The sequence below is a fragment of the Lethenteron reissneri genome, chromosome 19 (assembly GCF_015708825.2).
Source record: "Lethenteron reissneri isolate LAM-NWPU_2019-01 chromosome 19, ASM1570882v1, whole genome shotgun sequence".
NCBI lineage: Eukaryota > Metazoa > Chordata > Hyperoartia > Petromyzontiformes > Petromyzontidae > Lethenteron > Lethenteron reissneri.
In genome coordinates this window covers 12094974-12216869 of record NC_083797.1, presented here as the reverse complement: position 1 = coordinate 12216869, position 121896 = coordinate 12094974, and the positions used below count along the sequence as shown (strand labels likewise).

Here is a 121896-nt window from a genome sequence, read left to right as displayed (position 1 = left end):
CGGCCAGCAGTAATTAGTACCGTGTCATCTGCAAAAAGATTTACCCTGGAATAATCCAGTTCAGTGCCCAAGTCATTTACATAAAGAGAAAACAAGAGGGGGCCGAGAATGGAACCCTGTGGAACCCCTTTTGTTATCTTAACACTGTTTGACCTCCAACCATCTGTGAATACAGTTTGGGTGCGAGAAAAGAGGTAATTTTTTAACCATTTTACTGTGTTTTCGGAAAAACCGAGGCAACTTATTTTACTAAGCAGGATGTTGTGGTCTACTGTATCAAAAGCTTTGGACAAGTCAAGAAAAAGACAGGCGCAGTACTGCTTATTATCAAGGCTACTGTAAATGTGATTCAGAGAGTCTAATGCAGCAGATGTGGTGCTGTATTTTTTTCGGAACCCAGATTGTTTTAGATGTAATAGATTGTTGGCGGACAGGAAACTGCTAATTTGGTAGGTCAATAATTTTTCAAAAATTTTCATCAACGGGGACAAAATTGAGATAGGTCGGTAGTTATTTGGATCATCTTTAGGGCCCCCTTTGTGAAGTGGACGAACATAGGAATGTTTCCATTCTAGAGGAACTGATGCTTCTTTGATGGACAGGTTGAAAATATGGGCTATAGGTTTGTATATTAGGTGACCAACAGTTAGTAGAGCAAAGACGGGAATACTATCTGCTCCGGTAGAGGAGGACCCTTTGAGGTAGGACAGTTGTTTCAGAACATTACTTTCGTGGATTGGCTGAAAACTAAATTCGCTTAATGTTTGGACAGGAGTGTAGGAAATTTGCATGAGCAGGGGTGACTCCCAATACATTATCAAATAGGGTACCAGCTTCAGAAAAATGAAGGTTAAAATTGTCAACTATTTTTTGGGGATCTGAAAAATATTCCCCATTTCGGTTAAGCTGAACGGGCAGATGATCTTGTTTGGATGCCTTTTCGATACATTTGATTGTTTTCCAGAAAATCCTGGCATTTCCATGAGATTCAAGGAGAGTGGAAGAGAAGTAGTTATTTTTTGCATGCCGTATTTTTTTGACGCATCTATTCCTTAAAATCCTGTATTCTAGCCAGTCATTGACCAAATTACTTTTCTGAGCACATGCCCAAGCCTTGTCCCTAGTTTTCATGAGCTTTGTAATCACAGGATCAAACCATGGTGGACGGTTGCCTTTAGTTTTAAATTTAACCAACGGAGCATGTTTGTTAAGAATTTGGAGAAACGTGTACCTGAAGGTCTCCCAAGCCGTAGTCAGGTTTGGAATATCACAGACCTTGTCAATATCCGAGTGAGGCACATCATTAGTAAATGCCTGAGTGCTGAAGTGTCTCATGGAGTGTTTCTCAACCAATTTAGGGGGGGCTTTGGGTCTGGCTGATGATCTCACCCCAAAAATGAAGGAGTGATCACTAAGGTTATTACCTAGAACACCAGTCAGTGCGAAATTGTGAGGGGCATTTGTCAATAGGACGTCAAGCAGAGATGACTGTCCCGGATTTTTTAGGTTGGGTCTTGTGGGGACATTTATTAATTGAAACAGGTTAAATTCATCTGCAAAATTTGTGGCCACGGCCGGCGGGTTTAGCCAATTCCAATTTAGATCACCCACTAAAACTATTTCACCTTTAGGGAGGCCCCCAAGAAGCTCTCTCAGTGCAGATGCAGCTTCAACATCCTTCCCACTAGGCGGTCTATAGCAGCACACTACCAATATGTGTTGATTATTAGGGAGAGTTATTCTGAGAGCCAGACCTTCAAAGCAACATTTTTTAAACAAGGAGTGAGCTGGTGAACATGCAATAGTATTACGAACATAGATGGCAATTCCACCTCCTTTAGATCCTCGGTCAAGCCGAAAAAGATTGTAGTTGTCAATCGTAATCTGCAAGTCATTGACGGCAGGAGTGAGAAATGTTTCTGTTAGGCAAAATATGTCCGGGTCAAGATTTGCTACTTCTAGTTTTAGTTGACTTAATTTAATCAAAAGCCCTCTGATGTTGACATGTAGAACACCAACACCTTTTCTGCCAGAAAAATCTACAGAATTATATGAGTTCTTTACATTTGGTCCAGGATGAAGCTCAATACCACCCAGAAATAAGAAAAGTAGAATTAATAGTTTGCACAGGTATTTTCTGTGAAAGGATGAAGAGCGACGAACCTTGGACGAATAGCAGCAGCTCGCAGATGGTGTTATTTTTAAGAGCAGAATGAAGTTTGGAAGGAGTGCTGGTGAAGTAATGGGACAAAGATAGGGTTTAAAAGGATATAATGATGGAGTGTAGAAGTGTCTATAAGTTGTTTCATTAGCAGGTGTAGTTGCAAATTTAGCAATAAGTATTGACGCGAAGTAACGCGGGTAGCCATTTGTAGAGTTGAGTGTGGCACTAGATATGGCCGGGAGGGACAGTAGTAAGATACACAGCAGGTGAATTGACATCTTTAAAACACTAAATTTAAACACACACACAGCTCACTCACACGCACGCTGCGTGGTGACGTCACGTGACGATGTTCAGCGCTTGGCGAATGGTGCGTAATGACGTCGATGGTCCGCGTGGACACGGCACGACGGCGCCCAGGTGAGCTGCGTGTTATGGTGGTGACGTCAACGCGCTGGCGGTGACTGCGAGTGACGTGATGACGTTGCGTCGGTCGAGTACGTGATTGCGTCATCGGTGACGCGCACAGTCGAGGCGTGCAACGTGCTCGGAGGGTCTCGAAGCCAACGCGGGGCCCGCGTGAGAGACGGCGTGTAAGGGGCCGTCCATAAATGACGTCACGCACCTAGAGGGGGGGGGGGGTCAGACATTTGTGACGATGTGTGACGAGGGGAGGGGGGGTTTTAAGAAATGTGACGTCACATCAAAATGCGCAACTTTAAATAAATATAGACAACACGTTCTACTTAAATTTCGATTTAAAGCTTTCGTGACTGCAGGGATTCATATTCTCGGTTCTTTCGGTAAAGTCACGTAGAAGGTAAATAATAAAATAATGAAAATAAAACGTTATAAAATAACAAAATGAATGTTTGTTATAATTTTATTATTTTATTTTTTCCCTTCTACGTGACTTTGCCGAAAGAACCAAGAATACGTTCTACTTAATTAAATATACTTCTTAATAAATGTTTTTTCCTACAACATCAGCGATTTGAAGCATGTTTTATTTTTTAAATGGAAATATGGTTTTGGGGGGGGGGGGGGGGGTTGGAGGGCAGAGCTTTGTGACATCATATTTGAGGGGGGGGTCTGACTTTTTGTGACGTCTTGTGACGAGGGGGGGGGGGGGGTCAAAAATCGTCCAAAATCGCGTGACGTCATTTATGGACGGCCCCTAAGAGAGGCCTTCATCCAACAGTGGATTTGATCATGGATGATGATGATGATGACAATGTTGGGACAGGAGGTGCGGTGGGTTCGATCCCGATCCAAGTTTGCATGTTCCGGAGTGGCCCCGCCTACTCTCTAGACTCCGCCCACTAATCAGGTAGCTCCGCCCACTTGTCAGATAGCCCCGCCCACTAATCAGTTAGCCCTGCCCACTTGCCAGGTAGCCCCGCCCATTAATCAGATAGCCCCGCCCACTTGTCAGGTAGCCCCGCCCATTAATCAGTTAGCCCGCCCACTTGCCAGGTAGCCCCGCCTATTAATCAGTTAGCCCGCCCACTTGCCAGGTAGCCCCGCCCATTAATCGGATAGCCCCGCCCACTTGCCATGTAGCCCCGCCCATTAATCGGATAGCCCCGCCCACTTGCCAGGTAGCACCGCCCACTAATCAGATAGCCCCGCCCATTAATCAGATAGCCCCGCCCACTTGCCAGGTAGCCCCGCCCATTAATCAGTTAGCCCGCCCACTTGCCAGGTAGCCCCGCCCATTAATCAGATAGCCCCGCCCAATTGCCAGGTAGCCCCGCCCATTAATCGGATAGCCCCGCCCACTTGCCAGGTAGCCCCGCCCATTAATCGGATAGCCCCGCCCACTTGCCAGGTAGCCCCGCCCATTAATCGGATAGCCCCGCCCACTTGCCAGGTAGCCCCGCCCACTAATCAGATAGCCCCGCCTACTGCCCAGGCATCTCCGTCGACTGCCTGAGGTAGCCCTGCATATGCTCAGATAGCCCCAACTTTTCTCCGAATCGTGGGGTCGAGCATGCGGTTAAAATATTTTTAGATTACTGGGAAGACCTGTCCAAACCGACACGTTTAGTACGTGTATCGTTACATTCATGTTTTCGATCTGTACGTGCAGAAGACAATTTATAACGCAAAATAACCAAATAATAAGTTAAATAGCAAAATATCTAAGCAATTCCTTTTGCATATATATCTGCCTCTAAGTAACAAAGAAAGAAAGTACTACCACTGCCACACAACCCATCCATCGGCACACGGTCTACTGCGAGTGCATCATTTTTGCAGCATTGATTTGCTTATTCTAGATTTGAAGTTTTCGTGACTGCAATTATCCATACTCTCTGGTTCTTTCGGTAAAGTCACGTAAGTGAAAAAAAAAGTAATAAATATTAATTAAATAATATATCCATTTATTTATCTTCTTGGTTCTTTCGGTAAAGTCACGTAGAAGGGAAATAATAAAATAATACAAATAAAACATAATAAAATAAAATTCTCACGACGTTTCGGCCACAACAAAAGAAAGAACCAAGAGGATGAATCCCTGCAGTCACGAACGCTTTAAATCACCATTTATTTATTTTTAGTTTTTATTTTTCACCAACATGATTTGCTTATCTCGTGCATAATGAGGTTCGGAGATGCAGCGACGTGATGACATCACGACGCATAGTCCCCAGGCACGGTTTGCAATGAGTGACGTCATCACGTATCGGGGTCGTCTCGCGCCCAATCGTTACGCGATGACGTTCGCGTCCAGACGGGCGACGCTCCTCAGCGCGATGACGCACGCTACGGCGCCATTACGTCATCACATCACGTTTTGTTTTGACGCGGTGACGTCACGACGCAAAATTTGCGTCGTGACGTCACCGCGCAACTTGCGTCATGACGTCACCCGCGTGCGAGGCGGTGTATTTCGTGTGTGTGTTAGATGTGTGTGTGTGTAGGTGAGTGTCAGTGTGCGTTTGAGAGAGCGAGCGAGCGAAATCTAAGGGGGGCGCGGGGGTGGAGAACGTCTCTCAATGTCGTCGCCGGCGTGAGATCCTCTATGTAGCCTCGGCCCGTGCTCCCCGCTTCTCCGCGGTGAGTGACGCCTAACAGCGCTCAGGCCACGGGGCCCCCATTGTTAGTGCGCTGCGACCCATTCAGAGCTCGTGTATCATCATCATCACTGCTGCTGCTGCTGCTTCATTCATTGTGCCGCTGCTGCTGCTTTTGGCTGGTGCTCGGTGTCTCTGTTCATGTGTCCGAGGCTCCAGAGCGAGTCTGCCGCAGGCGACGAGGGTTCACCCCGGCACCGTTACTCCTCGAGACCACCCCTCCTCCTCCTACGGGCTGTGAGGGGGCCATTCCCAAATCATTGGCGTGGTTGGGGTCTCTCGACCCTGCGTGTGACCCTGATACTGACCACCTCGGTCCAGATCGGACCACGGTTATTAATTGAGCGTGACCCGCACCCAGGCATGGCTCACGTTCTGTCCAAGAATTATGGACTGAATACTTGAAGCTGCCCCGTGTGAATAAGGTTCTGCATTGAACCTGACCCGCAAAGCAGGCATGGCCCAGATTGTGACCCTCACCTGAAATTGACTCAGACATGTAAACTTTGAAATCACTCCGATATTTAAACTTTGATATGACTGTGGTATATAAACTTACCCAAGATCTGACTCCAACCCATGTTCTGGTCCAGATTCTGACATCGAGCTAATCATGACCCAGATTATTTCTGATTCGGTCTCTGGCCCATAATTGACCCAGACCAGTGGCTGGATACAGAAAACACCATGAGATTGTTTTCCCATTGTCCTGATTTCAATTACTCAAATTAGTTGAGTATACTTAAAATGTCTTTGCAACTGGCCGCTTACATTGACCCCGAACTGACCTCAACCCTGCCCTTGCAGAGAGTCATAATATTGAACCAGATATTTGACTGGACTCTGTTCACAAACAAACTAAACCATAAATCTAACTTTGAATCAGAGCCTGAACCAAACACGAGCCTAGATGCTGACCTCTATCCTGACTGAACATTAACACAGTGGCGAGATGTTAACTACCACCCCTGGTATACAGGAGGTCGTGGGTTCCATCCCGACTCTGGCACCTGTATATTTGGAGATTGCATGTTCTCCCGTGTTCGCTTGAAATTTTCTGCGGATCCTCCGGTTTGTTCATCTACATTTAGAAGCATGCATTTAGAGCATTTGGCTGCTATAAATTTCCACATGATAAGCAATTTCGTTGAGCTGTCATTTGTGGTCAGATTGCTTCTGAAAAAGAGCTATATGTATGAATGTATGTTGAACTTCTTTCATACTGTGCATAAGCCAGCCATGCCAATGGAAGGTGTGGGGGAAGGGCAACAAACTAAACACAAAAAGCAATTCCAGAGCAATTAGTTTTCAATCTAGATTGAAAAGTGTATTTCGGCTGTGGCTTCCTAATATCGGAAGGAAGAGCGTTCCAGACGGCCGCAGAAGCGCATCTGAAAGCATGCGATGCAGTGACCGTCTTTAGCTCAGTGGGCCTTATCTGGTAAAATAAAAAAAATAGTTTAGCTTAAAAAAATGTTTTAGTTTAGTTTCTATCTCAATTTTGACAGAGATCTGGAACCCAATCTCGGCCCTCTCATTACTCCAATGTCCAATTGCTGTGTATTAGCTCGTATTGCATGATTGTTGTCTGGTCTAGAATTGGACCAGTGCAGAATATTAACCGCGTGGTGGTGGTGGGTAATTGTATGGACCTCATTTGCCGTATCTTTCTCCAGTGCAGACTCTCAACTGGGTTGTGAAGCATCATGCTATTTTGTGGTAATTCTGGGACGAATGTCCCAATATTAGCATATTGAGTGGAATTCAATCAGGTGCAAGGCCAGTCATATGCATTGTCTCTATGGAGTGTGTGTTTGTATATTTTATTATCATATGATAGCTTCGCTAGTATTTTTAAAAAAATGTAACCAGGCAAGAGCCCTTTGAGACCACAGGTCTCCTTTTCAAAAGATAGATTATTGGGTGGTCTTTCTAAATTACCACATTTGCAGCAGTGGCTCGTTGCATAATCCACTTATTTTTCCATTGTGCTGATTTAAATTGGAAGCTAAGAAAAATGTCACTTCTTTTGTGTGTATCTGGCCACAGTGGTACTAGACAACTTGTTTTGAGCAAACATGACTGCAGTGCATTTTGTTTTGATTCAAGGGTAGTAGTAGTGCACGCCTGTAATTCATCTTTGTTTTCACAATCACTATGCAAATCAGTAATCACCCTCTACTGGCAGATGAATGCCCCAGATCACTTGCAAAATTAGACTATCCAGGTCTCTTGTGCACTCACCTGGTGAAACAAAATGAACTTAACTTCAAACAACTCTTCGAAAACAAGGGTTTGGTGGATGCTGCAGATTTACAAACTGAAAAAAATACCCAGAGGTATTGTTCTCCTTGTTGAACTACCATATATGTAGCGATTATAAATCATGATATTAAAACCTTATTCATTACAACACTTTCATTTTAGCTCGAATAATTCACTTGTGGACCACCAACAAGAAGAATACCCTCCACTTGCTATGAGGTGATGAGAAAATAGCAGTACAACGATTGGGTTCATGGACACATCTGTGCAGACTTTTGTTGTCCCCCTCATATGGTGTATGGGTTGTCCCTGGATACTGTCGCATTCTTGCACACGCAAAACACACTTTAAGAATGAATCGGAGGGAAAAACATCCTCACTCTTGGGATTACGCATATGGCAACATCGCCACCTACTGCGAAAAGTTGGCAAAGACCCACCCGGAATTTTTTTTTACAACTCAACGAGGCTTTCCTTGGCAAAACAAGTGGCAATTAAATTTTAGTTACAGCTGGTTAACATTATCGTTGATTTTTGGATGATTGTTTTTTCAAGGAAAATTCAACATTGTATTTCTTATTGTGTGGTGTTTTCTTGATTTGCCATTGTCTTCATATGGTTTGTATTTTTTTCAGGTGTCAGGGTAAAAGTGCACGGGGTAAAAATGAGTGAAGATGACAAGCCATTTGTGTGCAACGTGCCAGGCTGTGGGCAGGTAACACATGACTCACCTCATCTCACTACGGAACAGGGTATCTCCATGTCCATTAACAGCACTCCAGCACTCACTGCCTTGCTGTAATGTTACAATTATCAGTGTTTTATGTACAACTCATTTGCCATTGGCTTCTTAAATAAATCAAGTTCCTCGTTGCGGAGGCAAATTTAGAAAAAAAGTGAGCACCATCTTTTGAGACGGGTTCAATTTGATTGGCAAGCCAATTTTGCAGTTTCCAATGGAGAGGCAGACCCCCTTCCATACGGACCTTCCACCAGTGGCTCAGGGCCCACCGGTGAAAATGATCTCTTGCCCAACGTGTGTTTGATGATGTGTACTTACCTCGTACATATATGTGTACACAAAAATGAGGCTCACACTTTGTTGTTGTTGTTTTTCTCTGCAGAGCTTCACTAACGAAGACCATCTGTCCGTGCACAAACACAAGCATGAGATGACTCTCAAGTTTGGGCCACCCAAGAGTGATGCCCTCGTCGTTGCTGGTGAGTCGCTGTTCTCCGAGCAGCGCCGTCAGCAGTTTCATTTCTGTGATCCTCACGATGATTATCATTTCGCTTGCTTACCTAAAAAGTGTCTACAACAATGTCCTTCACAAATTTTCAGGGGGTGGTCATTGTCACCAATAAGACTTCAGTGGGAGGGCCGCCACACATTTGAAACTATTGGTTTTGACAGCATGATGGGGTGTTTTCACATTTGTATATTGTCGGGGGCTGCACGTCAGGGTCCACGCTAAAGGCCACCAGAGGCCGCCAGTGGCCCACGGGCCTTGCAATGAACACACTGCTCTACTATATACAGCTGCATGAAGGCCTCTTCACGCTGTCGCCGTCGCGCACAGTCCAGTGCTACCATTTCACTCCTGCACATGAACTGATCTCATCACCCCTTATCTACGATGGTCATCCTCTTGGATGCGTTCTCTCCTTTGGCCGAAATTCCATCATCAGCCTGGTTCGTTGGCCATCATCCCATCTCACGGTGCTTCCTGCCCAAGCCTTTTTACTTTCTGAACTGTCGTTATGCTTTTGATTTGTGTTTGTTCCCTCATCCACTCGTTACTTTTTCTGTCTGTGTCATTCCAAGCGTGAATTTTGTCCATGCTTTGTTGGCTTTTGAGCTTTTGTCTCATTTTATTTGTCGTTCCATGTTTCTGATCCGTATGTCAGAGCTGGCAGCACGCGCTGATTGAAAACTTTCTTCTTCAGACACATTAGTGTGTTCCTTTTCATTTTCACCAAGTACACAAGAGTGCTCCCATCTTCCTTGTCTCCCGTGCAGACCAGACTCCGACCCCGACTCGATTCTTGAAGAACTGTGAAGAAGTCGGCCTTTTCCATGAGCTCGCAAGCCCCTTTGATAAGCTGGAGCATGAGTTTAAGAAGGCTCAAGAGGAAGAGGACAAAAAGGTGGGGTGTTTATACCCCTCTGATTTTGTTGCCTCCATCGTAATCAGTTACCGCTGTCAACCACCACCTTTAGAATAATTTCATTGCCATTGCCATGCTCAAACACTGTCGTTCAATGTTCACAAAGTCAACATTGCTCCTAAAACACATTGTCAATAAGCATTCATCACCTGTGTACTGTCACCAGGGTACTTTATATGGGAGCCTATAGGCTACTTCCAGTCGTTTCTCCAACTGATATCTTCAGTTGTTTAGTGAACTTATGCACAAGTTTGTTTCGCTCATATTTGAGCCCCACTTTGCAGCCAACTTTATTCAGTTCTTCTGATATTTCCTGTGCTATATTTCATTTTTCGATTGGTTGTTACAGTAACAATGTCATCAGCACATCTGAGATGACTAATACTTTCTCCACCTATATATATGCCTTTATTTCTTAAATCCAATTTCCGAGAAACATTGTCTATCGTCACTGTGAATAACTTTGGCGAATTCTCTTATCCGTAAATTATAAATATATTCGTGCAACGTCGATGAATCTAATACAATTTTGTGAATGTTTTCATAAAAAAAAAAGATTTCCATCGTGACTAGTTGGAAGGGAAGACGCAAGTCGACATTGGCTCTTGCAGACGTGGACCCAGACTGTGTGTCCTAGGCTGACTGCGCGTATGAAGCTCCTTAAATGAGAAAAAAAGCGTTAAAGCTACGGTCAAAAATGTTGCTATAGACTTGGATTTAAATATTTTTTTAACGTTTTTTTTATATACGTTTTTATTACAACAAAACGCGAGCCCGGTAAAACACGCCGAAAGATTCCAGTGGCGGGGTATAGAGAATCCACGGTAATACATTCCGGTGCAACGGAACCACACGAAAGGTCAGGGAAGAAGGGGTATAGGGCCCGCCACCCCATTCAATACCTTTTGTTTAATTGTTAATGAGGCTTTAAACGTTTGTCATGCCGACGGCTTGGGGAGTTCTTCATTCAGCAGTGGGTTGACGATGCTGATGATCTTGTCGGACAGCCCATGCCGCAGGGCTCAGGTATGTACGTATATCTACGACAATGAGAGCTCATCGTTTTTTGAGTTGCCTCTTCATTCTTGTCGTTGTCGTAATCTTTTTTTATTTTTCCCTCCACATTTAAAAACATGAATTTAGAGTATCTGGCTGCTGTACATTTCCACATGGTGATAAGCCACTTCGTGGCGCTGTAATTTGTGGCCAGGTCACTTCTGAAAAAGAGCTACGTAGCTCAGTGGGCCTTACCTGGTAAAATAAAATATGCATTTTAAAAGTAGTTTGTAGTAATTCCTCGAGCCGGTCTGCGCAGCTCGTGCTGGGGCTGCCTGCCCCCAGCCTGGCCGAGGCGAGCAGCAAGGATGGGGAGCACGTGGCTATGGAAACCTCGCAGCCCTGCACCTCCTCCACCCAGCCTGAGCCCAGCGCCGGCAGCAGCAACAAGAAGGTGAATGCGGTGGGGGAGGGTGGGGTGGCGGCACTTGCACGGCAGGAGGAAGTATGGGGCGCCACGGTGGCGAGATGTTAACTCCCTCGCCTGAAATGTAGGAGTTCGTGGGTTCGATCCCGACCCTGACGCCTGTATATCTGGAGTTTGCATGTTCTCCCCGCGGTCGCGTGGATCTTTCTCCAGGTCCTCCGGTTTTTTCGCTCCACATTTTGAATCAACAGGCATTCAGAGTATGTTGCTGCTATAAATTTGCATATGAACCTTATGGCGGAACGCCGGGGTCCCGAATAAACGGAAGTCAAAATCGTAATTAATTAATAATTTTTTGGCGACTCCGTCCCACCGCGCACATAAACGCCGCGACCCACCTGGCGCGGATCATTCTGTTATCATGTCGTCCAAGCGCAGCAGCGAGGATGAATGCGCAAGAAGAAACAAAACTTTTAAACTTTGATTAGCGCATCGTGTAGAGCTCATCGAGAGGAATATATTGCCATATCGTTCGCCTTCAACAGACATAAAATTACGTCACAACGCAGTTTATGCGGGAGCCGGGGGCTTATAGGACCCTGTGTTATCACATAAGGTTCATGTGATAAGCCACTTTGTTGACCTGTCATTTGTGGCCAAGTCGCTTCTGAAAAAGAGCTAAATAGCTCAAAATACAAATACATAAATAGAATATAAGAATACTGGTGAGGTCAAGACATCCAGCGCTACCAAGCATCACGACCATTGTAGGAGCATGTTGTGCTTATTGTTATTGCATGGAAGTCGGTGAGCTGAGTTTGATTCCTGACTATGGCTATCATTAGTTGTGAGCGATATCAGTCTTGGGTACTCCTCTCTCACCGACCCACGCTGGCTAGCGTGGTGAAGAGTGGTCAAACGACTCCAATCGCAGACATTCAATGTGGATTTACAAAGGGCTGTACAAGCTTCCTAGAATGTAATGCAAGTGTAGTGGATTCAACTGAGTCGCGGACATACTCTTTGGAGACAACACATATTTATTAATACCAACACATTACCACAAAGGGGTTACTGCCCCTTTACTAGATAACCTGTGGTGGTGCACCACCAGGCCAACTACGCTAGTTACTGGGAGTAGCTACAACGGACAGGACCCTGGCTTCGGTCCTCGCCCACGTGTTGATGACTTCTTCTTGGACGTAGATCTTAGATCTTCAGATGACAACAGCAACGCTGAACCCCGGTCCCTGTGCGGACCCCGGTTTATATGCTCCCGGGTCGTGGCTGGCCCCGCCCTTGGCCACGACCACCTTCGGGAAACCTCATGCTGTTTCTCAACCCTTCCCGTAGGATCTCACCCTGACACGTGACGACCCCCTAGCCCCCACCTGGGGCCCCTGTGTAGATTTTACTTCTCACGTGACTTCCAGGGTCAACCAGAGTGCCATGGTCTCGGCTAACCTCATCCCCTGGCTGACACTCTCACACTCCCTCCTGTAGGGGTCAGCACTGCACACCACACGTGGTGCCACTGAGCGCTATCCCAGCGCTCACCGAGCCCCCTCTAGGGCTGGTACTACACCCACATGTACGGGGTGTCCGCGATGACAATGCATCGCACGCCGTGCCTCGCTAGAGCCGGCATTACTCAGCGACACTCACGATGTCGCTACATATGTGATGGCCGCGATGTCAGTCACAGCATCAGGTTCACCGATCACTTCAGCTACCTCGGTGTCATCCTAGATTCAACTTTATCCTTCGACCGTCAAACCAATCATATCATCAGTTCATGTAACTTTCACCTGAAGGCTCTCAGACACCTACGTCCTCTCATCTCCACTGAAATTGCCAACACGTTGGCATGTTGCATAGTTGGGTCTCGACTATTGCAACTCCGTCCTAGTCCGGACCTCCACTGGCAACCTAAAAAAAACTTCATAGAGCTTGGCTTTCGCGCCTCTGAGTTGCGGCCGTTACGTCCGCAAATTTGCGCTCGTTATAAATTACATTATTATTATATTATTATTAGTACATCGCATGCCGTGCCTCTCTAGGGCCGGCACCACACAGTGACATTCGCAATGTCGCTACACAAGCATACCCATGAAGGCCAGGTGTGCTAATATCCATTGTGTTTAACACGTAGGCTTTCGCGACCAATATTATTCATAATCAACGTTTTTGGGTTTAGATCGCGTTATTTATAAATGTGTCGTAACCCTCCACCACCCGACACGGTCAATCAGTAAAAAAGTGTCACGTTGACAAAAGACAAATAGTTCACTGCTTTAGCCCACCGGTGTGTTGAAGCGTGAAACCACAACATTTACAATTTGAGTACGACGTTTCGCTGTTAATTGCATCCAGCATCATCGGGCAATTCGCCAGAATGGTGAGGCTCTGCTGTGTCTCCCGTTCTTATATAGAGCAGCAGCAGGGTGACGTCATCATCCATTGTGTGCTTGTATCAGAGGTTGCCCATCGCCTTCACCCCACAAATGTAACGAAAGGATGCATTCCTCGTAAGAGAACTGCGCTGATATAAGCTGTGCCCTATGTTCAGCTTCTACCTGTGTAGTGTCTTCAACAATTACTCACACCAACACGTGGTAACAAGTCACCTGCTTACACTTTATTCACCTATTCTTGCACCAATTGTAGGCACTCCTATAACTATCTATGCGGTAACTTCTCCCCACTCTTATCTACCTTTCACCTCGCTTATCCTGCACTCAGCAGCTCTGCTCTCAGCGACTCCGCACACAGCGTCTCCGCACACAGCGTAACCCCATACAGCGTCTCCCCACACAGCGTCTCCGCACACAGCGTCTCCGCACACAGCGTCTCCGCACACAGCGTCTCACACACAGCGTCTCCACACACAGCGTCTCCCCACACAGCGTCTCCCCACACAGCGTCTCCACACACAGCGTCTCCACACACAACGTCTCCCCACACAGCGTCTCCGCACACAGCGTCTCACACACAGCGACTCCACACACAGCGTCTCTACACACAGCGTCTCCACACACAGCGTCTCCACACACAGCGTCACCACACTCAGCGTCTCCACACAAAGCGTCTCCCCACACAGCGTCTCCGCACACAGCGTCTCCGCACACAGCGTCTCCCCACACAGCGTCTCCACACTCAGCGTCTCCCCACACAGCGTCTCCACACACAACGTCTCACACACAGCGTCTCCCCACACACAGCGTCTCACACACAGCGTCTCCCCACACAGCGTCTCCCCACACAGCGTCTCACACACAGCGTCTCCCCACACAGCGTCTCCACACACAGCGTCTCCACACACAGCGTCTCCCCACACAGCGTCTCCACACACAGCGACTCCACACACAGCATCTCCCCACACAGCGTCTCCACACACAGCGTCTCCACACACAGCGTCTCCACACACAGCGTCTCACACACACAGCGTCTCCCCACACAGCGTCTCCCCACACAGCGTCTCCCCACACAGCGTCTCCCCACACACAGCGTCTCACACACAGCGTCTCACACACAGCGTCTCCCCACACAGCGTCTCCCCACACACAGCGTCTCCGCACACAGCGTCTCACACACAGCGTCTCCCCACACAGCGTCTCCACACACAGCGTCTCCCCACACAGCGTCTCCACACACAGCGTCTCCACACACAGCGTCTCCACACACAGCGTCTCCACACACAGCGTCTCCACACACAGCGTCTCCGCACACAGCATCTTCGCACACTGCGACTCTACATCTCCACCGCTGCCCTCACCTACGCTCCCTCAGACCCGCTCACCCGTCTGTCCTGGGCGGGGGATCAGCCAACACCCGCCCGGCGACGGCGCGAGGCTTGAGGTCCCGTTTGGCTGGAGCGGCAGCGGCGAGATGTCTTCACAATTGGTCCCCGGCAACAACTCCCCGCTCCGCTCACGCACACGCCCTTATATGCCTCTGCTAATTATCCGAGACCTCTCGTGCGTCTCTTTAAGCTCTCGCCAGGCTGGTGCCTGTCGGCCCATCAATCAACCCTCATCTCCCGTCTGCCTGGCAACACCTCCGGTCTCAACGTGCACAACCGGTTGACCTTGTGTGCAGCTGCTTCGCCCCTTAAAATTGGCGATTTGTCCGCGCAAACTTCACGCGCGCCTGTTTGCCCTCAGTTGCCCTCGGTCGACTGTGCGCACCGTGTATTTCACTACTCTACACCTGTTACGTTAACGCACATAAATGTGCTCATGTGAATGTGACGGGTGAATGACCGTGCGTGCACACGGACGCGAATAACGCGTTGCGCGCCCCCCACACAACGCAGGAGGCTGCGTTCCCTGTGGTCTCCGAGGTGGCGCTGCCCCTGCGCCCATCCTCCCTGCTGCTGCCGAGCCCCACGCGCAGCCCCAGCATGGTGATCCAGCAGACGATGCCTTCGCCAAATTCGCCCTCCGTTATCATCCAGGCTCCCTCTGCCCACCAGCAGCATGTTGCGTAAGAACCGTTGTCATACGAGACACACACACATGGCACGAGAGACACACACACATGGCGCGAGACACACACACATGGCGCGAGTCACACACACATGGCGCGAGACACACACACATGGCGCGAGACACACACACATGGCGCGAGACACACACACATGGCGCGAGACACACACACATGGCGCGAGACACACACACATGGCGTGAGACACACACACATGGCGCGAGACACACACACATGGCGCGAGAGACACACACACATGGCGCGAGACACACACACATGGCGCGAGTCACACACATGGCGCGAGACACACACACATGGCGCGAGACACACACACATGGCGCGAGACACACACACATGGCGCGAGACACACACACATGGCGCGAGACACACACACATGGCGCGAGACACACACACATGGCGCGAGACACACACACATGGCGCGAGACACACACACATGGCACGAGACACACACACACATGGCGCGAGACACACACACATGGCGCGAGACACACACACATGGCGCGAGACACACGCACATGGCGCGAGACACACACACATGGCGTGAGACACACACACATGGCGCGAGACACACTCACATGGCGCGAGACACACGCACATGGCGCGAGACACACACACATGGCGCGAGACACACACACACATGGCGCGAGACACACACACATGGCGCGAGACACACACACATGGCGCGAGACACACACACATGGCGCGAGACACACGCACATGGCGCGAGACACACACACATGGCGCGAGACACACACACATGGCGTGAGACACACACACATGGCGCGAGACACACACACATGGCGCGAGACACACGCACATGGCGCGAGACACACACACATGGCACGAGACACACACACACATGGCGCGAGTCACACACACACATGGCGCGAGACACACACACATGGCACGAGACACACACACACATGGCGCGAGACACACACACACATGGCGCGAGACACACACACACATGGCGCGAGACACACACACATGGCGTGAGACACACACACATGGCGCGAGACACACACACACATGGCGCGAGACACACACACATGGCGTGAGACACACACACATGGCGCGAGACACACACACATGGCGCGAGACACACACACATGGCGCGAGACACACACACATGGCGCGAGACACACGCACACATGGCGCGAGACACACACACATGGCGCGAGACACACGCAGATGGCGCGAGACACACGCACATGGCGCGAGACACACACACATAGCACGAGACACATACACATGGCGCGAGACACACACACATAGCGCGAGACACACACACATAGCACGAGACACACACACATGGCGCGAGACACACGCAGATGGCGCGAGACACACACACATGGCACGAGACACACACACATGGCGCGAGACACACACACACATGGCGCGAGACACACACACATGGCGCGAGACACACACACATGGCGCGAGACACACGCACATGGCGCGAGACACACACACACATGGCGCGAGACACACACACATGGCGCGAGACACACACACATGGCGCGAGACACACACACACATGGCGCGAGACACACACACATGGCGTGAGACACACACACATGGCGCGAGACACACACACATGGCGCGAAACACACACACATGGCGCAAGACACACACACACGGCGCGAGTCACACACACATGGCGCGAGTCACACACACATGGCGCGAGACACACACACATGGCGCGAATTACGCACGGCATTCTGCGAGAGATGCATCGTGTAAGCGCCACGTCACGAGAAACCCGCGTCACATGAGACCCATGCCACACCAATCTCGCCAACACCTCTGATTAGCGCGGTTGGCTACGTATGGTATGAAATAAGTTCAACATACATACATATAAGTTGCTTTTTCACAGTTGCTAAGTACATGTCCAAGGGCCCAAAACCAGCAAATGGCCCACAAGCAAAATGTATAAGAATCTTGGCCACACTAATCAGATACTAGAAGAGAATATACTTTGCCTGGCAACACTGCGTTTATAATTTCAGCATATTCAGTCACTGAATGCGCTCATCACTGAATGCCACACTATCTTAACTCTCTTGAATCGGTGGTCTAAATTACAACATTCAGTTATTTTGATCTGACTATCCAGATAACGACAAAAGCTTTCGTCCATGCAATACTGCACACCTTTGTGTGTTTTGCAAACGTTTATTTGTTTCCAGCCTGCTTTAATTGTACTGTTGCCATGTGTTTCCTGGTCATCTTCTGATTCGACTGTCCTATTTGGCTCTCGGCGAGGAAGTTTCCCCAGAGGTTTGGGTTCATGTTCTGTGTGTCTGTGCTGCGTTCATCCGAACGTACGCGCGTCGTCCCCTGACAGGCCCATCCCGGGTTCCCTGCCCGTCATCCTGCAGCTGTCCAACGGCCAGGCGGTGTCGGTGTCTCTTCCGGCCAGCGCGGCCACCAGCCCCACGCTCCCCGTGCCCGCCGCCGCCTACCCCGAGCAGCAGCCCATCACCATCCAGGTGCCCAACGGCACCGTCACGACACCGAGATGCAAGCGGCGCAGGCAGCAGAATGTGGCCTGGCAGCCTCTTTCTCCGTGTTTTCTATTCACTCACACACGGCTTCATTGCGGACAGACAACTCCGTTGACGTGATGAAAAAAACATATATGAGAATAGGCTTGAACCCTTTCTGGCAACAAAACGGGTGTTATGACGTTCAAACTACCAATTAGATACGAACACCACTGTCTTGATACTGGCGAAAGGTCACGTAGCTTTAACTGCTCAACGAAAGCTAATCGTAACTTGATACTGGCATTGCCTTTGCACTGTTCACCTTGTGGCGGTCTCTGGTCTGACACTGGTGAGACAAAGCCATCATCAGTTTCAAAGACAATGGCACATATAATTATCAGAGGATGTTTGTTTGTATGTTTTGCCACAAGTATGTGTGGCTAATGCAGACTTGATGCCTTGAAATAGGTTTTCTATTTGAACTTTGAACATCTTAACACCTTTTTTTATTGCCAGATATGGTAAAGCCTTATTTTATTTTTTCCCATCATTTTGGATACTGGCAAAAAGGTCTCATATATACATTTTGACTTAAATTTTACTTCAAACTTTCGTGACTGCAGGAATTAATATTCTATAGTTCTTTCGGTAAAGGCACGTAGATAGAAAAAAATAATAACAATAAAATAATGAAAATAAAGTGAATAAAAATATCACGACGTTTCGATCGCAACACAAGCGGTCGTCATCAGGAACAGGGAGGTTGGCCTCTGAGGGCAAGCTGCTTATCAAGGTTAATGTTAATGTAGGAGAGGGCTCAAACACTGGCAGTAGGTCTACACCAATCAAAGCATTGTACCTGGCTCCACACACCCACACTGCTGACGGTGGAGGTTGACAAGAAAACACAAATCAAGTCATGACCCAAAGTGGTTGATGACATCTTTTCAACGAGTGCTCAGTCTATAACCTTCCTCTCGGTAGAAATTGTCTCTGTCTGTATATATGAATGGCTTCATGAACAAATCTTTGTTGATAGCCAGGAGAAATCAATTTCGTGTGAGCCAGCCGCATTAAAATAATGATCAGCCACGGCAGAAGTATTGGTCCTATAATGTTTCAAATCTGCCTTATGTTCACGGACACGGTCCGAGACATGTTGCTTATTTTCCCCAATGTAACTGCTGTCGCAGATACAGCTTAGTTTGTAGACGCCGGGATATTGCATGTCAGGAATCTTGTCCTTCACAGATGGGATCAGATCACGAATTTTATGTACAATGTGTTAAATCGGACCTGGATCTTGTGTTTGTTCATGATTTTGGAAATCTTTTTGGTTACCCCTGCTATGTGTGGCAGGGTGATGGTTTTTATTGGATCCTCAGATGGCTCCTTCCTCACAGTTGGGGTGATGGCTTTGCAGATTGTGTGGTCAGAATATCCATTCGCCTTGAGAGCTTGGTGTACGTGTTTGAGTTCACTGGTTAGGTGTTCATGGTCGGAGATACATTGAGCTCTATGGTGTAGCGTTTTGATGAGCGAATTCTTCTGGGATGGATGGTGGTGGGAATCAGGTTTTAGCTAAGCGTCAGTATGGGTTCCTTTTTTGTAGATAGAATGGCTCATTGAGCAATCTAGTCTCTTTTTGATTAGGACATCCAAGAAAGGTAGCATGCCATCCTTTTCTACCTCCATGGTGAATTTGATGGCTGGGTGTATGGAATTGATGTGGTTGAGGAATTGGTTTAGAGCCGGTCAGCCATGTGGCCAGACGACAAACGTGTCATCTACGTACCTCTTCCACAAGGACGGACTTAGAGTGGATGCCTCGATGTCGTCCGTCTCAAATTTTTATATGAAAATATTGCCTAGAACCAGAGATAAGGGAGAACCCATTGGGGTGCCTTCCATTTGTTTGTAGAATGTTCCATTCCAAGTGAAGTATGTGTTGGTGAGGCAGTGTCTCCTCAGTGTCGGTACATCAGCATTCAATCCTTGTTGGACCAGGTCTTCAATGATTGCAATGGTATCGGGCACAGGTACTTTGGTGAACAAAGAAACTACATTAAAACTGACGAGTAAATAATCTGGGGACAGTGAGATGTCTTTAATTGATGATACCAGGTGTAGGTAGGTAGGTAGGTGAGACAATAATACACAACCCACATCCCTAACAAACACAAATACCATCAGTACAATTATAACTAAATGAACCTCATGGCGGGACCCTGGAGTTCCATAAGCCCCCGGCTCTCGGATAAACTGCGTTGCGACGTCATTTCATGTCTGTTGAAGGCGAACGATACGGCGATCTATTCCTCTCGACAAGCTCTACACGATGCGCTCATCAAAGTTTAAAAGTTTTGTTTCTTCTGCGCATACGTCATCGCTGCGCTTGGACGACACGACAACAGAATGATCCGCGCCAGGTGGGTCGCGGCGTTTATGTGCTCGGTGGGACGGAGTCAGCAAAAATAAATTAATTAATTAATAACGATTTTGACTTCCGTTTATTCGGGACCCCGGGGTCCCGCCATGAGGTCCAATTGCTGATACAAACAAAACTGCTCATAACACAGTTCATGGATAATTCCATAGTGAGCCATTTGTAACCATGCCACGCTGTGAGTCGAAAGCTGCTGATGGTCACAGTGTAAAAATGTTGGCCAATCAGCAGGTCACGTGTGATGGGGTAAAGTGTAGCCACTCGCAAGACGTCTGGCCAGCGTGAAAGAGCCGGCCAAGTACCCTACTCTCTAGGGCTCCATAGAGAGTTAGAGGCATTGCCAGTAGGTATGGCGGCATTCCCAGTAGATTCTCAGCTCCCATAGTTACCGAGCCCCAGAGGTCGCAACCGGGTACCGGATACCCGTACCTTACCCGATACCCGGCTACCCGTACCCGGCCGGGTACGGGTACCCGTTTGCGACCCTGGTGCGGCCGGGTACGGGTAGGCCGTGAGTCACTGGTGAGTAACTGTTTGTCACTCATTTCCCAACGTCTTGTCTCTTCTCACAATTCAAATTCCTAGAATCAACCCACCCGCGCCTGCAACATGGCTTCATCCCAGAGGTCGCAATCGGGTACCCGATACCCGTACCCTACCCGTACCCGTCCGGGTACGGGTACCCGTTTGCGACCCTGATGCAGCCGGGTACGGGTACGGGTAAGGAATCAAAACCCGTTTGCGACCTCTGCCGAGCCCTGCCATCCATTTGCAGCGTCACGACTCGGGGTGCCGCGTGCAATGCCGAAGGTTCCACAAAAGAGCGGTGTTCGCCGCGGTGAGCGTAGCAACGGTGCTGAAACCTCCTCGTGCGGGGCGTTTGTGCTGCAGATCCCTGCCGTGGTGTCAAACGTGCCGGGTATCCCTGGGCCTCCTCTGGGCAGCCTCGCTCCACCCTCGACCCAGGCTGCCCTCACCACCCCGCCTGGTTCTCATCAGCAGCACGGAGTCACCACGGTGCGTTGGGGGTGGGGGGAGTGTGGGGTGGGGGAGGCAGCAATGTGTGCCTCGTACTGTTCACTTCTTAGCAGAGGTCGCAACCGGGTACCCAATACCCGTACCCTACCCGATACCCGGCTACCCGTACCCGGCCGGGTACGGGTAGCCGTACCCGGCCGGGTACAGGTAGCCGTTTGCGACCCTGGTGCGGCCGGGTACGGGTACGGGTAGGCCGTGAGTCACTGGTGAGTAACCGTTTGTCACTCATTTCGAGTAGAGTACGGGTACAGATATGGAACGGGAACCCGTACCCGGCCGGGTACGGGTTCCGGGTACGGGTACGGGTAAGGAATCAAAACCCGTTTGCGACCTCTGCTTCTTAGCGATACGGAGCTCACGCGTGTTTCTCTGTGTAACACGCAGAGGCTAAAGGCCATGTTGACGGAGGTGTCGCCCCAGAACGGAGGGGTGGAGGTTCTATCGCAGGCCGTGGAGATGGTGATAGCCCAGCAGGATTCCCATCTGCCCCTGCTTAGCCTGCACATCCCACAACCACAGGTGGCGTCCAGCTCCCTCCTCTGTCATCATCCCAGTTCCTCACAAATGCATGCATGCCCCCCCCCCGCATCCCTATATGGAGACTCGTAAAGCTGTGATGAACCTCATCGAGGCTGCATTGAGTGTCATAAATCTGTATTGTTTCTCATGGAGCTGTCCGTCCCGGCTGTGTGTGTGTGTGTGTGTCCCGCAGGCCTTGTCTGAGCCCCAGCCGTCACCTCCGGTCTCCACGCCGGGCAGCAGCAGCAGTGGCTGTGGTGGAGGGAGTGGCCCAGGTGCTTTATCGTTCCACGCTGTATGGAGGGGGGGCGGGGTGCAGGAGATATTCTGTAGCTGCCAAAAATTGTATGGGTTTCAACTTATCCACAATTTCTTATATACACATACCAATCACTCTCTAACCTCTCTGGCCTCTCTATGTCCTGTGAAGGGTCATTGCCCGAAACGTCGCCTTTTATTAAGGCCACGGTGCGATTGACAAACGTGTTGATTTTTGTCTTTTTGTTATTTGTATCTCTGCACCACTGTTATCGTCAGATAATTTGTTTAATACCTGTCGATGTACAATTATACTTCTACAACCCGATTTGTATCCAGTGCTGGGATGAAGGCCTCTCCACACACCGTGTTGGTTAAGATGGGTGATTCTTACAGCAGACACTTGACCTATGTTGAATCATACGTGTAAGAAGAATTTCTTTACAATTTATGCAAATGTATTTCGAATGTTACACTTAGGTTCATGGAACAAATGAGACAATGAAATGCAGACAGTACAACAACACAGTACAAATGTGACAACGAAGATTGTTAAATATCGACCCCAAGTCGTAACAATTGATGAAATCACTTGGTGGGGGGGGGGGAGCTGGGAGGATTCCGTGTGTCGCTTGAGTAAAGATTTTAAGGGTCATCGACACTTTAGTAGTGAGCTAATAAGTCCCTTACCCTGACCATCTTGGCGCCTCCTGCCGCGTCAGCGATGACGCGTCTCACAGCCTTGCTGCTGCCTCTGCCCTCCTTGGCTCATCCCCACCCTGCCCCCCTTGGCTCATCCCCACCCTGCCCCTCCTTCCCCCTCCCCCCTCAGGCGTGAAGCTGAGTAAAAGCACGAGCCCGGCGGCGGCCGGAGGGGGTCGCAGGCGACGCAGCGCCATCACGGACCCCGAGGAGCGGCGCAGACGCTTCCTCGAGCGCAACCGCGCCGCCGCCTCTCGCTGCCGCCAGAAGCGCAAGCTGTGGGTCATGGACCTGGAGCGGCGTGCGGAGGACCTGGCTCACACCAACGTGGAGTTGCAGGTGCCACACGAGGGACGTGGAGGACTCTACGGGCCCAGGAGCTGCCCATACCTCCCATGGCTCCCTTCTTTTTTTTCCGATAAAAAGAAACAAAACTATCCTCGGTTATTCGGCACTTTTCTTCGTTCGTTGCGTCGTTTTTTTGGCGTTACATTTTTTCCTTTTATGGCCCTTTTTTAATACAAGAAATATAACATGGTTACATATTTTCCCATGTGGCATGAATCCCATTGTGCACAGACACAACAAAAAAAAGACACCCTCAAAAATGTATTCCTAAATCTCCTCCCATCAAATTGAGTGTAGCACCCTCTGTAGCCCAACGCACCAAAAAGGATGGAACACTCCCCCTACCCCGTGAAACTGAACGTAGCGAAATTTCAGACAAATTCTGGCAGCTTCGCCCGACCCACAGCACTGTGACAGAGCACTCGACTGGTCGATGGACGGGCACACGAATGAGGAGTAGAGCGACAAGGGAGATGTAGGAGAGTGCATGGAGTGGGTGGGGGGGAAAAGTGGAGTGAGATGATAGGGGAGAGGTAGGCAGGGGTGAGTCCATGGAGGTTCTTGAAGACGGCGAACGTGATCTTGAAATTGATCTGGGATTGGACGGGAGCCACTGGGTCGACGGGGGCAAATCATCTTGTGAGGACGCGGATTCGTCGCATCACTGCTGACACGTTTCTCTGTCGCTCGGCGTTGGCAGAAGGAAGTGACGGAGCTCAGGGGCGAACTCGCCCACCTCAAGCAGCTGCTGCTCGCACACAAGGACTGTCCCGTGACGGCGTTGCAGAAAGAGGCGCAGGCCTTCTTGGGTGAGTGGACAAATCTAAGACACGATCATATTCTTGGGTTTTTTCGGTAAAGTCACGTAGGTAAAAAATTAAAATTGTCCCAGGGATCCGTCAGGTCTCCTCTCAAACAGAATATCTAAGAATGGTAGTTTACCATCTTTCTCCACTTCCATGGTGAATCTGATGGATGGGTGTCTGGAATTGATGTGGTCCAAGAAGTGGTTCAATGCTGGGAGGCCAAATGACGAAAGTGTCATCCATATACCTCTTCCACAGGGAAGGACGCAGGTTGGATGTCTGGATGGCGTCTGATTCAAACTTTTCCATAAACATGTTGGCTATCACTGGTGACAAGGGGGAGCCCATAGGGGTACCCTCATTCTGTCTAACCAGGTACCTGCGCTGGTTAGGCATTGCCTCACCAACGAGGAGTTGGTGTGGCCGGCACCACACACGCTCGCACTTATCTCCCCCCAGTGCTGATGTTCACACAGCACACCAGATACTAATTTAATGCTGAGTTAACCTAGTGGAGTATCAATAGAGGTCTCAATACGCTATTCGTACAATGAAAGTTTTGAGACCAAGGTGTCTGGCCCATGGACTAATTTGGTCGTTTGTGATTGAACCGATTTTCGTGTTTAGTTTGTCGTCTTTCCCCCGCACCTCCGAATAGCACGATTCTCTACGCACGATGCGAAAGTAGTTCAACATACACACATTGCCATGCGCTGTGCCCCAGTCATACAAATGATGCCAGATCCTCATTTGTTTCACCACCACCACCACCATCATGACAATCGCCTTTCCTGGTGGGCAGGTGCGATCATGGAGTCCCAGGAGAGCACGGCGGCGGCTGCGGCGGCTGCGGCCTCGTCAAACAAATCGTCCGTGCCGCCGACGGAGACCGCGGAGGGGAACGACCCGGCGCCGGACAACCGCCTGTTCACGGTGGACGTCTCCGCGCTGAGCGTGCCGGGCGGCGGAGGCCAGGCCGTCTCCGGCTCTAGTTGACGGCTCGTTGAGCGGGGGCCAGGCCCACGTGAGGCTGACAAGCCCCCGGGCCTGACTCAGCCCGAGTCCGAGACCCTGGCGTGGTAGCCTGGGACTCCGGGCCACGTGGGTTCGGCGAGCACTGCCAAGCAGCTGCTGGGCCGAGGTTGGAAGCACAGATTTTTAAACGGGACGAAGCAAGTCGGCGTAGACTCCGCTTCCGTCGCGATTCAGGGGAGGCTCGTGAAGTCGTATAACCGCTTTTCCGTTTATGTCTGTCTGTCCTCTGGAATAGTGACCGGTCGGCAATTTAATATGGCGAGCGATGACCGCGTAATATCCTACACACCTAGCTCTCTAGTAATACACAGGGTAACCTCCTGGATGCCATTCTTTACTCTTATCTCTTTCACGTCGAATATATGAATAATAGTTGCTTGTTTTCATATGAAAGAAAGAGAATACAATTCTTCACCGATTGTTTACATGGTTTAGCATTTTTTTAAAGGCATTGTACATTTCGAAATGTATTTTATATGTAGATTATTCTATATTTAGAGCTAGAGTATTTGAAGACGAGCTGGGGTATCATGTCTGTGTGCCTGTGTAATGCACTCCCATCGTTGTGTTTGTGCACGTGATACGCACTTGTTTTTGCATTCCTAGAGTCGAGATGACTTTCGTGACGTGCGATGAGACACGCAGTAGTACTATTTTGAGGGTTTCCTCCAAGACCATGTAAATGAACTTGCAATTCCGAAAGGGACCTTGCCACCTTTGAACAGAAAAATCACTCGCATCTTGCAGTGTTAGCGTGAACGGAATGTGAACCTTGCTTTATTGTTTACTTTGATCGCAGGTGGACGTCCCCGTAGCTGCGAGCCAGGCTGCCGCTGCCCTGCTCGGCCTTGGCTCGCCGTTGCTGTCGTGCAATAACGCACCCTGAGGGGGTCTCCCAGTCACAGCGCGGCAAGGGCAGCGGTAATCGGGGGCCAAGCGCAAAGCCCAAGTGTTTCCTTTACACGTCCTTTTTTGTTAACGTTAATATTATTGTTATTACCGTCACGTTTTCTCAGTTAAGCCTTATTTGCGACGAAACTTTTGCACTTTTTTGGCAACGCGTTTGCGTGTGCTTCAGCGCTGGCGCGTGCCTCATTTCAGATTTGCACTTTTAAGTTTTGGCGCGGCGGGTTTGCCGCATTTGCGTCGCTCGCTCACTCTTTGGTATCGGCCGCCCAGCCACTGCTTTTGAAGCTCTCTCCCCGCTGTGCTTGTTCATGCCCTGCAAACCACCCCGTTGCTTGGTTTTGGAAGTCATCTCGTCAAACTGCACGAGCGGGGAATTGCAGAACAGCAACCGTGATCGCAGTCGATTGGAACCACCCTACGGCACGGCGTGTTGAACAACACAGCTCAATGGTTCCGTGTTCAGAGCAATGACCACTAGATCACCTTTATTAATGACTGGGTAAGAGCATTGAGAGCTGAAGTATTTTTTTAAGGGAGACCCTGGGTTGGTTAATTGCTGTAGACCACAAGACACCTGTAGGCTTGAATCATGTATTTTACGTTACAGCAGCGATCCAAAAACGTTTCGGTCATAATGCAGTTTTGCTCTGAGCAAGTCTAATTATCCTGCATCCCGTCAGCCACATTCACTGGTTGGTGTAACTGCCAATGGAACAGCCAATGAGAATTTGAGGTGGTTGCTTTTATGCCTCGAAACGAAAAGTATTAAAATGTACTTCGCCGAAAACCCGGAGGCGGTTAAATGCGTTGCCGACGGCCTTTATGAAGAATACCATGTCTCGAGTTTTGATGGCATGCGAGTTTTAATCTTGTAACATGTACAGAGCGATAACAAAACCGTCCTCGTGCGAGGCTTGGGGTCGAGCCCTTCAGGAACACCGTTTGACTAGACTAAGCATCGCAAATGCAACACAAACTCGCATTAAAGGGCAGCAGCAGTAGCGGCACTGTGTCTTGGTTTACGGTCCATCCATTTGTTCTCATCACATCGAAGTTGAGCTGCCTTGCCAGACGCCCATGCCATTTTAAGGATCGTCTGTGCCTGAAAAGTTGCACAGTTACAAAAAGTAACCCACAGGAGGTGCGTGAAATTGATTACATGATTATTATTTTAATCAACATGAGCATACCCACGTGGGAATCCCCCCTCGGAGCGCCGTTCATGGTATTAGCAAGTAGCGTTTTGAGTGGTTTACATGTTGTCTGAAAGGTTACCTTGCACTGTGTTGTATCTTCCAGTGAAACTGGGTAGGTAGTGGCTTGCCGTTTAGATTTGTAATTGCAATGCGGACAGGTTCTTTTGTAATCGGAAAGCATCATTGCTGTTGGACTTGTGCGTGCGTGCGATGACCTTCACACACTCTTCTCTGCTGTTGCTCGCAACATTTCACATTTATTCTCTGTGGGAATCTCTCTGCCAAAAGTTGGCAATGCGTGTTTTGTCGTCCTAACCTTCGTTGTGACAAACTTATTAAATAGAGGCTTGCCCTTGCTGCAAGGGGCCACGTCCTCCTGGGTGGTTTTGGATCATTTTAGTTTTTAGCATTTCAGCATTTTGTTTTTTGCTTTTTTCTCCTCCCCCAATGTTGTCCTGACTGCGCCAACCGTCGCAAGTCGAGGAATCCAATCGGAACTTGTGCAGCGCAATGCATCACCCTCGGGTTTGAGAATGGTGGTGAGATGTTAATTGCTTCGCCTGGAATGTGGAAGGTCGTGGGTTTGATCCCAAACCTGACGCCTGTTGTATATTTGGAGTTTGCGAGTGGATTTTCTCCGGGCCCTCCGATTTTTCACCCCACATTTAGAAACAATGTGCGTTCAGAGCATTTGGCTGCTACAAATTTCGACTTGATAAGCCACTTCGTTGAGTTGTCATTTGTGGCCAGGTAGCTTTTGAAAAACAGCTGCAGAGCTAAGTGGACCTTACCTGGTAAAAACAAATAATTTTAGGAGTGAAATAGGCCACAGAATTGCTTCCGAAATCTCAAATGACCTCTTATCCGCACACACTAGGGGGCACCACCTGCCCACCCAGACATCTCCATCTGGTTAAATTTCGATTTAAAGCTTTCGTGACTGCAGGGATTCATCTTCTTGTTTCTTTCGGTAAAGTCACGTAGAAGGGAAGTAATAAAATAATAAAAATAAAACATAATAAAACAATTCTCACGACGTTTCGGCTACAACGCAAGCAGCCGTCTTCAGGTGAAGAATGAGACACTACCAAACTAGGAGCTTATATATAAGCTGCATTGGGGGTTGAAGAGCGCCTTATGGAAGAGGTACGTAGACGACACTTTTGTCATCTGGCCACATGGCCGGCCTGCTCTAGACCAATTTCTCGACCACATCAATTCCATACACCCAGCCATCAGATTCACCATGGAAGTCGAAAATGATGGCAAGCTACCCTTTTTGGATGTCCTAATCAAAAGGAGACTTGATGGTTCAATGAGCCACTCTGTCTACAGGAAAGCCACCCACACGGATGCTTATCTAAAACCGGATTCCCACCACCATCCATCTCAGAAGAATTCCCTCATCAAGACTCTATATCATAGAGCCCAATGCATCTCCGACCATGAACACATTTCCAGTGAACTCAAACACGTACGCCAAGCTCTTAAGGCAAATGGTTACTCCGACTATACAATCCGCAAAGCCATCACTCCAACCATCAAGAAGGATCCTGTTGAGGAGCCTTTCAAGACCATCACCTTACCCTACATTGCTGGGGTCACAAAAAAGATCTCCAAAATCCTGATTAAACACAAGATCCAGGTCCGATTCAACACAGTACATAAAATCCGTGATCTGGTACCGTCTGTAAAAGATGTGGTTCCAGACATACAGTACCCTGGCGTCTACAAACTAAGTTGCCTCTGTGGTAGCAGTTACATTGGGGAAACCAAACGACATGTCTCGGACCGCATCCGTGAACATAAAGCTGACCTGAAACACGGTAGGACTAACACCTCAGCCGTGGCAGATCACTGTTACAACTCAGTGGGCTCACATGATATTGACTTCTCCAAGACAGAGGTTCTCTGCAAGCCATCTGGCTATCATGAGAGATTCGTTCATGAGGCGATCCACATATACAAACACAGAGACAACTTTAACCGAGAAGATGGATTCTGGCTCAGCAATCATTGGAAGGACGTAATAAACCATTTCGATACACATTAGGGTGTGTAGAATAATACATAGTGTGATATTAAATGTATAAGATATAGGTTGGTTTACAGCAATACAGTATATAATTTAATGTTGGGTTTATCTATGGCAGTATATAGTACGGTATATGCTCGTGTGATGTAAGAGAATAAGGTTTAGATGGAAGCATATTATAGAATTTTTACGAGGTAAAATTGTAATGTATTACTTGCTGTTAGTAACTCAGCTTATTATAGAGTATAGTAAGTATACTGATGGTGCGATGCAGTTTATACTTTAGTTTTTTATGTAGTTTATACTTTAGTTTTCTACGTGGTTGTTGAGTAACTGCAGCTACATATCATTAACATTCCTTTCCTTTGTTACTGCTAATCCCTGCACCCCCCTTGGTTGCTGCTGATCCTGCATAATGCATGGGCATAATATGACTTTGACACCCCCCCGCCCAACGCCTACGCATTTTCCATGAATATGCTAAATCCCTCTTCACATGCACATTCTTTTTGTTAAGGCGCTCTTCAACCCCCAATGCAGCTTATATATAAGCTCCTAGTTTGGTAGTGTCTCATTCTTCACCTGAAGACGGCTGCTTGCGTTGTAGCCGAAACGTCGTGAGAATTGTTTTATTATGTTTTATTTTTATTATTTTATTACTTCCCTTCTACGTGACTTTACCGAAAGAAACAAGAAGATGAATCTCCATCTGGATTAGAGCTATTCGCTACTGTAATGAGCCAAGAATCTGTGTGTCCCGCGCGTGACATCACTCCACGCCGATCAGCCCCCCTCATTAGTAATCATGAACAGGTTACGTCCTCCACATGGACCCCCCTCATTAATAATCATGAGCGGGTGACGTCATTCCGCAGGTAGAACCCCCACCCTCGTTAATTATCATGAGCAGGTGACGTCACTCCACATCAAACAGCCCCCTCGTTAATAATCATGAGCAGGTGACGTCCTCCAAATGGACACCCCCCCTCCATTAATAATAATTAGTGGGTGACGTCACTCCACATGGAGGGGGGGGGGCGAGGCGCCTCCTCCCCCCTCCTCAACTTACAACCCTCACGACAAAGGCAGAACCCTGACGTCACGCGATCTCCGTAACGCTGTTGAGACATCAAAGTAAAAAGGAGGTCATGATGAACAAGGGATGATAACCTTTAAATGAAATAGGTCTGTGTCACCGCGCCCTTACAAATTGCACACAAATGGATGCGATGAATATATCACGTCGCGTTCTGCTTTTCGCTTGCAAGTTTCAGATCTACTGCAATGCACCTGTCCTTGGACGGGCAAAAGGCGAGTTTGAAATATTCGCGGCCGTAGCACCGCTCCGACCCGACAAGAAGTCGTGATGGTGTGGGAGCGGCGTGGATGTTGAGAGCGTGAAAGTTTCCCACGGGACGCTCTCCCTCTCGGTCTGCCTTTGCCTGCCGCACTATTTGCACGCAAGCACTTTCCCTTACAATATAGTTGTGATAATGCATTGTATAATCTTTTTTTTATTTGCACTTTTAAATGCGTTTCTGTTCATCATTATTAAAGGCAATAGTTAAATAACACATTAATACTATAACAATATACGTATTGATTAATGTATCTGTGAATGTTTTTTAAACGTAATAGATGTGTTTATGACCCCTAACCCGATTTTACTCAAACTTTAATTATAATTATTAATAGTCGCAGGTTTTATATTCGCTACATTCACCGGGAAAGTGTATCCCCTGCTAATATTAAGGGTTACTGTACAGTCAAACAGGTATTTATAGTTCTCAAATCAATGTTTTTATTTGTCAAGAGCTGGAATTTTATCCAAATTCAGCAATTTTTTTTTATAATGAAGTGAAAATCAAATTTCACTTTTTTTACCAATCATTGATGGCCGAGCTACATTTGAGTAGCTGCTTTCATCACGGGTGGCTTACCTGGATTCGAAAGTGGGCAATGTATGCTCGAATTTTTACAATCTCATTCACGAAAAACATGACAATGAAGTTACCAAACCTCAGCATTGAGAAAGTAGTGAGAAAAATTGTTTTAATTCCACCGTTTTCTATTGTCATAAATTACATTCGGATAGCAACGATGGCATCAAGGCGTGAAGCAAAAACACCTTGAAATATTCTTGGATCTTTCGGTAAAGCCAGGTAAAAAAAAAATAACAAAAAAATTACAAAAACTACGACGTTTCGATCGCAACACAAGCGTTCTTTTTTTTTCTTCCTGATCACGACCGCTTGTGTTGCGATCGAAACGCCGTAGTTTTTTGTTATTTTCTTTGAACCTACCTACGTGACTTTACCGAAAGACCCAACAATATGAATTCCTGCAGTCACGAAAGCTTTAAGTCGAGATTTTACCTTGATGAAACACTCACTTTGTATCTCTCATTTGATACTCGGCAAGGATGATTCTAAATCTTTATAGATCAAAGTGCTACGGCCACATTGTGACGAGTCTGAGATCATCTCCTGAAACTGAGAGCCCGGTGTAATCAATCCATGGGCCCTAATCGGGGCCTAGCGGCGGTACTGGTCCGTCGTTAGGAACCCCTCAACCACCTCATCGTAACGATTCGTGTTCATTTTGAACAGAGATAAAAGTCGAGCAAGATTCAATTTACAAACAAAAAATGAAGCCGCAGACGAAGCCGCCCCTCCTCCTCCTCGAGCACCGGTGTGACGGCCCCCCTTCTCCCGCTCGCTCGGCCCGCCTCGCCGCTCCTCGTGTTCCTTCCTCTACTGCTGGTGTCCCTTTCACGCTCCTGCCCCTCACCCCAGTTGCTATTCTTTCTGACCTCCACTGCTCGTGACGTTTCCTTACTGCTGGTCTCCCTGTCTCTCACTCTACTACGACTACTACTCTCAACTTGTCCTCTCTGTACTCTTCTCTCTCTCTCTCTACTCCCCTCTCTCTATTCAGAATCAGGATCTTTATTCACACTGGAGGAAGCCGACTATGAAGCTCTTTTTCACAGATGTCCAGTAGGGGCACGGGGCTCAGAACGTTACAACAACTCGAAGTTACACTTCTCTCGAGACTTCTACTTCAGTCCCCGCTGCTCCCCTCCCTACATTCCATCTGTCGACGACTGCCTGTCCCCTCTCCTCACTGCCCGTGTCCCTTCGCCGCCCGTGCTGCCCCCCGCCGCCACCGTTGCCTCTACGGCTGCCGCGGCTGCACCAGCACGAGCTGCACGTCCATGACGTTGGTGCCCGTGAGCCCCGTGACGACGAGGCCCTCGCCCAGCGCCGAGTAGAACCCAAACGAGTCGTTGCGCCGCAGGGCGTCCTCCACATCCGCCCCGGCCGCGCGCGCCTCGGCGACGAGCGAGGGCCACGCCAGCGCCCCGGCCGCCGGCGTGGGGCCGTCTTGGCCGTCCGTGCCGGCGCTCAGGAACACGGCGGAGCAGCCGCGCGTCGCGTCCACGGCGTTGCCGACGTCACCGACGCCGCTCGGTGCGGCAACGGGCCCGAGTGGGGACTGGTGGGTGCAGGGGGGAAACGCGCAACATGCGGGTGGCTTTTCACGCAATGAGTAGACCGGCTCAGCTCGGTTACTCATAGGCTCACACAGAAGAGACCCGTAGACTCGCACTAAGACTTGCATAGACACCGATGCTTGCACCGAAACCGGAAATGGATGCCGTGTGTAGGTTTCACAGCCGCTCGTAATCCAAGTGCGGTTTTCCGGGTTAGACCGCGTGTCGATCATTTCTTCTCTCAAGCTCTCGCCACACACGACTGCAGAGAGAGAAGAAATGCTGAACATTCAGCCGAACCCGGAAGACAACACTCGGATAATCATAATAATTGCTGCCATTCCTCTGGGAATTGAACACTGACCCTGATGCCTATTTTTTGGTTCTTTTGGTAAAGTCACGTAGATAGAAAAAATATAAATAAAGTGAGTACAAATATCACGACGTTTCGATCGCAACACAAGCAGTCATCAGGAAAAGGGGTTATAGCCTCGAAAGGCAAACTGTTTATAAAGGTTTGGAGATGGGCGTAGCCCATGGTATTTTTATTCACTTTATTTTATTTTTTTCTATCTACGTGACTTTACCGAAAGAACCAAATAATATTAATTCCTGCAGTCAAAACCCTGATGCCTGTTGGGGTTAGAGGTGCGGTGCATGGTTGGCTGCTGCGATTAGGATTACGAGTTGGGGCGAGTGTCTGCTTGGCTATCTTGGCTCGGCTGGTGGCGGTATGTCTGGTACCTGTATGGGCTGGGTTTGTCTCAAGCCCCCAAGCCGCCGAGCCACGTGCAGCGCCAGCTCCTGATTGCGCCCGCCCCGCCCATCGCCCCCGACGCTCACGGTCGTCTCCCCCCCGCATGCCACGCACAGGCGCCCTCCCCGGCGGCGCGCGGCGATCGCCACCGTGCCGGCCAGCGCCTCCGTCGACAGATCATGCACGCCGCACCTCGCCGCCGCCTCCTTTAGACGCTCCGCCTCCTCAACCTCGTCCACCTCGTCCTCCGCATTCCCTCCGCCCGTGGGGCCTCCGCGCGAGCGCAGGCGACGGCACGCGTACGCGATGAGCCGGGAGTAGAACTCGGCGGCGTCCGCCACGTCCCCCGTGACCGAGCGGGACAGCGCCAGCGGCTCGTAGCCCAGCCGAGCGGCGTGGGCGCACGCCTCCTGGAGCGCCAGCCCGCTGGAGCCCACGACGAGGTTGAGGACGTGCGAGAGGTCCTCGTCGTCGTCGTTGGAGCGGGGCGACGGCGGGTGGGAGAGGTGGTGCAACACGGAGGGCGCAACGCGGCCCAGCAGCTCGTAGCGGCCGAGCACGTCCAGGCAGTGCGACGGGGTCGTGGGGTTGCGCACCGTGGGGCCGCTCGCGATCGCTTCCAGGGGATCTCCCACCACGTCCGACAGGATCAACGTGACGACCTGGAGGAGCGCACACGGGCGTCTCGTCATGCCATCCCTGCTCGTGCCTCTGCATGATGGTACCCACTTGCTGCCTGTATGCGAGTATCTCGCAAATTCGAAAGCTCTTTCAAAAAGTGGGTTTGTTTTAGTTGTCATCGACGCTGCCGTTCCGATGTTATTCCTTTAGACATTACCCTGACCGGTCTCTGATGAAGTCTCTAGCCAGCAGACGGGCTGACTGCTCCTGCGTATGCCTACGAGTGTGCAAGCGTGTATATGTAGGTGCGAGCACTCGTGTGCGAGTTGTGAACGTAAGTTAGTGTCTGCGCGAGAGCGCCCGCGTTTGTCCAGGACGTGGCGTGCCGCACCTCCGATCGGCGCGGTTGGGTACGTACGATGCGATAGAAGTTCAACGTGCATACGTACGTGCACGTGCCCGCCCTCCCGTCACCTGTGCGGGTCGCGCCAGGCGGGCAAGGCCGCCGCCCTTGAGCAGCGAGAGGCCGCGGCGCACCGCGTTGAGCTCGCCGATGGCCGCCCCCCGCGTCGCCAGCAGCCGCGTCACCTCCTGCTTCTCCTGCAGACTCACGGGGGGCACCGGCGCGGGCAGCAGCGCGGAGCCACCCCCTGAGGGGCGGTGGGAGGGGGTGGGCGGAGGGCAGAGGTCGCAAACAGGTTTTGATTCCTTACCCGTACCCGGCCAGGTACGGGTTCCCGTTCCCTACCCGTACCCTACCCGAAATGAGTGACAAACGGTTACTCACCAGTGACTCACGGCCTACCCGTACCCGGCCGCAGCAGGGTCGTAAATGGCTACCCGTACCCGTACCCGTACCCGGCTGGGTACGGGTAGCCGGGTATCGGGTAGGGTACGGGTATCGGGTACCCGGTTGCGACCTCTGGTGGAGGGGTCGAAATGCAATGGGAACCGCGCACGGTACCAACAGTCAAAGTGACGGTGGTGGTGGTGCACAGGCCCATGGTCCACAAATGTGTGGGGGGGGGTCGGTGGATCGTGTGGAAATGGAGCGATGACGTGTGCGCAAGATGTAAACTATTTTATTTCACCAGGTAAGGCCCACTGAGCTTTCTAGATTTTTTGCCAGAAGCGACCTGGCGACAGATGATAGTCCAATGAAGTGGCTTATCGTGTGGAAGTTTATAACAGCCCAAAATACTCTAAACGCATGTTTGTAAATGAGTGAAAAACCGGAGGATCCGGAGAAAAATACAAGGGAACGCCAGGAGAACATGCAAACTCCGGCATCGGGATCAAACTTACGACCTCTTTGTTAGCAGGCGAGGTAGTTAACACCTCCGACGATGAGTCTCGGGGGAAAAAAATTGCAGATACAGTAATTGCGTGAATTAAAATTAACAATTTCTCCCAAACGCTTTGCAACGCGCATATCACGAGCGTAGGAATCCACTTTGCCAGATGAAACGTGCCCCTCCATTCCCCCCTCGTCGTGCCATTGCGGTCTCTCGCTACCGAGACGGCAATCACTCAAGTGCAAGGAGGGGGGTGGGGGGGCGGCACCTGAGATGAGAACGAGGAGTAGGTCGCTCGGTCTCAGGGCTTCCACGAGCCGCTGGATGTAGCGGGCAGCTTCGAGCGACCCCTCGTCGGGCAGGTTATTGAGGGCCCCTTCGAACACCCTCAGCTTGGTGTCTGGCTGCAGAAGCATCTCTCTGCAACGTGAGAAATCCCACGCGTTTGCTCTCAACTCGCCGATTATATCGAGCCAATTTTGGCACGTAGAGCCACATTGGTTTTAACAGAGAACGGTGCGCGGTAAAATGTTGCAGATGTCTGGCCATCCTGCAACCACAAATATCTTAAACAAACGGTTGTGACCAATGCCATAATGCCCAGCCACCTTTGTCTCTCCCCAGTGCTGATATTGAGCACACCACACTATGCACTCAACTTCAGTTGATTTCATGAAGGTGGGGAGGGTGCAGTGCCAGGACCATTAAAAAGCTGTAACAATGCCGTTTGGCGTTCTCTGGTCTGACACTGGGTGAGACTAGGCCCTAAAGGCTGTCTCTGGTGTCGGCCAGTCAGTTTCGAAGACATATATTAGCGGAGCGTGTTTTGTTTGCGTGTTCACCACAAGCACGTGTGCTTATTGGACAGTTTATTCCTTGAAAAAGGTTTATATTTGGTGTTTGAACATCTTAACAGCTGTTTTATCGCCAGAAAGGGTAAAACCTATTCTTCTTTTTACATAACGCTCACAACTGCCAGGAATGGAAGCCCGTTCGCCGGGATTGACCGTAGCGCCTCGCACTCGCCGACCCCCAGTGCTCATAGTGCCCCCCACACACACACCTGCCTGCGCGTGCATGCGTACGTTTTGCCGGCCTGGCGAAGGCTCTCCTGCGCCCCCACGGGAACGCTGAGCGCTCCCCGCACCACGTGGCGGCCCAGCAGCTCCTCGGCAGCGCGACCCATGCCCAGCGCCGCCTTGCCGAAGCCCACCACCGTCACGTTGCGCCGCAGCGGGAAGCAGCGCCCGCCGGCGCTCAGCGTGTCGCCGCCCTCCACGCGCAAGCTGCGCCGCACCATGCCCAGCGGCAGCACCGCCGACACGGCGCTCCGGAACAGCTCCTGCCGCGGTGGTGGAGGGGGAGGCAGGGAGGGAGGGAGCACCAGTCTTTTCCAATCTCAAAGGGAGATGGAAACCTGGGAAATAGTTTGTACGAAACCTATCATGTCGTCTAATACAGGCGGGTAATAACGTAGGAATACATCATTTGATTGGCTGAAATCTATTTCTTAAACTCATGATACACGTATGCATCTGAGAATCATACAAACGTTATGCTGTTTCGTTCAGGTTAATAGCAAAAGAGAGACAGAATAACAAAACAAATGAGAGAATGAAACGAGACGAGTTCATCTAATCTTTACATGGGTACGTTGAACTTCTTTCGCACCATAGCCAGGCGTGCTAATCAGTGAGGGAAGGTGGTATTATGTGACCATACCTCACCATGATGGTGGTGCGGCTTGATAAAGGCAGGGAGCACAGACATGCCAAAAGTACTGGACTCTATCACAATGGGTTGTTTCGGCATTGCCATCTGCTGCCCACCACAGAGCCCCTAACCCTCTAAGTGGTGGTCACCTATCACAAACAGTCATCCAGCCTCCATCCTGCTTAGCGTCTGAGATCTCACGAGATCGGGTGCATTGCGGGTGATTTGATCACCTGGCCGAATGGTGTGAACATGCTTTGTTATTCTGTGTACACATCAGACTGACCTCCGCGTCGCTGCAGAGAGTGGGGTTCCTGCCCGGCGTGGCGCCGCCAGCCGACGGGCGCATGTCGTGTCGTGAGCGGAGCGGGGCGAAGGCGGCGGCCGACGAGACGCAACGTCGATGGAGCCTCACGCATTTGAGCATGACGGCGTGGGTCCCGTTAAAGCTGCATTGGGGCTACTCCACAAACACAGCCATATTTACAAGCACGTCATATAGCGCAACTGTCACAAGCACGACATCGAAACACATCCACATCGCAACTCTGCAATGCCACTTGACAACAACGTGGACCATGTGGTGCCACTCTTGCTATTGCTTCCTATAAAATCAGAATCTGTATTTATACTGGAAGAATCTGATGAGCCGTGAAGCTCTTTTTCACAGATGTCCTGTAGAGGCGGGTCAGAATGTTAAAATACAAAAAAACACGATAGGAGTGCAGAGTCTAGGAAAGATGAACAAATCACTTACAAATATATACAAATACAACTAAACAATGCTTTGTCTAACCAAGTAAGGCCCACTGAGCTATTAGCTTCGATTTGCGAGATCCAGTGCTAACTGCACACTACACGTGACCAAGGTCCAATCTTAGTCCCGTCAGCACCATCCTTTATGTATTCAAATTGGTCGTTGACCTCTGGATGCCATTCCAATGCCAGCCAGTTTTGGAAACCCATCATCTGAGGAGGGCTGCTTGCGTTGTGGCCAAAACGTCGTGAGAATTTTATTATGTTTTATTTTTATTATTGTATTATTTCCTTTCTACGTGACTTTACCGAAAGAACCAAGAATATGAATCCCTGCATTCACAAAAGCTTTAAATCGAAACCCATCATCTCCCATGTGGCACACGTCCCACCCACCGCAGTCTCGTATGCAGATACATTTTTAACACGTTCTTTATTTGTTATTACGGCAACCATGAGAGGCATCCCATTGCCGTAGTTATCAAGTACGCAGGCGGTGTAACTGCAACGGGGCTCATGGGCTGGACGGACCGGAGAACAACAGATACGAAGAAAGGAGTAAATCGTAGGGAGGGGGGTCTTCATTGAATTGAGATTATTTTGCTGCTATAATAATGATTAGCCACTTTGTTGAGCTATCATTTGTGGCCAGGTCACTTTTGAAAAATAAGTTACTATCTGAGTGGGCTTTACCAGGTCAGATAAAAAAAAATGTGTTTGATATTTATTTTGAAGTTTCTTGTTTACCTTGACAATCCTCTATAATACTGGTGTTTTGGGTTAGATCACGTAAATATAAATGTGTCGTTAAACCCGCCACCACCCGACACAGCCAATAAGGTTTGTCACGTAAACAGAACATGCCAATTCGTTACTAGGAGACTTGAGATGGTTTAAGCAGGATCTTTATTCTCAAGGCAATTCACACCGTACTTCCACTCATCAAAACCCAAACCCCGAACCCTTCAAATCGCCTCTCCTATATAGCCCATCTCCCGCCCTTTTTTAAATCCTTTATATTAAGTTTGCTTGCTTGCTTGCGTACTTGCTTGCTTACGACCGTGCAAATCTTTCGGTCGTTTTTTAACCCATTTCCCGTGATCCAATCGAGCTGACATTTTGCACACAGACTCGTTGTGCGTGACAATTAATTTTCGTGAAAATTTTTTTCCAAAATTTTACACTGTTTAGGGAATTTTTTTTAAATATTTCATTACCAATTGCTTAATGCTGGCAGACAATCATCTGACCCATAGGTGGCAGCCATCTCAAGCCAGAGGACGAGAGGACTCTAGCCACCACGCATATAAAGGATTTATTGAAAAACTTAGTTTTTACGGGTTAATTTTTTTAACACTCTCTTCTCGCGCCTACCCCTCTACTGCTAATCCTCCTGGGGGCCAATCCGTTCAGTGTCCTCCCCTCAATAATCGGATTGGGTGGCGTAGCACGGCAGCGCTCCCGTGACCCTTAACCCGTGGTAGTGTGGTGTTGGTGTGTGAGGATGTCCCGAACATCCTCTACACTAGTAACGAAGTGGTGGTGGGTTTAGCGACACATTCATATTTACGCGATCTAACCCAAAAAACCTGTATTATGGATATTGGTCGCGAAAGCCTACGACTACTACTACGTGTTAAACTGACTTTGCACTCCTATCGTGGTGTGTGTATTGTTTGTTGTAACGTTGTGACCCGCCCCGTACTGGACGTCTGTGTTCAAGAGCTTTATAGCTCATCGTATTCTTCCCACGTAAATAAATATTCTTGATGCTTAATTTATTGCCCCAGCTGGGGCGCATCCGGACCACGTGACCATTCCCGCCTGGACGTCGCGCTGCACGTGGCGGCCACGTGCTGAGGGTGGTGGACGTCACGTGACTCGTCGGAATCACGTGATGCGGCAAATTACAATTCCCACGGTGCCTTTTTCAGTTTTTCAGTTCATTTATTTGGTGTAGCCCTGTGAGCCATTCGGCTCTTGAATCGGGTGCAACCGCAACAAACAAAAAACATGAACAAGAAAACATCTTCAAACAGAAAAATCCAGGAAAAAACAGAAAAAAAACTTCCAGAAAAAGCACCGCGTACACCAACGCTGTGTGCAAAATTCCCAGTGGGATGCAAGTCAAACAACAACAACTAACAACCACAAGACAACTTAGATTAAAGCCATCAGTCTAACTCCGTACTACAACAAACATGGCCAAACCAAAAAAACGTTTCTGAAATCACCAAAAGAAAGCCATTAAGAAAAGTGGGAGTGGCTGACATGAGTTGAATTCGCGTGTACGATGGAGAATAACGACAGTGGATTTCAAAAAACGAGGTGTCGTGAAAGCTACAAAAAAAAAACCTGCCGGCAAAGTCCCTCGGCGGCGGTGAAGCGCCGTGCCCGTGTATCGCTCCGCGCGCTGTGTTCCTCCGCTGCGGGGCGAATCACCTCGAGTGTCTCCGCCAATCAGCGCGCGGAACGCGGGGGGGAGGGAGGGCGGGGGCGTCGCTCGACTGGGCCCCAACAGCCAATCAGAAGCGTTTCGTCTCAGGATTCTCGCTGACAAGAGAACAATGGAAATCTATTGTCATTTGTATGCACACATTAACCCGCACCCCATCTCCCCCCCCTGGCCTTCAGACCTGATTGCATACCTGTAAACCTCTTATCAGTGCCCCCTACCATGTTTGTTTGTTTTAGTACATAGTTAGACTGATGGCCTTAATCTAAGTTGTCTTGTGGTTGTTGTTGGCTGTTTGGCTTGCATCCCACTGGGATTTTTGCACACAGCGTTGGTGTACGGTGATTTTTCTGCAATATTTTGCTGTCTTTTCTCGTATTTTCTGTTTGCACTCAGTCACATATTCACTTTAAGATGTTTTCTTGTTCATGTTTTTTGTTTGTTACGGTTGCACCCGATTCAAGAGCCGAATGGCTCACAGGGCTATACCTAAATAAATGAACTTGAACTACCTTATTAGAGACCAATTCAGACCTTATTGATCACCTCGCGCCCATTAGAAATCTGTGTCTATTTGTGTCTATTTGTTTGTGTTTGCCTACAAAGGCAAACACAAACAAATAGACACATTTGTTTTGCCCTATCGAAGCGGCTTTATGCCGTGTGGATCTAAAAATCTCAATTTCGCTGCAGAACAATTCTGGGTAAACCGTATGGGGTGCCAGCCATGTGATTGTCTGACACACATCCCCTCTATTTATACCTGTGTTGTAATGTATTCCGCTCAAACCAACGAATACATGAAAAATGTATTTCATTCACTTGACGGATGGTGTCTCCGAACTTGCTACCGATATTATAAAATCTCACCGAAATAGGATTTATCAACAATTCTGGCCGTCGCCTGATGATGCCGGTTGTAATTACTGGCGAAATGTCACGGCACTCTAATTGTAAATGTTGTAGTGGGTTTAATCTCCAACACAACCGGTGTGCTGAACTAGTATACTACACTATACACTACACTATAATTGTAAATGTTGTAGTGGGTTTACTCTCCAACACACAACCGATGTGCTCAACTAGTACACTACACTATACACTACACTATAATTGCAAATGTTGTAGTGGGTTTACTCTACAACACACAACCGGTGTGCTCAACTAGTATACTACACTGTACACTACACTATAATTGTAAATGTTGTAGTGGGTTTACTCTACAACACACAACCGGTGTGCTCAACTAGTACACTACACTATACACTACACTATAATTGTAAATGTTGTAGTGGGTTTACTCTACAACACACAACCGGTGTGCTCAACTAGTACACTACATTATACACTACACTATAATTGTAAATGTTGTAGTGGGTTTACTCTCTAACACACAACCGCTGTGCTCAACTAGTACACTACACTATACACTACACTATAATTGTAAATGTTGTAGTGGGTTTACTCTTCAACACACAACCGGTGTGCTCAACTAGTATACTACACTATACACTACACTATAATTGTAAATGTTGTAGTGGGTTTACTCTCTAACACACAACCGCTGTGCTCAACTAGTATACTACACTATACACTACACTATAATTGTAAATGTTGTAGTGGGTTTACTCTTCAACACACAACCGGTGTGCTCAACTAGTATACTACACTATACACTACACTATAATTGTAAATGTTGTAGTGGGTTTACTCTCTAACACACAACCGCTGTGCTCAACTAGTACACTACACTATACACTACACTATAATTGTAAATGTTGTAGTGGGTTTACTCTTCAACACACAACCGGTGTGCTCAACTAGTATACTACACTATACACTACACTATAATTGTAAATGTTGTAGTGGGTTTACTCTCTAACACACAACCGCTGTGCTCAACTAGTATACTACACTATACACTACACTATAATTGTAAATGTTGTAGTGGGTTTACTCTACAACACACAACCGGGGTGCTCAACTAGTACACTACATTATACACTACACTATAATTGTAAATAATGTTGTAGTGGGTTTACTCTCTAACACACAACCGGTGTGCTCAACTAGTATATACTACACTATACACTACACTATAATTGTAAATGTTGTAGTGGGTTTACTCTACAACACACAACCGGTGTGCTCAACTAGTACACTACATTATACACTACACTATAATTGTAAATAATGTTGTAGTGGGTTTACTCTCCAACACACAACCGGTGTGCTCAACTAGTATATACTACACTATACACTACACTATAATTGTAAATAATGTTGTAGTGGGTTTACTCTCTAACACACAACCGCTGTGCTCAACTAGTGACGAATCGTCACGTCTTGTTTACGTTACAAACCTTACTAATTGCTTACTAATAATTGGCTGCGGCGGGTTTAACGACACATTTACGAGCTCTAACACAAAAACTTCTTATCATGTGTTGTGTGTGATGTGAGTGAGTGATGTGAGTGAGTGATGTGAGTGTGTGATGTGAGTGAGTGTGTTGTGAGTGATGTGAGTGAGTGATGTGAGTGAGTGTGTTGTGAGTGATGTGAGTGAGTGTGTTGTGAGTGTGAGTGAGTGATGTGAGTGTGTTGTGAGTGTGAGTGATGTGAGTGTGTTGTGGGTGATGTGAGTGAGAGTGAGTAATGTGGGTGAGAGTGAGTGATGTGAGTGAGTGAGTAAGTGATGTGAGTGATGTGGGTGATGTGAGAGTGAGTGAGTGATGTGAGTGATGTGAGTAATGTGGGTGAGTGTGTGTGTTGTGAGTGTTGTGAGTGAGTGATGTGAGTAATGTGGGTGAGAGTGAGTGATGTGAGTGCTGTAATTGTTGTGAGTGATGTGAGTGCTGTAATTGTTGTGAGTGATGTGAGTGATGTGAGTAATGTGGGTGCGAGTGAGTGATGTGAGTGCTGTAATTGTTGTGAGTGATGTGTGTGATGTGAGTGAGTGATGTGAGTGTGAGTGATGTGAGTGCTGTAATTGTTGTGAGTGATGTGTGTGATGTGATTGCTGTTGGTGCTGCACCTTGGGGGGGGCTCGTGGCGTTGAATGAATTCGCCGCGGTCCCTGACCCCGCAGCTGAGAGGATACCGGAAGCGGCGACTCCGAGAGGAAGCAGACGGGGAGAGGAGAGAGAGTGGTGAGTGGGGTGAGGTGAGTGGGTGAGTGGGTGGTGAGGGGGTGGTGAGTGGGTGAGTGGGTGGTGAGGGGGTGGTGAGTGGGTGAGGTGAGTGGGGTGGTGAGTGGGGTGGTGAGTGGGGTGGTGAGTGGGGTGAGGTGAGTGGGGTGAGGTGAGTGGGGTGAGGTGAGTGGGGTGAGGTGAGTGGGGTGGTGAGTGGGGTGAGGTGAGTGGGTGAGTGGGTGGTGAGGGGGTGGTGAGTGGGTGAGGTGAGTGGGTGGTGAGGGGGTGGTGAGTGGGTGAGGTGAGTGGGTGAGTGGGTGGTGAGGGGGTGGTGAGTGGGTGAGGTGAGTGGGTGAGGTGAGTGGGGTGGTGAGTGGGGTGGTGAGTGGGGTGGTGAGTGGGGTGAGGTGAGTGGGGTGAGGTGAGTGGGGTGAGGTGAGTGGGGTGAGGTGAGTGGGGTGGTGAGGGTGAGGTGAGGGTGAATGGGGTGGTGAGTGGGTGAGGTGAGTGGGTGAGTGGGTGGTGAGGGGGTGGTGAGTGGGTGAGTGGGTGGTGAGGGGGTGGTGAGTGGGTGAGGTGAGTGGGTGAGGTGAGTGGGGTGGTGAGTGGGGGTGGTGAGTGGGGTGAGGGTGAGTGGGGTGGTGAGTGGGGTGAGGGGGTGGTGAGTGGGTGAGGTGAGTGGGGTGGTGAGTGGGGTGGTGAGTGGGGTGGTGAGGGTGAGGTGAGGGTGAGTGGGGTGAGGTGAGTGGGTGAGTGGGTGGTGAGGGGGTGGTGAGTGGGTGAGGTGAGTGGGTGAGGTGAGTGGGGTGGTGAGTGGGGTGGTGAGTGGGGGTGGTGAGTGGGGTGAGGGTGAGTGCGGTGGTGAGTGGGGTGAGGGGGTGGTGAGTGGGTGAGGTGAGTGGGGTGGTGAGTGGGGTGGTGAGGGTGAGGTGAGGGTGAGTGGGGTGGTGAGTGGGGTGAGGGGGGTGGTGAGTGGGGTGGTGAGTGGGGTGAGGGTGAGTGGGGTGGTGAGTGGGGTGAGGGGGTGGTGAGTGGGTGAGGTGAGTGGGGTGGTGAGTGGGGTGGTGAGTGGGGTGAGGGTGAGTGGGGTGGTGAGTGGGGTGAGGGGGGTGGTGAGTGGGTGAGGTGAGTGGGGGTGGTGAGTGGGGTGAGGGTGAGTGGGGTGAGGGTGAGTGGGGTGGTGAGTGGGGTGAGGGGGTGGTGGAGTGGGTGAGGTGAGTGGGTGGTGAGTGGGGTGGTGAGTGGGGTGATGGTGAGTGGGGTGGTGAGTGGGGTGAGGGGGTGGTGAGTGGGTGAGGTGAGTGGGGTGGTGAGTGGGGTGGTGACGGTGAGGTGAGGGTGAGTGGGGTGGTGAGTGGGGTGAGGGGGTGGTGAGTGGGGTGAGGGTGAGTGGGGTGAGGGGGTGGTGAGTGGGTGAGGTGAGTGGGGTGGTGAGTGGGGTGGTGAGTGGGGTGGTGAGTGGGGTGAGGGTGAGTGGGGTGGTGAGTGGGGTGAGGGGGTGGTGAGTGGGTGAGGTGAGTGGGGTGGTGAGTGGGGTGAGGGTGAGTGGGGTGGTGAGTGGGTGAGGGGGTGGTGAGTGGGTGAGGTGAGTGGGGTGTGGTGAGTGGGGTGGTGAGTGGGGTGAGGGTGAGTGGGGTGGTGAGTGGGGTGAGGGGGTGGTGAGTGGGTGAGGTGAGTGGGGTGGTGAGTGGGGTGGTGAGTGGGGTGGTGAGTGGGGTGAGGGGGTGGTGAGTGGGTGAGGTGAGTGGGGTGGTGAGTGGGGTGGTGAGTGGGGTGAGGGTGAGTGGGGGTGGTGAGTGGGGTGAGGGTGAGTGGGTGAGGGGGTGTGTGAGTGGGTGAGGTGAGTGGGGTGGTGAGTGGGGTGGTGAGTGGGGTGGTGAGTGGGGTGAGTGGGGTGAGGGGGTGGTGAGTGGGTGAGTGGGGTGGTGAGTGGGGTGGTGAGTGGGGTGAGGGTGAGTGGGGTGGTGAGTGGGGTGAAGGGGTGGGTGAGTGGGGTGGTGAGTGGTGGTGCGTGGGGTGAGGTGAGTGGGGTGTGGTGGTGAGTGGGGGTTGAGGTGAGTGGGGTGGTGAGTGGGGTGAGGTGAGTGGGGTGGTGAGTGGGGTGTGAGTGGTGGTGAGTGGGGTGAGGTGAGTGGGGTGAGGTGAGTGGGGTGAGGTGAGTGGGGGTGGTGAGTGGGGTGAGGAGAGAGAGTGGTGAGTGGGGTGAGGTGAGTGGGTTGAGTGGGTGGTGAGGGGGTGGTGAGTGGGTGAGTGGGTGGTGAGGGGGTGGTGAGTGGGTGAGGTGAGTGGGGTGGTGAGTGGGGTGGTGAGTGGGGTGGTGAGTGGGGTGAGGTGAGTGGGGTGAGGTGAGTGGGGTGAGGTGAGTGGGGTGAGGTGAGTGGGGTGGTGAGTGGGGTGAGGTGAGTGGGTGAGTGGGTGGTGAGGGGGTGGTGAGTGGGTGAGGTGAGTGGGTGGTGAGGGGGGTGGTGAGTGGGTGAGGTGAGTGGGTGAGTGGGTGGTGAGGGGGTGGTGAGTGGGTGAGGTGAGTGGGTGAGGTGAGTGGGGTGGTGAGTGGGGTGGTGAGTGGGGTGGTGAGTGGGGTGAGGTGAGTGGGGTGAGGTGAGTGGGGTGAGGTGAGGGGGTGAGGTGAGTGGGGTGGTGAGGGTGAGGTGAGGGTGAATGGGGTGGTGAGTGGGGTGAGGTGAGTGGGTGAGTGGGTGGTGAGGGGGTGGTGAGTGGGTGAGTGGGTGGTGAGGGGGTGGTGAGTGGGTGAGGTGAGTGGGTGAGGTGAGTGGGGTGGTGAGTGGGGTGGTGAGGTGGGGTGAGGGTGAGTGGGGGTGGTGAGTGGGGTGAGGGGGTGGTGAGTGGGTGAGGTGAGTGGGGTGGTGAGTGGGGTGGTGAGTGGGGTGGTGAGGGTGAGGTGAGGGTGAGTGGGGTGAGGTGAGTGGGTGAGTGGGTGGTGAGGGGGTGGTGAGTGGGTGAGGTGAGTGGGTGAGGGAGTGGGGGTGAGTGGGGTGGTGAGTGGTGGTGTGGTGAGTGGGGTGAGGGTGAGTGCGGTGGTGAGTGGGGTGAGGGGGGTGGTGAGTGGGTGAGGTGAGTGGGGTGGTGAGTGGGTGGTGAGGGTGAGGTGAGGGTGAGTGGGGTGGTGAGTGGGGTGAGGGGGGTGGTGAGTGGGGTGGTGAGTGGGGTGAGGGTGAGTGGGGTGGTGAGTGGGGTGAGGGGGTGGTGAGTGGGTGAGGTGAGTGGGGTGGTGAGTGGGGTGGTGAGTGGGGTGAGGGTGAGTGGGGTGGTGAGTGGGGTGAGGGGGTGGTGAGTGGGTGAGGTGAGTGGGGTGGTGAGTGGGGTGAGGGTGAGTGGGGTGAGGGTGAGTGGGGTGGTGAGTGGGGTGAGGGGGTGGTGAGTGGGTGAGGTGAGTGGGGTGGTGAGTGGGGTGGTGAGTGGGGTGATGGTGAGTGGGGTGGTGAGTGGGGTGAGGGGGTGGTGAGTGGGTGAGGTGAGTGGGTGGTGAGTGGGGTGGTGACGGTGAGGTGAGGGTGAGTGGGGTGGTGAGTGGGGTGAGGGGGTGGTGAGTGGGGTGAGGGTGAGTGGGGTGAGGGGGTGGTGAGTGGGTGAGGTGAGTGGGGTGGTGAGTGGGGTGGTGAGTGGGGTGGTGAGTGGGGTGAGGGTGAGTGGGGTGGTGAGTGGGGTGAGGGGGTGGTGAGTGGGTGAGGTGAGTGGGGTGGTGAGTGGGGTGAGGGTGAGTGGGGTGGTGAGTGGGGTGAGGGGGGTGGTGAGTGGGTGAGGTGAGTGGGGGTGGTGAGTGGGGTGGTGAGTGGGGTGAGGGTGAGTGGGGTGGTGAAGTGGGGTGAGGGGGGTGGTGAGTGGGGAGGTGAGTGGGGTGGTGAGTGGGGTGGTGAGTGGGGTGGTGAGTGGGGTGAGGGGGTGGTGAGTGGGTGAGGTGAGTGGGGTGGTGAGTGGGGGTGGTGAGTGGGGTGAGGGTGAGTGGGGTGGTGAGTGGGTGAGGTGAGTGGGGTGGTGAGTGGGGTGAGGGTGAGTGGGGTGGTGAGTGGGGTGAGGGGGGTGGTGAGTGGGTGAGGTGAGTGGGGTGGTGAGTGGGGTGGTGAGTGGGGTGAGGGTGAGTGGGGTGAGGGGGTGGTGAGTGGGTGAGGTGAGTGGGGTGGTGAGTGGGGTGGGTGAGTGGGGTGAGGGTGAGTGGGGTGAGGGGGTGGTGAGTGGGTGAGTGGGGTGGTGAGTGGGGTGGTGAGTGGGGTGAGGGTGAGTGGGGTGGTGAGTGGGGTGAAGGGGTGGTGAGTGGGGTGGTGAGTGGGGTGGTGAGTGGGGTGAGGTGAGTGGGTGGTGAGGGGGGTGAGGTGAGTGGGGTGGTGAGTGGGGTGAGGTGAGTGGGGTAAGGTGAGTGGGGTGGTGAGGGGGGTGGTGAGTGGGGTGGTGAGTGGGGTGAGGGGGTGGTGAGTGGGTGAGGTGAGTGGGGTGGTGAGTGGGGTGGTGAGTGGGGTGAGGGTGAGTGGGGTGGTGAGTGGGTGAGGTGAGTGGGGTGGTGAGTGGGTGAGGGTGAGTGGGGTGGTGAGTGGGGTGAGGGGGGGTGGTGAGTGGGTGAGGTGAGGTGGGGTGGTGAGTGGGGTGGTGAGTGGGGTGAGGGTGAGTGGGGTGAGGGGGGTGGTGAGTGGGTGAGGTGAGTGGGGGTGGTGAGTGGGGTGGTGAGTGGGGTGGTGAGTGGGGTGAGTGGGGTGAGGGGGTGGTGAGTGGGTGAGTGGGGTGGTGAGTGGGGTGGTGAGTGGGGTGAGGGTGAGTGGGGTGGTGAGTGGGGTGAAGGGGTGGTGAGTGGGGTGGTGAGTGGGGTGGTGAGTGGGGTGAGGTGAGTGGGGTGGTGAGGGGGGTGAGGTGAGTGGGGTGGTGAGTGGGGTGAGGTGAGTGGGGTAAGGTGAGTGGGGTGGTGAGGGGGGTGGTGAGGGTGAGGGTGAGTGGGGTGGTGAGTGGGGTGAGGTGAGTGGGGTGAGTGGGGTGGTGAGGGGGTGGTGAGTGGGTGAGGTGAGTGGGGTGGTGAGTGGGGTGGTGAGTGGGGTGAGGGTGAGTGGGGTGGTGAGTGGGGTGAGGGGGGTGGTGAGTGGGTGAGGTGAGTGGGGTGGTGAGTGGGGTGAGGGTGAGTGGGGTGAGGGTGAGTGGGGTGGTGAGTGGGGTGAGGGGGGTGGTGAGTGGGTGAGGTGAGTGGGGTGGTGAGTGGGGTGGTGAGTGGGGTGATGGTGAGTGGGGTGGTGAGTGGGGTGAGGGGGTGGTGAGTGGGTTGAGGTGAGTGGGGTGGTGAGTGGGGTGGTGACGGTGAGGTGAGGGTGAGTGGGGTGGTGAGTGGGGTGAGGGGGTGGTGAGTGGGGTGAGGGTGAGTGGGGTGAGGTGGGGTGGTGAGTGGGTGAGGTGGAGTGGGTGGTGAGTGGGGTGGTGAGTGGGGTGGTGAGTGGGGGTGAGGGTGAGTGGGGTGGTGAGTGGGGTGAGGGGGTGGTGGTGAGTGGGTGAGGTGAGTGGGTGGTGAGTGGGTGAGGGTGAGTGGGGTGGGAGTGGGGTGAGGGGGGTGGTGAGTGGGTGAGGTGAGTGGGGTGGTGAGTGGGGTGGTGAGTGGGGTGAGGGTGAGTGGGGGTGGTGAGTGGGGTGAGGGGGGTGGTGAGTGGGTGAGGTGAGTGGGGTGGTGAGTGGGGTGGTGAGTGGGGTGGTGAGTGGGGTGAGGGGGTGGTGAGTGGGTGAGGTGAGTGGGGTGGTGAGTGGGGTGTGTGAGTGGGGTGAGGGTGAGTGGGGTGGTGAGTGGGTGAGGTGAGTGGGGTGGTGAGTGGGGTGAGGGTGAGTGGGGTGGTGAGTGGGTGAGGGGGTGGTGAGTGGGTGAGGTGAGTGGGGTGGTGAGTGGGGTGGTGAGTGGGTGAGGGTGAGTGGGGTGAGGGGGTGGTGAGTGGGTGAGGTGAGTGGGGTGGTGAGTGGGGTGGTGAGTGGGGTGAGGGTGAGTGGGGTGAGGGGGTGGTGAGTGGGTGAGTGGGTGGTGAGTGGGGTGGTGAGTGGGGTGAGGGTGAGTGGGGTGGTGAGTGGGGTGAAGGGGTGGTGAGTGGGGTGGTGAGTGGGGTGGTGAGTGGGGTGAGGTGAGTGGGGTGGTGAGGGGGGTGAGGTGAGTGGGGTGGTGAGTGGGGTGAGGTGAGTGGGGTAAGGTGAGTGGGGTGGTGAGGGGGGTGGTGAGTGGGGTGGTGAGTGGGGTGAGGGGGGTGGTGAGTGGGTGAGGTGAGTGGGGTGGTGAGTGGGGTGGTGAGTGGGGTGAGGGTGAGTGGGGTGGTGAGTGGGTGAGGTGAGTGGGGTGGTGAGTGGGGTGAGGGTGAGTGGGGTGGTGAGTGGGGTGAGGGGGTGGTGAGTGGGTGAGGTGAGTGGGGTGGTGAGTGGGGTGGTGAGTGGGGTGAGGGTGAGTGGGGTGAGGGGGGGTGGTGAGTGGGTGAGGTGAGTGGGGTGGTGAGTGGGGTGGTGAGTGGGGTGGTGAGTGGGGTGAGTGGGGGTGAGGGGGTGGTGAGTGGGTGAGTGGGGTGGTGAGTGGGGTGGTGAGTGGGGTGAGGGTGAGTGGGGTGGTGAGTGGGGTGAAGGGGTGGTGAGTGGGGTGGTGAGTGGGGTGGTGAGTGGGGTGAGGTGAGTGGGGTGGTGAGGGGGGTGAGGTGAGTGGGGTGGTGAGTGGGGTGAGGTGAGTGGGGTAAGGTGAGTGGGGGTGGTGAGGGGGGGTGGTGAGGGTGAGGGTGAGTGGGGTGGTGAGTGGGGTGAGGTGAGTGGGGTGAGTGGGGTGGTGAGGGGGTGGTGAGGGGGTGAGGTGAGTGGGGTGGTGAGTGGGGTGGTGAGTGGGTGGTGAGGTGAGGTGAGTGGGGTGGTGAGTGGGGTGGTGAGTGGGGTGGTGAGGGGGTGAGGGGGTGGGGAGTGGGGTGGTGAGTGGGGTGGTGAGAGGGTGAGGGTGAGTGGGGGGTGGTGAGTGGGGTGAGGTGGAGTGGGGTGAGGTGGTGAGTGGGTGGTGAGTGGGGTGAGGTGAGTGGGGTGGTGAGGGTGAGGTGAGTGGGGTGAGGGGTGAGTGGGGTGAGGTGAGTGGGGTGGTGAGTGGAGTGGTGAGGGGGGGGGTGAGGTGAGGGTGAGTGGCGTGGTGAGGGGGTGGTGAGGGTGAGGTGAGGGTGAGTGGGGTGAGGTGAGGGTGAGTGGGGTGGTGAGGGGGGTGGTGAGGGGGTGGTGAGTGGGGTGAGGTGAGGGTGAGTGGGGTGAGGTGAGTGGGGGTGATGAGTGGAGTGGTGAGGGTGAGTGGGGTGAGGTGAGGGTGAGTGGGGGTGAGGTGAGTGGGGTGGTGAGTGGAGTGGTGAGGGGGGGGTGAGGTGAGTGGGGTGGTGAAGGGGTGAGGGTGAGTGGGGTGGTTGAGTGGGGTGAGGTGAGTGGGGTGAGGGGGTGGTGAGGGTGAGTGGGGTGGTGAGGGGGTGAGGGTGAGTGGGGTGGTGAGGGGGTGGTGAGGGGGTGAGGGGGGGGGGTGAGGGTGAGTGGAGTGAGGTGAGTGGGGTGGTGAGGGGGTGAGGGTGAGTGGGGTGAGGTGAGGGGGTGAGGGTGAGTGGGGTGAGGGGGGTGGTGAGGGTGAGGTGAGGGTGAGTGGGGTGGTGAGGTGAGAGGGTGAGGGAGGGTGAGTGGGGTGAGGTGAGGGTGAGTGGGGGGGTGAGGGTGAGGTGAGGGTGAGTGGGGTGGTGAGGTGAGAGGGTGAGTGGGGTGGTGAGGGTGAGTGGGGTGGGGTGGTGAGGGTGAGTGGGGTGGTGAGGTGAGAGGGTGAGTGGGGTGGTGAGGGTGAGTGGGGTGGTGAGGTGAGAGGGTGAGTGGGGTGGTGAGGGTGAGTGAGGTGAGGGTGAGTGAGGTGAGGGGGAGTGGGGTGGTGAGGGGGTGAGGGTGAGTGGGGTGGTGAGGTGAGAGGGTGAGTGAGGGTGAGTGAAGTGAGGGGAGGGTGAGTGAGGGTGAGTGGAGTGAGGGTGAGTGAGGAAGGTGAGGGTGAGTGGGGGAGGGTGAGGTGAGGGTGATTGAGAAGAGAGAGGGGTGAGGGTGAGGAGAAGGGGGGTGAGGAAGGTGAAGGTTGAGTAAGGGTGAGAGGGGTGTGAGGGTAAGGTGAGGGTGATAAGAAGGTGAGAGTGAGGTGATGGTGAGGAGAGAGTGGTGAGTGTTAGACTGAGAGGGACGTTGAGACAGGAGTGAGTGAGTGAGTTGCGTGTGAGGGGAGCCGGGTGAGAGTGGCGACTCACGCAGCGAGTTCGCTGCGTGGACTCTGCACGGAGTTCTGTGTCATCTGTTGGCACTGCTCCCCTCCCCCCCATGTACTAAGTTCCATGCCTCGGGGAGATGTTAACTACCTCGCCTGGTGTACAGGAGGTCGTGGGTTCGATCCCGACCCTGATGACGCCTGCTGCTGCTGTATATTTGGAGTTTGCGTGTCTCTCTCTCTCTCATCATCATCATGGTGGCTTGGAGATGTTAACTACCTCGCTTGGTGTACAGAAGGTCGTGGGTTCGATCCTGACCCTGATGACGCCTGCTGCTGCTGTATATTTGGAGTTTGCGTGTCTCTCTCTCTCATCATCATCATGGTGGCTTGGAGATGTTAACTACCTCGCTTGGTGTACAGAAGGTCGTGGGTTCGACCCTGACCCTGATAGATAGATAGATCGTTTATTGTCATTGTCACCAGTACAACGAAATTTAAAATGCTCACCAGTCAGGGCATCATTCATAAATTTAAATTAAATAAACAAGAAAATAAAAATAAAATTAAATGAAAGATAATCAATTTATACTATATATAAAAACAGCCCAAGTATACCCACATACCCACATAAGGTTACATTTTGTCATTGCACATCTCTATTTCACAATCAATTGTAAACACTATTACTTAATAATTAATTAGCATTATTGAGTGTGGTGATCGCTGTAGGATAAAAGCTCTGTTTGAATCTGTTTGTCCTTGTTTTGACTGATCTGAATCGTCTGCCTGAAGGAAACAGCTCAAACAGTGAGTGTCCAGGGTGAGAAGAGTCCTTTATAATGTTCTGTGCTTTTTTGATGCAACGTGAACTGTGTAGTTCTTCCAGTGTGGGGAGATGGCAGCCAGCGATCTTTTGGGCTGTGTTGATGACCCTCTGGAGCGCTTTCCTCTGAGCCACTGTGCAGCTGGTGTACCATACACAGATGCAGTATGTAAGAATGCTCTCGATGGAGGCTCGGTAGAAGGACACCAGCAGTTTCTGTGTGATGTTATTATTCCTGAGAATTCTCAGGAAGTAAAGTCTCTGCTGGGCCTTTTTCAGAAGCTCAGTGCTGTTGGCGCTCCAGGTCAGGCCCTCCCCAATGTGGACTCCCAGGAAGCAGAAGTCTGCCACCCTCTCCACACAGTCCCCGCTGATGATTAGTGGTGGAGTGTCCGTTTTCTTTTTCCTGTAGTCTATTATGAGCTCCTTGGTCTTTGCGGTGTTAAGGAGCAGGTTGTTGCCCCTGCAGTATGCTGTCAGCCGCTCCACCTCGTCCCTGTAGGCAGACTCATCCCCCCCAGTGATGAGCCCCACCACTGTGGTGATGACGCCTGCTGCTGCTCTATATTTGGAGTTTGCGTGTCTCTCTCATCATCATCATGGTGGCTTGGAGATGTTAACTACCTCGCCTGGTGTACAGGAGGTCGCGTGGATTTTTCTCCGGGTCCTCCGGTTTTTCTCTCTCTACATTTAGAATGAACACGATGCGTTTTGAGTGTTAGGCTGCTATACATTTTCACGCGATAAGCCACTTAGCTGAGCTCTCATTTGTGGCCAGGTTGCTTCTGAAATAAGTAATATTTAAAAATACTTTTTTAGATTTTTGTATGATAAAATATGGTATTGTCATCAGTATGACATAAGTATGCCAAGTTTGCACTCGATACCACATTGGGCAGTGGGTTAATATTGAGTTACAAGATTTGAGGATACGACAACAACAACAGACAGAGTGAGCTAAATAAAAGCGTGTAATAAAAATAGCTTGAAACCTCCGTGGGCCTTAACTGGTAAAATAAAAAATAGTTTTAATAATTTTAGTTTAGCTGTTGGGAACTCTTCCTTCCTACCGAGTTGCACATCTATACACGCACTATTTACCGTACATGTTTTATTTTTAGCATTGGGTTATATCTGTAATCTTTGTGAACAATTTACCGCATGCACAAGTGATGTGATAATCTTCTTGGTTCTTTCGGTAAAGTGACTTTACCGAAAGAACCAAGAAGATGAATCCCTGCAGTCACGAAAACTTTAAATCGAAATTTGATGTGATAATATTGAGTGGCAGATTTGTGCCAGAAAAGTGACACATGTTAACGAAAAATAAACTGACGTGACTTTGTGTGCCCTGCAGCTGTGTGTGTCTCTGGTCCTGGGCCTCCCCTAGGACGACTCAGCCTTGAATGAGTACGTGGTGCAGTGGGTTCACATCAACAGCACTTGCCCTCAACAGCCTGCTCATAGCTTTTACGGGAGGTCGATCATCTTCTTGGTTCTTTCGGTAAAGTCACGTAGAATGAAAATAATAAAATAATAAAAAGAAAACATCATAAAATAATTCTCACGACGTTTCGGCCACAACGCAAGCAGCCGTCCTCAGGTGAAGAAACAGGTCTGTCGGGAAGACAGACTCAGGTGAAGAAACAGGTCTGTCGGGAAGACAGACTCAGGTGAAGAAACAGGTCTGTCGGGAAGACAGACTCAGGTGAAGAAACAGGTCTGTCGGGAAGACAGACTCAGGTGAAGAAACAGGTCTGTCGGGAAGACAGACTCAGGTGAAGAAACAGGTCTGTCGGGAAGACAGACTCAGGTGAAGAAACAGGTCTGTCGGGAAGACAGACTTAGGTGAAGAAACAGGTCTGTCGGGAAGACAGACTCAGGTGAAGAAACAGGTCTGTCGGGAAGACAGACTCAGGTGAAGAAACAGGTCTGTCGGGAAGACAGACTCAGGTGAAGAAACAGGTCTGTCGGGAAGACAGACTCAGGTGAAGAAACAGGTCTGTCGGGAAGACAGACTCAGGTGAAGAAACAGGTCTGTCGGGAAGACAGACTCAGGTGAAGAAACAGGTCTGTCGGGAAGACAGACTCAGGTGAAGAAACAGGTCTGTCGGGAAGACAGACTTAGGTGAAGAAACAGGTCTGTCGGGAAGACAGACTCAGGTGAAGAAACAGGTCTGTCGGGAAGACAGACTCAGGTGAAGAAACAGGTTTGTCGGGAAGACAGCATCTGAAGGGAGGTCGATCTTCATGTCTCTGTGCACCTGTGCTTTGCGTGCACAGGTGTCGGTGAGCAAACCATGGCGGGCGCGGAGGGCACGCTGTCGAAGATGTCTCCCGCGGTCCGCCACTTCGTGGAGGAGATGCTGAGGCACGGCCGCGTCGGCCTGGGCGCCCCAACAACACTACGCGTCACCGACCTCAAATCCGGGTTCGGCTCCCGCAACGGGGCGCCCAGGGCCGCCTCCCTCACCTGCACCCACACAGGCAGCGTCCTCCGCACGCCACCGTCGTTGAAAAGCCTCGGCCATTAACCTTTACGTTAATTACGTACAGGTCAATTCGTAACCGGCCAGCTTACAAGTTTCAAGTTTATTTTGTTTTCCGTGCGAGCTCGCAGAGGGACCGAGATAGTCTAACTTGCACGAGTGAACTGCGTGGCTCAGCAATCGGAAACTTGCGAGTTTAAATGCTGGTAATAGGTTTTTACCCTTTAACTGGCAACAAAACTGACGGCTTTATACACAGGATCATGTTTGCATTAACCACGACACTTGCGGTCAAAATGCAAACAAAAACACAACTCTGATAATGTATGCACTGTCCTTGATGTTGATTGGTCCACATCCGAGACAGCTTTTCTTAGAGCCTAGTCTCACATGGTGTTGGACCAGATGACACCAAAAGGCGCACAACTCAAAGACAACGCACCATCAGAGTATTGAGAGCTCGGGGTAAGCATTTACATTGAGACCTCTTTTGCCAGTAGCAACATATAGTAATAGGTGTTTACCCTTTTAACTGGCAACAAAACTAACACCTTTAAATTGCTGGTTCGAGTTTTCCTCTGGGGATCAAAACATTCAGTTCTGTACCACTTTTGTGGGGAAGTCAACAGTGGTTGTCCTTTGAATGTACTTTCCCTGCCATAGTAATGTGTTAGTTTCCACCACTGGCTCAGGACTTGAACAGCAGATGAGCACACCACCTCAATGTTCATTCAAGCAGAAAACCACTTGGACTTACTTAGCTTTTAATTTACGCACACTGACACTGAGACGTGTGTTGTTGCTGAGGATTCTGGGCCTTGGTTTCTTTCAGGTGTCCCTCGCTGACCCCATCCCCGTGCTGTGATCGGTTCAAGCTGCACATTCCCTACGCCGGAGACACCATCAAGTGTAGGTGCCGTGATTGAACCGCTCCACTTCTACCTCCACTGTGTGGCCGACGGGAGCTTTTGGGTGAAACACGTAGTCGGAGTAGGAGGCTTTCACGACCAATATTATCCATAATAGAGGGGATTTTCTTTTGATTGGATCGCGTAATTATAAATGTGTCGTTAAACCCGCGCACCACACAGCCAATCGGTAAGGTTTCTCACGTAAACGAAACATGCAAATTAGTTACTAGTGCAGCGCACCGGTTGCGTGTGGGAGAGTAAACCCACAACATTTACAATTTGAGTACAGTGACGTTTCGTCGGTAATTATAACCGGCCTCATCAGGCCACGGCCAGAATTGTGGATAAATCCTCTTCCTGTTTCGGTCTTGATTAGGAGGGTAAATGTGCGATTTTGGAATACCAGTAGCAAGTTCGGAGACAGCAGCTGTCAAATTAATGAAATACATTTAAATATATTCGTTGGTTTGAGCGGAATACATACAACACAGATATCAGAAACTCTCCACGTGCTAAACATTTCAATGAAGTCTTGCATCAAATATAGTTTTTTGTTTTTAAACGGTCCCACCTTATCCCACTCCCATCGCAATACGTATTTTCGTACGTCGCGTAATCTGCGCGCGCCTTGAGGCGTTGCGTTGTGGAACCGCCGCATCGGTCCCACCCAATACTTTGCAGCGCTGTGTTGGGTGACACAGTCTCGTGTCGGTGTCGCCGCTGTGTGCAGGGGACGTCATATTCAACCACGAGTATCCGGACATTCCACCCGACTTCATGTTCGGAGAGGATACCGACTTCTTCCCGGACCCTGACGAACTTCCCGTGCGTTTCCTGCTTCTCGCAGTCACGATATGGTCACCCGCTGCAAGACATTGCTTCCTGCTGCTGCTACTGTTGTTGCTCCGACTGCTGCTTTTATTGCTGCCACCGCTCCCTCTTTCATTTACTGCTGCTGTTGCCTCTGCTTATGCTGTTCCTTCTTGAACTTTTTTGGATTATATTTATATTTCTCCTTTCGCTGCTTCTTCTTCTGCTGCTGTTACAGCTGTTATTACGGCTGCTTGTGCACCTGTTGCCGTTACTACGATTTCTGCTGCTGCTGTTGCCTCTGCTGCTTCTGCCATTGTTACTGCTAGAGACGTTGCTCCTGCTAGAGACGTTGCTCCTGCTGTTCCTGCTGTTCCTGCGTCTGCCGCATTGCGTCCTCGTTGCTTGTTGTTGCTGCCACCGTGTGCGAGTGCACAGCACCTGCAGGAGTGGCGGTCCCAGGACCCCGAGGCCCTTCTGCTGGTGCTACAGGAGCTGCTCGCGCAGTTCCAGGTGCACCAGCGCGAGCGCTTGCGCGACAACTCGCGCCTCATGTTCGAGTACAACTCGCTGTCCGAGCAGACGGACTACACGGTGCACATGGAGGTGCACGTGGGCAGACACACCGCTTGGGTAAGCCTCTTGCGTTCTCCTCGTGTGTGAGTGAGTGTGAGTGAGTGCGGGGAGCGGTGTGGTGCTGGTCACCCACCCCCTCGTATGCAGTACCGGCCTTAATAGGTGCTCGCTAACAGCACTTGCCTCAAACGTTTGTTAAGGCTATCTTTGGGGGAGCGGTGGCAGAGTGGTGAGCGCACCGTGCCACGAACCCGGCGACCCGAGTTCCTGCTCACGGCCAATGTCAGTGACGATTATCTGAACTGGTCCTGGGCCTCCCCTCGGTCGCCTCAGCCTTCAAACGGGCTCCGAACCTCTTCTGGGCTCTTTTTAAGTTGAATGCATTTTAGGTGCAGAGCAGAGGTCGCAACCGGGTACCCGATACCCGTACCCTACCCGATACCCGGCTACCCGTACCCGGCTGGGTACGGGTACCCGTTTGCGACCCTGGTGCAGCCGGGTACGGGTACGGGTAAGCCGTGAGTCACTGGTGAGTAACTGTTTGTCACTCATTTCCCAACGTCTTGTCTCTTCTCACAATTCAAGTTCCTAGAATCAACCCACCCGCGCCTGCAACATGGCTTCATCCCAGAGGTCGCAATCAGGTACCCGATACCCGTACCCTACTCGTACCCGGCTGGGTACGGGTAGGGTACGGGTACGGCCGGGTATGGGTACGGGTACCCATTTGCGACCCTGGTGCAGCCGGGTACGGGTAAGGAATCAAAACCCGTTTGCGACCTCTGGTGCTGAGACGAGGCTTGTAAACAATCTGTGGGTTCAGCCCCACCACTTGCATCTGGCTAGCCTCAATATGTGCTCACTGACAGAGGGGGGCGTCTTTGTCTTAGTTACCACTCGTCCGTCCTCAACTCTGGCCTTGGTTCTTCGCGCAGGATGGCGAATGCTGCGTGAGATTCCTACTGCGGCTTCCAGTCGACTTCAGCCTCATCCCGCCATACCTGCTCAAGGTGAGGCTCCGAGCGGGCAGAGCCAACCCCCAGGGGCTGTACATTGCGGTCAGTCACAGAGTATAGAGTCTCAAGGGCCATTAGGAGTGGCCCAATTGTGACTGCAGTGAAATGCAATCTGTCGCTCACAGCTCCCCTCATCGCCCAATGCACACGTTTGCAAGAGGTGCGGAATCAATAATACGACCTCAGATGCCATCGAATTGCCTTCCATACTCGACATATCATTGTAAAGTCAGTGGCTGTATTCACACACTCGCGGAGTGCACTTTCCTACACACACTGCTTGCAGGGAATTGTTAGTAGAATGGCATTCAATTTTTTTTTTTAAATCAAAACCAACTTTCATTTGATCTTTCTTTTTGCACCGTCCATAATTATTGGGCTGTGAATATCACCACACTCTACCTGAGAGCACGGTTGGGTGGCTGTCTGGATTGAAACCCAGGATCTCAGCCGTATTGGCTTAAAGCACTGACCCCACGAGTCTCGTGGCAACTTGTCAACCGATGCGATGAAGTCAAACCCCCGAGTTGAGGCCACAGCCATAGTCCTCGTGTAACTCTGACCCAGCCCGCTGAACGCGTGACGCAGGATCCCCTGGTGGACCCGGGGGAGGATGTGGCGCTGCTGCTGGTGACGTTTGAAAACACGGAGGCCACCAAGGTGTTCCCCAAGCTCTACCTGTCGCCTCGCATCGAGCAGTGAGGGTTGCACACGTGCCATCAGCCTGGGGTTGACAGCGGTACACTCCGCTGCTCCGGACGCGAATATCTGTCTTCACCACCTGAATGTGAAATTGTAGTTGTTGCTCTGCATTTACATCAGCCATATGAAAGAAGACAGTTGGGGTGGGAGAACCCTTTCCAACTGAGGGCCGAGGATGATTTTCAATGCCTTTTGGCGATGCCGCACATGAGTCAACATGCAACCTTGGTCACGCTAGGACGGTATATTGCCCGCGCGATCGGAAGCACTTGTAATGCCACATGTGACTGGGCATGCTAAATTCCAAGCGCGCCAATTGTTTGGTATGAGCCAGCGCTGCAAGCAAGTGAACTCTTCGCTAACGCCGCCTCTGTGCTCTCTGCTCTTCAGTGCCCTGGGAGGTTCCTCCGCTTTCCATATCCCCAACTTCCCCAGCGGAGGATGCCTTCTGGACTACGTTCCACAGGTGTGCCAGCTCCTCACCAGCAAGGTAACAGCAGCACAAGCCAATTCGCCGGCTCATGCGCCGGGTTTCCCTTAAGAGAAACGACTCCACTTGTTTGGAATTGAAATTGTTTTTTTGAATGCGCGTACAAGATGTGTACGGTGTGGAGTGGTGGTGCAGTGGTTGGCGCACTTCCATGAACCCCGTGACCTGAGTTTGATTTCCATTTGCGGCAAACGGTGGACTCGCTTAGCTACGGGTCACCAGCGTGGGGAAGTATGGTCAGCCCCCATGACCGAAAGGCATGAGGAGGCCCTCACGAAGCGGTGTAATATTAAGTTGAGTAACTTTTTTCAATAGAATTGTTTCTCCTTGGCTTAAGTATGCTGTGATGTATGCATTGTTTTTACGATAGCTTCTTGATAAGACCTTTCTGGATGCAATTCATCATGCGGAGTTTATTTTGCTGTTGTGTCTCATTCACTGCACCCTGAGCTGCAGATTTTACTGCAGTTTTATCTGTATTGTTCACCAGAAAAAACGGGATTAACAATGCCAGCAATTCTAGATTTGAAGTTTTCGTGACTGCAAGGATTTTTTTCGGTAAATTCACGTAGGTGACAAATTAAAATAAATTAAAATGAAAACAAATCAATTAAATCACGACGTTTCGGAAGCAACACAAGTAACCGTCATCAGGTGTTGACTGCTCCAGCAAAATTACTGAGGCGTGTGAAGAGAGTTATTAAGAGACAACGTGTTTATTTCGGGTGTTAGGGGGGGGGGGATGTGGCAGGCCGTGTGGACGGTCGGGCAGGGGATTAGCATGAGTTAAGCCGATAGACAACCATCTGTATTCTTTTGTGATGTCAGGGGAGGGGAGTTTGTGCATGAGTGCAGTACCTGCATGACGAGTGATGGTGGTGTATCAGGCTGGGAGTAAAAAACTGGAAGAAATGGATATGGCTGTAAAATTATAAGGCAGCTAAAGTTTGACTTGGTTTATGAGATCTTTCCAATGATTGCTTAATTGTTTTCATTTTAATTTACTTTATATTTTTTACCCACGTGACTTTACCGAAAAAACCAAAGAGTAACAATGCCAGCAATGTTAAGAATGTGGATGTTCTACACATGAACTGCACATTCTTACCCAGACTTCAAGAGGCTAAAGAAGAAGCAGCCCAAAAACAAACATCTCTCATCTTACGAACTGTGTCTAGCATGGGTGTTTTGGGCTGCTCTACAAAGGTTGAAAGCTTCTTTAATTCAACAACAGACTGTAAAGTTGCAATCAAAATAGTTATCGTGGCACTCGACGTTATGCCACTCGCGTTACGATGCAACGCTTCAGCCATTCTTCTAAGGCCACTGCCGGAGGACCGGGCCTCCCCATACCTGGTCGTTTGACCATACTTCACCACGCTGGTCAGCTTGCGTTGGTGAACGTGGGGAGCATAGAGATACGGTACACCAAATGGATTTTAGTGCGTTGACTTTTGCTGCCTACCACGTAGCCACGCAAGCAGGCTGCTATATTCAGCAGCTACGCATGGTGGTCAACCGTGCCAGTGCTATCCAGACTCGATCCTGTCTGGATTTCGAGATATGACGAGTTCAGGTCCATTCTGCTGGGGATTGGTCATAGGTGTACAATGCTCTTCAAGCAAATTGCATTTATTTTCTTGGTTTGTGTCTTCCTTTAGACATTGACTGACTGGCACCGATTGAGTCAACTTGTCTTTACACGGTTGCCCGGAATGTCCTGTGTGTGTGCGTGTGCGTGCGCAGGTGCAGTACATCACACAGGGCTACCAGAAGCGCAGAGAATACATTGCGGCGTTCCTCAGCCACTTCGGAGAGTAAGACAGCCGCCGTTGTTCCGTCACTCGCGAAACATCCACACTCTTCTGTCCCCTCGCCGTGTACAGTGGCACAGGGTACTGGGGCGAGGTGGTGGCTACGATGCCCGTGAGCTGGCGCTTTGGGAGCAGGGTCGTAGGATCGCGCAGAAATCGGTACGGGCGTGCATGTGTAGGGGTGTTACGGGAGGGCGAACAAACACACCAGGGGTGGTTATGCCCGCACGCGGAAGGATGCTTACATCCACGTCCGCATCGTTTAGCCTGGGGGGCTGAAACGGCGCTATGATCCCCCACAGCCCCACCCCTTTGGGGAGGGAGTTGCTATATAAGGCGGTGAGCCGGTGGGCTCGGGGTTCAGTGTTTAGCTTAAGCCAGTGAAGAAGGAAGACCGGCTAGATAGGCCCTGGGACTCCCCTGGATCGCTGTCCTTCTAAGGACCGACCAGGGCAAGTCAGTGGCGTGGCCCTGAGAGCCCAGAGCCGATGCTCTTGTAAGAGCCGGTCTGGTGACTAAGGGTGCCGTGATCCTAGCTTGGCCAGAGCTGGATCAGCTAGCCTCCCCTAGCTCTCGAGTGGAGGACCTGGGAGTAGGCTAGCCGGGATAGAGATAGTGGGATCTCCCTGTTAGATGGGTGAAGGGGCCGATACCCCTTCGAGTGTTGTATACCTTGGTCCTGTATTGAGTGAAACGTTTAATAAATAAGTGTGCCTCCGACTACGTCAGTCCAAGTCTCATTGAACCTAATGCACATGTGTTTGTATGTGTAATTGACCGGTGATAAAATGCAACCACAATGCTGAGTTGCGGACGCTAACATGCTATGCCTGTCCGCGCGCGTGTGAACTGTCGGTCAGGTCAATTGCAGAGTATGACGCTGAGGGCTTCACCAAGATCAGCCTCCTCCTGGAGGGCCTGGAGTTCTTCTTCATGGTTCACAGTGAGTGGGCGAGTGCTGTGAGCGAGTCGGCACACACACACATAGTTCCTGGGAGTGGCCGTGTAGAATGACAGTAGGTGATTACATCTTCTGGGTTCTTTCGGTAAAGTCACGTAGAAGGGAAATAATAATAATAAAAATAAAACATAATAATATAATAAAAATATATAATAATGTATTATTTTATTATGTTTTATTTTTATTATTTTATTATTTCCCTTCTACGTGACTTTACCGAAAGAACCAAGAAGATGAATCCCTGCAGTCACGAAAGCTTTAAATCGAAATAGGTGATTACAGTACTGTTGTACTGTTGTTCGTCAAGGAATTGCCTTTTCACCGTCAGCTCTTAAAAACGGTGTGTGATTTCGCTTGCACACGTTGGCCACATGGGGCAGTTTCCCCATCATCGGTTGTCAAAGCAGTGGTTTTGTCCTCATTGCCATCGTCGTACTATATAATCTGCTGATTTATACTACAGGGAATGTATTATTTAACATTGATTTATTGTTGTGCAATGCTTCTGAGGTCTCATGTGACAGTTCTTTATTCTAATTTCTATTTGCTTCGTAGCCATACTTTATTACATATAGGCATAGCTTTTATCATTTTTACGACCAAGGTCACTCTGGCATCTTGAGTGCCCTCACCTGGTTACACGAAAGAAACTTGACGCCTAACCCATTCGGTGCACATCTGTGTGTGTGCGCACACCTGCGCACGTGCGTGCATACGCGTCCTCGTGTGTCTTCCCCCGCTGTAGTCGAGCTGCCATTGTACTTTCCACGCGACCAGCCGACTTTCACCTTCCAGTCCGTGTACCAGCACGGCACCACGGCACAGCCCTTTCTGCAGGTGCAGAAGTCGTACCCGTACAGCCCGCGCTGGGATGGCAACGAGATGGCCAAGCGAGCCAGGTGACGCGTCTGATTCTGCGGTGGACGCATACTCGTTCACGTGTTTATATACACGCTCCTCGATCACTCGCTCAACAACTAACTCATTCACACATTCATACACTCACTGACTTACCTACTCACTCATACACTCACTAACTTACCGACTCACACACTGACTACTCTTACGCTCACATTCATACACTCACCCCCCCCTCATTTGTTCACTCATTCATTAATTCACACATTCATATACTGTCCATTGCCCTGAATACTTCACTCACAAACCTACTAATTAACTTTTGTCAAATTCATACTGACCAATTAGTTTACGCACTGCAGTATTTCATTTCAGCTACTCCTTTATATCTTCATATTTACCAACCCACTCACTGCAACATTCACTCTCTCGTTCACTCACGTATGAATTAATAATCTCAGTTTCTCATTCATTCATATGCTTACACACACACCCGCTCACTCGCTCAGAGCACAACACATTTTTCAGATTGCATCTTTAAACGGGATATGCGTACACTGCACTGATTACACGTAGACTGTGCCATGTTGGAGAGGCAAGCTTTGCAGACCTGAAGACAAACGTGTCTTCCGTACGCACAGGGTCTACTTTGAAGAATTTTCGCCTCAATTCCGAGAAGCGGCCCTGGCGAACGGAAAGCCTTGAGCAGAGGCCGTGGGGGACTCCTTCTTCGTCGCAAGCCGGCCACTCGACGGGTTCTACCCCCTCGCACTCCGAGCCCTCTCTAGCGACAACTCCTTAACGAAGGCTCGTTAGTGAGCGGCTCGCTAGTGGTGCTTAAAAAGTTATGGGTTGATTTTGAAAACCTTGGCTGTATACAGTTTTTTTTTTACTTGTGATCGCCCTTCTTGGGGGTGGTTTTCACTGGGTCCGTTAGACAAGTTTTCACGGCTTACTTTCAGCCGGGTCTGTTAGGGTCAGCACCCCGCAAAATATTTCTGCACCTGGCAAATCGCATCAAGTATATCTCTCACTATGTGTTGCTCTGGCTACTTACACGGTGCCTACTCCCAGTCTACCAGTGACCGGGGAAAATATTTAGTGTGGAATTAAGCCCCTGGGGCACAATGATATGTAGGGTCTGATGATACCTGTGCAATGTGATTTCAGGTGTCTGCTCTTGCACTCCAGGCACCTTTGCCATACGTGACGGTCTCAGATGACGCTTACAATGGATCTCTTAGTCTTGCTTGGGTAAACAACTAGACGAACGCTAGAGGGGTATGTTATACAGATATATTTTTTTATATTCTTTCAGTCAATTTTATTCCCATTGTGCTATCTTCGCAATGTCACGAGGCGAAGATTCATAAAATTTTGGAACTCTCGCAGAGGAGTGATTCAACCCACGTTACGTAATTTACAGAATATTATCTCGCTGAGCCGCTTCTGAGAAGACATTTTCCCACACTTATCCACGCTGTGTCTCTGTCATCCACTATATGTTCCTACACGTGCTCTTTCTCAGACCTGGATTGTTGCCAAACTAAGTGAAAACCAGATCAGATTTGTGTGCTGTCATTTCTTCATAGACGGTAGAAATCTGTATCCGAAATGAGTGTCCCTGCATCAACTGGAGCATTGTAAACAAACCCTAGGTTATCCATTATGTTCTAAGAATGTCTGGCACTTTCTTGACGGTTTTTTTTACTTAAATGAAGGTACTATCAAAGTATGTGGTGAGAGGAAACAACCTGTTTAAAGCCCTTTTTGTGATGGTTAGTCCTAACGCTGTGCGAACAGTTTCTATATTGTACTGTATTGTATGGACCACTTTTGTGTTGCTTACTGAAATCAATTGTACACGAGGCGTGTAATATCAATAAATAACTTGCCTATGGTATTATTCCCTCTGGCTTTTGTGTTTTTTTATTAATGGGTGATTACTTGCATCATTAACAGAGATTCCTGGAAACGTTGGCTCAAGATTGAGATGTCATCGTGGCCAAAGCTTTTGAAGCCACAACCACACCTCACCAACGCTCTCTACTCTCCAGCAAATCCCGCCGCTGCTGCCGCTGCTGCTGCTGCACGACAGACACGTGACCTCAGAGATATGCTCTACTGGACGTCTGTGAAAAACAGCTTCATAGCTCATAGGATTTCTCCAGGATACATATTCTGACTCTGCTATAAAAGTCTGCCAGCGTCTTGTCATAGGTCTTCCCCTTGGTTGCCGGACTCATGGAGACCACGCCGATGACTGTCCACACACGTCACACTCGACGCGACTGCTTCTCTCCTAAACATCTACAACAACTAGCTGCCGTGTTTTTTTTCCAGACTTGTGCATTGCTTATCCTATCTTGCCCCAAACTTAACAGCTGTGCTCAAACGCCGGTAACTTATTTTTCAGCTGCTTAGCGCGTTCTTTTTTAATCAGGTAAGGCCCACTAAGCCAAACTCTAAACGAATGTCGATTCTAAATAGGGAGGGAAAAACTAGAGGACACGGATAAAATTCCACGAGACTACGGGCAGAACATGCAAACTTCAACTATACAGGCGTTGGGGTCGAGATCAAACCCATGGCCTCCTATATACTTGGCGAGATAGTTATCATCTCACTCCCGTGGCCGGCCTGAAGCGCCCTTTTCTTTACAATCAGACTCATTGCTCTTCTGTTTCAAAGTGCTTTCCACGAACCAATATACACCTGGCCTGCTAAATCGATGCACCTCTGGACCACCTCCACACAGCCTCCTACATTATGGACACTCCTGCATCAGCTACGCTCGTGCATTTAACACAGTATAAGATGCATGCAGAAAGTACCAAAATACCTATGAATCATACCTATAAATCATACCTTGAATAATACAATGTGGTTTAAATCGTGAGTAGCAGACCCTGCACTGCACTTGCTTTTGACTTAGATTATTTAGATGATTTTGCTGCTATACATTTCCACATGATAAACCACTTCGTTGAGCTATCATTTGTGGCCAGGTCGCTTCTGAAAAAGAAGCTCAAAGCTCGGTGGGTAAAATAAAAGTTTGTTTTAGCGATTTGTTTACCTTTCCTATATTTTGCACTCCTCTCTGTAAAACGGAGCTTATAGCGCAGCAGATTCCTCCACTATAAATACAAATTCTGATTCTGCCTTTCAAGAGACACCAGCAGGGATGGGTCTCTAAAATTGTTGGCAGGTGTTATTGGCAAAAAAACTCTCCTCGAAGATTATGGCCGAAAGTTGCGGTACAGCAAGATGGTGCAACATTCACATTGTAACCCATCAACATCGATAGCATGTTGGGTGACAATGAGTGAAGGGAGAAGTGAGTGGCCAGGAGATGTTAACTACCTCGCCTGGTATACAAGGAGGTCGTGGGTTCGATCCCGATCCTGACGTCTGCTGCTGCTGGTGTATATTTGAAATTTGCGTGTCTCTATCCTCACGGTGGCTTGGAGATGTTAACTACCTCGCCTGGCATACAGCAGGTCGTGGTTTCAATCCCGACCCTGACGCCTGCTGCTGCATATTTAGGAGTTTGCGTGTCTCTCTCTTCTCGTGGTCGCATGGATTTTTCCCCGGGTCCTCCGGGTTTTTCCCTTCTACATTTAGAATCAACATCGCCATGCACCATTTGGCTGATATAAATGTCCACGTGATAAGCCACTTCATTGCATAGCTGTCAACCCATGCGGTTTACCCCATATTCTTGTGCAGAGAAATTGAGTGTCCGTACGGTTGTACAACCATTTCATCACTGGCAAAAAATGTCTATTTGTTTGAGTTTCTCACTTTGTGATGGGACTTTTTAGGGTGAACGTTGAGATTTATAAGGCCACGGGGGTGACCAACAAGGTCTGAATTGGTCTGTAATAAGGTAGTTAGAGCACTGATAAGGGGTGAACAGGTGTATCATTGGACCAGCATTTGTGGCCAGGTCGGTTCTGAAAAAAAAGTCTACACAGCTCAAGTGGGCCTTAGCCTGGCGAAATAACAAACAAATATTACCAGAGGATGTTGTTGTTTACATGTTCATCACAAGTATTTGTAGTTAGGGGCCGTACATAAATGACGTCACGCACCTAGGGGGGGTCAGACATTTGTGACGATGTGTGACGAGGGGGGGTGTTTGAGAAATGTGACGTCACATCAAAATGTGCAACTTAAAATAAATATAGACAACACGTTCTACTTAGTAAAATAGACTTTGTAATAAATGTTTTCTCCTACGTCAGAGTGCAGCGCCACATTAAATACGCACTACAATGACAATAGTTTAAAGCGATTTGAAGCATGTCTTATTTTTGGGGGGGGGCAGAGCTTTGTGACGTCATATTTGAGGGGGGGGGGTCTGACTTTTTGTGACGTCGTGTGACGAAAGGGGGGGGTCAAAAATCGTCCAAAATCGCGTGACGTCATTTATGGATGGCCCCTTAATGCAGACATGATTCCTTGCAAAAGATTTCTGTTTGTTGTTTTAACATCATAACGCCTGTTTTTAATCGCCAAAAAGGGTAAAAACAATTCTTATATTTATAAAAAATATATATTCGTGACTGCAGAGATTCATATTCTTGGTTCTTTCGGTAAAGTCACGTAGAAGGGAAATAATAAAATAATAAAAATAAATATATTATATTGTTTCCCTTCTACGTGACTTTACCGAAAGAACCAACAATATAATATATATTTAGTTTAATTGATAAGTGCATTTATTTTTCAAGGAAGGCTAATTTACAATCGCGTTCGGGCAGCCTCGCCGGGTGCCGTAGCGGTGACGTCACCCCAGGATCACACGCCGTCCAGGGCACCACCACGCAGAAGCAAGGTTTGGTGAACGACTCCTCAACAACAACAATAACAACAACAACAGCAACATTAACATCGCTAACATCACCACAGACACAACGTCAACAAGTAACGCCAAACGTTTGGGAACTTGCGACGTTGAGCGACGGGCAGCGGCGTTGGACAGGGTGCCTGTTGTGGCAGCAACGTCGCTTCTGAAAACGAAATTGGTGTGAAAAAATAAATTCGATTTAAAGTTTTTGTGACTGCCAGGGATTCATATTCTTTGGTTCTTTCGGTAAAGTCACGTAGATAGGTTGTAATAATAAAATAATAAAAAAATTACAATAAAAATTTTGATTTGAAGCTTTTTGACTGCAGGAATCCATACTTATTGGTTTTTTCGGTAAAGTCACTTTTATAATTTTATTTTATATTTACGTGACTTTACCGAACGAACCAAGAGTATGAGGTTGCTGTAACAGCCTCGTGTTCTTGGGTTCTTTGCCCAGTCGGGTGTGGAACCAGTGCCGGATGAAGCTAGTGCCGGGGCCTGTAGCATTTTGTTGTTATAAAATGTTCCATGAATATTGAAAAAAAACACGTAAATATTAATCATATTTTTAACTTGCACAGTAATGTAATTGTATTTTTTCATTCGCTACACAGCCCAGATAATACGACAAATGGCTAACCTGAAACACCCAGTCGTTCGTAAAATTTGAAGGCGGTATAGTACTATAGTAATAGAGCTAGTGCAGAATCACTGAAACCGCAATTGATCGCTTGAAAGCATTTGGCGCGGGGCCCTTGAAAGTTCGGGGTACGTAGCATATATAGCTACTTTTGCTACTAGGATCATCTGACACTGGTGTGGAAGCTTTAGTTTCGTTTGTAGGCGTTCTGGTAATTCGCTTACCTGTTGTGGCTCGTCGGATCCCTCCAGTAATGCATATTGCGATTCTGTTAGGCCACCCTTAACTCTGTGTACACATTTCGATTTAAAGCTTTCGTGACTGCAGGGATTCATCTTCTTGGTTCTTTCGGTAAAGTCACGTAGATTCCAAAGAACACAGGATGGGATGTTACTATCCTTTGTGCAAGCACTTCCAAGAGTTCATGAACAGTGAGCCTGGTGAAATTTGGGGAGCACATCGTCAGTAGTGAAACATAATAAAATAATTCTCACGACGTTTCGGCCACAACGCAAGCAGCCGTCCTCAGGTGAAAACCAGGTCTGTCGAAGCGACAGAGTCTGAATGAAACAGCACACGAGCTTGGAGCATATATATAAGCTGGGCGCCTTGACAAAGGAATTTGCATATCATCTCCCTGCCTTCATCTGCTGCGTATGTACCGTCGACGAGACGCACTTTCATCGCCATTCCGTCATCTATCCACTGCTGGATGGAGGCCTCCTCCCGTGTAACCAGAGGTCGCAACCGGGTACCCGATACCCGTACCCTACCCGATACCCGGCTACTCGTACCCGGCCGGGTACGGGTACGGGTAGCAGTTTGCGACCCTGGTGCGGCCAGGTACGGGTAGGCCGTGAGTCACTGGTGAGTAACTGTCACTCATTTCCCAACGTCTTGTCTCTTCTCACAATTAAAGTTCCTAGAATCAACCCACCCGCGCCTGCAACATGTCTTTATCCCAGAGGTCGCAATCAGGTACCCGATACCCGTACCCTACCCGTACCCGGCCGGGTGCGGGTAGGGTACCCGTTTGCGACCCTGGTGCGGCCGGGTACGGGTAAGGAATCAAAACCCGTTTGCGCCTCTGCGTGTAACCCATCTCGCCCCCTGCACACGAGCGGATTTTCTTCGCCCCGTCTCCACGATGTCACGGCGCCGGTCGCCCTGCGTTAGCTTGACGGCAGATCTGTGTCCCTGTCCGTCTGTCCCGGTGTCTCCCTATCTGCCGGTGTGTGAACCCATCTCCCTTCCTTGATCTGCCACCATGCGTTTTGTGCTCATGAACCACCGCGTGTCCCCCCTGTCCCGTGTGTCGTGCAGCATGGAGGAGCACGGTATTCCAGTGCAGCCCCTGACGGGAGGCGGAGGTCTGAGCTCCATGGAATATCTCCTGCAAGGTGCCCGCCGCACTCTCCTCGTCAAGAGCTGGGGAGCCGTTCCATTACCGAGGGCCCGACAGGGCTTTCATATCCAGTAGATACCGACAAATACCAACCAACGACCTGCTTTTGTGGGTCACGTGAGCCCTTCCCATTGACATGAATAGAAATATCACGTCAGCACCCTCTTATAGCCATGCATTTCAGATGGCCTCAGTTCCAGCCAAAGGTCAGAGAACCCTGTGTTTGGCCCCTGTCTGAAACGTGTAGAGCAACTTTTACCATCTTTTCTCACCTCCGGCTGGCGTTTCCCATTGCAGAGGCATCTTGCAGTGCTACTTTCATCGTGTTTTCTCCTCCGCGTCTTAAAGTGTGTTCTCATATCTGCGTATACCACTGTGGTGTATAGTGGTGTATGGGATTGTATCAATGTGCTCATGTGGTGTAAAGGGGTTTGTATGCGTATGTGCCGGTATAATGTGTGCATGCCAGTGTGGTACTTTTGAAACGTGGACCCCCACCGAATGTAACATCGGCGCCAGTGAGAAACATTCAGGCTGGCCTACCTACGATCGATCCATCCTGCGTTTAACCAGACTGGATTGTGTGAGGAGCTCACAGATCCTTGAAAGATCTTGGACATAGTCCCATTGGTTAGCTCCTCCGACAGGCAAGACTGTTTTGGCTGGGGCATGTAGCCCGCATGCCCTTCCACCGCATGCCCAAACAGATTTTGTTTGGCTGGATAGAGGGGGCAAAACGTGTGCGGCACGGGCTAGAGAAGAGATTGACTGATGTGGTACAGGAGGATATGGAGCCGAGTGGACTTGCCGATAACTGGTACCAGCGGTGTCAAGATCAGCCTCTGTGGAGGTGGCTTGTGAAGGATGCTGCTGGGCAGTTGGAGGCAGTCGCCCTCCATCAACAACGGAGGACAGAAGAGCAACACTCACAACAGCTAGCTGAGCACCAGGCAGATAAAATACAGCAAGTTGGCAAAGTAGGAGGCACAGATGGTGCATCTACCAGTCATCTCAGTCAATCCATGGCACCTGAGTCTGTCCCGTGACCTGCCAGCAAGCCTTCGACACTTCAAGTGGCCTCAAAGTGCACAACCGCCGTGGTGACTTCACCACCACTTAGTGGCGAACGTCAGTTGTTGTATAATGGTGCATGGCTGTGCGTGTGCAGGCAGCGTGCTGGACAGCAGCGTGGACAATGTGCTCAGCCGCCTGCGTGGTCTCTGCGATAACATGGAGGCAGAGTCATTTGCCGACCATGAGATCGTTTTCCTGCTCAAGCCTGGGCAGGGGTCGCCGTTCGTCATTCGGGCGCGTCACGCCCTGGACCGACCCGGGGTGAGGGTGTGTGGAGATGGGTATCTCGCGCGTCAGCGTGCGTATTCCTGTGTCTCATTGTCGTGTACATGTGCGTGCTCTTGTGTGGTGCTTAGCGCGCTACGGTATGAACCTGGCGACCCAAATTGAATTAATTATTGTGGCCAACATATACATATTACAATTCCTTATAGGGGAAACACATACTAATTAACTGATTACGAACGTAGCATATAATTACAATAACACACATTACAACTATCTTCTTGTTTCTTTCGGTAAAGTCACGTAGAAGGGAAGTAATAAAATAATAAAAATAAAACATAATAAAACAATTCTCACGACGTTTCGGCTACAACGCAAGCAGCCGTCTTCAGGTGAAGAATGAGACACTACCAAACTAGGAGCTTATATATAAGTTGCATTGGGGGTTGAAGAGCGCCTTAACAAAAAGAATGTGCATGTGAAGAGGGATTTAGCATATTCATGGAAAATGCGTAGGCGTTGGGCGGGGGGGTGTCAAAGTCATATTATGCCCATGCATTATGCAGGATCAGCAGCAACCAAGGGGGGTGCAGGGATTAGCAGTAACAAAGGAAAGGAATGTTAATGATATGTAGCTGCAGTTACTCAACAACACGTAGAAAACTAAGGTATAAACTACATAAAAAACTAAAGTATAAACTGCATCGCACCATCAGTATACTTACTATACTCTATAATAAGCTGAGTTACTAACAGCAAGTAATACATTACAATTTTACCTCGTAAAAATTCTATAATATGCTTCCATCTAAACCTTATTCTCTTACATCACACGAGCATATACCGTACTATATACTGCCATAGATAAACCCAACATTAAATTATATACTGTATTGCTGTAAACCAACCTATATCTTATACATTTAATATCACACTATGTATTATTCTACACACCCTAATGTGTATCGAAATGGTTTATTACGTCGTTCCAATGATTGCTGAGCCAGAATCCATCTTCTCGGTTAAAGTTGTCTCTGTGTTTGTATATGTGGATCGCCTCATGAACGAAGACGGCTGCTTGCGTTGTAGCCGAAACGTCGTGAGAATTGTTTTATTATGTTTTATTTTTATTATTTTATTACTTCCCTTCTACGTGACTTTACCGAAAGAAACAAGAAGATGAATCCCTGCAGTCACGAAAGCCTTAAATCGGAACATTACAACTAATTACTAATCAACAACTCATTACTAATCATAACAATTGACTGATTACCAATCTATTATATAATTACAATACCCCCCTCTGCCTCAAATCGTCGCACCTGCATGAGTTAAATGATGACGTCACCCTGCTGCTCTATTTAAGACTGGGAGCAAGTGAGGGCTTCACCATTCTGGCGAATTGCCCGATGATGCTGGATGTAATTACCAGCGAAACGTCGTACTCAAAAATTGTAAATGTTGTGGATTCACTCTTCAACACACCGGTGGGCTAAAGTAGTGAACTATTTGTCTTTTGTCAACGTGACACTTTTTTGCTGATTGGCCGTGTCGGGTGGTGGAGGGTTACGACACATTTATAAATAATGCGATCTAACCCAAAAACTTTATTAGAAATTATTATGAAAGGGGATCTTTATCGTTGTGCTTCTCTGTGTGTATGCACGTCTACGTGTGTGCATTTGTGCATTCATGTGTGTGCACACTCACGTTTGGTAGTCTCAATTTAGATTCAGGCTGTTGTAGCAAACTGCGATACAATCAAGGCAGAAAGAAACTGAAAACAATCCATACATTTGTTGGCTATGAATTGCACATTCATTACATTTCCAGGGAGATCAATTGTTGTACCCCTCGTGTTACACTTGTGCCCATGACTTCTCGTGCATTTCAGTGTGAGTGCACGTGTTGAGTCTTTGTGCTTCGCGCACATCAAAGCGCACGTTATCTGTACGCATTCGTACATATCCGCGTGCGCGCGTGCACTGCAGCTGCCGTGGCAGCTTCGCTACGTGGGCACAGCTGAGGTCGGGGACAAGCAGCGGGGAGCGTTGGTGCGCAGCGTGGTGGAGGTGGCCGCCTCGGAGTGCCTGCCCACCTTCCTGCAGCACATGGGCTTCCGCACCGACCACGAGTACATCGCACGTGGACACATCTACCGCAAGGGAACTATGAAGGTGCGGGAGGAAGGAGGAGGGGGGGGGAATTGTCGAGGGAGGTTGTGATCTGGATTTCATGCCTGGCCACAACTGACATCAGTGGTGAGTGACATCCGAATTTTCTTTGACTCCCAATAGGTCAAAGGTGAAGAACCTCTGTCTTTATTTCACATGGTCCGTGGCCACATGACACCGGCTACTTCGATATGGCCTGAAAGAAATACAGCTGTATATGTCATCGTAACCATCTTGGCCACACTCATCTTTAAGCGAAATAAGTGACTGCACCAATGGTATTTGAAAGTCCGATTCGGCCCTCAGTTAGCAGCAGGTTCCCCACCCCTGCACTCTTTGGACTCGGTCTCAAATGAGTACCTGGTGTGGTCTGCACGCATCAGCACTGGGGAGACAGAGCTGGTTCTGGCCACACAAACCCCCCCCCCTTGTGCACCATTGCAGGCACTTCGTAGGGGGTTGCTAGCAGCACTTGTCCCAATAGCGCTCGCTCAGCTGCATGGCTTCTGGTTGCCAAACTAATACATTATAAGGTAAACACAAGGTACTTGCCACGCATTAACCACAATACCTTGCTGATCTCGTCAAAGAACTAAACCATCACGTTAACTCTCGTCATCCTCGCAGCAGCTTTAGGCTAACCATGTAACAACGACGGTCACCGCATCGCTCGCGTTCAGATGATCTTCTTTGGCCGTCTGGAATGCTCTTCCGATATTAGGAAGCCACTGGAGCTATGCGCTTTAAAATCGTCTGGATTGAAAGTTAATTTCTTCAGAACTTCTGCATGTGCCGAGTTTGCTGTCCTTCCCCCGCACCTCCGATTAGCACGGTTGCCAACGTACAGTGTGAAAGAAGTTCAACATACGTACGACATACATACAACAGCGTGAGCTCCACGGGTGGATGTTTTTTGTGTGTGTGTGTGTGTGTAGGTGGTGGTGTGCAAGGTGTTCCGGCTGCTCGTCGCCGGGAGCCCGGAGTCGGCGGAGCCGCTGTCCCCATCGCACCTGCTGGAGCTGAGCGTCGTGTGCGGCGGCGCTGGAGGCGGCGGCGCCGACGCCATTGCCGAGGACATGCGCAGCTTCGCCGAGCAGCTCAAGCCGCTGGTGCAGCTCGACAAGATCGACCCCAAGCGCCTCTAGCGGTGGGGGGGCGGGAAGGGTGGGGAAGGGGCGGGGGGCAGCGTGCGAAGGATCCATCCTGTTTAGCACCGCTTGCTTGTTTGGCATTCATCCACGCTCGGTTTTGGGTTGTTTCGTTGAGCTTTCTTTACTGGACTGAGTTGTAACTCGAGAATCCGGTTTAATCACCAAGGGGGGCAGAAACTTGGATTAGAACGCAGGGTATCATCTGTGCTGGCTGAGTGCCACTCTTGGCACCCAAACCCACCTATTATTAATAGTACAATAAAAATCACAGCCGTTTGTCAATTCACTGCTGGATGATGGCCTTCCCTTGTTTCTGTCACGAGAGTTGCATGAGCGTACTTCACTGTGCTGGTCAGTGTGAATCGGTGAGGGGGGGGGGCAAACCTGAAATGGTATCAGATATCACTGTGGATGTTAAAAAAGTGTGCGAACCGCGGCACCACCGCTCCACCCCTTGTTAATATATTTGGAGTCCTGTGGACGATTGCATGAAGCCACCTTTGGTGATGGTTCCCTTTGTAAGGAAAATAATCTACTTCAGATGTTTTATGCAACTGCCCGCTGATGTTTATTTTTCAGAGTAGCTTCAGGTTCGGAATGTGAGCGTGGCCTGCAAGACGTTAATTCCCACTCGCTTTCGTCATTTGTAAATACTCATTTAACCTAAGTTTTGTATCTAAACAATAGAGTTGAAACTTTTCAAATGTTTCAATAAAATACTGAAATATGTGCCTGGGATGAACCCTGCCTCTCCTTGAATGCGCCTGTGTTGTATGCATGTTGGACTTCTTTCGCACTTTACGTATCTGTAAGGTGGTTTAACCGTCACTGGATTTAGTTTCAAGTCGGAAGAATTCCTCAATTTCCATTTGAAAAACATCTCTTAGTGCAACCGAAATGTATTTATTTTGGGTGGGAAATGGTCCATATTTGTCCTAGTCTCAATGTCCCCTCTGCTTAGAAACACATTGTCCTGCGGAGGGAGCTGGTAGGAACGTTGGGTTGCTCGGTCAATGGCCTGCAGGGTCAACGGCGGCGTGGTGTATTCCGCAAATATGCCCGACTGTGAGGTCGGGCACAAGCCGGCGTGAGTAGGTGAAACGTTGAGTTTTATAAGGGCACCACGGGGTGACCAGCCCCTCCCCACCCAGCCCCACCCCACCCAGCCCCTCCCCACCCCGCCCCTCCCACCCCACCCACTCCACCCAGCCCCACCCCTCCCATTTTTGTATGCACGACGGACGGACACAATAATCCCCTGTGGGCTGGTGGAACCAGGTGGTTCCTACCAGTATAGGCGCAGAGTCTGGGTGGTCTAGAATGCTGGCAGCCCCGGAGCCATCGGTGGAAATTCCACGTTCCCATGCCGGTGACTCGGCTACATAGGGCGACCACTGATGAATTATTCACGCTGGGCGGATCCAGAACGTAGTTATGTCGTCACGTCTCCCTCTGGTGTGACGTCACCTGTCCGCCAACCATTACGTCATTTCTCCCTAACGCGGACACCGACGTCGCCCTTTCCCAGCTCCTCAACGTCATCGCGGTCGCGTCCTCTAGTGGACGCCCATTTGGTCACATTGCGTCACTCGCGCCTCGGGGTAGCGTCGTATGACGTCATCGCGCCCGAGCCGTTTAAGTTTTATGACGTTACCAGACCGCCCCTCGCCCCCCCCGCGCACGCGCGCGTGACCCCGCCCCTCCAGCGACCCCGTGACCCCCCCCACCAGCCCCTCCCCACCAGCTCGGCGCTTCCTGCTCAAGCGCCGCCACGAACCTCCTCCTCGTCCCCCTCATCATCGTCAAACCTCTTCATCATCCTGCTGCTGCTGCTGATTCACAACAACAACAACAAACAACAACGACAACGCCGAGGCGCCTCACTCGCGGCGCCGCTCGTGCTGCCGCCGCCGCGCGGGACGAGGAGGTGAAGAGACCGGTGGGGGGTGGGGGGAGGGGTGGTGGTGGTGGGTGGTGTGGTGGTGGGGGGTTGTGGTGGGTTGTGGTGGTGGGTGTGGTGGTGGGGGTTGTGGTGGTGGGGGGTTGTGGTGGTGGGGGGGTTGTGGTGGAGGGGGGGTGGTGGTGGTGGGGGGGGGGTGGTGGTGGTGGTGGGGGTGGGGGGTGGTGGGTGGGGGGGGAGGGGGGGTGGTGGTGGTGGGGGGGGGGGTGGTGGTGGTGGGGGGGGGTGGTGGGGGGGGGGTGGTGGTGGGTGGGGGGGGGGTGGTGGGTGGGGTGGGGGGGGTGGTGGTGGTGGGGGGGGGGTGGTGGTGGTGGGTGGGGGGGGGGTGGTGGTGGGTGGGGGGGGGGTGGTGGTGGGTGGGGGGGGGGGTGGTGGTGGGTGGGGGGGGGGGTGGTGGTGGGTGGGGGGGGGGTGGTGGTGGGTGGGGGGGGGTGGTGGTGGGTGGGGGGGGTGGTGGGTGGGGGGGGGGTGGTGGTGGGTGGGGGGGGGGTGGTGGTGGGTGGGGGGGGGGTGGTGGTGGGTGGGGGGGGGGTGGTGGTGGGTGGGGGGGGTGGTGGGTGGGGGGGTGGTGGTGGGTGGGGGGGGGTGGTGTGGTGGGGGGGGTTGTGGTGGTGGGTGGTGGGTGGTGGTGGGGTGGGGGGGGTTGTGATGGTGGTCGGTGGTAGGGGGGTTGTGATGGTGGTGGGTGGTAGGGGGGTTGTGGTGGTGGTGGGGGGTGATGGTGGTTGGTGGTAGGGGGGTTGTGGTGGTGGGTGGTAGAGGGGTTGTGGTGTTGGTGGTGGTGGTGGGGGAGAGACGAGGTGAGGGTGATGTCAATGAGAAGCGGCGGCGGTGGTGAACAGAGGATTCCCACTCACGGCCAACACCACAGTGACGATTATCTGAACCTGCCAAGCAGCGAGCCCTTTCGACACTTCGCGTGGCCTCAAAAGGTGCACCTGGCTTGGCACAGGGGTCGCGGAGGATGTCACCATCACTCCGTGGCGTTTGGTTTATTGGTGGTGGTTAGAGCCTGGCGAGAGAGAGAGAGTGGTGGGGTGGGTTGGGGGACGTGATGATGAGTGGGGGTAGAGAGACCCGTGACACGGAGAGAGCGGCGAAAATAATGCGCTGTCGTGAGGAGTGGGAAGAAAGTCGACTTTGTTGGAGGTGAGGGCCTGGGTGGCGGGAGGGAGAGAGAGAGCAGGTGATGAGGACCTGGTGAATGGGGTGAGAGGATAGGTAGGTGAGGAAGAAGGTGGTCATGACCCGTGGGAAGGAGAGAGAGCGCGTGATGAGCAACTGGGAAGAGGTGAGGATTATGAGCGGAGTGCATGACAGTAGAGTTATACGCAAAGAGATAAAAAAAAAAACCAGGTGGCGACGTGGTGGAGGAGGAGGAGGACGAACAGAGTTGGGGGGGGGGGGGGTTAGAGAAGTAGGAGAGAGAATCCAGGCAGAGGGAAAGGAGAGACGGCATGACCTCCATCTCCCTTACCACTCTTTCGTCCCTTCACACCTCCCTCCCCAGACGGGCCCCGGGCCTCCTCCCACCCGCCCGCCATGGCGAACCAGCCGGTGCTGCTCAACGTGTACGACATGTACTGGATCAACGAGTACACGGCGTCCCTGGGCATCGGCGTCTTCCACTCGGGCGTCGAGGTGTACGGCCGCGAGTTTGCGTACGGGGGCCACCCATACCCTTTCTCGGGCATCTTCGAGATCTCGCCGGGCGACGCGAGCGAGCTGGGCGACGCGTTCCGCTTCAAGGAGGCCATCGTGCTGGGCACCACGGACTTCGCCGAGGGCGACGTGGAGAGCATCGTGGAGGAGCTGGGCCGGGAGTTCCGCGGGGACGCCTACCACCTGATGCGCAAGAACTGCAACCACTTCTCGAGCGCCGTCAGCGAGGTGCTGTGCGGCCGCGAGATCCCACGCTGGGTCAACCGCCTCGCCTACGTCAGCTCGTGCATCCCCTTCCTGCAGAGCTGCCTGCCCCGCGAGTGGCTCACGCCCGCCGCCCTCCAGAGCAGCGTCGTGGCGGCCCAGGGCGGCGCGGGGGCGGTAGCGGGAGGGCAGCAGCGGCAGCAGCAGGGAGGCGCCGACGCGGGCGGTGCCGATGACGCGGAGGCCGGGAGTGGGCGGTCGGGCCGGCACACGCGCGTGTGAGACGGTGGTGCCGGTGGTGCCAGTCGGCGGTGGTGGTGGTGCTCCGTCGAGGGCGGGCGGGCGGAGGGGTGGGCGGGGGAGCGAGCGAGTGGGAATGATGAAGAGATATGTGGACGAGTGGGTGGCTGAGTTGAGTGGGTGAGCAAATGGACAGAGCGAGGGGACGAGCGAGCATGGTGGCTTACAAGCGGCTTGGACGAGTAGGTGAGCCGGTGGGTGGGTACAGTTAATATAGTTAATGGTGAGGTGTGAGGCTAGTGTCAGAGGCCTAGCGCTTGCCCTGTTTCTTACCTTACCTGCTATCGATATCCACATCCCAACCCCATCACAGCACGAACCCCCCAGTCCACTGTGGCTGGGTAGTTTTGGGGGGTTCTTGATGGCCCCGCTGGAGAGCCGCGCGCACGCTCAGTCCCTTGTGCGCGCAACACCCGAGGGCAGCTTCTTTGCTCCGCCGGTTTAAATCACAGATACAAAATCGCGCTGCAATCGCACTCGCCTCCCCCCAACGGGGGTCGGGCAACTGCTACTCCCCACTTGCCCCACCACCATCTGGGTCGTCGACTGTCGGGTACCACCTTTGCTCACCAATCGACGTCACCGTCCCGTGTTTATTTTCCCGGCCTCACACCGGTGCCCGAGCAGTCGTCCCGGAGAGTGACAGTGCGTCTCTGCGCTGAAGTTGTATGCCATTCATCCGTCTAATGTCTCCCGGTCGAGGCCACACACTGCCTTATCTGCCTCCTGAGTATCTGGACTGGGTGACGCTCAGGGCGAGGTTGTGCTTGTGTGCCCTAACCCATTGTCGGGGGCTGTAGCTTTGAAGGCGGCTTTTGCCCCCCCCCCCCCCCCCCGATTGGATGACGAGACTTTTGACGATCAGCGTGAGCTGAGAAGACTCAAGTCTTCATATTCTTAGGTTTTTTCGGTAAAGTCACGTAGGTAAAATATGATCATTAATAAAAGTAAAATAAAAAGATTTATTTTATTAATTTTAATTTTTTATTATTTTACTTTTATTAATTTTTATTTGTAACCTACGTGACTTTACCGAAAAAACCTAAGAATATGAATCCTTGCAGTCACGAAAGCTTCAAATCTAGATTTAAGACTCAAGTCTCTTGTCCAGCAGCGAGCGGGTTGCAGGGAGCCTGGCTCCGGGGAGGTCGTCTGATTTAACCGACGGCGTTGGTTTTGACCGCGGTCAGGAGGGAGCCCGCGCCAGCCTCGACGCGGAGAGTCGCTGGTGGACACGCGAAAGTTTGGTGAACGCAGGCAGCGTCGTTCGCGAGGCCTCTCTGCTGCGAGCAACTGTTCTCTTGAGCGGCTGCTTCGCAGGTCCCTCTGCACTGCATGCATCTCCGTCACCCCTTAGCCAGCGCTGTCTACCGCGTAGGTCTGAGACGTTGGGTGAAGGATCACGTAGATAAGGAGGCTATCGTAAACCCTGTGACATCAGCTGCATGCGTGCAGCCTGTGGAAGGCACAGGCGACTCCCCTGTGAGTTGTGGCAGCAGCTGGAGTGTGCTGTGATGCCACCCACCCCCCCAGTAGGCACCACAACAGCCGTGCCATCAACAAAATGTAATTTCCATAGAGTCGAGCTTTGTGTGACCGCAGGCTTCAAAGATGTTTTGATCATAGAGAGAGGTTTTAGCTCGCGGTTGAGTTTTAAATTAATCGGTCACCCACCGCACCGTGCCGGAATCGGTATTCACGCTCCGTGAGCCTTTAGCACCGACGGCTGCCACGGCACCACAGCCAAATCACAAACTGTTTTTGCGTGAGGATGAGGCTTGGAGCCTCTTGGTGTCTATAGCACGGCAGGGCTGGGTCTTTTACCAAGACCTCCATGAACTATTTATATGTGGAACGGTTAGCACGGATTGTACACTCAAAACGGATTTCACTCAAGCCCTGTGATGCAAAGGAAAGTGATGCCGTGAAAGAGAGTGACTGGAATCGGATCTCATAAACATGAGTCTTTGGCTTCGAAATCTGACTCCATTTTAATGAGCCCAAGTGCTCAGATTTTCACCTAACGTGCTAACATTGTTAACGTACATCGGGGCTGCGTGGGGTGATACCCGTCAGGATACTCGGCTTTGGATGGTTACGGCACCGCAGACCGTGCGAGGTTATTACTTCAGCGTGAGCGTGCAACTACAAACCTACTAACACTGTTGCCAAAACAGTCGCGTGGGAAATCTGCGCTCTTGATATCTCGGTGTTCAATGGTGTGCGTGCGGTGCAGTACACGGGCGCTCATGACCTTACACTTTGTACAGAATTGGCCGCGCCGTGTGGCTTTGGGTCCGGCCGTTTTGTTTTTGTTAAACTGAACTCTTGACCGAACGGCACTGTTTTACTCTCGTCAAGTGCCGAACTGAAACTCGTTGAGGCCAACGAGGGCGGTGTGATCGCGAGAGCTCGTCGAACAAGCGCACGCTCGCTCGCAAGTCCCCGTTTTGGGGCTTGCCCAGTTAGTGCGGGGCCCTTCCCAGGGTTATTAGCGGTCTGAGTCGGCTTGTTCGTTGAGCTGTTCGTCGTTTTTATCCAATTCAGAGAGAAGCGTCGCCTTCTGACCTGCCGCTAGCTCATTCCTGGCTACGGAAACCCGTCGATGCAATAAGCCCAGCCAAGCAGACACCCGTCCGATGGGATTCTTCGCTGTACGCCGCCGAGGCAATCTGAAGTCAGTTTTAAACGACGCCTCGTTTTACCAAATGGAAGCAGTCTTTGTGGTTATTTAAAAAAAGCAAAAAAAGCCTGACAAAAAGGGAAATAACCGTGTCAACGAAAAACCTTGTACGAGTTGGTGTATTTTTTACTCGGTTTTATAATGACGAAGGTGAGGAAATGCAAAAGTCGATATTTTAACCCGCGGTGGCGCGTGTCGTCTGCGACGGTGAGGATGGTTAGACATTGCCGCCGTGAAGGTGTTCACGGTTCCACCGTGCAGCTCTCCTCCATGTGTTTGCGGGTTGTGCCACTCGTTGTTCGGCACGACGATCAGACGTTTCGTTCCACATCCTGGGACCTCCTGCAGGAACTAAGTCGAAAAATCAACTTGAAAACACAACCGAGAGCTGTTGTTTCGTATTGATTATTATTAACAAAACAAAAACGCTGGCTGGCGAAGGTCGGATCTGGTGTCCTTGTGGCCAGGGTCGTTGGCAAACAACACACTCACTGCCGATCTCCTTGGCCATGGGGCCCTCCGCCATCCTCTCGCTCACCCTGCAGAAAAAAACTTGCGCCCTCTGCGCTAAGCGTGTTGGCACTTAACACGGGAAGGCGGCAATCTCGTTTGCCGTACTGATTCCCTTAACTCGATTTGAGCCGCTTGCTAATTTATCGTCCGCCCCATGCCTCGTAACGTCGAGGAATGCCGTGTGGATCAGCACTTGTGGAATGGGTAAACTAGTGCACAGGTTGCGGCACATGGCTGCCCGCAAACTCACCAACCCACGATTGTGCATCGAGTTGGCCACATGGCCCAGTGGTCAGACTGCCTACCGCTGAGCCATATTGCTCCCCAGTCGTCGACATTTTGATCCAACTACTACAGCAGTTCAATAACACAAGCGGAGAATGATCTAAAGTCAGACTCAAATCGGATGTTGCAAACACCATCTGGTGTGGTTGGCGGAGTTGTGTGCAAATTGTGCACTGTGTACAAGCGAAAATGTCATAAGTCTAAATCACAGTGATGGAAATGCTAACTAATTCGAGCATAAGTGTCGAAGATGTTTACTGTGTGGAACGTCTCTTTGGAAGACCCGTTTAATTGGAAATCACGAGCAGGGTTGTAATATAGTCACTCTGGGCTTTGGAACAAGAGATGACCAGGGTGGGATTTGGGTTATGGTCAGAATGTATTGTATGGCTAGGGTCTGGATCTGTATTAGAGATAGGTAGGGATAGGATGGAGGTTAGGCTAAGTATTGGTCTGCTTCGGAATAGTGTGTGTGTTTGGAGTGGGGAGCTGTAGTGTAGCGGTTAGCGCTACGAACCTGGCGACCCGGGTTCGATTCCCGCTCACGGCCAACACCAGCTGAGGATTATCTGAACCGGTTCTGGGCCTCCCCTAGGTCGACTCAGCCTCAAATAAGTACCTGGTGCGATGTGTAAACATCGTCACTAGGGAGACAAAGGCGGCCGAGCGTGGTGTTGGCCACCCACCCCCTCGTGTGCCGTGCCGGCCTTCATAGGTGCTCGCTAACAGCACTTGCCCCTACAGTCTGTTAAGGCTATACTGGGGGATCTTTTTTTGTTTTGTTACAGATAGACTTAGTGTTGTGTTAGGTTATTCTTAATTATGTTATAGGTGGGCATAGACTTAGTTGAGTGATTGACTACGAGTTTGGGTAGGATTGTGATTAGTATTATGGGATAGCATTATGCTAGGATTGCTTTAAGGGCTAGTATTTGTTTGAGATCAAGGTTATGATGCCAATTAATGCCATTCGTTAACTCAGGAAAGCCTCCCTGAGGCTCAATACTCATTTTCAGGAGTGTCTCGCATTGGGGTGTTTGGCCAGTATCATACATGAGTGGCATGTGAGATGAAATCTGAGCACCCGGAGAAAATCCACAAACGCGAGGGGTGATAAGCAACGCTGCCACCTGACACACACCTCGCAAGCCCTGGTGGTCATCCATCCAGGCTGTAACCAGGCTCAAACCTGCTTAGCTTCGTATATCTGGTGAGACGAGACGCATTCAGGGTATTTGGCCGTAGGTTAGGGTATAGTTAGTGTTGTAGTTATAATTAGAGTGATGGATGAAGTTGAGGTTGGGGGTAATGTTACAGCGAAGGGATGCGATTATTGCTTTAGAATGAGGGCTGCTGTTACTCCAAACCCAAGTTATTGTTGAAGTCCTACTTGAAGGACTATTTTGATACCGATTTCGGGTTTCGTTTTCTATTGGCCAGTTTCTCCGTAAATCCCGCTCTCAATATCCCGTGCGTTTTGCGACCCTGGTTGCTTTGTCTTGTCAGACCAAACGGCGTGTTACTCCACGTGTGCTCGTTGTGGCCGGATTGTGTTTGCGTTACTGACCTTTTCTCTTCTCTAAATGCTCAGCAGCCCGGTCGCCGCCTGGTCACCGCTTGCGGGCAAATGGTTTTTGGTTTTTTGTCGGAAGGCGTCAAGCGTCGCGTTCATGAAGGAGCTTTGCAAGCGAGGGAATATGCAAGCGCGAGGTCTGTGCCCCTCTGTGTGCACGGGGCTCACTGTATTACCAGCAGTAAACTTGACTTGCAAATGTAAGCGAATGTTAAATGGCCTTATGTTTACATTTATAAATCAATGCGCTACCTAAAGATGACGTTCTGGCTCTTGTTGGGGCTCTCGGAGATTTGGGCCGGGACAGCTGCATCGGTTGAGCAGCGTGGTTCCTGATCACAGGTTTCAGGAGTTCAATCGCTGTCGGGGTCAATTTAGCTTCTCAATCATTATTGTCGTCGCCACCATCGTCGTCGTGATTGTTGCTCTCATTGTTATCATTTCTCCTCTGGGTGGTCGGTGAAACTATTCCCATCAGATGGGGAGCACCACTTGGTGGTGGGGATTTTGCGTTTCAGAACCATAATGTTGGAATTTCCACCATTGGCTCATGGCCGGTCACAAAACGCGAGCACCACTAAATCCAGTTCACACTTCGACTTTATTCTGAGACTTCCCCTCCTCTGGTTACATGGTGTTCGGGGTTGTGGGCGGGGGGGGGGGAGGTGGCAGACAGCTACGGAGAAACGTTCTCGTGTTGGTGTTCTCAACAACGGGGCAGGACTCGCTTAGCTATATTTGCCAAGTGACATGAGGCCAGTCGTGATATCCACGGGGACTTTGTCCCAGTGTCGTGGGGGGTCGTCGCCTCCTCAACAATGCAGCTCTCATGCCTTTGGCCCCGGGCCAACAGGGCGGCCACGTGCGTGAACACTTGCCTCCGACGTGCCTTACATTTGCGGATAATCTGGATGCGGGTTGCTGTGGACACCAAGAGTGACGAGTGAACGGGTAGCGAAAAGGCCGTACTCGAACTTGACGATGAGAGGTAGCAGCAACAATCCGTTATGGGGTGGAGCGCAATAGCCAACCAGACGACCCTGCGCGCCACCCCTTCACCAACTCCCAATTGCAGGCAGTGTGGCGTAGCCTGGTCGGAATAGGCCCTAAATGGAATGAGGTTTCCCTGTCCCAATTTCTCCACCCTCCTCCGGCAGCGTGGGCTCCAGTGCAGGTGCACCGTTCGCACACCCACGATAGCTACGCCAATGTGATCAGCCACACCAGTAATACCTCTACCGTTGATCGACTTCTAAGTCCAATCTTTGGCGCTTTGTTGCAGCCCCACCGTTCAGTCTGTTCACTTTTGGTGTGCACGGCATTCGCCACTTACCCACACACACGAGTGTCTCCCACGAACGAATAACAGTTATTGTGTCTGTCCCGTCCGTCTGGGATTTGACCCGTGTGGTGTTGTTGTGACGATTGTGGATGCCTGTGGGAGCATTGCTTTGTTCCCTCCCAGTGTTGATGCAGTGTTACGTTTTGTCTTCCACCCCATTGTCTTTTTGATATCTCTGTAAAAGGATTACTTTGATTGGAAAAGCGCATTGCGTGTTTAGTGTGTTCAGTGTGTTCAGTAAAAAACGTGCACGTGTATCGTCACGTTCTATTTGTCCCTTCGTTATTTTGTTGAATGCAACAATGCGATTTGGATTCTTGAAGGAAAACAGAATGAGTGAGTGTAAGCATGTTGAACTTCTTTCGCACTGGTACATCGCCAACCGTGCTAATCGGAGGTGCGGGGGAAGAACGACAAGCTAAACACAAAAAGCAGTTCTGAAGAGTGGAACTTCCCATTCAGTGTGGAGGTTCAAAGAGTTAAATTCGTAGCCGGTGGTTCATCAAGCCTGTGCATCATCCTTCGGGGTCAATAAATGGCCTTCACTTCATGCAAAATCAACAGCGGTTGCCCAATGGACGAGCTCCAGTCATATAAATGGTGATTTTTTTACCACGGGGGTCACCAATGATGCTCATTTCAGCTGAGAAACCTCCCATTGCCCCCGCACCTCCGGTTAGCAGGGTTGGCTACGTACGGTGTGAACGAAGTTCAACAGACATCTCAACGGAACGAAACTAAATACTGGGCTCATTGGTGACTCTCTCCGTGAACGACACTGACGCGACCAGGGGCGGCCTTTGCTCCGCAAGAGAACGACAAAGGGGGGATGTGTAAACTAATGGTTTTGCAAGGAAGCGTGAAGTTTTTAAGCTTCTCCCATGTGTTCGACTTCGTCACCACACCCACCGGGTTCTCATCCGTGGTGAGACCATCGGACCAAAGATGACTGGGGCAACTCGTTGAGGTGGCTGGAGAGACACTCGAGGAACAAGCGGGGACAACGGCGCATCGTGCTCAGTGGCCGGTGGCGGAGATCGTTGACGAAGCTTCTGCGACGCTGCGACATGTGTTAGATGGCTCTCGGTGCCAGGTTTAGAATCTGTTGATTGGTTTTCTGGGCAAGGTACGCTTTTTACAATAACGTAGAGGTTGGCATTCATATGGTAGCACAGTGGAAATGGCGAAATTGGTCATGTTCCCTTGCAGTCTGGTGAAGTTGTGGAGTTAGGGGACTCCGTGGCTTTAAAGTCACGGTCACACGTTAACCCTCGTATGTGAAATTGTCCTCACTCAGCCGTTTGAGATGACTCTCGACTGTGATGGGTCTAAGATGTATGCGATGCTGTGGTATACCGTCAGTGCGTGTAGTGTGTGTCACGGATACCCTTAAAACAGCGTGTGATTAAAGAAAGGTTTTTAATTGTGTAAAAAGAACTGCTAAACTTGTCATTGTGGAGTGAGTCCAACTGAGTCGCAGACGTTGTCTTAGGAGCAACACTATTCAATAAATCAACATAACATAACGTAACCTACACTTGGGTGTTGAACGCCCATCTAGCCACGCTACGGCAGAACTAGACACAGTTCGCTATCCCGGCCCGGACCATGAGCTGGGTCCCGGACCGCGTGGCTAGAGGCTTATTTTACCCGACGTGGATCTTCATCACCAGCAACACGAAGAACCCCGAGCCCCTCACGGGCCCCCCCCGTTATATCGGCCTGGGCTGGGGCTGGCTCCGCCCCTCGCCCCGCCCACCTTCTAGATCTCTCGAGCCCTTTCCCGAAGGCTCCCCAAGAGCTCTTTTATACCACGTGACCGCCCGGCGGCCCCCGTCCACCGGTGGCCCCCCTCCATTATCATCTGGTGACGTGTCGGCAGGTCAACCAGCGTATCGTGCCCCAACGTAACCCTGGCTGGCTGACACTCCCTCTCGCTCCCTCACCGGGAGCCCGCACCGCACACTGTACGTGGTGTCTCCACGCAGACCAGCGCTCACCCAAGCCCCGCTCGGGCTGCTACTACGCCCTGTAAGCGGGCTACACATAATGCCAACACATTATCCGACGTGGCTTCGTAAGCCCGGCACCACACAGTGACATTCACAGTCACTACAATTGCACAACACTCCCCTGTTGTAGGTTTTAAATGACGTGTCTCCGATGGGAGTTTGATATGGATTCAAGTGTCATGTTTCAATGTGTATAAACAGACCATCAAGCCATTTGTGTTCATGTGGATGCGTGCCTCTTCATGATTGGACGCAGCCAAATGTTTTTTACCACTGTAACCATTCATCCCACTATACGCGAGTTATCTTATTATTTAACTTTTTTTTTCTACCAGGTAAGGCCCACTGAGCTATGTAGCTCTTTGTCAGAAGCGACCTGGCCACAAATGATAGCTGGACGAAGTGGTTTATCACGTGGAAAATTTAGCTCAATAGCCAAATAGTTTAAACGCATGACGTTGATTCTAATTGTGGAGGGAAAACTCGGGAGAACCCGGAAAAAATTCCACGCGTTCACGGTGAAAGAGACACGCAAACTCCAAATATACAGCAGGCGTCAGGGTCGGAATCGTACCTGCGATCTCCTACTTACCAGGCGAGGGAGATAACATGTCGCCACCATGTAAAGCAGTGGTAATATTCGTTACGTAATTTTGTACCTCTCGGGAAATGGGTCTTTTACTTTAAACCAGCTTAATTTCCCCTCGAGCTAGGTTTTTTTGGTAATGTTAACCGTTTTATTCTTGCTAGTAATTTGCTTTGTCCTCTCTTTGGCAGTGTGAAGTTTAAACACGTTCCATCGGAGTGGGCAGGTAGGAACTTGGTTGGACAGCGCGGCGTTCAGGTGGGGGGGGCAGTTGGATGAGTGGGCGTGTTGACGCTTCCCCCCCCACCCTCCCCGACATCGTCAACCAATCGCGGCGTAACTCGGTGTTCGGTGGGGAGGTGCATGGGTGGGCGGAATTCCGGATTTGCACGACAGACAGACAAATAATTCCCTGGTGGGCAGTGTGGAACCTATTGTTCCTACCTGTACTTGCATCTCACCAGCCTGTGAAGACTTCCTGTGTCGAATTTACCGAGGGCAGAGACATCGGACAGTATTTGTTGTATTCACTGCAGCGAAGCAATGCATTGTGTTGCTTATTACCCAGGGCATTGCTGGCCAGTGGCATTTCGCACCTGTGCTGTGGTCGTTGCAAGTTGTAGTGTTGTAACGCAACACTTCAACTTGCAACTGTGAGGGGGCCAGCAGCATACCACGTTTAAAACGATCTGAACATCTCGGTAAAAAAACACGTGTTCACACTCAGCATTATTAACGACGGTGAGATGTGGGTGGCCAACACCACGCCCAGCTGCCTTTGTCTCCCCAGTGGCGATGTTTTTATACACCGCACCAGGTACTCATTTGAGGCAGAGTCGACCTAGGGGAGGCCCAGGACCAGCTTCAAATAATCGTCACTGGTGTTGGTTGTGAGCGGGAATCGAACTCGGGTTTGCCGGGTTCGTAGCGCAGCGTGGCGCTGACCGATACACCACCGCTCCCCATGCACACACACACGCGCTGTAGTACACGTGTAGATAGGCCTCAGCAAGGTAAGGTTATTTACCCTTTACCATGTAAAAGGGTAAAGGTGTCGATATGCCAAGGGGTAAGGTAAAGGGTAGGGTAAAGGTAGCGCCAAGTATTACCCGGTAAATACGGTACCTTGTTTACCGCTAAAAGCTCCGTGACGCAGTCCGTGGCCTCCATTCAATAAGTAGTATTTTAAAAAACTTTTTTTTAAACACGCTTTTATTAAATGTACTCGTAATGGCAGAACTCCACGACTCCAGGAAGTGGCCCCGAAGCTTGCCACAACGTAAGGGAGCGTGGTGATTTACAGCCAACGTCAGTTGAGTGTGGACAATTAGACCCAAGCCGAAACATAACATATAAAAAAGATTGTTTAAAAATATTTTTTGATAGAATATAGTATTGTCATCAGTAAGACATAAGTATACCAAGTTTGCAGTCGATACCACATTGGGAAGTGGGTTAAAATTTAGTTACAAGATTTGAGGATACAACAACAATGACAACAAGCGTGTAAAATTTGAATCATCGAGAGTATTCTATATGAATAAAGCGCTCTACCTAGCATGTACCGTTGTAAACCTTTTTCATGTGTAGTAGTACCCCAGTAATTACCCTGTAATCGGGTAATTTCTATGGGGTAAGGGTAAAAGGTAGGCTCGTTTTTTTACCTTTTACCTTACCTGCTAAAGGGTAAAAGGTAGGGTTTAGTGATTGTATTGTGGTAAGGTAAAATGTAAGGTAAAGGTAGGCTTGTTTTTTTTACATTTTAACTTTTACCTTAACTTGCCGAGGCCTACGTGTAGAGGAGAGAAATACACGGTGCGCACAGTTAAGCGGGTGCCACTGAGGTCAAACAGGTGTGCGTGTTGAAACGTGAGGTTTGCACCGACAAACCGCGAATTATTAAGGGGAGAAGTGGGTGCAACCAAGGTCCAACAGGTGCTACGCTGTGACCAGAGGTTGGCGCCTAGGGGACGGGAGATGGGGGGTGATGATAACAGAGATTAATGGGGCAACTGGCGCCGGCCTGGCGGCAGCTTAAGTAGAAGCACGTGAGGGCTCGGGATGAGCAGGGAGATATAAGCGGAGTGTGTGGGAGCGAGGGTAGTTGTTGCCGGGAAGCAAGAGTGAAAACGACTCGCCGCTGCCGCTCCAGCCGTCAACGGGACATCAACCCTCACGCCGTCGCCAAACCCTCATGACTTACGCAGCTTGGGGGGGAACTTCATGCAAAAACGAACCGACAAAAGGGCTGTAAATTATTTCACTGTTAAAAAAAAATCATTTTGGGATTTTTTTGTTTTCTATTTACGTGACTTTACCGAAAGAACCAAGAATATGAATGTTTCATTTACTGTCAAGATCTGCATCAGAAACTTAAGTCAGGCCCACATTCGGAGGTTGTTCATTTTTGATGGGTGCAAGTCATCACAAATTAAAAGGGGAGCTTAAGTTGCAGGAAACTAATCTGGACACTGCCGGGGAGCTGGCAGCTCTTAATGAATTTGTAATAATCCTTCTGAGACGGCTTCGGAATCGGTCCTTTTTATTTCCACTTCCACAATACACTTTACTCACACACTCTACGTTGTTGGCAGACAACAGAGAGCGGGCAGACTTCACACCAAGTTCCCACCGCGCACGTGGCACCCAGAGCCCCCGTACGCGCGTGGCTCTTGCTCTGCTCATTCCCCAGTCTGCTCTCGATCGTTCTCTCTCTCTTAATCCCTTCGTCACGTGGTACCCCCCAGCCAATCCTCCGTAGACAGCATTGACCATTCTCGATGGTTCCCTGTCAATCCCGGGACCACACCTCTGATCCGGCTCCCCATTAGCTGGGGCCCCGAATGGCCAGGCCACTCCCCCCTGCTAACACGCCGCAATCACGCAGAGGCCATGTTCCCTGGCTCATCCCTTATTGGCTACAAAGCAGGACCGGCAAGCCAATCCCCACGTGAACCCTCTATGGCTCTTATTACAAATTCAAGTTTTACTGGTAGGAACCTCCTGGTTACACCAGCCCACAGGGGATTATTGTGTCCGTCCGTCGTGCATCCAAAAATGAGAGGGGTGGGGCTGGGTGGAGAGGGTGGGGAGGGGCTGGGTGGGGTGGGGAGGGTGGGGAGGGGATGGGTGGGGAGGGTGGGGCTGGGTGGGGGGTGGGAAGGGTGGGGCTGGGTGGGGAGGGGCTGGATGGGGAGGGTGAGGCTGGGTGGGGGGTGGGAAGGGTGGGGCTGGGTGGGGAGGGTGGAGAGGGGCTGGGTGGGGGTGGGAGGGGAGGGGCTGGGTGGGGAGGGTGGGAGGGGCTGGTCACCCCGTGGTGCCCTTATAAAACTCAACGTTTAACCTACTCACGCCGGCTTGTGCCCGCCCTCACAGTCGGGCATATTTGCGGAATACACCACGCCGCCGTTGACCCTGGCCATTGACCGAGCAACTCAACGTTCCTACCAGCTCCCTCCGCAGGAATGTGTAAGGCTGGTAACAGCCTGGGCACCTATTGTGGGGGTTCGGACTGCTCAAGTATTCGCCGATTACTCAAAGTGACTTAACAACAGATTTGTTCCCTCTCCGTTTTGGCCCCACCTACTCAGTCAAATATTCTTTTTTTATTTCCATTTGCTTCGCTCTCGGAGCAAAGGCCCACTTCACACATGCTGCTGCTATAGGGGAAAACGCTGCCGTACAACATCGCTAATTCTGCCCTGAACAATTTAATTGGCCGCACCCAGCACGGTATGTGTGCGAGGCGTCACCGAATTTCTACAGATGTTCGCAAATATAACCCTTTGACATACATGCATGCATTTCCTAATCTCGTGTACATTAGATTACTTTTAAAAGTCCACAGTGAAACGTGTTACGATGTTCAAATTAGTTTACAATTTATTTTTGTCCAGTTACCTATTTGTACATGGTTTAACTGTATTTTTAAAAAGTACTTCAATGTTTACAGATCAACCTTTTTGACATATCAGCCTATGACATGAGTCCCCAGCGAGTGGTCGTGCTGTTTGCTGCGCCATCACATGTGGTGTTGGTGCGTGCGTGTGCCATGACCAGTGGGGAGCGGTGGTGCAACGGTTAGCGCGCTGCGCCACGATCCCGGCGACCCGGGTTCCATTCCCGCTCACGGCCAACACCGGTGACGATTGTCTGAACCGGTTCTGGGCCTCCCCTAGGTCGACTCAGCCTCAAATGAGTACCTGGTGCGGCCGGGCGTGGTGCTGGCCACCCCACTCCCTCCGTGTGCCGTGCCGGCCTTCATAGGTGCTCGCAAACAGCACTTGCTCCAACAGTCTTTGTTTGCCATGACCATGCGTGGCAATGTTCGTGTTGGGGTACAGGGCTAGGGCTGCACGGGTTGAACACTTTAACTTCTTGATTCAGAGCGGCAATATTTCATTCTGCACCACTTCGTGGTTAGACCGATGTACACTAATTGTAAATTTCGTCGAGCAACGAGTCTCACGCCACAAAAGCTTCACGCTCTTGCCGGAATCGGGTCACGATTTAACGATTGACGACGATTTGGTTACGTGATGACGTCATCCTGCTACTCTATATAAGACTGGAAGCAGGTGGATGTCCTCACTCTTCTGGCAAATCGCCCGATGATGCTGGATGTAATTACCAGCGAAACGTCGTCCTACTCAAATTGTAAATGTTGTGGATTTACTCTCCAACACACCGGTGGGCTGAAGTAGCAACCATTTGTCGTTTTGTTTCCGTGACAAATCCCTTACTAATTGGCTGTGTCGGGTGGTGGAGGGTTACGACACATTCAAACTTTAGCGATGTAACCCAAAAAAACCTTGATTATGAACCTTTCGTCTTGTTTGTCCGAGCTTGTCGCTACTCTCTCCTCTGTACTGGTTGTCGCGTATGCACTGCCTTGTTCTCTCCGATTTGTTCCATGATCCCAAACATTCTCATCGATTTGAAAAGTACTTTCACGCATTGTACGAATCTATTTGACTCAACTCAACGATAAGTCGGCTACACCCCCAAGTCCCGCGTGGCTATGTATAGATACTTGTGTGTTGGCTTCTTGGACTGTCAACAACCGCACCACCGCCAAAAAAAACCCAGCACTCAATCCGACGATCAACGATGATCTCAACATCCCACATCCACGGATGAGATGCAGGACTCATCCGTTTTGTAAACGCGTACGCAGCCGTGCGTGACGTGAATTTCAGCATCGAAACAGCGTGGACCAATTCATGGGATTCAAGCACCGTGCCCACCACCATCACCACACTGCCCGGCTTCCACTACACACAGCTCATCAGCGAGCTCACCACCATCACCACACTGCCCGGCTTACACTACACACAGCTCATCAGCGAGCCCACCACCATCACCACACTGCCCGGCTTCCACTACACACAGCTCATCAGCGAGCCTACCACCATCACCACACTGCCCGGCTTACACTACACACAGCTCACCAGCGAGCCCACCACCATCACCACACTGCCCGGCTTCCACTACACACAGCTCACCAGCGAGCCCACCACCATCACCACACTGCCCGGCTTACACTACACACAGCTCATCAGCGAGCCCACCACCACCATCACCACACTGCCCCGCTTCCACTACACACAACTCATCAGCGAGCCCACCACCATCACCACACTGCCCGGCTTCCACTACACACAGCTCATCAGCGAGCCCACCACCATCACCACACTGCCCGGCTTCCACTACACACAACTCATCAGCGAGCCCACCACCATCACCACACTGCCCGGCTTCCACTACACACAGCTCATCAGCGAGCCCACCACCATCACCACACTGCCCGGCTTCCACTACACACAGCTCATCAGCGAGCTCACCACCATCACCACACTGCCCGGCTTCCACTACACACAGCTCATCAGCGAGCCCAACACCATCACCACACTGCCCGGCTTCCACTACACACAGCTCATCAGCGAGCCCACCACCACCACCACACTGCCCGGCTTCCACTACACACAGCTCATCAGCGAGCCCACCACCACCACCACACTGCCCGGCTTCCACTACACACAGCTCATCAGCGAGCTCACCACCATCACCACACTGCCCGGCTTACACTACACACAGCTCATCAGCGAGCCCACCACCATCACCACACTGCCCGGCTTCCACTACACACAGCTCATCAGCGAGCCCACCACCATCACCACACTGCCCGGCTTCCACTACACACAGCTCATCAGCGAGCCCACCACCACCATCACCACACTGCCCGGCTTCCACTACACACAACTCATCAGCGAGCCCACCACCATCACCACACTGCCCGGCTTCCACTACACACAGCTCATCAGCGAGCCCACCACCATCACCACACTGCCCGGCTTCCACTACACACAGCTCATCAGCGAGCCCACCACTATCACCACACTGCCCGGCTTCCACTACACACAGCTCATCAGCGAGCCCACCACCACCATCACCACACTGCCCGGCTTACACTACACACAACTCATCAGCGAGCCCACCACCATCACCACACTGCCCGGCTTCCACTACACACAGCTCATCAGCGAGCCCACCACCATCACCACACTGCCCGGCTTCCACTACACACAGCTCATCAGCGAGCCCACCACCACCATCACCACACTGCCCGGCTTCCACTACACACAGCTCATCAGCGAGCCCACCACCATCACCACACTGCCCGGCTTCCACTACACACAGCTCATCAGCGAGCCCACCACCATCACCACACTGCCTGGCTTCCACTACACACAGCTCATCAGCGAGCCCACCACCATCACCACACTGCCCGGCTTCCACTACACACAACTCATCAGCGAGCCCACCACCATCACCACACTGCCCGGCTTCCACTACACGCAGCTCACCAGCGAGCCCACCACCATCACCACACTGCCCGGCTTCCACTACACACAGCTCATCAACGAGCCCACCACCACCATCACCACACTGCCCGGCTTCCACTACACACAGCTCATCAGCGAGCCCACCACCATCACCACACTGCCCGGCTTCCACTACACACAGCTCATCAGCGAGCACACCACCATTACCACACTGCCCGGCTTCCACTACACACAACTCATCAGCGAGCCCACCACCATCACCACACTGCCTGGCTTCCACTACACACAGCTCATCAGCGAGCCCACCACCATCACCACACTGCCCGGCTTCCACTACACACAGCTCATCAGCGAGCCCACCACCATCACCACACTGCCCGGCTTCCACTACACACAGCTCATCAGCGAGCCCACCACCATCACCACACTGCCCGGCTTCCACTACACACAACTCATCAGCGAGCCCACCACCATCACCACACTGCCCGGCTTCCACTACACACAGCTCATCAGCGAGCCCACCACCATCACCACACTGCCCGGCTTCCACTACACACAGCTCATCAGCGAGCCCACCACCATCACCACACTGCCCGGCTTCCACTACACACAGCTCATCAGCGAGCCCACCACCATTACCACACTGCCCGGCTTCCACTACACACAACTCATCAGCGAGCCCACCATCATTACCACACTGCCCGGCTTCCACTACACACAGCTCATCAGCGAGCCCACCACCATCACCACACTGCCCGGCTTCCACTACACACAACTCATCAGCGAGCCCACCATCATTACCACACTGCCCGGCTTCCACTACACACAGCTCATCAGCTCGCTCATCAGCGATCACATTTTTCAACTTTTTGAATATTCGGGCCACGAGGCTGGTACATGATGACCAACTTTTGCGGATGACATCAAGGATCGTCAACGGCGACTGCAAAGCAGATGACGCATATTTTTTATGGATTCGAACTGTGAAGCGCTACCACAATCAGACAGCGCACCATCGCTAGGCCACGCCACTCTCCAATGTTGCTGCTGCTGCTGCGTCGGTTACTGTTGCTGGCGATTGTAACGCTTCTGCAAATGCTGCTTTGCCATCACCAACGGCGAGCACAAGGAGTGGATGTCTCGATTAATGCTGCACACCACCTGGTGCAGCGAAACCTGTAGCCGAACGGAATGGCTAAGGGACTGTCAATAAAAGACGTCACGTGATTTTTGACCCCCCCCCCCCCTCGTCACACGGCGTCACAAAAAGTCAGACACCCCCCCCCCCTGAAATATGACGTCACAAAGCTCTGCTCCCCCCCTACCAAAACCATATTTCCATTTTCTTAGTTCTTTCGTTAAAGTCACGTCGAATGGAAATAATAAAATAATAAAAATAAAACATAACAAAATAATTCTCACGACGTTTCGGCTACAACGCAAGCAGCCGTCCTCAGGTAAAGAGTAAAGAACAGGTCTGCCGAGAAGACAGCGTCTGAATGACACACTCCAGGCTTGGAGCGACTATTTAAGCTGGGATGGAGGGGGGAAGGGCGCCTTGACAAAATAATTTGCATATCAAGAGGAATTTAGCATATTTATGGAAATGCAGATATGCGATTAGTACTACTTGTGAAATGCGTAGGAGGTTTGGCGGGGGGTTTAAAGTCATTATGCCCGTGCATTATGCAGGATTAGCAGCATCAAAGGGAGGGGATAGGGGTAGCATTAATAAAGGGAAGGAATGTTAATAGTATGTAGCTGCAGTAACTAAACAACCACGTAAACAACTAAAGTATAAACTACATAGTATCATCAGTATACTAAATATACTTTCCAATAAGCAGAGCTACTAACAGTAAGTAATACATTACAATTTTATGTCGCAAACAATATAATATGCTTCCAGCTAAACTTTGTCCTCTTACATCACACGAGTCTAATATTACAATGTATAAGGTGGTGTATAGTAATACAGTATGTAATTTAATGTTGGGTTTGTCTATGGCAGTATATAGTACGGTGTAGACTCGTGTGATGTAAAAGAACAAAGTTTAGCTGGAAGCATATATTTTTTGCGACATAGAATTGTAATGTAATGTGGCGCTGCACTCTGATGTTGTAGGAGAAAACATTTATTAAAAAGTCTATTTCATTTAATAGAACGTGTTGTCTGTTTATTTAAAGTTGCGCATTTTGATGTGACGTCACATTTCTCACCTCCCCCCCCCTTGTCACACATCGTCACAAATGTGTGATCGCCCCTAAGTGCGTGACGTCATTTATGGACGGCCCCTAAGTCACTTGGAACAGAATGTCTGTTTGCTCTTCATTGGCCACACGAAAGAAAATCTACGCGTACAGTCACACGACGCGATATTGGGTGAAAGTAGTGCGGGTGAAAGTAGTGCGATATGGGCATGTTGGTGACTCTGGTGCCTTGCTCGGGCATCACACACACGGCCAGCTTTGAAGGTCAACAGCCCCACACCGTAAGCGAGCGCTCTGGATGCATGGCTGAGTGGACCGCGCAGAATTCTGTGAAACTCAACAAGCCTGCGGGCCACGTCATGGCAGCACAGAAAGTGACTATGTGAACCCATGTGGATGGATATTTATTGTGTTCTCTCCTCGTGTGCGTGGGTTATCTCCGGGCACACTAATTCTCTCCCACTTGATAATTGTTTTTTTTACCCTTTTATCTGGCAACAAAACTGACACCTTTTTTTAAAAATCCTTTATATTAAGTTCGCGTGCTTGCTTGCTTGCTTAGGACCGTGCAAATCTTTCGGTCGTTTTTTAACCCACTTCCCGTGATCCAATCGAGCTGACATTTTCCACACAGACTCGTTGTGCGAGACAATTATTGTTCGTGAAAAAAAATCCCAAAATTTTACACTTTTTTAGGCAAAAAAAATGTATTTTACATATATTCAAATAGAACGCATTCATGGCTTTGGCTGAACGTCAGAGTGTAAGAGCCCAGAGCGTAACCCCTCCACAGGCCGTGGCGGAGTAGCGCAGTTAGTAGCGCCCTCGCTTCCCATGCCAAAGGTCACGGGATCGATCCCCGCGTCCTCCACAGGCGAATATATTTTTAATCCTTTATATTAAGTTCGCTTGCTTGCTTAGGACCGTGCAAATCTTTCGCTCGTTTTTTAACCCACTTCCCGTGATCCAATCGAGCTGACATTTTCCACACAGACTCGTTGTGTGTGACAATTAATTTTCGTGAAATTTTTTTTCCAAAATTTTACACTGTTTAGGAAAACTAATTAAATATTTAATTACCAATTGCTTAATACTGGCAGACAATCATCTGACCCATAGATTGCAGCCATCTCAAGCCAGAGGACGAGAGAACTCTAGCCGCCACGCATATAAAGGATTTAGAGTGAAAAACTTTGTTTTTACGGGTTTACTTGTTACAAGGAGTCATGTTTGCATAGACCACAATACTTGCGGTCAGAATGCAAACAAAACACATAACTGATAATGTATGCACTGTCCTTGAAATTGATTGGTCCACACCCGAGACAGCTTTTCTTAGAGCCCAGTCTCACATGGTGTTGGACCAGATGACGCCAAAAGGCGCCTTTCTGACCGCAGGTATTGTCAATGCAAACATGACTCCTTGTAAAAAAAGGTGTCAGTTTTGTTGCCAAATAAAAGGGTAAAAAAACAATTATCATATTTTGCTACTGGCAAAGGAGGATCGTATGGTGTAAATCCCTCCCACTTTTAGTGAAACTACTTAAAGAGCAATTGCCCGAACAACCCAGTGCAGGAGCCCACAGCATACAATTATTGAGACTCAGCGAGGCTTTCCTGAATAAATAATAAAAGACATTACTGCTTCACTCTGTTTTCTTTACTGGCGGCAATATCACCCGAAAAATCTAAACTTGAACAACACCCATATCTTGATGTGAGCAATGCAAGTGATTTGCGTTAGGAATTCAAGCGAGTAGGACTTACACATAATTGGTGTCACTAAAGGTGTGGTCATCTTAAGTGGTTACCATCTGGATAAATGTCATCACCCCAGGTCACCTGCTAAACTTCCTACGTGGGCACCAGGCTATACACCGACGACCTCTTTGGACATTCGTGAGTTTAACACGGAGGCTTTCGCGGCCAATATTATTCATAATAAAGGTTTTTGGGTTAGATCGCGTTAGTATGTGTCGAAACCCTCCACCATCCAACACAGCCAACTTTAGCTGCTAATTACATCCAGCATCATCGGGCGTACTCAAATTGTAAATATATTTGGCGTTTAGTTGACATGACAATTCCCGTACGAATTGGCTGTGTCGGGTGGTGGAGGGTTTCAACACATTTACACTTACGCGATCTAACCCAAAAAAACTTTATTATTCATTCGTAAGTGAGCATGACATAGGAAGTGCCACTTCGTGGTCTCTGTTCCAATCTTCGCACAAAACCCGGCCCCCGCAGTGGTGGCAACGGGGATGTATTACACGCGATGAGAGCAGGCACCGCGTAAAAAAAAAAAAGCCTGTGCTGGTAAACTGCCGAGTTCCACGCGTTCCACTGTAAAGAAATTATGGCGCGGGGATGTTAGCGCTATGTACACGGCAATAACTAAACATAAATACGCGCGCCGGGCATCAGCGAACACATCCTACAGACACCAGGCAAGTTACAAAATTAATAAACAAACCTAAAAAAGTGCAATGTCGTAGTGTTGTGTACATCAGTCTTGACATCCACAGCGACCGTGCGTCATGCCAGTCATGTATGGAAAGACGTAACGATTCGGCACCTGCCATGGCTCAAGAAAATCGTGACGCTTCGTGGCCAAGATTCGATTCTCAAACCCCTTTCTTTCGTTTGCCCGTACGGCGCAAGTGGAACTTGTAGTGGTATAAAACCATGTGGCTTGAAAACAACCGATTCTTGCAACCAATTATTCGATGCATGTACCGTGCAGCTAAGAAGTGACTTTAATTCGGGTGACTCAGGGAGCTCATTCTGAGCCATTGGCAATGCTGAAATCTTGGGTTCGAATCTGTATTCCAGCCTTAGACCCTCCGGTGTGAGCCTTCCAAGTGACACGTTCTTTGTCGCGCCACCACTACCACAAACGCTGTGTAATTGGTGTAAAAAAGCACAAAAAAGTAAATCCAGATAACGCTTGATGTCAATCGATGACGAATCGTTATTTCATCGGCAGCTGTGTTGTTACGACGTGGCGCTCAGGGGCCCACGCGCTCAGCTGTAGTGCGTGGTGACGTGGCGCAAGAGGTGCCGCGCCTGCGAAAATCCCTTGCCGCACACCTCGCACTTGTGCGGCTTCTCGCCCGTGTGCGTCCTCATGTGCTTGGTGAGGTTGGACGACTGCGCAAAGGCGCGGCCGCACTCCAGGCACTTGTAGGGCTTCTCTCCGGTGTGCACGCGCGTGTGCAGCGCCAGGTGCGAGAAGAGCAGAAACTCCTTGCCGCACTCGTCGCACATGAAAGCCTTCTTGCCGACGTGGATCTTGCGGTGCAGCACCAGCACCGAGTTGCGCGAGAACTGCTTGCCGCACACCTCGCAGGCGAAGGGCTTCTCGCCCGTGTGCGTGCGCTTGTGCTCGTTGAGCGCCGACGTGTGCGAGAAGATCTTGCCGCAGCTCTCGCACATGTACGGCTTCTCGCCCGTGTGGGTGCGGGCGTGCACGCGCAGCGCCGACGCGTACGGGAAGCGCTTGCCGCACTGCGCGCACTGCAGCGGCATGCTGGGCGCTTCGCCCGAGTGCTGCCGCTTGTGACGCGTCACGTTGGAGAGGCGCGAGAACTTCTTGCCGCACACGTCGCACGGGTAGGGCCGCGCGCCCGTGTGCGTCTTGCGGTGCCGCCACAGCCCGTTGTAGGAGGCCAGTTTCTTGTTGCAGACCTCGCACTGCAGGCTGCGCGCCTTCGCGCGTGACGCCGCGTGCTTCTTGCCCCGGTGCCTTTCGAGAGCCGAGCGCCCGGCGAACGTCTTGGCGCAGTCGCCGCAGGCGTGCGCCGCGTCGGCCGGCGCCGAGCTCGCGCCCGTCCGCTCGCGCGTCTCCTGCGATCCACGCGGACGCCGGCTCCTGCTGGCAGAGCGCCGCGCCCTCGTGAGAGCCTCCTCCTCCTCGTCAGCGGGCGCCGAGTCGGAACCGTCGCCGTCGCTCTCGGCCACGCCGTCGGTTTCGCCTGTACGACGACATCGCAGCGGTCGGCGCGAGCACAACGGCGTCCGGGGTGACGACACTTGCCCCGCGGTCGCGCAGAAGGGATTGGGGACGGAGGGGAAGTGTTGGGGAGACTTGCCGTCATGTCGCTGCTGCCGGACGAGTCCCTGTCCACGCCGTAGCCTCGTGCCGCTGGCTGGCACCTCTTCCGTCAGAGGCTCCTCTTCCTCCCGAGAGCTATCCGATTCATCTGAGGCTTGAAAAAAGAAACGTAAATTAAAAAAAAACCTGCTTGTACAATCAAATGTGGATTCATATAACAACTAAATACAACAACATCTCAAGATGCTGCACAGAAACAGTGGGTGTATTTATTCTGGATAGAGGCAGTCGGTCAGAGGCAGAGAAAAAAAGTAAGGTCTTGAACTTGGATTTTAACAGGGGCCAGGGAGTCGTTTCTAAAATGTGGAGGGGAAAACCGGAGGACCCGGAGAAAAATCCACACGACCACGGGGAGAGAGACACGCAAACTCCAAATATACAGCAGGCTTCAGGGTCGGGATCGAACCTACGACCTCCTGTATACCAGGCGAGGTAGTTAACATCTTTCCACGGTAAAAAAGAGATAAGCAAACTCCGATGATACAGCAAGCATCAGGGTCAGGTTCAACCCACGACCTTCTGCATACCAGACGAGGGAGGTAGTTAACATCTCGCCACCGTGGCTCTATTGTAAAGGATCACGCGGATCAGTGTAAGTGGGGGGATGGGTGGGGGAGGACGTGGCAACAACCATCTGAGCAGTTAGAGCTTGAGCTGGACTCTCCCCAGCCTCCGTTGAGCGCTGCCGCTTCCTGGAGGATGGCCAAGGCCGGGGGTGGCGCGTCGGGCAGCGGGAAGCACGCTCCGCCAGACATCCCAACGGGCTGGCGGGGGGGGGGGCAAGGCCGCGGGGCTGTGGGACAAGGGGCAGATGATGTATGGTTAGACGCATCAACGTGGCGGCACCGTGAAGAGGACTGGCGTAGCTGCAAGGTGGCTTGTAGACGGACCGCTGAGTTGGCATCGCTCAGATACTGGGTTAGAATCCGGGTTTCAGCTGCATGTAATTAAACTTGAGTTCCAGCTCAGTCACCAATTAACGCACAAAATATACTTCATCTGGCTTTGCACTTCATATGGATGAGAATTAACAAGTTTTGATTGCCATGCAATAGGCATTGCTGCCTGTGTGGCAGGACGGGTGACAAAGCGATGCCAACTCGTGCGGTTAAGGTCACCTGACGACATTTTAAGAGCAGTTCTGAGATATCCCCTTCTGCGGACTGTTCTCTCAAATGGGTTGTGCAAAATCGGAAGAAAAGACAAAAGAAACGAGAGAATCGGCTGCATCCCTAGAACATCATCATCACTTTATTCATCACCATCATGATCGTCACCAACATGACCACCAACTCTAACCTCAGCGGTCATCACTGTCACCACCACCATCACCCTCACCAACGATGGCATCACCATCACGACCGCCATCACCCCGACCACCAATCCCACCACAACCACCGTCACCAGCATTATTACGAATAATCATCAATCCCATTATCATCATTACCACCACCACCACCACCCCGACCAAGACAAAGATCCCCTCCCCACCGTGTAACCTTAACCAGCTGCTGAGACAAGCGCTGTCAGGGATCACCTATGAAGACACCAGGGCATGAGAAGGCCAGCAACCACGCCCGGCCGCCTTTGTCTCCCCAGTGGTATTGTTTTTTTATATAAACAGAGACTGAGTCGACCTGATGTTGTCTGTGAGCGTGCTAACCGTTGCACCACCGCTCCCCATACTCTCACCAACTACAGCACCATCATCAAAGCCACGATTGTCACCAGCTAACATTACACTACCATCAAACCACCACACTACCATCATACCACCACACTACCATCAAACCACCACACTACCATCATACCACCACACTACCATCATACCACCACACTACCATCATACCACCACACTACCATCAAACCACCACACTACCATCATACCACCACACTACCATCATACCACCACACTACCATCATACCACCACACTACCATCAAACCACCACACTACCATCATACCACCACACTACCATCAAACCACCACACTACCACCACACTACCATCATACCACCACACTACCATCATACCACCACACTACCACCACACTACCATCATACCACCACACTACCACCACACTACCATCATACCACCACACTACCATCATACCACCACACCATCATACCACCACACTACCATCATACCACCACACTACCATCATACCACCACACTACCATCATACCAGCACACTATCATCATACCACCACACTACCATCATACCACCATACTACCATCATACCACCACACTACCATCATACCAGCACACTACCATCATACCACCACACTACCATCATACCACCACACTACCATCATACCGCCACACTACCATCATACCACCACACTACCATCATACCGCCACACTACCATCATACCGCCACACTACCATCATACCACCACACTACCATCATACCACCACACTACTATCATACCACCACACTACCATCATACCAGCACACTACCATCATACCGCCACACTACCATCATACCGCCACACTACCATCATACCACCACACTACCATCATACCACACTACCATCATACCACCACACTACCATCATACCACCACACTACCATCATACCACCACACTACCATCATACCACCACACTACCACCACACTACCATCATACCGCCACACTACCATCATACCGCCACACTACCATCATACCACCACACTACCATCATACCACCACACTACCATCATACCACCACACTACCATCATACCACCACACTACCGCCACACTACCATCATACCGCCACACTACCATCATACCACCACACTACCATCATACCACCACACTACCATCATACCACCACACTACCATCATACCACCACACTACCATCATACCACCACACTACCATCATACCACCACTCTATCATCATACCACCACACTACCATCATACCACCACACTACCATCATACCACCACACTACCATCATACCACCACACTACCATCATACCACCACACTACCATCATACCACCACACTACCATCATACCACCACACTACCATCATACCACCACACTACCATCATACCACCACACTACCATCATACCACCACTGCCACTATCAACACCCTCAACTAGCACTACAACTGCGATCACCCTCACGAAACGCTGAAATCTCACCAAGAACGGGCGCTGTTGCTACCATCACCACAATCACAGTCACCACCACCACCACCCACCACCCACATTGCCATCACACTCATCATCATCATCACCACATCACCACAGTCACAGTCACCACCACCACCCACCACCACCATTGCCATCACACTCATCATCATCATCACCACATCACCAAAGATCCCCGTGTAACCTGAACAGATTGTTGGGGCAAGCGCTGTTAGCGAGTAGCAACCTGCCGGCACGGCACACGAGGGGGTGGGTGGCCAGCACCACTCCCGACCGCCTTTGTCTCCCCAGTGGCGATGTTTACAGACTACACCGGGTACTCATTTGAGGCTGAGTGGACCTAGGGGAAGCCCCGGTTCAGATGCTCGTCACTGGGTGTTGACGGATTCGTAGCGCAGCGCGCACCGCGACAGTACCACCACTACCATCACAATCCCTACCAATCACCATCACCGCCATCACCACCATCACCACGACTAATCACCATCACCACCACTGCCATCACAATCCCTACCAATCACCATCACCGCATCATCACCTTCCTCACCCCGCCCCCCTCACCACCCCGCCCCCCTCACCCCCCTCACCACCCTCACCCCCTCCCCCTCACCACCCTCACCCCTCCCCCCTCACCCCCCTCACCACCCTCACCCCGCCCCCCTCACCACCCTCACCCCGGGCGGCTGTGATCTGGGCCCAGGCTCCTCGCACTGTCACCGCGCATGCGCGTCGCTAGGGGCGACGAGGGGGAGGCCCGCCCAGAGCCCCGCACACTCTGTCTAGCCCCGCCCACTCTCGATAGCCCCCACCCACTCCATCGTCTAGCCCCGCCCACTCTCGATAGCCCCGCCCACTCCATCGTCTAGCCCCGCCCACTCAATCGTCTAGCCCCCGCCCACTCATCGTATAGCCCCGCCCACTCCATCGTCTAGCCCCGCCCACTCTCGATAGCCCCACCCACTCCATCGTCTAGCCCCGCCCACTCTCGATAGCCCCGCCCACTCCATCGTCTAGCCCCGCCCACTCTCGATAGCCCCCACCCACTCCATCGTCTAGCCCCGCCCACTCTCGATAGCCCCACCCACTCCATCGTCTAGCCCCGCCCACTCTCGATAGCCCCACCCACTCCATCGTCTAGCCCCGCCCACTCTCGATAGCCCCACCCACTCCATCGTCTAGCCCCGCCCACTCTCGATAGCCCCCGCCCACTCCATCGTCTAGCCCCACCCACTCTCCTTCTCAGAATCTCTATTTTGGCTGCAGGAGGAATCCGATGAGCTGTGAACCTCTTTTTTCAACAGCTGTATGTCCAGTGTCGACGGGCCAGCAAATCAAATCACCAAATGCAATTAAAATAATTAAGTGTATACGACCGATTTATCAAGCTTGGGCAGAGCAGCAAAAATCGCAGAAAGTCCCAGACCACACCAAGATAACAAGTCCCTCAAGAACACATTGTCCTGCGGAGGGAGCTGGTAGGCACGTTGGTTTGCTCGGTCAATGGCCAGGGTCAACGGCGGCGTGGTGTATTCCGTAAATATGCCCGACTGTGAGGGCGGGCACAAGCCGGCGTGAGTAGGTTAAACGTTGAGTTTTATAAGAGCACCACGGGGTGACCAGCCCCTCCCCACCCAGCCCCACCCCTCCCACCCAGCCCCTCCCCTCTCCACCCAGCCCCACCCCTCCCATTTTTGGATGCACAATGGACGGACACAATAATCCCCTGTGGGCTGGTGTAACCAGGAGGGTTCCTACCAGTAAAATGTCCCGTTAACATTGAACTATCATACACAGATAAGGATCAAAGTTCTTGCCCACTCTCTCCAGACTCTGCTTGCATATCCAAGGTATTTGTTTCATGACCAAGATGCTGGAGATCTTAAGACATCCCAACGCAGGACCCCCTCCTGAGTCTTTAGACTCGGCGAGGCCTTCCTAGACAAATACATGACAGGAGTATTACAAACGGCAAATACTTTTGGGTGTTTTCTTTTTAATGAACAATTTGCTGTGCGTTACAGAAGCAACAAACCAAGTAAACAGTACATCGTGACACACTCAGCGACACATCAGCTCATGACGCATTCTCTTCCTGCAATGCAGCTCAGCACTTTCATCCTCGACGCTTGTTTGTAACGGCGATGCAATAAGTGGTTCTTTTGCAATTGCAGAGGTGCGTGGGGGCACGTTTATGATCATTATCACATTGCATTTTCTGGAAGTCACTTCTGAACGTGCAAAACAAAACGCCTTGTAACGGTAAACAGCAGCAAGCGACATAAAAACACGACGACCTCCGGAGAACGCTCGCCCCTCAAACCTTAAAGCAACATCCGCAAAAAAGAAACCTCAACTCACACGATGTTCAACGAAACGTAAAACCAAGCAAACGTGCGATGTTTGGGGACTTTGGCGGCGAGACACAGTTGCGGAAACCTACAGTTGTGACTAGGGCTGTCACTTGCTGATCTACATTATTCCACGCCATTGAATAATCAACAAGTATTCATAGATTTCATCGCTTACTTTCAAAAGGTGATAACGAATGAATGCTGTCATTGCTCTCGTAATTTTTTTATTCTATTCATACAGCGCCGTTCAACACGGCTTTGCTACGGCAGCAATGAGGTAAGGCGCCTAAGCAGACCGGGCATCGAACCCATCACCCTGTGGTGCCGACCTGGCACTTTCAGCAAGATATTCTCGCCTGTTGCTGCTGCTGCTGCCGCCGCCGCCCTCCGTGCCACTTTGGCAAACCAACATCCATTGACAAATCCGATTATCGGGCAGGCTGATTAATCGTAAACGACGGAGGTGCTTGTCAGTGTTACCGATGCACTTGTGACAGCCCTAGTTGTTTCACGAGCGTGTTCCGTCAGGGTAGATTGAGAACATCAGGAGTCCTGCGTGTGCCTCCGCGCACCGTAGCCAGGCGGCTCGAGTTGGGCTAATGCAGGAGAGGTCGTAGGTTGTGCAGGACGGGGTCACGCGCACCACCAGGACGCAGTTTCGGCGCCAGGCCCGGACGTGTCCCTCCCCACGTTCCCGTTCCGTGCATCCGAGAAGACGGACCGGAGAAAAGCAGCATGCGAAGGCCTCATCAGCTCGAGTCATCTTGCATAGTGTCGGATGTAATCCTGCACCTTGTTCCTGAACTCGTCCTGCATGGGAAGGGAAGAGAAAAAGAAAAATGATGAATGTGCATGCGATTCTGTAATGCTTTCCAACATGCGATTGTTCTCCAAAGTATTGAATTCGTGATAATGCATACCTGTCAACTGCTTATCAATGCTTGCCTTATTACAGCCCAATTCAGATCTTATTGAAGCTTGACTTAAAGCTTTCGTGACTGCAGGAATTCATATTCTTTGGGTCTTTCGGTGAAGTCACGTAGATAGGTTCAAAGAAAATAACAAAAAGTAACAAAAAACTACGACGTTTCGATCACAACACAAGCGTTCGTCATCAGGAAGAGGGGGTTAGCCTCTAAAGGCAAACTGTTTATAAAGGTTTGAAATAGGTGTAGCCCAAATGTCAGCAGCCAATGTTAATGTAAGTGGTGGGCAGCGACCGCGACGGTGGTGGGTTTTCCCACCAATCAAAGGGCTGCCCAGTAAAAATTAGCATAATGTAAGATCGTTGAGAGGCCTCCACGGCAGGTGCGCTGAGGTGGCTATGTTAATGTGAGAGATCAGCATGTTAATGGGAGATCGCAAAGCAAAAACCTCGAGCACGGCGAGCGAGGTGGCTGTGTTAGTGTGGGAAATTTAACCTGTTAATGTAAAATCAGAGAGCCGAAAATAACAACTAACATCGGAAGGTGGTAGGATGGGAACATCACAACTAGTTACGACTTAAACTGGTTGATAACATCCTTCCAATGATTGCTTAGTTTATACCCATTTTTTCGATTGAAGTTGTCTCTGTGTCTATATATATATGGATGGCTTCATGAACGAATCTTTGTTGATAGCCAGTGGGTTTGCAAAGTTGCTTTCGTCTTAGAGAAATCAATTTCGTGAGCCCACCGCATTACAACAATGATCAGCCACGGCTGAGGTATTGGTCCTACCGTGTTTCAGATCTGCCTTATGTTCACGAACACGGTCCGAGACATGTCGCTTAGTTTCCCCAATGTAACTACTGCCGCAGACACAGCTTAGTTTATAGACGCCAGGGTACTGCATGTCAGGATCACATCCTTCACAGATGGGATCAGATCACGAATTTTATGTACTGTATTAAATCGAACCTGGATCTTGTTTGCTCATGATTTTGGAAATATTTTTGGTGACCCCTGCTGTGTATGACAAGGTGATGGTTTTGATTGGGTTCTCAGATGGTTCTTTCCCAAAGGTTGGGGTAATAGCTTTACGGATTGTGTAGTCTGAATATCCATTGATCTTGAGAGCTTGGTGTACGTGTTCCAGTTCACTGGCTAGGTGATGATGGTCGGAAATACATCGAGCTCTATGGTGTAGAGTTTTGATGAGGGAATTCTTCTGGGAAGGATGGTAGGAGTCAGGTTTTTATATATGTCCCATTGAGCCATCTGGTGTCAGATGGTTCAATGGGACACTGTCTACAGGAAAGCCCCCCATACGGATGCATATCTAAAACCTGACTCCCACCACCATCCTGCCCAGATTCAAGAGTGACTTTTAAAAAACACGTGATCTGTAATGGTTATGAGCACCCTGGAAATAAGAATTGCCAATGCCAGATGGTGCATGGGGATAACAATAAAAAAAAATCTAACCAGTTACAGTGCCAGTCAAACCATCATAAACAAGCATGCAGGAGTCTGCAGTCACACACAGTATACACACACACAGTATACACACACACAGAGTATACACACACACAGAGTATACACACACACAGAGTATACACACACACAGAGTATACACACACACAGAGTATACACACACACAGAGTATACACACACACAGTATACACACACACAGTATACACACACACAGTATACACACACACAGTATACATACACACAGTATACACACACACAGTATACACACACACACAGTATACACACACACACAGTATACACACACAGTATACATACACACAGTATACACACACACAGTATACACACAAAGTATACATACACACAGTATATACACACACACACACAGTATACACACACACAGTATACACACACACAGTATACACACACACACACAAAAACACCAACCGATGAAAAAAAGCAGAGCCAGACGAGGTAATCTTTAGGATTCGTATGGCTCACGGTTCTTGCCGAGGCTTACAGAACCACACGGAGGCACATTTAACACACAGAGTCTGTATGAAGAGTGGCATGGACAGTTTATTCAAAGCCAGTTGACCGAATTCGAATCCAGCTCAGGGCTCCGATCTCTCAGCCACCCAACCATTGCGTGTATTTTTTATGAAGCTGCAACCTAAAAAACAAATGGTACTTCGCTGGGCTGTGTGGCCTGGGCTGTCAGACACCAGTTCAAAGCCTCAATGGTGTGAAAAAGCACCTTACAATCACATACGTGGACTGACGTTACTGCATTACCTTTCTCTTAAAACGCGTTGGAGTGACATCGCTAAAGTGCCACAATGATACCCAAGACTCGAGGTAATTTTTATTATCATTAACAGAGCTTTTACTCATTAACAGACCTTAAAAATCATCATGGGACCACCTTTGCCAGTACCAAAATATGATAATAGGTCTTTCCCCTTTTTTCTGGCAACACAACAAGTGTTAAGATGTTAAAACACCAAACTGAAACCTATTACAAGGAATCATGTCTGCATTAACCACAAATAACCACAATGCTTCTATTGCACTGGTCAACAAATAAAAAAAAATTCTGGCCTAGACTTTTGCAGCTGTTTTAGACTAATTTCAGGGTGCTGATTCCAAATCTGATCTCAAATTTGCTCTATCACATCTCATTTTTATGCTATCGGCATACCTCATTTTCATTGATTTTACCCGAAATTAACTCTGTCACTTATGATTGCAAGTTGTTGCGAGTCAGTGACTGCTTTAGTGTTAAAATATGGCGCTGTATTTTTAGGATCGTGTGTTTATAATATAATTTTATGTAGATATCCACATTTATTTCATATTTTTCTTCTGCAGTTTTTATTGAAAATGCAATATTTGATATCTCAAAAACCTGATGTGATAGACAACAACTGATGCCAGATTTGGAATCAGCACCCCAAAAAACCGTTGGAATACCTTATGCCAGAAAAAGTGTGTTGACCAATGTTGTCAAGAGTATGTTTTTTGTTTGCATTCTGACCACAAGCATTGTGGTTAATGCAGACATGATTCCTTGTAAAAGTTTTCAGTTTTGGTGTTTTAATATATTAACACCTGTTTTGTTGCCAGTAAAAATGGGAAAACCCTATTATCATATTTTGGTACTGTTGTAATGGGTCCAACTGAGTTGCAGACGTTATTCTTCAGAGACAACACATTTATTCGCAACACGTATATACAAAAGTGGTAACTGCCCCTTTACCAGACACAGCCTAGGGTGCTGACCACCCAGCTAACTGCACTATACATAGGAGTTACAGCTACCAAGGGTCGGACCCTCACTCGGGTCCCCGGCCACGTGTTGATGCCTCTTCAGACGTAGGACGTGGAGCTTCCCGCTTGTAGAACGAAGCGACCCCGGTCCCTCTCAGGGACCCACCTTTTATCCTCCCGGGTCGGGGCCGGCTCCGCCCTTGGCCCCGCCCACCTTCTCGAGCGTTATAGCTCCCTCTCGACCCCCCTCGAGAGCTCGCCCTGGACACGTGACCACCGCTAGCCCCCCGACCTTTGACCCTCTCTATGGACACTCCGGATGACAACCAGAGTGCCATGGCCCGGGGCAACCCTGTCCTTGGGCTGACACTCTCCCGCTCCCCCTCATGAGAGCTCGCACTACATGCTATGTGTAGTGCCCGTGCTATCCCAGCGCTCACCAAGCCCCGCTAGGGCTGGTACCACACCCACCTACGGGGTGCACGCGATGACGGTGCATCGCACGCCGTGCTGTGCTAGAGCCGGCCTCACTCAGCAACAAACACGGTGCTGTTCGTGACGTAAGTACCTCGCACGCCACGACCTCCTGGACCGGCACCATACAGCGACATTCCGGATGTCACTACACTGGACAAAGGAGGTCGCATGGTGTAGATGCTCACCCCGTGCTCTCATTACTCTGATAGTGCATTGTCTTTGGGCTGTACGCCTTTTGGGGTCCTCTGGTCTAACACCGTTTGAGACGAGGCTCAAAAGAAAGCTATCTCTGGTGTGGACCAATCCGTTTCAAGGACAGTGCATATATTATCAGAGTATGTTTTTTGTTTGCATTCTGACCACAAGCATTGTGGTTAATGCACACATGATTCCTTGTAAAAGGTTTCAGCTTGGTGTTTTGTTGCCAGAAAAAATGGAAAAACCTATTTATTTTATTTTAATTATTTTATTATTTTCCTTCTACGTGACTTTACCGAAAGAACCAAGAAGAAAAAAACCTATTTACTTAAAAATCATGTGAGGCAGCCCGCATCACGCACAACCCCAATGTGTATCTACACAATAAAATCCGCCTGCTGTTTTAAGGCTGCGTCATCTCGTAATCTGCCCGCTCGAGACGAGACGGGTGCCACATGCCAGTGGCGGAGTGATCGCACCGCGGGACACTCACCTTGTCCCGCAGGTGATGCTCAGCAGCCTCGATGTTCAGTGGGTCGTCAAAGTTCAGCAGATCCTAGAGGGATGCGCACACAAACAACGATTGTTCGCCACCTCGCAATTAATCCACGCTGCTCACAGTGGCATTGTAGGGGAAATCATATCCATGATCCAATGAACAAAGGAGTGAAAAAATCATCATGCGTGTGCATGGATTATGTACACTTTCCAAAATGCTCAGAAGCCTTTGGGTAGTTCTGAGGCTAAAATTCAAAAGCAAATATTAAAATACGGACGTACAGAGCGAATCCATAAAGGCTTTTAACCTGTTGGAAAGCATTCAAATGCATATGAGAACTCTTCAATGTGGTCAATTTCATCAAACCTCCGAAGCTAAGCAGGGTCTGAGAGCCTTCTTATCGCTTGAACGGGTGACCATCCAGCATAAAACCACAGCTATTGTAGGCTGCTACGGGGCTACGTTGTCGGCAGAGCGCAGTGCAGTACAATCTCCATTGTTGTGCTGTCCTATGCACAAACATCTCGGCTTCCCGCCTTCACCAACCAATATGACGCAAGAAGACCCCCTCATCCCAGTAGTGAATTGACGAAAGAACTGCGCACATGTGCTGCACATATTTACAAATCTTGGTGGATCCAATCTAGCAGAGACTGGCTGTGGTGTGGTCGCTGGCAGAAGTGCTCAGAGTGATCATGGCTCACCGTAAAGAGGGAGTTGAGACCCCACACCACGTCCTGTAAAAACACAACCGCACAATCACACAACCACACAACCGTTCAATCAGAGTGGTCTCCCTGTTCACACAGCTTAGCTGTGGTGATCGTAAGGCACTTTACTTACTGTGGGGGGGGCTGCAATGGAACACGACACGTTGGTAATATCCAATCACGATCACTTCGCCCGTGTAATGCATTACTGATGAATCTGGTTGCAATTGTTTGAATGTTTACGTTACAGTGTTTTAATTTAAGCAGAGGATGACAATGTACGTTTTAGGGATTGAGCCGTTTTTAAGTTTACGTGACATCGAGGATGTAATCATCTACGAACTGTAGACAGAGTTGAGTTGAAATCGTATTCAGACAGTTTGGAACCCACATGGTAAATAACAGTAGCAATAGGTATGACTATGTAACAAAAATACTGTATTATATAGGAGGCTTGTAACAATCGTACTTATCAAAATCTACTTTTTATTGATGTATGGCATGGGGAGACCTACATCAAGCAGTGGATTGAGAATGGCTATATATCTTACGTGTCACATTGTGTGTGCGTGTAAAACAGATGACGACTTGTGCACACGGCATGCAAGTTAATACATTTTGGTTTTTGGGAACAAATGGGATACTACAAATGAGAAACTTAACAAATCAGACACTAAAATGGATACAAAAATGACTCATTATTTTGAATTGTTATTGTGAATTGACTATTTCAAGAAATGCCTGTCTAAAATTGTATCCATATCTGCTCGCGCTTAGTCAATTAGGACCCCAATGTCTCCTTCCTTCATCGTATGCACAGGAGAGCGAGTGTATTGGAGACTGGGCAAAGTCAAAATGAAATCGTCTTGGAAAACTACAATCTTCATTCAGCTCATTGTGAACAACCCTCAACCACGTCCGCACACACCATAGGAGCGGCTAGTTGACGCACAAATAGAAAATTAGAAACACACTCTCTGCCAGCGTGAGGCTGTGGTCACCCAAAAACAGACCGTGGAACGTGTGACGACTCAACTCCCAATTAACAAAACTACGGAGGAGGCATCAAAATGATCAGCCCCGCTACTCCTGACGCAATTATCTGGCTCAAGCAGCTCAGTGTAAAATTATAATAATTGCTCTAAATCAACATCAGCCATACGAAGAACGTAAAATAAAGGAATGATTCCTCAAGACGACGCAGTACAAAACAGACAATGCCGTCACTTTACAGAGATCGTGATAAATTCATGGCAATGCCAGTGTATTAATATCATCCTTGGGCACTCTGTAAGCCAATAAGTTACGGCCAACATATCCCACATGCACGGCTGGCCATTGTGAATTAACTAATACTAACAGGAGTCGGGGTTAGAGTCGATGTTGGCTACCCATATAACACGCAAAAAGCCGCCAACCACCAACTTTACATACACAATTAACGCCACAATGATTATTACCCAAATGGTGGAATGTATGACTGCCGCTTCTTTAGGCTGATGAAATATTGGTTTTCCATTGTGAATTAAATCTATCACATACACTTGGGGTGTAATGATGCATTGAATCTCAGATTCTTAAGCTCATGATACATGCTTTGTTTATGAATGTGGCTTGTTTATAAAGGCGGATGGCAAGCAGTAATTCGCCATGCCGAAAATGTAAATATATATATATACACGCAGACACACAGAGGAGGCATTTAAGCTTCCGTAAAGAGTAAGGAAGCAGTACAACCTTCAACGTGCGTGTGGGAGCCCATCCAGTACCGTCTATCGAGTGCTCACGAAGTAAACTGGGGGAACAGAAACACGCAGTCCATGGGCGAGTTGGCATTGCAAACGGTCATCCCGTTAAGGGCGAGGAGGTGCAGATTAGGGAGATGAAAGTGAGATCAACAAGACATAGAGAAGGAAGAGCTATAAACAAGAAATAAGGTCGATGAGATGAACGTGAGATGAACAAGAGATGAGAGACTTGAAGACAAGAGTTACAGATTTGTGGTCACATGTGCAAACGTGACATGACGGCATGTGACGTCTGACACTGTCCCAGCACACGGTAGTTTAATTATGTGGGCCGCCGATAAATACAGGGTGTTTCAAAAAGAATGAGCCGATTTGAAATCGCTATATCTCTGCAACCACGAACCGCCCTTGAATGAAACTCTTACCACTTGAAAGGGCGGGGCATAGAGAGGGCAGGAGATAGAGTGGAGGGCGGGGCATAGAGAGGAGGGCGGGGCATAGAGAGGGCAGGGCATAGAGAGGGTGGGGCATAGAGAGGAGGGCGGGGCATAGAGTTTCAAATGATTACCGCTAGATGCCTCTCCCAGCGCACAAACAGCCCCCAGCCTCAGTCATTCGCAGGATGTCACCCCCACAACACACAAGGGGCGTTTTGCGTTCTGCAGTTCAGCAAGACTGAATCCGTAATTGCGGTGCAGCGTGCGTTTCAAAGGAATTTTGGCATTGATCCGCCAATGTCAAAGAGCGTGGTGGCACAAAAGACCGTGTTTTTGTGCCACCATTCGCGACTAATCTGGACGACCTCAAAAACAGAATCACGGCAGCGGTTACTTCAGCGGAAGAAGACACTTTGAGAGGCGTTTGGGACGAATTCAACTATCGTCTCGATGTTGTCCGTACAGCAGGTGGAGGGCACATAGAGCATGTATAAAATGGTTAGTAAAACTTGATAACTCATTAAACCGTTTGTAACTTTTTGTGTAATCGTAACATGTTGCCATCGTAAAAGATACTGCTTTGAAATTGGGTCCATCTTTTGAAACACCCTGTATATGGAAAGAACCCTGCCCCCTAGACCAAGGGTCGGCAACCAAAATAACAAGAAGATCCATTTATTTTTGGATTCGGTGTTAAAAACTCAATATTTCAAGAGCAGCAGTAAACGTGAATAACATCACGAAGCAGTCCTTGAAACGTCGTGATTTATTATTTAATTTCTATTACTATTTCTATTATTTATTATTATTATTATTATTTATTTTTTACCTACGTGACTTTACCGAAAAACCTAAGAGTATGAATCCTTGCAGTCACGAAAGCTTCAAATCTAGAATCAGCCCTTGAAGCGCCGCACGCGCCTCCGGAGCGGCGGGTTGCCGACCCCTGCCCTAGACGAACACTCGACGCGCGCACACACTCACCTTAAGCAGATCTCGCCCGTCTCGGCGATGTTGGGGTGCCATATTCTCGTAAGGCACTTCACTTTGGGGGGCTGCAATGGAACACGACACGTTGGTAATATCCAATCACGATCACTTAGCCCGTGTTAACGATTTACACAGTGCTCACACTTACACGGGGCGGTGGTGCCCGGTGACCTTTGTCTCCTCGGTGCTTACACGCCGCAACGAGGCACATTAATTTCCCAGGGCACCCTTTGCAAATCAGACTATCCTCGTATTCTGAGTTCTTAAACAGTTTGACAAATAAACTTGAAACTGGGTTAAAGACCGAGTCTGGCGAAGAACGTAGACCAGTTAAGATATCATAGCCATGGCCATACATCGAATAAATCGAATTCAGGCCACCTGGTTTGTGGTGCAGTGCACTAACCATCGTGCCAGTGCTCCCCCCCGTACCATACCAGTGCACCACTAACACGTGCATATGCAGGCCAAGAAGCCACTTACCACCATGTTATAGGCATCTGGGACATCGACTTCAAACTCAAATTTCCCTCCGACATAGTAGCCTTCATCTGCAAGAGAACACGCAAGACAAGGATCAAACTTTGGCATTAATAATTCTCTGTTAGCGAGCACTACTTATGTAATGATTGGTTTACTTAAACTAATTCTTATGCTATTTTGTTTTTTCGGTAAAGTCACGTAGGTAAAAAATAAAATAAATGAAATCACGACGTTTCGGAGGCAACACAAGCTTCCGTCGTGATTTTATTTATTTTTATTTTCCTTTTTACCTACGTGACTTTACCGAAAAAACCAAAGAGCATGGACCCTTGCAGTCACGAAAAGTTCAAATCTAGAACTAATTCTTATGCTCACGCACACCAATTGAATCATATGTGGCGTTGACATGTCATCAAGCGGTGACATGGCCCAGCGGGAATGCATTCGCCGCTTGTTGCGGAGAGGTTCACGGTTCAAATGCAGTGGGCGCTCTGATTGTTACTGTGGGTAAAATAACCATTGTAATTCCGCGCGCCGTCTGCTTCATAGTGGATGCTAAAGATCCCCTAACGTAATTCGCAACATAGTGTGGCATAAGATGCCCAGCCACCGTTTTCTCCCCAGTGCTGATGTTCATACATTGCACTAGGTACTCAAATGAGGTTAAGTTGACTCAGAGGAGGTCCATAAAAGGTTCGGATACCACATGCCTCTTATGTATGTTGAACTTATTTCGCAACGGACGTAGCCAACAGTGATAATGTTATTAGTGGCCAAGAATCAAACACATTGTTACTGGTAGGAACCTCCTGGTTACACCAGCTCACAGGGGATTGTTGTGTCTGTCCGTCCATCGTGCATCCAAAAATGGGAGGGGTGGGGCTGGGTGGAGAGGGGAGGGTGGGGAGGGGCTGGGTGGGGAGGGTGGAGAGGGGCTGGGTGGGGTGGGGAGGGGCTGGGTGGGGAGGGTGGGGCTGGGTGGGGGGTGGGAGGGGAGGGGCTGAGTGGGGAGGGGCTAGGTGGGGAGAGGCTGGTCACCCCGTGGTGCCCTTATAAAACTCAACGTTTAACCTACTCACACCGGCTTGTGCCCGCCCTCACAGTCGGCCATATTTGCGGTATACACCACGCCGCCGTTGACCCTGGCCATTGACTGAGCAACCCAACGTTCCTACCAGCTCCCTCCGCAAGAATGTGTTAATACCAGTGCTCTTAATACTGGATCCATGCACTAAGACGCAGACACATCGGCATGTGCTTTCAGCAATCAGGACAAGGCTCAGGATTGTTTTAAGCGCCACTCTCTCCAGCGATTGACATACACCACGTGCTGCACTGGACATCCCGCCGCACTCACCTGGCGTGATGGTGAGCTGTAGGAAATGCAGCTTGTTCGGGTCAGGAAAGTTTGTCCTACATGTGTCTGCGAACACACCTCCGATTAGCATGGTTGGCTACGTATGGTGCGAAAGAAGTTCCACATACATACATACAACACAAATGTAGTTAGATACGGGTTGGATGAATGCAAGGTTAAGTCAAAAGTGTCTAAACGTAGCACGTAGGATTTCTCGACCGATGTTATGATTCATAATTATTTTTTTGGGTTGTCAGATCGTGTAAGCAAAATGTGTGTTGTAGACTCTCCTCCCCTTACACTGCAGATTCATAATGTTGTCACGTGGTATTGATCTCCAACACACTGGTAAAGTGCTGAAGAAGTAATACACTGGCACGTTCGTTCGCGTGATAACTGTAATAACTGGCTGTGTTGGGTGAAGGAGGGTTTCCGACACACATAGTATGTACGTGATCCAACCCACCTAATTACGAATTAGTTGCAAAAGGCTGGTTTTCAAATGACTGAATGGGAAGAAAGCAAAGAATAACATTCAAAAACAGCCCATTAAATGTTTCCTCCGTCTCCACGAGAGGTCCTCAGATTTCAGTGCGAGCCTTCAAGGTTGAGTGCTCCTATTTAACCATCTACATAAACACTGTCAGCTCAAAGTCATCGCACTCCAAATGACAACACAATTTTTTACGTCTGTATCACCCACAAGTCCTATCCAAACAGAAATGCACCTGGATTTTCAATAATATACAACACAACCTGTTGACCACTATTGAAACAATTAACTTTCTAATCGATTATATATAAACAAATACGTTTCCCCTTAATATGCAGCCGTGTTCAATGAGTAGATGCCAGGCATCTCAGAATCAAAATATGTATTTCTCCTGGAGGAATCTGATGAGCTATAAAAATCTTTTTCAGGGGCGCCGTGGTAGCGAGATGTTAACTACCTCGCCTGGTATACATGAGGTTGTGGATTCGATCCCGACCCTGATGCTTGTATATTTGGAGTTTGCATGTTCTCCCCGTGGTCCTGTTTATTCTTCTCCGGGTCCTCCGGTTTTCCTCTCAACATTTCAAAACAACCCTTTAGAGTATTTGGCTGCCAGACATTTCCACATGATAAGCCACTCCTCGTTGAGCTATCATTTGTGGCCAGGTCGCTTCTGAAAAAGAGCTCGATAGTGATTCGTCGAAAATGGGACCGTCGTAAACCGGAGACTGCTTGTACATGCACATTGTGCTAATGTTGAGTCTATAAATGTAACCACTTAATTATTCATATATTCAGTAATTATTTATCGAGTCAAAAGTTTCAGATCTACAGCAATCCCTTGTACTTACTTGGGAGGTTTGAAGCCAGATCTGCAACTTCTGAAATTACAAAGAAAAGCACACATTTTAGGGTGTGATAACACGTAATACCTTTGTGTGTAACATGTAGACTATCATGTTTTTGTAAAGTTTGTTGTTGTAACGTTCTTACCCGCCCCTACTGGACTTTAAAGTTCATCGGACTCCTCCAGGATAAACAAACATTTTGATTCTGATAAAACATTCTGAAATCCAACCCTTAAAAATACATTGGGTTCGTATTTTTTTCAAGAATTGTGTTGGCTGTGAATGTATAAGCACAGACTGAAACTACTCTAGCAGCATCAAGAACAAACACTGCCCTATGTTTGTATAATAAGTGTAAATACACCGACTGTTCTAACACAGGCTTGTCAGCAACAATCCTGATAACCTGGCCTCTGTGCATGGGAAGGTCTCCCTAGCTGGGGCCTGTTTGGTCTTCTCCTTGGGACTCTTTCTTGAGACCTATTCTCCTTCATAAAAAACTTTTGTGGTTAGATCGCGTCAATAATAGAAATGTGTCGTTAACACACCACCACCCGACACAGCCAATTAGTCAGGGTTGTCACGTGGAAAAAAAATGCCAATTAGCTACGAATTTAGCACATCGGTGTGATGGAGAGTAAATCCACAACATTTACAATTTGAGTACGATGTTTCGCTGGCGATTACAACCAACTTCATCGGGCGATTTGCCAGAATTGTGTAGGATCTGGTCTCTTTGCGAGATATTGACTCTGCCTGGAACCTGATCTGTTTCTTCATGGGATCTGGTCTCCCTCTCCCACTGGGATCTGGTCTCTCTCCCTGAGATCGTGTCACTCTCCTTCCCTCCCTGGGATCTCAACGATCTCAGCCGGACCTGATTCCTCTCCTTGGGCCCTGAGATCTCCCTGGCCACAGGTCCTGATTCCTCTCCTTGGGATCTGACATGAGACCTGGTTCCTCTCCTCGCCTGGGACTCGGTCTCCCTGGTCTCCCTGATCTCGATATCCCTGAGACCCAGTCCCCCACCCACCACCACCAACCACCGTCACAACCACCCACCCATGACCACTAATCACCCATCACCATCACCACCACCACCACCTTGCCAACGACCACCAATCCACCATCGTCACCCATCATCACCACCCACCAACAACCACCACCCACCACCACCACCCACCGACGACGACTACCAACCCACCCACCCTTGAGCAGCAGCTTGTCCCGCACCGACACCCGCCTGCCGCCGCCGCCGCCGCCTCCCTCTCCCACCGAGGCCGGGTTCCCCCCCACGCCGCCACCGCCGCTGCTGCTGCGGGTCCCGGCGCCGCCACCGCCACTGCTGTCCCGCTTCTTCTTCTGCGCCAGCGTCAACATCGTCGCCAACTCCTCCTCCTGCTGCTCCTGCTACTGCTGCTCCACTCCAGCCGGAGATTTCTGCCTCCCGGGTCAAGGGGCACTGGGTGGAGACTCGCGGCGAGGGGAGGAGCTTGGCTCTCGAGAGGGGGCGGGGCTTCCTGCTGAGGAGGCGGGGCTTCCTGCGGAGGGGCGGGGCTTCCTGTGGAGGGGCGGGGCTTACTGCTGAGGGGCGGGGCTTCCTGCTGAGAGGCGGGGCTTCCTGTTGAGGGGGCGGGGCTTCCTGCTGAGGGGGCGGGGCTTCCAGCTGAGGGGGGCTTCCTGTTGAGGGGGCGGGCTTTCCTGCTGAGGGGCGGGGCTTCCTGCGGAGAGGCGGGGCTTCCTGCTGAGGGGCGGGGCTTCCTGCTGAGGGGGGGCTTCTTGGTGAGGGGGCGGGGCTTCTTGTCGAGGGGGGGGGGCTTCCTGCTGAGGGGGCGGGGCTTCCTGCTGAGGGGCGGGGCTTTATACAGGGGGGCGGGGCTTCGTGTTGAGGGGGTGGGGCCTCTCAGGGGCGGGGGGATGGGGTGGTGTGGGATAGGGGCAAGGGACTGCGGCGAATTGCGGCAGGTGGCAGCAGAAATCCGAAGAGCTATGAAGCTCTTTGTCACAGACGTCTTGGTAGGGGCGGGTCAGAACGTCACAACAACAGGCGAAGTGTAGGAAAGGTAAACGAATCACTTAAACATATACACATACAACTTAACAATGTTTTCATCTAATAATACGGAAGTATTTTATTTGGGTTCATTAGGGGCCATCCATAAATGACGTCACGCGATTTTGGACAATTTTTTACCCCCCCCCCCCATTCGTCACACGGCGTCACAAAAAGTCAGACCCCCCCCCTCAAATATGACGTCACAAGGCTCTGCACCCACCCCCCACAAAATAAAACATGCTTCAAATCATATTCGTGATTCTTTCGGTAAAGTCACGTAGAAGGGAAATTATAAAATAATGAAAAGATAAAACAATAAAAAATACAAAACAATACAGATATAAAATAATACAAATATAAAACAATAAAAATATAAAATTATTGTTATCGTTTTATATTTTTATTATTTTATTATTTCCCTTCTTCTATATTAAACAATAAAACTATTAAAATATTTATATATTTTTATACTTTTATTATTATATATTTTTATTGTTTTATATTTTTATTATTTTATTGTTTCCCTTCTACGTGACTTTACCGAAACAACCAAGAATATGAATCCCTGCAGTCACGAAAGCTTTACATCAAACGACGACTCAATTGTTGACCCTTCCCCGCGCCTCCGATTGGCGACGTACGGTGCGAAAGAAGTTCAACACACAGCGTGGCAGGGCGTCGACAGCACGAGGGGTAGGCGGTGGGGCCCAGACTGTGGGAGCAGCAGCAGAAGGCAATGAGAGACCTCGCTCCCACTGGGGGGGCTTCCACTGAAAGTCTTCGTAGCAAGCAACAACCACAGCAACAACCACAGACACAACAACAACCACAGCAACAACCACAG

General features: G+C 50.5%; 7 protein-coding genes across 14 annotated transcripts; 4 read left to right on the top strand and 3 right to left on the bottom strand.

Annotated features, from left to right (window-relative positions):
* Positions 1-5069: 5069 nt before the first annotated feature.
* On the top strand, positions 5070-27693 carry LOC133344279 (cyclic AMP-dependent transcription factor ATF-7-like). Its single transcript, XM_061554367.1, has 13 exons — positions 5070-5227; positions 8145-8224; positions 8634-8730; positions 9530-9657; positions 10994-11128; positions 15417-15586; positions 17958-18102; positions 21437-21562; positions 21968-22102; positions 22296-22377; positions 23193-23401; positions 24111-24219; positions 25019-27693. Exons 2-13 carry the CDS (start codon positions 8174-8176, stop codon positions 25210-25212), a joined length of 1581 nt encoding a protein of 526 aa, XP_061410351.1. The 5' UTR covers positions 5070-5227; positions 8145-8173; the 3' UTR covers positions 25213-27693.
* Positions 27694-31426: 3733 nt separating this feature from the next.
* On the bottom strand, positions 31427-43152 carry GLYCTK (glycerate kinase). Its single transcript, XM_061554358.1, has 8 exons — positions 42848-43152; positions 40389-40582; positions 37560-37733; positions 36646-36902; positions 35829-35980; positions 34740-34915; positions 33632-34306; positions 31427-32889 (listed from the first exon to the last, which is right to left on the bottom strand). The coding sequence occupies exons 3-8, from the start codon at positions 37698-37700 to the stop codon at positions 32569-32571; spliced, it is 1722 nt and encodes a 573-aa protein (XP_061410342.1). The 5' UTR covers positions 37701-37733; positions 40389-40582; positions 42848-43152; the 3' UTR covers positions 31427-32568.
* A 432-nt stretch (positions 43153-43584) lies between these two features.
* On the top strand, positions 43585-65174 carry BABAM2 (BRISC and BRCA1 A complex member 2). 7 transcript variants are annotated; one of them, XM_061554349.1, is made up of 13 exons: positions 43618-43633; positions 53996-54048; positions 54922-55069; positions 55960-56036; positions 56769-56863; positions 57287-57481; positions 58360-58434; positions 59008-59138; positions 59533-59632; positions 61379-61449; positions 62307-62389; positions 63153-63306; positions 63907-65174. In XM_061554349.1, exons 2-13 carry the CDS (start codon positions 54045-54047, stop codon positions 63968-63970), a joined length of 1197 nt encoding a protein of 398 aa, XP_061410333.1. In that variant the 5' UTR covers positions 43618-43633; positions 53996-54044; the 3' UTR covers positions 63971-65174. The 7 variants fall into 7 exon arrangements, with proteins under 7 accessions (XP_061410336.1, XP_061410333.1, XP_061410335.1 ...); XM_061554352.1 differs by lacking the exon at positions 53996-54048 and having other exon boundaries at positions 43585-43647; XM_061554351.1 differs by lacking the exons at positions 43618-43633; positions 53996-54048 and adding an exon at positions 45792-45822.
* A 2870-nt stretch (positions 65175-68044) lies between these two features.
* Positions 68045-75518, top strand: MED18 (mediator complex subunit 18). 2 transcript variants are annotated; one of them, XM_061554346.1, is made up of 5 exons: positions 68045-68105; positions 70084-70160; positions 71334-71500; positions 73456-73641; positions 74574-75518. In XM_061554346.1, the coding sequence occupies exons 2-5, from the start codon at positions 70085-70087 to the stop codon at positions 74781-74783; spliced, it is 639 nt and encodes a 212-aa protein (XP_061410330.1). In that variant the 5' UTR covers positions 68045-68105; position 70084; the 3' UTR covers positions 74784-75518. The 2 variants fall into 2 exon arrangements, with proteins under 2 accessions (XP_061410330.1, XP_061410331.1); XM_061554347.1 differs by lacking the exon at positions 68045-68105 and adding an exon at positions 68145-68295.
* A 1021-nt stretch (positions 75519-76539) lies between these two features.
* Positions 76540-85541, top strand: LOC133344269 (deubiquitinase DESI2-like). The gene is made up of 2 exons (XM_061554345.1): positions 76540-76716; positions 78260-85541. Exon 2 carries the CDS (start codon positions 78292-78294, stop codon positions 78895-78897), a length of 606 nt encoding a protein of 201 aa, XP_061410329.1. The 5' UTR covers positions 76540-76716; positions 78260-78291; the 3' UTR covers positions 78898-85541.
* Positions 85542-98607: 13066 nt separating this feature from the next.
* Positions 98608-104922, bottom strand: LOC133344268 (zinc finger protein 16-like). Its single transcript, XM_061554344.1, has 4 exons — positions 104896-104922; positions 101714-101875; positions 101060-101176; positions 98608-100942 (listed from the first exon to the last, which is right to left on the bottom strand). The coding sequence occupies exons 2-4, from the start codon at positions 101835-101837 to the stop codon at positions 99993-99995; spliced, it is 1191 nt and encodes a 396-aa protein (XP_061410328.1). The 5' UTR covers positions 101838-101875; positions 104896-104922; the 3' UTR covers positions 98608-99992.
* Positions 104923-106207: 1285 nt separating this feature from the next.
* UBE2F (ubiquitin conjugating enzyme E2 F (putative)) lies at positions 106208-120435 on the bottom strand. The gene is made up of 9 exons (XM_061554343.1): positions 120205-120435; positions 119000-119029; positions 117656-117721; positions 116299-116366; positions 115810-115880; positions 114378-114435; positions 112635-112667; positions 111925-111987; positions 106208-107382 (listed from the first exon to the last, which is right to left on the bottom strand). Exons 1-9 carry the CDS (start codon positions 120374-120376, stop codon positions 107332-107334), a joined length of 612 nt encoding a protein of 203 aa, XP_061410327.1. The 5' UTR covers positions 120377-120435; the 3' UTR covers positions 106208-107331.
* Between the last annotated feature and the right edge of the window lie 1461 nt (positions 120436-121896).

What these genes read in the sequence shown, in the direction of transcription:
- MED18 (XM_061554346.1), top strand. Translation starts at nt 70,085, where the DNA reads ATGGAGGAGCACGGTATTCCAGTGCAGCCCCTGACGGGAGGCGGAGGT. An exon ending in CATGGAATATCTCCTGCAAG is followed by an intron (nt 70,161 to 71,333) that starts GTGCCCGCCGCA and finishes GTGCGTGTGCAG; the next exon opens with GCAGCGTGCTGGACAGCAGC. An exon ending in ACGCCCTGGACCGACCCGGG is followed by an intron (nt 71,501 to 73,455) that starts GTGAGGGTGTGT and finishes CGTGCACTGCAG; the next exon opens with CTGCCGTGGCAGCTTCGCTA.
- GLYCTK (XM_061554358.1), bottom strand. Translation starts at nt 37,700, where the DNA reads ATGCTCAAATGCGTGAGGCTCCATCGACGTTGCGTCTCGTCGGCCGCC. An exon ending in CTCTCTGCAGCGACGCGGAG is followed by an intron (nt 36,903 to 37,559) that starts GTCAGTCTGATG and finishes CCACCGCGGCAG; the next exon opens with GAGCTGTTCCGGAGCGCCGT. An exon ending in ACTCCTCGTTCTCATCTCAG is followed by an intron (nt 34,916 to 35,828) that starts GTGCCGCCCCCC and finishes ACCGCCCCTCAG; the next exon opens with GGGGTGGCTCCGCGCTGCTG.
- LOC133344269 (XM_061554345.1), top strand. Translation starts at nt 78,292, where the DNA reads ATGGCGAACCAGCCGGTGCTGCTCAACGTGTACGACATGTACTGGATC.
- LOC133344279 (XM_061554367.1), top strand. Translation starts at nt 8,174, where the DNA reads ATGAGTGAAGATGACAAGCCATTTGTGTGCAACGTGCCAGGCTGTGGG. An exon ending in TGATGCCCTCGTCGTTGCTG is followed by an intron (nt 8,731 to 9,529) that starts GTGAGTCGCTGT and finishes TCTCCCGTGCAG; the next exon opens with ACCAGACTCCGACCCCGACT. An exon ending in TGGTGGAGGGAGTGGCCCAG is followed by an intron (nt 22,378 to 23,192) that starts GTGCTTTATCGT and finishes CTCCCCCCTCAG; the next exon opens with GCGTGAAGCTGAGTAAAAGC.
- UBE2F (XM_061554343.1), bottom strand. Translation starts at nt 120,376, where the DNA reads ATGTTGACGCTGGCGCAGAAGAAGAAGCGGGACAGCAGTGGCGGTGGC. An exon ending in GGACAAGCTGCTGCTCAAGG is followed by an intron (nt 119,030 to 120,204) that starts GTGGGTGGGTTG and finishes TTGTAATTTCAG; the next exon opens with AAGTTGCAGATCTGGCTTCA. An exon ending in CAGATGCCTATAACATGGTG is followed by an intron (nt 115,881 to 116,298) that starts GTAAGTGGCTTC and finishes GTTCCATTGCAG; the next exon opens with CCCCCCAAAGTGAAGTGCCT.
- LOC133344268 (XM_061554344.1), bottom strand. Translation starts at nt 101,837, where the DNA reads ATGTCTGGCGGAGCGTGCTTCCCGCTGCCCGACGCGCCACCCCCGGCC. An exon ending in AAGCTCTAACTGCTCAGATG is followed by an intron (nt 101,177 to 101,713) that starts GTTGTTGCCACG and finishes TCTTTTTTCAAG; the next exon opens with CCTCAGATGAATCGGATAGC. An exon ending in CCGGCAGCAGCGACATGACG is followed by an intron (nt 100,943 to 101,059) that starts GCAAGTCTCCCC and finishes GTCGTCGTACAG; the next exon opens with GCGAAACCGACGGCGTGGCC.
- BABAM2 (XM_061554349.1), top strand. An exon ending in CGGACCCTGACGAACTTCCC is followed by an intron (nt 56,864 to 57,286) that starts GTGCGTTTCCTG and finishes GCGAGTGCACAG; the next exon opens with CACCTGCAGGAGTGGCGGTC. An exon ending in GAGATGGCCAAGCGAGCCAG is followed by an intron (nt 63,307 to 63,906) that starts GTGACGCGTCTG and finishes CCGTACGCACAG; the next exon opens with GGTCTACTTTGAAGAATTTT.